This window comes from Panthera onca, chromosome D1, assembly GCF_046562875.1.
Source record: "Panthera onca isolate mPanOnc1 chromosome D1, mPanOnc1 haplotype 2, whole genome shotgun sequence".
Taxonomy (NCBI): Eukaryota; Metazoa; Chordata; class Mammalia; order Carnivora; family Felidae; genus Panthera; species Panthera onca.
The window spans coordinates 1,343,777-1,464,507 of NC_138348.1; the positions used below are offsets into that span (position 1 = coordinate 1,343,777).

At 63.2% G+C, this 120,731-nt stretch overlaps 4 protein-coding genes and 1 long non-coding RNA gene across 13 annotated transcripts; 4 read left to right on the forward strand and 1 right to left on the reverse strand.

Annotated features, from left to right (window-relative positions):
• Positions 1 to 8,399: 8,399 nt before the first annotated feature.
• LSP1 (lymphocyte specific protein 1) lies at positions 8,400 to 51,475 on the forward strand. 4 transcript variants are annotated; one of them, XM_078433839.2, is made up of 11 exons: positions 8,401 to 8,600; positions 40,022 to 40,156; positions 42,504 to 42,671; positions 44,410 to 44,605; positions 44,956 to 45,048; positions 45,316 to 45,359; positions 45,529 to 45,610; positions 46,516 to 46,650; positions 46,987 to 47,064; positions 47,215 to 47,320; positions 51,027 to 51,475. In XM_078433839.2, exons 1-10 carry the CDS (start codon positions 8,533 to 8,535, stop codon positions 47,305 to 47,307), a joined length of 1,092 nt encoding a protein of 363 aa, XP_078289965.2. In that variant the 5' UTR covers positions 8,401 to 8,532; the 3' UTR covers positions 47,308 to 47,320; positions 51,027 to 51,475. The 4 variants fall into 4 exon arrangements, with proteins under 4 accessions (XP_078289968.2, XP_078289965.2, XP_078289966.2 ...); XM_078433840.2 differs by having other exon boundaries at positions 47,218 to 47,320; XM_078433841.2 differs by lacking the exon at positions 8,401 to 8,600 and adding an exon at positions 25,364 to 25,825.
• On the reverse strand, positions 48,571 to 112,507 carry PRR33 (proline rich 33). Of its 3 annotated transcripts, none has more exons than XM_078433838.2 (2): positions 111,481 to 112,507; positions 48,571 to 49,899 (listed from the first exon to the last, which is right to left on the reverse strand). In XM_078433838.2, the coding sequence occupies exon 2, from the start codon at positions 49,888 to 49,890 to the stop codon at positions 48,571 to 48,573; it is 1,320 nt and encodes a 439-aa protein (XP_078289964.2). In that variant the 5' UTR covers positions 49,891 to 49,899; positions 111,481 to 112,507. The 3 variants fall into 3 exon arrangements, with proteins under 3 accessions (XP_078289964.2, XP_078289963.2, XP_078289962.2); XM_078433837.2 differs by lacking the exon at positions 111,481 to 112,507 and adding an exon at positions 54,998 to 56,556; XM_078433836.2 differs by lacking the exon at positions 111,481 to 112,507 and adding an exon at positions 54,509 to 54,991.
• Positions 57,708 to 59,458, forward strand: LOC145712452 (uncharacterized). The gene is made up of 2 exons (XR_014135274.1): positions 57,708 to 58,039; positions 58,522 to 59,458. It is a non-coding gene; the product is annotated as an uncharacterized LOC145712452 (long non-coding RNA).
• Positions 62,653 to 72,686, forward strand: TNNT3 (troponin T3, fast skeletal type). 3 transcript variants are annotated; one of them, XM_060607712.3, is made up of 10 exons: positions 62,653 to 62,673; positions 65,096 to 65,114; positions 67,491 to 67,536; positions 68,365 to 68,481; positions 68,583 to 68,660; positions 68,805 to 68,918; positions 69,016 to 69,125; positions 69,245 to 69,335; positions 71,011 to 71,051; positions 72,474 to 72,686. In XM_060607712.3, the coding sequence occupies exons 4-10, from the start codon at positions 68,398 to 68,400 to the stop codon at positions 72,526 to 72,528; spliced, it is 573 nt and encodes a 190-aa protein (XP_060463695.1). In that variant the 5' UTR covers positions 62,653 to 62,673; positions 65,096 to 65,114; positions 67,491 to 67,536; positions 68,365 to 68,397; the 3' UTR covers positions 72,529 to 72,686. The 3 variants fall into 3 exon arrangements, with proteins under 3 accessions (XP_060463695.1, XP_078289970.1, XP_060463696.1); XM_078433844.2 differs by lacking the exon at positions 71,011 to 71,051 and adding an exon at positions 70,414 to 70,454 and having other exon boundaries at positions 62,659 to 62,673; XM_060607713.3 differs by lacking the exons at positions 62,653 to 62,673; positions 71,011 to 71,051 and adding an exon at positions 70,414 to 70,454.
• Positions 90,171 to 97,369, forward strand: MRPL23 (mitochondrial ribosomal protein L23). 2 transcript variants are annotated; one of them, XM_060607724.2, is made up of 5 exons: positions 90,171 to 90,272; positions 92,211 to 92,333; positions 93,182 to 93,264; positions 93,848 to 93,921; positions 97,168 to 97,369. In XM_060607724.2, the coding sequence occupies exons 1-5, from the start codon at positions 90,256 to 90,258 to the stop codon at positions 97,333 to 97,335; spliced, it is 465 nt and encodes a 154-aa protein (XP_060463707.1). In that variant the 5' UTR covers positions 90,171 to 90,255; the 3' UTR covers positions 97,336 to 97,369. The 2 variants fall into 2 exon arrangements, with proteins under 2 accessions (XP_060463707.1, XP_078289956.1); XM_078433830.1 differs by lacking the exon at positions 92,211 to 92,333 and having other exon boundaries at positions 90,240 to 90,272.
• Positions 112,508 to 120,731: the final 8,224 nt, after the last annotated feature.

Genomic DNA, 120,731 nt, shown 5'->3' on the forward strand with positions numbered 1-120,731 from the left:
CCACTGCAGACCCGACAGAGTGACCTGGGCAGGTCCAGGGGCCCTGCCTACCAGGAGGGTCCTCGGGAGGCAGGGACACCCGGCTCCCCCGAGACTCAACATCCTGGTTTGGGAAGACTCACCATGTGGAGAAATGATGGGGTTTTTTGGTTTTTTTTAGTCAAGGAAATGTCAAACACACAGTCCCAGGTAGTGACCCCCTGGGTGGGAAGGTGATGGGAGGGACCACGCAGGGACAGATGCCGTGACTAGGACTGGGAAGAAGATTCGCGGGTGTTCGTTACAACAGGCAAACGGGACAAGGAGCAAACATCACAGCTAGCCCCACACGCCCTCTCTGCACGCGGCCGGGCTGTCCTGGTGTCCCCCAAAAGACACACAGCCTCGGGCGGGTATGTCCGTGAAGCCTGTGGCCGGCCCAGCACCCGGCACACAGAGGGGGCTCTGCATTCTAGAAAGATCTCCACGGGTGGAGAACAGGCAGTCCAGGAGTGACGCTGGAGTGGGGGAGGGCACAGGAACCACAGCCATCTCCCGGGAGGGAGGGAGGGGAGAGGGGTGGGAGATACTTAAGAGACAGAGTCCCCGAGGGGGATGGGAAGAGGCGGGGGGTGGGGGGGGCTGCTCCCCAGGGAGGGGGCTCTGAGCAAATGAGGGGCCGGCTCTCAGCTGTGGGTTTGCTGGACGCAGGGGTCTGGGCTGGAGATGGGGGTCCGGGCATCCTCAGAAATGAGTGTTGGGGGATCCCCAACAATGGGCAGGCGGGGGAGGGGAAGAGAACGCTGCTCCTGGAGGCCTGGGCCGGATGCTGCCCAGGAAGGACCCCGGAAGCGAGGAGCAGGGCGCCAAAGGTACGGCGGCCGTGGCCTGCCGTGTCGGTGATGCTGGAGGTCGGGGCGCAGCCGCAGGAAGCCCCAGGGGACCTCAGCCGGGAGAGGTGAGGAGGGGGAGCATGGCAGGCAGCCCAGGAGGTCAAGGGCAGGAGGGTGTGGGGCGGGGGCAAGGCTGGTGCGCGTCCAGGTGGGCTCGTGTGCGCCTGCGTGAGGCAGGTTCGTGCCCTCAGCTCTTTCCCTGTCCTCGACACCATCCTCCACAGAGGGCTTCCTGGAGGAGGCGCTGAGCCAGGGCTGGGGGAGCAGCCCCACAGATGAGCCGGGAAGCAGAGAGGTGGGCCAAACAAATCCACATACAGCAACAGAACTGAGGGAGCAGGTCGCAAGGATGCAGACCGGCAGGTGTGCGGTGTGGGGGGGTGGGGGGCGTCCCCAGGAAGCAGGCCCCCTTGGTCTTTCGGGGCGGAGGAGCTGAGGGGGGGCGGATGTGCCCGTGTTCTGTGTATCGTCACCCTTGAAACTTTTCTGTAAGTTTGAAATAATTTCTCCAAAGTTAAACTTTTCCTTGACCATCGGAACAATAAAATTCCCGAGCAACCGTGAAAACAGATGAGGTGGAATCGACCAAGATGCGTGGACCAGGTGTTGGATGTGGAGACATGGGCGTGGACAGGCCGGGCGAGCACTGGGGGCACAGGGCGGGCCTGGGGGACCCCGCACCCCTGCTGGGGCTGGGCAGGGACCACAGGGCGGGCCCGGGGGACCCCGGCACCCCTGCTGGGGTTGGGCAGGGACCACAGGGCGGGCCCCGGGGACCCCGCACCCCTCCTGGGGCCGGGCAGGGACCTGCAGGGCGGGCCTGGGGGACCCCGCACCCCTCCCGGGGCCGGGCAGGGACCGCAGGGCGGGCCTGGGGGACCCCGCACCCCTCCCGGGGCCGGGCAGGGACCGCAGGGCGGGCCCGGGGGACCCCCGCACCCCTGCTGGGGTTGGGCAGGGACCGCAGGGCGGGCCCGGGGGACCCCGCACCCCTCCCGGGGCCGGGCAGGGACCGCAGGGCGGGCCCGGGGGACCCCGCACCCCTCCCGGGGCCGGGCAGGGACCGCAGGGCGGGCCCGGGGGACCCCGCACCCCTCCCGGGGCCGGGCAGGGACCGCAGGGCGGGCCCGGGGGACCCCGCACCCCTGCCGGGGTTGGGCAGGGACCACAGGGCGGGCCCGGGGGACCCCGCACCCCTCCTGGAGCCGGGCAGGGACCGCAGGGCGGGCCCGGGGGACCCCGCACCCCTCCCGGGGCCGGGCAGGGACCTGCAGGGCGGGCCCGGGGGACCCCCACACCCCTCCCGGGACCGGGCAGGGACCACAGGGCGGGCCTGGGGGACCCCGCACCCCTCCCGGGGCCGGGCAGGGACCTGCAGGGCGGGCCCGGGGGACCCCCACACCCCTCCCGGGGCCGGGCAGGGACCACAGGGCGGGCCTGGGGGGACACTGCCCCCCCCACCCCAGTATGAGGTGGTGGGAGGGTGCGTGAGGGCGAGCCGCCTTGGCCCGAGGAGGCAGGGAAGAGTGGGCAGTGCCACGTTGGGGAACCTGGCAGTGGGTGGAGCTGGGGACGGGCATGGTCCAGGGGCTTCCCAGTTGATGGGACTGGCCCAGACTCAGAGGGACCTCCCCTCCACCCCTGCCCTGCCGGCCAAGGGGAAGCCCGAGTGGGGCCCTGGGCCCAGAGTTCCTCTGTGAGCAAGCAGCCCCTGCTGAGGCCCACCCCTCTCCCCGGCCAGCCTTGCCCCTGTGACCTGTCCCCTCTTTGGTCCCTGAGCACCAGCTCTCTGGGTCCAGACCTGCCTTTGTCCCTTGTGAGGCCTCCGGGTCCTCTGCTGTTCTGTTTCTGCCTCCCTGACACCTCCTGGCCGGCTGCTGGGACTCAGTTTCCCCGACTATAATGGGAGAAGAGAACGCCCACCTCACTGGATGGCCAGATGGGGAGGGACCAGCGCGTGTCCCCAGCTTCACACATGTCACACCTGCCTCAGTACTGGGCCTGGAAGCATGTCTGGGCTGTTCCTCGGCTGCCCGCCCCCCCAACCCCCCAACCTTCAGTTTCCCTCAAGTCACTTCTTCCAGGAAGACCTCCATGATCCGTCAGGCCCCAGGGCCCAGCACGTCTGGGCCTAGACGGCCATCACTAGAGGGGAGGGAGGCCGTCGGGTAGGGACGGGACTTTGGGCGCCCCCTGCCCCCCCATCTCCTAGCCACGCCCATCACCAACGTCCTTGCTGGGAGGGGGCCCGGCCCACGGGAGACCCTCCATCCAGACAGCTTCTCCCCCCAGTGCCCACCTCGGTCCCCCGGGACCCTCCACCTCTGAGCCCCTCCAGGCCGGCCTCGGGGAGGGGGCCCTTCTGCCCCGCACCACCCCCTCACTCTGGAGGGGATTGCTGGCAACTCCAGGTGCAGACCGGTACCGGCCCACCTCCCAGCCGCCCCACCAGGCCCTTCCAGGACCCCCAGTGACCTGGGCCCATGTCACCCAAACCAGAGGCCCCAGCACCAGGCTCTCACCTTCCTCCCCGGGGCCTTTCCCGACTATAAAATGGAATAAGGGAACCCCCAGATGGCCAGTGGCCCCTCCTCACCTGCCTGTCTACCCATCTGCCCCTGGGGTCCCTCCAGCCTGTCCGCCCCCGGCTGCCTTTCAGACTCCCTGTCCCCTCCCGCCCAGATGTTGACCGCACCATCTGGACCCCCAGTGCATCCTGGGCACCCCAGCGTCTCACTGTCTCACCCCGGGGCTCGTAGGGGGCTGACGCAGGACCTGCCGGCTGCCGAGGACACTGCTGCCTCTCCCTCCCGGGCGCGCAGCTTGAGGACCGGTGACGCCCTGACGCTGAGCTCTCGGTGGCGCGTGTGCATCCAGCCGGGCCCCTGGCCCCCCAGCCCTCCTCACGGTCTCCAGGCCCCTCCCCTGCCGCTGGGCATGGAGCGCCAGCCGGGGACTCTGAGGCCCTCAGGGAGGAGAAGCCTGGGGTCCTGGGACAGCTGCGGAGACCCCTCCCCAACACCTCGGCCCCAGAGTTGGGCGGAGTGAGGGCGGAGCCCCCAGGGCTGTTTGGTACAGCAACTGCTCCGCTTTCCTGAGCAACAGGTCCCTGAGTCAGTGTCCTGGGGCCGCACGAGGAAGGCCCACACACGGGGCTCACACCGCAGACGGTCACCGTCCCCCATCCTGGCGGCCGGAGCCCGAGGTCCAGGCGTGGGCGGGGCTGGGTCCCTCCAAGCCCCTCTCCTTGTGTGTGGCCGGCCGTCCTCCCCCTGTGTCCTCACGGGGTCGTCCCTCCGTGCATGTCTGTGTCCCGATCCCCTCTTCTTACAAGGACCCCGGTCACACGGGACCAGGGCCCACCCCGGTGGCCCTGTGTTACCTTGATCACCTACAAGGCCCCGTCTCCTGTGCGGCCCTGCTCCCAGGCCCGAGCTCATAGGGACACGGCTGAGCCCACGACCCTCTCCAGCCCATCCTGTCCTCTCATGCTCAGTGTCCCCTCCTGAACCTGAGAGCACCCTTCCCACTGCCCCACACGGCTCGCCCCCAATCCTCTGCCCACACTGCTCCGGCCCTGGGCGCTGGCACGTGCTGGCACTCCCTCCCCCTGAGCTCAGGCCTCCGCGGGCCTCCTCACACACCCCTGCGCTCTGCCAGCTCCCCGATTCTGACCAACCAGCTGTCCTTTCTGGCCTGCCCTGCCCTGCGTGTAGACGGCTTCTCCATTCCTGACCTCTCCTGCTCACTCACTCCGTCCGTCCTCCCAGCCCCTCTCCAGCATCCTGTCACTCAATGTCACTTAAGCGTGTGGTCCTGACACTGTCTTCCCTGGGGAACCCGTCCCACCTGGGCCTTTGAGGTCACTTTGCCCGCGGCCCCAGCTGCCCCTGGACAGTTTGCCCGGGTGGCCCGCAGACCCCGCGGAGTCAGTGCACCGCCACCCCCCCCCCCCCCACTGTGTCCCTCTGCACTGCCCGCCCTGCACAGACCTCCCCCTGGCCCCGGCCTCAGGGCTCTGTGTGCCGCTCGGCTCAGTGCCCGAGCCAGGAGCCCGCCTGGAGCCCACCGCCCGCCAGCAGCGCTCACTCAGGCCCAGCCTTGGGTCGGCTTACGGCCTCACTCGACCACCCGCTCTGCCACTGGCCCGTGCACATGTCTGCAGGCGCCAGGATGGACGAGGCAAGGTGTCCACCTCTCAAGTTCCATTGCCGAATGACAGCAAGGGACCCAAAGAGGGAGCATCCGTTTCTCAGCAGACCCCTCTCGTCAGAGCAGAGCGCGGGCGGCACTGAGGGTCCCCGGGAGGCCTCGCCCCATTCTCGCCCCCCTGTCGCCGCCGAACGGCGAGGAGGGCCCCTCGAGGAGCCGCCGGTGAAGGGAGGTATGGGAGCCCCAGCGGCCAGGGCTCGACGGTCCAGGGCATTTTCAGCTTTATCTGTTTAAAGCCTGGAGAGGTTTGGGTGCGAGCACGTAGAAGGGTGCTGGCCCGGGAGGGAGTCTGACCCGAGGTTCTGGCAGAGGAGCTAAGGGGCAGGGTTGGGACAGAGCAGGGGGGCTCAGCGGGGGGCAGAAGAAGGGACTGAGCAGGGGAGCAGAGGAGGGGGCAGAGCAGGGAGGCAGAGCAGGGGGACAGAGTGGGAGGCAAAGGAGGGGGCAGAGGAGGGGTGCAGATCAGGGGTGCAGAGCAGGGGCAGAGCAGGGGGCTGAACAGGGGGCAGAGCAGGGGGGCAGAGAAGGGGGCAGAGGAAGGGGGCAGAGGAGGGGGCTGAACAGGGGGGCAGAGTGGGGGGCAAAAGAGAGGGCAGAGGAGGGGGGCAGAGCAGGGGGCAGAGGAGGGGTGCAGAACAGGGGGGCTGAGAAGGGGACAGAGCAGGGGGACTGAGCAGGGGGAAAGAGAAGGGGGCAGAGGGGGGGCAGAGCAGGGGGCAGAGGAGGGGTGCAGAACAGGGGGGCTGAGAAGGGGACAGAGCAGGGGGACTGAGCAGGGGGAAAGAGAAGGGGGCAGAGGGGGGGCAGAGCAGGGGGCAGAGGAGGGGGCTGAGCAGGGGGGCAGAGGAGGGGGCAGAGGAGGGGGCAGAGCAGGGGGCACAGGAGGGGGCAGAGGGAGCAGAGCAGGGGGCACAGGAGGGGGCTGGGCAGGGGGCAGAGCAGGGGGGCAAAGCAGGGGGGCAGAGCAGGGGGCTGAGCAGGGGGCTGAGCAGGGAGGCTGAGCAGGGGGCAGAGGAGGGGGCAGAGCAGGGGGGCAGAGCAGGGGGCTGAGCAGGGGGCAGAGCAGGGGACAGAGGAGGGGGCAGAGCAGGGGGGCAGAGCAGGGGGCTGAGCAGGGGGCAGAGCAGGGGGCAGAGCAGGGAGCAGAGGAGGGGGCTGAGCAGGGGGCAGAGCAGGGGGCAGAGGAGGGGGCAGAACAGGGGGGCAGAGCAGGGGGCTGAGCAGGGGGCAGAGCAGGGGGCAGAGCAGGGGGCAGAGGAGGGGGCAGAGCAGGGGGGCAGAGCAGGGGGCTGAGCAGGGGGGCTGAGCAGGGGGCCAGAGCTCAGGACTGCAGGTGGTTCCAGATGAGAGTCCCGCCTGTGCTGGCTTCTGCGTCTTCCTTCGAGTGTGGGGCGACGAGGAGGGAGGCCTGGGGTGACCCTGGGAGGGGCGACCGCATCTGGGCTCCTTCAGCACCCTGCGGCCCGCAGCACCCCCCCCCCCCCCCCGCCCCTGGAGGATGCGTCTGCCTCCCAGCCTCCGGGCCCATCGGGGCTCGACGGCAGGGGGCGGACGGCTGGCACAAAGACCCGCAGCCAGGGCGGCTTACACAGCAGGAACTGGTGTCCCCCAGTCCCCGCTCCAGGCGTGGGCAGGTGGGTTCCCTCCGAGGCGGTGAGGGAGAGTCTGTTCCGGGTCCGTCTCCCCCCCCCCCCACATCCTGCGGTTTCCTGCCTTGTTTGAAGCTCCCCGGCTGGTAGACGCACCCCCACCTCTGCCTCCGCGTCCTCACGTGGCCTCGCCCTGCGTGCGAGTCTCACTCAAATTTCCTCTTTTTATAAGAACACAGTCTCATGGGACGAGGGGCCCACCCTGACGACCTCATCCTCACTCATTACATCTGCAAGGACCCTTTCTCCAAATCAGGTCCCACTGTGAGGTCCGGAGTAGGGGGGGGGGGACACAGTTTCCCCCCCCCCCGCAGGAAGGAGCAGTTGCCTCTGGGCCTTTGAGGACGGGCGTGGGCAGGGGAGGCCAGCAGCCCGCGAGGGCCCTGGGGTCCGGCGAGCGTCCAGAGGGTCACAAGGGCCAGGGCCCGAGAGGGGGTGAACGGGCGGGTCCGGCAGGTCAGGGCGGCGCCCCCCTCGGGGCTGCTTTCAAGCTCCACGGTCTCCCTTTTGACATTCTTAATAGCGTTTGACCCAGAGGCCCCGCCTTTTCACGCCGCACCAGGCCCGTGAATCAGGGGACAGTGGCGGCGGCCGGAAGACATGTCTTGGGAGGGGCACCCGGCCTCTATCTGCCCTCACCATTCCTGGCAAGGCCCCTAAATTTCCCAGCTGTGATGTTGGGGCCGACCTCACCGCAGGGGCAGAGGAAGGACCAAATGGCGGGCCGATCCGGGGTGGCCCGTGTCCCTGGGGATGCTGGCCGCGATGCTGAGGCCCAGCCCCCACTCGGACGGACGTCCAGCCACTGCATCCTGGTCCGTGGCAGGACAGCGAGAGTGACCCTGGGAACCACAGAGGGGACGGGGGAGGCAGCAGGCTGAGAGCTCCCGGTGGCCCTGCGCAGTCCTGGCGCGGGACCCCCTTCACAGTGTTGAATGGGGAGGCTCCTCGGTGCGTGCGGGTGGGGACGAGGGCGCCTCACCGCCTCCCAGTCGGCTTGTCCCTTGGCCAGGCCCCACCCTGAAGCATGAACACTCTGGGGGCGCTACTGCCCTCCCCGCCTCCCTGGGGAGCCCCTACGCCCCCACCTCCAGGGCCTGGTGATGCTGATGGTGCCAAGTCAGCTCCAAGCTCCCTGAGTGTGGGGGCGAGGAGCCCGGGAGGGGCAGCAGGAGACCGGGGAACCCAGCAGCTCAGGAAAGTAAAGGAAGCAGGGGTGTGCGGCACGGGGCATTTCTGCAGGGCCCCAGCGGTCAGTGGCCTGAAGAGCTCAGACCAGCCGGGGGGCCCGAGGTGTGGCCTCGAGAGGCTCGGAGAACAGGTGCATCTGTGCTCCGCTCCCGGGAGGCTTCCGTCCAGAGAGATGATGCTTATCGTGGAGGCTTGGGGGCCGGACCCGTGTCCTGGTGCTTATGCACGGCCTGCCGCGCCCAGACTTCCATCCAGGACTGTGGGGGATTCAGGAGCCCACGGGGCCTCCCCGACAGGCGTCCCGACACCGTCTGGCCCGTGCACGCACTGCTGCCTTCCCGGGGCCCCTCTCTGTCACCGCTGGCCCTTGCAACTTGCTTAACACTTCCTGATGACTGGTTGGGTTTTTTTTTTTTCTCTTCTCTTGCATCAACAGATTAAAAAACAACACCCCAACCCCAGCCCCAGTGCCCTTCAAACCTCAACCTGCAGCCGGAAGGGGGAAGTGAAACCCAGCTGGGGGAGGGGGACGCTGGGACCAGCCGCCTGAGGGAGCAGCCGGAGTCACAGGCACACGCACAGCCCCAAGCGGCCCGGACCCCGGCCCGATGGCAGAGGCTCCGAGCCACCCTGGCTCCGAGGAGCAGGAGGCGCTCCTGGCGGACAAAGACGCCGGGTAAGAGTCCGTTCTGAGCGCGCGGGAGAGTTCGCATTTACAGTGGGTGGCGCTTAATCTGGGGGTGGATGGGGCCGCCGGGACTTGGGGCAGCAGGCGGCTGCAGGGTTCTTCCCGGGGTCCCCGTCTCACCCCGCGGTGGGTGCGTGTCTCTCCAGTCGGCCTCTGTAGCCGGGCTTCAGCGGGAGAGGCCGGCTTCGCGCCCCAGCCACTGGGATGCTGACCCAGGACACGGAGGCCCGGACCCCCGAGGCAGGGACTCGGGGCCTTACCCCGGCAGGAGGTGGGGGTGGGAGGGCCCGGCCGGGAGGGGCTGCTTGGCCCCAGGACCCTCGAAGCCCTTGCGGGAGGCCGGGCCGGGTGCCCCGCCCGCCCCCGCCCAGGTGACGGAGGTGACGATGCTGGCCGCTGCCTGCTCCCAGTGCTGCAGCCGCTGTTGCTTAGAGATGGCGCGGGAGGCGGACGCGGGCAGAAGGGGAGTGCCACACACCCGGAGCTGGGCAGGGAGCCCCGCGGAGCCGCTGGGTGCCAGCCTGTGCAGGGACAGGACACCCAGAGCCACCAGCATGGAGAGGAGGGCGCTGCTGGTCAGCTCCGTCTGCTCCCCCACCCCCGCCCCCCGCAGCACCTGCTGGGCAGGGCGGAGCCGCAGGCCAGGTCCCCACAGCCTCAGGGCTGACTTGTTCAGTGGGTTCTAACCACTGAGGTCGGTGTCGCCTCCCTGATCCTGTGGCGACGTCTTTATTCGTAACGAGGGAACCGATCTGGAAGTCTCTGCCATGAGTGTGCATGTGTGCGTGAGGCAGGTGGAAGGGTGCCTTCCCCTCGCCCAGGCCCACAGGGCGCCCTGCTTCGGGGGTTCAGGGGCCCGAGCGCTGGGGGGAGGGGGCGACCGGCAGACAGCTGTGCCCCACTCAGGAATGTCTCCTCCCATCAGCCTGTCTCGTGTTCCTCCGGCCACCGTGTGCCCATAGAAGGGCACGGCTTGAGCAGCCTGGCCGGGGCATCCCCGCCTCCCTCCTTGACCCCCCCCACCCCAGCTGTCCCGCGGGCGGAGGACACAGAGGACGGCGTGGACCGCGGCCGAGGCCCAGGCAGGCGGGGAGGCACCTGTGCCTGCTCGGTCAGGAGCTCGGCCTGAGAGCTGGCTGAATGCCCCTGGCCCCTTAGGGCCTGGGACCCCCGCCCAAGCACCCCTCCCCCCCCCCCCCAATGTGGTGTCAGAACGAAACTGAGACCCAGGGTGAGGCACGGTTCTCATTTCACAAGGTGACTAAGGGAACTGGGATTTTCCTGTCCAGAGTGGGTGAGAAGTCCCGTTGCCCAGGATGGGGATGTGTGGCCTGGGAAGCCCCCATGGGAGACCCCAGGAGGGCCAAGGCTGGGCAGGTTGGGGCTGGAGCATTCCAGATAAGACCTGCCCCCAGACCCCCTCTATTGCCTGCATCCAAGACATCGCCCCTCCTATCCAGCCAGGTCAGGCCTCCCCCCTGCAACTGGGCGATGGGCTGTCCCCTCAGACTGTCCCCTCAGACTCTTCCAAGATGGGGCCACCCCCCTCAGACTAACCCTTGCCAGACTGCCCTAAGATGGGGCCACCTCCCTCAGACTGCCCTGGGATGGGGCCACCCTGCTCAGACTGCCCCAGGATGGGGCCATCCCCCTCAGACTGCCCCCAGGATGAGGCCTCCCCTCTCAGGCTGCCTCGGGATGGGGCCATCCCCCTCTAACTGCTCCCAGGATGAGGCCTCCCCTCTCAGACTACCTCGGGATGGGGCCACCTCCCTCAGACTGCTACAGGATGGGACCACCCCCCTCAGACTGCCGCAGGATTAGGCTTCCCCTCTCAGACTGCCTCAGGATGGGGCCACTCCCCTCAGACTGCCCTGGGATGGGACCATGCCTCCTTCAGAATGACCCCAGATGGGGCCACTCCCCTCAGACTGCCTCAGGATGGGGCCATCCCCCTCAGACTGCCCCCAGGATGAGGCCTCCCCTCTCAGACTGCCTCAGGATGGGACCATCCCCCTCAGACTGCTACAGGATGAGGCCTTCCCTCTCAGACTGCCCTAGCATGGGCCCACCCCCCTCAGACTGCCCTGGGATGGGGCCACCCTGCTCAGACTGCCCCAGGATGGGGCCACTTCCTCAGACTACCCCAGGAGGGGGCTTTCCCTCTCAGACTGCCCCAGGATGGGCCATCCTCCTCAGACTGCCCCAGGATTGGGCCACCTCCCTCAGACTGCCCCCAGGATGAGGCTTCCCCTCTCAGACTGCCCCAGGATGGGGCCACTTCCTCAGACTACCCCAGGAGGGGGCTTTCCCTCTCAGACTGCCCCAGGATGGGCCATCCTCCTCAGACTGCCCCAGGATTGGGCCACCTCCCTCAGACTGCCCCCAGGATGAGGCTTCCCCTCTCAGACTGCCTCAGGATGGGGCCAACGCCCCTCAGACTGCTATGGGATGGGACCACCTCCCTCAGACAGCCCCAGGATGGGGCCTCTCCTCTCAGAACCTCACATTAGGGCCTAGGACTGGGGCGTACCCCAACAACGTGCCCTGGGCAGGGTGTTTGCCCCTCCTCTGTCCCACTTGTGGGCCAGGTCAAGATACCCTCTCCTTGCTCTGGCTACCCAGCTGTGGGGTCCCACAGGGCTGGCCAGGACCACGGGTCTCTGTGGGGCCCCCTGGTGGAGCTGAGGTGTGGCCCTGCACCCCTCCCTGTGGGGAACCATGGGCCTGAGACCCTGAGGAGAGCGGGGACAGGGCCTCCACACGGTGCATGGAAGGGAGTCTCAGGATGTCCCAGGGTCCTGGGCTTGGCAGGTCTGGATCCCTGAATCCCAACCCCTTGGAGGCCCCATGTGCACGCCCAGCGTGCACCCCGAACTTCAGCAGGGCCAGACCAGGCTGTGCTGGGCCCTCCCCATGTCCACGTGACAGGAGAGCTGCCCCACACTGCAGACGGGCCTCGCCCCTGCCCCGGCCCGGCCTGATCCCCAGCTTGGCAAGGATGCCCTCTCCCGGGGGTCTCTGTACCCCTGTCCCCAGCATGCTCTTTCTCCACGAGGCCACTGGACCCCACATGTGGAACCATTCACCACGGGGCAGCAAAAGCCATACCTCCGGAGGCCCCTGCAGGCCGGCCCTGGGTCCTCAGACCTCACTTCCCCTCCAAGATTTGCTAAAAGCACCTCCGAGTTCTGACAGGTGCCAGAGTCACTGCAGACTTTCCTTCCAAGCCCTGCCTGGCTGTCCTGCCCCATTGCCAGGTTTCCAAAGGCCCATCAGGCCCACCTGCAGTGACCACCGCCCTCGGCTTCCTTTGCATCTGCCACTGCCTGTGGTCAAGCCCCAGCCTGGGAGCCCTAGTCCTGTCCTGGGATCCCTGATCCTATCCTGGAGCCCCGGTCTTTTCTTGGGAGCCTTGGTCCTGTCCTGGACCCCTGGTCCTGTCCTGGAGTCCTGGTCCTGTCCTGGGGCCCTGGTCCTGTCCTGGGATCCCTGGTCTTGTCCTGGGATCCCTGGTCAGTCCTGGAGTCCTGGTCCTATCCTGGAGGCCTGTTTCTGTCCTGGGAGCCGTGATCCTGCCTTGGGAACCCTGGTCCTGTCCTGGAGCCCTGGCCCTGTCCTGGAGTCCTGGTCCTGTCCTGGAGCTCTGGTCTTGTCTTGGGAGTCTTGGTCCTGTCCTGGAGCCCTGGTCCTATCCTAGAGCCCTGATTCTGTCCTGGGAACCTTGGTCCTGTCCTGGAGCCCTGGTTCTGTCCTGGGAACCTTGGTCCTGTCCTGGAGCCCTGCTCCTGTCTTGGAGCCCTGGTCCTGTCCTGGAGCCCTGATTCTGTCCTGGGAACCTTGGTCCTGTCCTGGAGCCCTGGTCCTGTCCTGGAACCCTGGTCCTATCGTGGAGCCCTGGTTCTGTCCTGGGAACCTTGGTCCTGTCCTGGAGCCCTGGTCCTGTCCTGGAGCCCTGGTCCTGTCCTGGGAACCTTGGTCCTGTCCTGGAGCCCTGGTTCTGTCCTGGGAACCTTGGTCCTGTCCTGGAGCCCTGCTCCTGTCCTGGAGCCTTGGTCCTGTCCTGGAGCCCTGGTCCTGTCCTGGAGCCCTGGTCCTGTCCTGGAGCCCTCGTTCTGTCCTGGGAACCTTGGTCCTGTCCTGGAGTCCTGGTCCTATCCTGGAGGCCTATTTCTGTCCTGGGAGCCCTGATCCTACCTTGGGAACCCTGGTCCTGTCCTGGAGACCTGGTCCTGTCCAGGATCCCTGGTCCTGTCTTGGAGTCCTGGTCCTGTCCTGGAGCCCTGGTTCTGTTCTGGGAGCCTTGGTCCTGTCCTGGAGCCCTGGTCCTATCCTGGGGCCCTGGTCCTGTCCTGGAGCCCTGGTCTTGTCTTGGGAACCCTGGTCCTGTCCTGGAACTCTGCTCCTGTCCTGGAGCCCTGGTCAGTCCTGGAGTCCTGGTCCTATCCTGGAGGCCTATTTCTGTCCTGGGAGCCCTGATCCTACCTTGGGAACCCTGGTCCTGTCCTGAAGACCTGGTCCTGCCCTGGGAACCATGATCCTATCCTGGAAAGCCTGGTTCTATCCTGGATCCCTGGACCTGTCCTGGAGTCTTGGTCCTGTCCTGGAGCTCTGGTCCTGTCCTGGGAACCTTGGTCCTGTCCTGGAGCCCTGGTCCTGTCCTGGAGCCCTGATTCTGTCCTGGGAACCTTGGTCCTGTCCTGGAGCCCTGGTCCTGTCCTGGAGCCCTGGTCTTTTCTTGGGAGCCTTGGTCCTGTCCTGGAAAGCCTGGTTCTATCCTGGAGCCCTGGACCTGTCCTGAAGTCTTGGTCCTGTCCTGGAGCCCTGGTCCTGTCCTGGGATCCCTGGTCTTGTCCTGGAGTCCTGGTCAGTCCTGGAGTCCTGGTCTTATCCTGGAGGCCTGTTTCTGTCCTGGGAGCCATGATCCTACCTTGGGAACCCTGGTCCTGTCCTGGGGCCCTGGCCCTGTCCTGGAGTCCTGGTCCTGTCCTGGAGCTCTGGTCTTGTCTTGGGAGCCTTGGTCCTGTCCTGGAGCCCTGGTCCTGTCCTGGGAGCCTTGGTCCTGTCCTGGAGCCCTGGTTCTGTCCTGGGAACCTTGGTCCTGTCCTGGAGCCCTGATTCTGTCCTGGGAACCTTGGTCCTGTCCTGGAGCCCTGGTCCTGTCCTGGAGCCCTGGTCCTGTCCTGGGAACCTTGGTCCTGTCCTGGAGCCCTGCTCCTGTCCTGGAGCCCTGGTCCTGTCGTGGAGCCCTGGTTCTGTCCTGGGAACCTTGGTCCTGTCCTGGAGCCCTGGTCCTGTCCTGGAGCCCTGGTTCTGTCCTGGGAACCTTGGTCCTGTCCTGGAGCCCTGGTCCTGTCCTGGAGCCCTGCTCCTGTCCTGGAGCCCTGGTCAGTCCTGGAACCTTGGTCCTGTCCTGGAGCCCTGGTTCTGTCCTGGGAACCTTGGTCCTGTCCTGGAGCCCTGCTCCTGTCCTGGAGCCCTGGTCAGTCCTGGGTGCCTTGGTCCTGTCCTGGAGCCCTGGTTCTGTCCTGGGAACCTTGGTCCTGTCCTGGAGCCCTGGTTCTGTCCTGGGAACCTTGGTCCTGTCCTGGAGCCCTGGTCCTGTCCTGGGAGACTTGGTCCTGTCCTGGAGCCCTGGTTCTGTCCTGGGAACCTTGGTCCTGTCCTGGAGCCCTGCTCCTGTCTTGGAGCCCTGGTCCTGTCCTGGAGCCCTGATTCTGTCCTGGGAACCTTGGTCCTGTCCTGGAGCCCTGGTCCTGTCCTGGAACCCTGGTCTATCGTGGAGCCCTGGTTCTGTCCTGGGAACCTTGGTCCTGTCCTGGAGCCCTGGTCCTGTCCTGGAGCCCTGGTCCTGTCCTGGGAACCTTGGTCCTGTCCTGGAGCCCTGCTCCTGTCCTGGAGCCCTGCTCCTGTCGTGGAGCCCTGGTTCTGTCCTGGGAACCTTGGTCCTGTCCTGGAGCCCTGGTCCTGTCCTGGAGCCCTGGTTCTGTCCTGGGAACCTTGGTCCTGTCCTGGAGCCCTGGTCCTGTCCTGGAGCCCTGGTCCTGTCCTGGAACCTTGGTCCTGTCCTGGAGCCCTGGTCCTGTCGTGGAGCCCTGGTTCTGTCCTGGGAACCTTGGTCCTGTCCTGGAGCCCTGCTCCTGTCCTGGAGCCCTGGTCAGTCCTGGGTGCCTTGGTCCTGTCCTGGAGCCCTGGTCCTGTCCTGGAGTCCTGGTCCTGTCCTGGGGCCCTGGTCCTGTCCTGGGATCCCTGGTCAGTCCTGGAGTCCTGGTCCTATCCTGGAGGCCTGTTTCTGTCCTGGGAGCCGTGATCCTACCTTGGGAACCCTGGTCCTGTCCTGGGGCCCTGGCCCTGTCCTGGAGTCCTGGTCCTGTCCTGGAGCTCTGGTCTTGTCTTGGGAGTCTTGGTCCTGTCCTGGGGCCCTGGTCCTGTCCTGGGAGCCTTGGTCCTGTCCTGGAGCCCTGGTTCTGTCCTGGGAACCTTGGTCCTGTCCTGGAGCCCTGGTCCTGTCCTGGAGCCCCGGTCCTGTCCTGGAGCCCTGATTCTGTCCTGGGAACCTTGGTCCTGTCCTGGAGCCCTGGTCCTGTCCTGGAGCCCTGGTCCTATCCTGGGAACCTTGGTCCTGTCTTGGAGCCCTGGTCCTGTCCTGGAACCCTGGTCCTATCATGGAGCCCTGGTTCCGTCCTGGGAACCTTGGTCCTGTCCTGGGGCCCTTGTCCTGTCCTGGAGCCCTGGTCCTATCGTGGAGCCCTGGTCCTGTCCTGGGAACCTTGGTCCTGTCCTGGAGCCCTGGTCCTGTCCTGGAGCCCTCGTTCTGTCCTGGGAACCTTGGTCCTGTCCTGGAGCCCTGGTCCTGTCTTGGAGCCCTGGTCTTGTCTTGGGAGCCTTGGTCCTGTCCTGGAGGCCTGTTTCTGTCCTGGGAGCCCTGATCCTACCTTGGGAACCCTGGTCCTGTCCTGGAGCCCTGATTCTGTCCTGGGAACCTTGGTCCTGTCCTGGAGCCCTGGTTCTGTCCTGGGAACCTTGGTCCTGTCCTGGAGCCCTGGTCCTGTCCTGGAGCCTTGGTCCTATCCTGGAGCCCTGGTCCTATCCTGGAGCCCTGGTTCTGTCCTGGGAACCTTGGTCCTGTCCTGGAGTCCTGGTCCTTTCCTGGAGGCCTATTTCTGTCCTGGGAGCCATGATCCTACCTTGGGAACCCTGGTCCTGTCCTGGAGACCTGGTCCTGTCCAGGATCCCTGGTCCTGTCTTGGAGTCCTGGTCCTGTCCTGGAGCCCTGGACCTGTCCTGGAGTCTTGGTCCTGTCCTGGAGCCCTGGTCTTGTCTTGGGAGCCTTGGTCCTGTCCTGGAGGCCTATTTCTGTCCTGGGAGCCCTGATCCTACCTTGGGAACCCTGGTCCTGTCCTGGAGACCTGGTCCTGTCCAGGATCCCTGGTCCTGTCTTGGAGTCCTGGTCCTGTCCTAGAGCCCTGGTTCTGTCCTGGGAGCCTTGGTCCTGTCCTGGAGCTCTGGTCCTGTCCTGGAGCCCTGGTCTTGTCTTGGGAGCCTTGGTCCTGTCCTGGAGGCCTGTTTCTGTCCTGGGAGCCCTGATCCTACCTTGGGAACCCTGGTCCTGTCCTGGAGCCCTGGTCCTGTCCTAGAGCCTTGGTCCTGTCCTGGAGCCCTGGTCCTGTCCTGGAGCCTTGGTCCTGTCCTTGAGCCCTGCTCCTGTCCTGGAGCCCTGGTCAGTCCTGGAGTCCTGGTCCTATCCTGGAAGCGCATTTCTGTCCTGGGAGACCTGATCCTACCTTGGGAACCCTGGTCCTGTCCTGGAGCCCTGGTCCTGTCCTGGGAACCATGATCCTATCCTGGAAAGCCTGGTTCTATCCTGGAGCCCTGGTCCTATCCTGGATCCTGGCCCTATTCTGGGAGCCCTGGTCCCATCCTGGGACCCTGGTCCCGTCCTGGGGCCCTAGTCCTGACTGGGAGCCCTGGTCCTAAGCACCAACCCCCGCCCCCGACTGATTGGGCAGCTCTGGCCCTGAGGACCCTGTTGGGGGCCAGGTTTGGGTAAGCCGCTGTTTCCCTGCCCCCTGGGCTCCTGACCCCCGCTGCCCCGCAGGCAGGGCATGGCTCCTGGTGATTCAGGGATGCTGCCCCAGTACTTCTCCATGTGTGGAGCTAAGAGGCAGGGCAGAGACCTAAGAGAGGGCAGGGACCACCTTCGGGGCCACCCTGGGCAGAGTCCCCTTCTGGGCTATCTGTCCCTGCAGAAGCCCTTGGCCTTGCTCTTTGGACCCCAGGGTCTTCAGGAAAGAGGCCACAAGTCCCCTCGGGCTATGGGTGGCTGGCGTCTGAAGGAGGGAGCTGAGCTAGCCTGGGGGCTGTGGACACCCTGGACTTCATCCTCCTGACTCCCTAAGGGAGCCAGGGTGGGAGGGGTCTGTGGCCCTGGAGGGGCAGCACCCCACGGGTCAGGACCCCACACACAGCCAGACCCCCTGGTGGTCCTTCACCCCTCGCCCTCCCAGCAGGGCTGGACACCACCTGGCAGAGCCGGGGCGCACGGCTCTGGGGCAGCAGGCAGCGCCCCAGGCCGTGAAGGAGGGAGAGTGGAAGCAGGTGCTGGCCTTGGCGGTGGGCTGCGGGTGGGTGCCCTGGGTGTGGCTCCCCAGGGCTCCTTCCCAGCCCTGCCCAGGCTCCAGACCTGAGGACTGCAGTCAGAGCTGGGTCAGGCCTTAGACTCCCAGGTGGGCCCCCTCTCCTCCTCCCTCCGGGTCAGGGGTCTCCGGCGCCCGGAAATTTCCCAGGGAGGGGGAGGCTGAGCTCAGCCCAGATGATGGATGCCTTCTCCCGTGCCTGGGCTGGCGGAGGTCACTGGCTTCCTCTTGCCTTCCCTCTGGGCCCTGTCACATTCTTTCCCTAGGTGGGGGACAGGGAGAGGACACCACACCATACTTGGGGACATTGCAGCCCCCCCCCCCCCCCGCCGCTGCTGATTCAGGAAGTCGGAAATCCTCTCCTGCATCCTGGCCCCCTCCCTGGTCCCCATCTGCCTCCTCATACAAACAATGCTGGAGGCACACAGGGGCAGCACCAGGAGGGTCTCAGGGACCAGAATAAGGCAGGCCCCAGACAGGGTGACACTGTAGTTCCGTGTGGTGGCTGGCCTGCATGACCCCACTAGCTCGCCTCTGCCTCAGTCTCCCTCAGAGGTTGCCAGAGTGGTGGGTGGGCCCTCAGTTGGGAAGATGAGGGTCCCAGCAGTGAGGCTGAGGGCTTGAGCTTTGCTCTCCTGGGGTCTGAGCCCCCAGTGCAGGGGGAGGAGCAGGAGGAGGGGCACAGGGTCCCAGAGGTATGGCTCTTTCTGGAACAAGTAAGCCCCACCCCTGAGGCCTCAGTTTCCCCATGTTCCAGCCTTCACCAAGCTCTTCAAACAGAGGTTCCCGTTAGCCAGTGAGGCACTTGACGGGGAGAAACCAAGGCTTTAAGGGCCGAATGAACTGCCAACAGACACTGTCCCAAACCTGGAGGGACACTGGCTGACCCCAGCTTGGAGGTGTGTGTCCTAACAACCTGCTCTGGGACCTGCTCTGGCTCAAGGTTGGGGTGCAGGCCCAGGGGGCCCAGGGTATCTGGGCTGCCTCTCAGAGGTGCTCAATAACCCCACACAGGGCTGCCTGATGGCTCTGCTCCCAGCGGGTTCCCGTAGGGGTGAGGCCGGTGCTCCCTGAGGCCCATCCAGAATAAGGCATAGCTGAAAAGTCACCTCCAGAGACCTCCCCAAAGGCAGAAATGGGACTTGGCCCTATCAGAACAAGCTGATTTTTTCGAGAGGCGTCGCTCCCAGGGCCCACAGCCAGTTCATCTCAGGGAAGCCTCTTTCCAGGGGCTCCTAAAATCTTCTCGGATATTGGGGATCCAGGGCAACCAGCAAAGGGAGTTCTCAAACCTTCCTAGGGGTAGGAGTACATAGCCACAGGCCAGCCCCGTCCCGCCCCTGCCCCCACCCCATGAGCCTGGACAGGGGGGCTGGGGGTCTATGTGGGGTGTGGGGCGGATAGGAGCTGAGGGAATATTGGAAATCAGGCCTCCTAACCCTGTTGGCCAGCAGAGCCTTGTGGTGCCGGACACAGGCCATTAAGAAGTGGGGGGCAGGAGGTGGGGAGGAAAGCCCCTCACCCTTTCTTGGGGGGGGCAGCCCTGTCCAAACTCCATCAGCTAACTGCCTCCAAGCTGCCAAGTTGGGAGCTGGTGGGGTGGTGGAGGGACCACTGTCTAGTCCTACTGGCTGGCAGGGAGGGACTGTCTGGGAACCCAGAGCCTGCCTATAACCCCCTCCGAGGCACCCACCTCCCCCCAGCAAGAGTAGGAGGGACTCGGACCTTGGAGCCTGCCACAGGGGCAGCTGTATTGTTGTTCAGAAGGCAGCAGGGACAGCCAGCAGAGGTGGGGTGTAACAGTAGCAGTGTGTGGGGGGAGGGGATGGCAAGTTCTGCACCAGTTCCCCCACCCCCCAGAGCCTCGGCTTCCTCAGCTGCCACATGGACTGTGTGGGAGGAGAGGGGGACAGTCACTGAGGCAGATGGGACCTCAGATGCTGCTCCTTCCTGCTCCCAGGGAGGAGCACAGCCCCGCACTCCATAGGCGTCTGTCCCCCTTCCTGGGCATAACTCGTTATTTTTATAGTTTTGCTGCCAAGGTAACCCAAGGCTGCCTTCTCATCCTCCCCCAGGTACCACCTCTCAGGAGAGAAGTGGGACTCAGGACAGATGGATCTAGCCAGTTGTTTCTGGAGGAACCTAGAAAGAAACCTTCAGTCTTTCCCTTGGTCTCACTCCCAACCCAGTCCCAGCTTTCTTACTACACCCACCTCCCTGGCTCTTCTCTCTCTGCTGGGCTGAGGCCCACATAAGACAGATGAGGGCTCAGGGCATTTGGAGGCTGCCTCCAATGTAAACCAGAGACATTTCTCTATCCAGGGCCACTAGGAGCCATGAGGTCACCCTCTTACCCCTTCTCCCCACCCCCACCTGGGTGCCTATTGCATCTTTCATTGGTATACCACTCTGTGAGCGTGTGTGTGTTGAGGACACATTCCTACTTCTCTGGTCCTTATTTAAGCTCTATTTTGGCACTCAGCCTACCGGGCCATGAGAGTCTTCTCTTTTATCTTCTTGGACTACAAGCTTATGAGCCATGTCTTAGTCACAGAAAAAAGAAAAAAAGAAACTAAAAGACTTAATGATGGAGAAAAGTCTGAATGAAAGGAAAAGTGGGTGAAGAAAGGTAGGAATTAGGAACAGTTGAATGGATGGATGGATGATGGATAATGGAGGAATGGATGGATGAAGGGGTAGATGGATGGGTGGACGGATAGATGGTGGGAGGATGAATGGATAGATGAATGATGGATAGATGGATAAGGGATGGATGGATGGTGGGTGGATAGATGGATGGGTGGGTGAGTCGATGGGTGGATAATGAATTGATGGATGATGAATGGATGGATGGACAGATAGATGTTTGTGTAGACAGATTATGGATGGGTGGATAGATGGACAGATGGATGGATGGACAGATGGATGGATGTGTAGGTAGATGATGGGCGGGTGGATGGATGATGAATAATGGATGGGTGGGTGGGTGGGTGATGAATGATGGTTGAATGGACAGAGGGATAGCTGTGTGAATGGATGATGGATGAGTGGATAGATGATGGATGGGTAGATGGATGTGTGGATAGATGTATGTAGGTATGGAAGATGGATGGATGGATAGGTGGGTGGGTGGGTGGGTAAATGGATGGATGGATGGATGGATGGATTGGTGAATGGACACATGGAATGGAAGTATGGATAAGCTCGTGGGTAATTGGATGGCATGTTGACAGATAGCTCATTGGTAGACTAAAAGAAGGTTATGAAGACATATGGATGAAAGGGAAACCAACCACAGAAGACTTTTAATGATAGAGAACAAACTGAGGACTGATGGAGGCAGGTGGGTGGGAGGTAGGTTAGAGGGATAATGTGTATTAAGAAGGAACTTGTGGGGCGCCTGGATGGCTCAGTCGGTTGAGTGTCCAACTTCGGCTCAGGTTATGATCTCACAGTTCATGAGTTCGAGCCCCGCGTCAGGCTCTGTGCTGACAGCTCAGAGCCTGGAGCCTGCTTCAGATTCTGTGTCTCCCTCTCTCTCTGCTCCTCCTCCCCTCACATGCTGTCTCTCTCTCTCAAAAATAAAGATTTTTAAAAATTTTTTAAAAAAGAAGGAACTTGTTGCGATGAGCACTCGGAATTGTATATAAATGATGAATTACTGAATTCTACTTCTAAAATCAATATTGCATTGTATATTAACTAAAACATCAATAATAAAATAATAATGATAAAAATAATAATAAAAGACATATGGATGGATAATGGATAGAGTTTTAGATGGACAGATCTAAAATCAATGGACAAAATTGATCCATTGATCTAAAATCAATCTAATGGAGGGGCGCCTGGGTGGCTCAGTTGGATGAGCATCCGACTTTGGCTTAGGTCATGATCTCACGGTTTTTGGGTTCAAGCCCTGCATTGGGCTCTGTGCTGACAGCTCAGAGCCTGGAGCCTCCTTCAAATTCTGTATCTCCCTCTCTCTCTGTCCCTCTTCCACTCGTGCCCTGTCTTTCTCTCTCTCTCAAAAACAAAGAAACATTCAAAAACATTCTAATTAAAAAAATAAGTAGAATCAATCCAATGGACAGATTGGCAAAAATAGGAAATAGTAGATGAATGGAAAGACAGACAGTGAGTAAATAGACATGTGGTTGGGTGGATAAGCTAGATAAACTATTGAAGAGATAGACTGATGAACAGATGCACCTGAATCAGGAGGTTTTCACTCACTGTTCTCTCTTTCTAGGACACTTTCTCCCACCAATGTATATAGCTGACGCTAATATTTCTCAAGTCTCTTTTCAAATAAGGAAAAGCTTATTCCTTCCGAAGGGGTTTTCTTTGACTATCATATATCCTCCAGAACTCCATATCCTCCCACCCTGAATTATATTTTCTATAGCATTTACCATCATTTGATATATTACAATATATACTTGTTTGTTTTAGTTGTTGTTGTTCTAGCTAAAATGTCACCCTGTGAGAACAGGGACTTTGTTAATGCTAAATCCCCAGTACCTAAAAAGTGAATACAGTAAGTGTTGAAAATTATATGAATAGATTGAACAAATCTTTGAGGATAATTGGAGGTATGAATACATGGATGGTGGCTTAGATGAAATATGGATGAGTGATAGTACGGATGAAAGTAATAGTAACTTTTTTTGGAGGTTTACCAGGTTGCAGCAACTATTTTAAGTATTAACTCATTTGGATGGCTTAATGGTCAAAGTAATTGGCAAACACATATATGGAAAGATAAACAGATATGTGTTTACGCACGTATACATGACCTGCTATATGGGAAGATGGATGGACATATATATGAGTGAGTGTATGAATGAGATTGATTAATAGTAAATACTTTGGAGATATGAATGAAAGTGAGGACAGAAAAATATTTGGAGAGATAGAGGATATATTAAAGAATGAACAGATAGTTCACTGGTTGGGTAGCTAGGCAAATAGATATAAAATTGACAGTTGAACACATAGGTAACTATCTATATGAGTGGTTATCATGCTCCAAGTGGATGGATGCTTCTTCTAAGTGTTTTATATGTATTATGACATTTAGATAAATAGATGGATGGATGTGTGTGTGTGTAGAGGGAGTGGATGGATGAATGGAGGGGTGGATGAGTGGGTGGATGGTTAGATGGATAGATACTCGCTCAATGGAGAAATGTAAAGAAAGATGAATAGACACAGATATATATGTATTGATAAATGATTGAATGGATTGATGGAAGGATATCTTGTTCTTATATGGGTAAATGAATATATAGATATCCTGAGAAGTTGATGTGCTAATAATGATCTATGGGGAAAAAATAACTATATAGAGAGGATGGGTGGATGATGGATGGATGAATAGTGGATGGATGGAGGGTAAATAGTTGGATGGATGAATGGATGAGTGGATGGATGGATGGATGAGTGGTGGGTAGATGAGTGGATGGGTGGATGGACAGATGGAGGGTGGAAGATGGATGGATAATGGTTGGAGAATGGATGGTGGGATGGATGGGTGGGTGGGTGAATGGATGGAGGATGGATGGGTGGATGGATAGATGGATGGATGGATGGATGGATGATGGATGATGGATGGATGGGTGAATGAGTGAATGGATGCAGGATGGATGGTGGGATGGATGGGTAGGTGGGTGAATGGATGGGTAATGAATGATGAATGGATGGGTGAATGGACGGATAGAAGGTAGATGGATGGATAATGCATGCAGGATGGATGGTGGATGGATGGATGGGTAGGTGGGTGGATGGATGATAGATGGATGATTGATAGATGGGTAAATGAATGGAAGGAGGATGGATAGATGATGAATGGGCGAATGGATGAATGGAGGGTGGATGGGTGGGTGGGTGGATGACAGATGAGTGGTAGATGACTGGATGCATGGGGAAACCACAGGAAAGTTGACGTCAAATACTCTGCCCTGTTGTTCCTATTAGGACATGCTCCAGTTATAAAGCTACGAATGCCGGCTGCTGCATTTAAAGAGCTATTTTTTGCCACCTCCCACCCACCGGCATTTCTGACAGATAATCACGTAATTCTATTTTAAGTTCTTAGTGACAGAGAACTCCTGACATCCGAGGCAGCCTTCTCCTCATGGGAATATTTTTCCTTCTTTTGAACCAAACTATACCTTGGCACATTCCCTTCCTGGCTGTCTGTGACTGGGATTCCAGAACCGAGAACAGGAGGCGGGGGTGGGAGGTGGGGGAATGCGCAGGTTGAGATGGAAAAGAGGCTCGGGCTCACTCTCCCTGGGTGATCTGGCTCAGCCTGAGGACCGACCCTGCGGCCTTGCTCCCCATCCCTTTTCCGTGCTCTGCTAGAAGCTTGAGGTGTGGACAGCTCTGGCAGGATGCTGGGGATGGGTCATGGGCACAACACCCGCGTTCTCTGGCTTCCCCGGGGTTGTGGGAGGGGAGAGCTGCGGGTGCCCCTCCAGGACTGGCCACGGGACTAGCCTGTGGAGGGCGGAAGGAGCCAGACTTCATGACCCCCACGAAGTCTGCGCTGGCCAGCCACCCCCTGAGTCACTGCGGACCTGAGCTGTGGGCCCACGGGGCTGCCCCTCCAACACTCACTGCCCTCACAGTGACTCGCTCGCGTGTGCGCCGCTCGCCCATCTGATCGTAGCCTCGCCTCTGTCCGGTCACACATCCCCCGGGTGGTCTCAGTCCTGGCCACCCGCGCCAGCACAAGGTCAGGCTAGCTGGGGACCCGGGCCGGCACGAGGTCAGGCTAGCTGGGGACCCGGGCTGGCACGAGGTCAGGCTAGCTGGGGAGGTGAGAGGGGCCATGCCACTGTGCTGCGGGGACAGAGGGCGGCAGGGACAGGCGGTCAGCAGACCGGGTCGTGGTTCTGGCTCTCCGGTCCCAGTTCGGAGACCTCGAACACCGGTCTGTGCCTCGGTTTCCCCACGCGGGACCTGGGTGCGTTGGCGTCTGCCTCCCAGAGCGGCCGTGAGGGCTGGTGAGCCGGGCGAGCCGCTGGATGTAAGACCGCTGGGCACTGAGCTGGGCTCAGCGACGCCCCGCCGACATGAGTCCAGTTCCCGCCTTGTCCGGTCACTCGCCCGCGAGCATTCTCTAGTGAGTCACGGCGACTAAGCCCAACCAGAGGAACAGTGGGCTGGGCTGCACCTCCCGGGCCTTGGCCAGCACACGGGGGCAGGGGGCCTGCTGGCCAGGGCACCGCACTGACCTTGTGCCCACCGGCCACCCTGGGGGCGTGCTCTCTGGTATCGCACGGGGCTGGCCGTGTTTGTCTCTGCCTCTGGGGTCTCCCTGCTCTGAGCTCCCGGGGTAGTCGGGCAGGGGCCGGGGCGGGCAGGGGCTCCCCATTTGGGGAGCTGAGAGGATTCCCCCCTCGAGGTGATAAGTGGAGCAGAGAGCTGGGCATAAACAAGGGGAAAACTGGAGAACCAGGAGGGAGGGGAGGGAGGGAGGGGGAGGGAGGGAGGGGAGAGAGGGAGAAGAGGAAGGGAGGGGAGAGGAAGGGAGGGGGAGGGAGGGAGGGGGAGGGAGAGAAACAGAGATAGGGGCAGAGAGAGCCACAGAGGGAGAGGAGAGGAGACAGGGGCTGAGTGTGGGAGCAGGGAGGGATGGGGGGGGGGGCTGGCGAGGAAGGAGCCGAGAGCCCAGGCCAGCTGGGGCAGGCCAGGGGGGCTTGATCCAAGACGTCCATAAAGGAGAGGACCAGTGGGCTGGCCAGGCCAGGCCCAGGACGAGGAGAGAGGCAGGGAGGGATGGAGAGGCAGATGTGGAGGGGGGAGGGGGGAGGGGGGAGATACCCTGAGGGTAGCAGGGATGAGCTGCAGGGGGCTGGAGAGTGAGTGAGGGCGGCGGCCGCCAAGGTGACTGAGGGGACAGGATGCCCATCACAGGCCGCTGAGGTCCCGCTAAGCCCCGGAGCTGCTGGGCTGGAGGGTTTTCTCTCTGACATTTTTACTAGTCTCGGAAGGAGGGGGAGGGGGAGGGGGAGGAGGCCGAGGGGGGAGAAGGGGGCTGGGGGGAACAAAAGGGAAACGGCTGCTAGGCGTCCTGAAGGGGAGACCCACAGAGCGCGTGAGGCCGCACAGACTGGGGGGGGGGGGGGAGGGGGGGGGACAGGGGCACCCGGCCCCCCGGGGACAGCCAGCAGGGAGCCAGCCCCGGAGACCCCCCCCCCCCCCCGGTGGAGAGACACAGGTCACAGACAGGCAGAGGGGGAGAGCAGACGTGGGAGGGGGCGTCAGAGGCAGAGAGACCAGACAGCCAGACAGAGGGAGCGACAGCTCGGATCCAGGGACAGGGACAGGGGACGAGGGAGCAAAGGAGGGGACGGGAGAGAGAAAGAAGAGAGGAAGGGGGGAGAGGGGTCCCGGTGGAGGAGGAGGAGCAGGGGGAGGGCAGCAGACAGAGGCCGGCAGCCTTTGAAGAAGGAGCAGCCGCGTCCCCAGGGCTGGGGTCAGGCCAGGTCGCCGGGCCGGAGGCATGAGTGGCTCTGCCCTCCTGAGGAGAAGTTCCAGCAAAAGGGGCCTGGAGAACCTCGTGAGGTAGGTGCCCTCCGGCCCCGGGCTGGGGCAGGGCGGGCAGGACCGGGGCGCCGTGGGCAGGGTGTGGGCCGTGCGCACGTGCGCCGGCCGCTGTTAGTTCGGCTCCGCCGGCCACGCGCCCTCCTTCTCTCCCACCTGCACACCCGCCTGGCCTCGGCCGGGCCGCGGTCTCCCCAGAGACCTTCTCCTGGCCCTGGGGCCTCCGCCCCGGCCCGCCGCTCCCAGGGCAAGAAGCGGGTCTCCAGCACCGCTTCCGAGGCCTCGATGTGCTCCCGCCGGCCCCTGGGGACCACCCTGTGACCCCTTGCCTTACAGACGAGGGAGCCGGACTTTGCGGCCACACTCACCACCCCCCGTAGCGCACCAGCCCTGCGTGGGAGGTGCCACAGGGCCGCGGTGAGTGCTTGGGCCTCAGAGGCAGATTTTCCCCAGCTGAAATCCTGGCTCCTGCATCGTAGGGCTTTGGTCCGGGACCCTGTCCTCCCTGGACCTCAGTTTCCCCCTTTGTAAAGTAGTGGTCTGCTGGTACCTACCCCGAAGAGGACGAGAGAGAGAGCAGAGGCAAAGGGCCAGAGGTGGGCTCAGAGCCCCTGCTCCATGCCACGGGCCTCTCGTGGCCTCACTCTGAGCCACCTGCAATGTCCTTCCTCCTCCTCTACCCTTCCAGGCGTCTAAGGCCTAGCTGAAATGCTGCCTCCTCCATGCAGCCTGCCTTGGCTTCTCCTTTGACGGCATGGGGCGCGCTGGGCAGACTGCAAGCTCCTGGAGGGAGAGACAGGCATCTCAGCACTCCCAGCTCCACCCAAGCCCTGACTCCGGGAAGGAGGAGGGACAAGGGGTGCGGGTCGGCTGAGAGCAGCCGGCACCCCTCCAGCTCGGGACAGTCGGGTCCCTCAGACCCTGAGTGATGGCTCTCTCCCGGCCCCACACAGGCATGGCTCCAGGGCCCCCTGCTCCAGGGTCAGGACACGCTCCCTTGCAGCCACCCGCTCCCCCCTCCCACTCATAAGGTGGACCCCACGAGTCAGCTGCCAGGCTTCGCGTGTGTTCTTTTCTGGCTCTGCCGGGCCCCCCCCTGAGCGGCTGACCAGGGGACCCTCATGCAGGACCATGCGTCTCAGGTGGGCCTCCTCCTCCCTGCCCAGCTGGGATGTGGCCGTCCAGGGGTCACTGCTGCTGTCCCCATCCAGAAACTTCTGTGGCCAGAGGACCAAGGGGCACCGGGGGTCAAGCCCCGGGGCTCACCAGCACTGCTTAACAAGTGGGGAAACTGAGGCCCAAGAGGGCAGTTGTACCGTACATTGGGGATGACAGAAGGAGCCCCGACGCGGGCTGGGCACACGTCCCTCGTCGCAGGAGGACGTGGGCCACAAACACCTGTCCGGTGGTAACCGTGGCTCCGTTCTGAAACCCAGCGTCAAGCTGCTGTCCTGGGTGAGCAGGGGACACCCTGGAGGCACCGATGGGGCACGGCAGGTGTGGCACAGCTCAGCCGAGAGTGGGGGCCAGGCCGGTGCGCGGGCCCGGAGCCCCCAGAGGACCTGGACCGGGGAAGGTGGGCCTGCAGAGGCCAGTGGGTCAGAGACAGAAGGAAGCGGCCCTTTGGGCCCCCTCGTGGGGGGCGTGGGGGGCGGGGTGGAGAGCAGGCGAGAGCGTCTCCCAAAGAATAACGTGGGGGCATCTGTCGCACCCCGGCGAGCCAGTCGCACACCGCACACGGGGACGCTCACGGAGGCACACGGACCGCACGGCTTCCAGGCCCAGCCACGGCCGGGCTTACACCCCCACGCGTGGACCCGAGAGGCCGGGCGGCCGGCGGCATCCCCGCTGCCCTCACTGAGATTAGTGTCTCCTGCGTCTCGGCCGTGACTCCCCGAAGCCTGGGCAGACGACCGTTGTCCTCGTTTGACCGACAGAAAACCAGGCGCAGAGAGGCTAGTGACTCCCCCCAGGCCACCCGGGGCGTGGGGGAGCCTGCCCCCCCGGGCCCCGCGCTTCACCAAAATCCTTCGCCACGGACCTCCTGGGTGCGGGGTGGGAAGGGGGGCGTCGGAGGCGGTGCCCCTCGCGGTGACAAGCTCCAGAGGCGCATGCGGGGAGCCGGCTGGGGTGGGTGTAAATTGAATCCAGTTTAAGCAGGCTAAAAACGGGCCCGGGGAGGGGGACTCGTCCCCGTGCCCCTCCCGTACCCTTGGCACGGCTTGGCACCGTCCTTGCGGCCGTGGGGGCCCTCCTCAGCTGTCAAAGCTTCAGGGGGGCAGGGCCAGCCGGGACCACTCCCTCCTCCTGCAGCCCCCAGCCCAGCTCTATCCCCCTTGCAGGTGGCTCCCTCCTGTTGCCCCCGGGGTGACGGGGGATCTAAAGCTCTGCCCGGGCCCACCTTGGGCCAGGCAGGCCCGCATTAGCGATGACCGGGGGGCAGCAAGGGGACCCTGGGCGCCCTCACTTCCACAGGCCTCCTGAATTCTGGGCTGCCTTCCCGGGTTAACAGTCTTTGGGAGCCTGGCTTTCTGAGGCAGCGGCCTGGCTGGCACAGCCCAACGGGGCTGGCTGGGTCACCCTGCTGGCGTCCTTATCGGCGTTTGGGCTCCCAGTCTCCCAGGGGAGGCTCTCCGGGCTGGAGGAGCCTGGCACAAGTCCCGGTGCCCACGCCTCCCCCCCACCCCCGACAACCTTCAGGCCTGGCCCCCGCCCCGGGGACGCCAGGCCCGGGAGGCCTCTGGGGACCCCTGTGTGGCCAGCAGGGCAAGGGATGGGGCTGGCCCAAGGAGGCGATGGGTGGGGGGAGGCCAGGCCTCCAAACCAGGTTCCAAAGAGGCGTGGCTGCCTCAGGCCCACCCAGGGCCCCAGATGGGAGGGGGCTGCCCTTGCCCTGGCAGAGCCCCGGTGTCTGGTGGGTGGTGCTGCCCTGGGACCAAGCGGTCTGTCGGCCAGAGCCGCCCCAGGAACCCCAGCGAGCTGGCATCGCGGGGGTGTGGGGACTGAGCGGCCCAGCCCCCTGGGCAGGACGTCAGGGCCAGAACCCAGAGCACTGAGGTTCGGGCCAGGCTCCAGTCCCGTCCCTCGAACCAGAGCGGGACAGGGCGGCGAGCAAGCAGCAGCCTGGGTGCCTCGGGCACCTGTGGGCTCGCCACCTCCCCGCGCCCCTGCTGCAGCATCGAGAGGGCACCCCGTGGCTCGTGGGCCCCGAGGGGTGGCTGGAGAGGCCACGGCTCCCAGGAGCGCCTCGTCTAGCTCGGACTGGCTCCGCACAGGTTGGTGGCCGGGGGCCGACGCACACAGGTGTCTAGGGGCAAGTGGGAGCTGGTGGGGGGGTAGCCCTGGGGGGCCCCTGGGGGCAGGGAGAGTGTGGGATCTGGCGGTGGCCCACCCTGGAAGGTGAGAGCGTGGCTGTGAGGGGCATTGCCCACCCAGGAAGGGAGAGGTCCGGACGCGGGTTTGACACGAGGCTGGGGCCAGGGCGTCGTGTGCCCGTGGGCCGTGAGGCTCTTCTAGAGAGTGTCCCTGCAGGCGTGGGGACAAGGCCATGGAAAGAGAAAGGAGGTGAGAGACAGGGAAGGGGATAAGGAGGAGGGGGTGAGGGGCAGGAGGTCTCCACGAAGGCATAAAGAGGGCGTGCAGGGATGGAGACGTGATGGGGATGGGGACAGGATGGGGACGGGGACAGGATGGGGACAGGAAGGGACAGGATAGGGAAGCAAAGAGGACAGGATGGGACAGGACAGGCATAGGAGAGGGATAGAGGGGGACAGGACAAGAGAGGACAGAGACAGGACAGAGTAAGGACAGGACAGGATGGGACAGGGGAGAGGATGGGGACAGGATGGTGGGCAAGAGGAGGGCGAGGTCGAACGAAAGCAAAAAAGAGGGAAAGGATGAACGAGGCAGGGGACGGGGTGAAGGCGTCGTGGAGGCTCATCAGCCCCTCCCATGTGTCCCCTCCCAAGTGTCTCCTCCTATGTGTGTCCTCCCACATTGTCTCTCCTACGTGTCCCTTCCCACGTGTCCCCTCCTGCGCTGCCCCTCCCATGTGTCCCCTCCCATGCTGTGCACCCCCGCTATCTGCCCCACATTGTCCCATGCTGTCTGTTCTACACTCTCCACACTGTCCCCTCCAACACTATCCACCCACACTGTCCCACCCTGTCTCCTCCCACACTGTCTCTCCTCTATTGTCCCTTCCCATGCTGTCTGCCCCATGCTGTCCCCTCCACACTGTCCTCTCTCACATTGTCTCTCTCATACCGTCCCCTCCCATGCTGTCTGTCCCATGCTGTCCACCCCCACTGTCTGCCCCACACTGCTCTCCCCACGCTGTCCCCTCCCACGCTGTCCCCTCCCACACTGTCCCCTCTCACATTGTCTCTCCCATGCTATCTCCTCCCATGCTGTCTGCCCCATGCTGTTCCCTCCCATATGTCCCCTCCCACACTGTCCACCTCATGCTATCCCTTACCAGGCTGTCCCCCACCTGCTGTCCCCTCCCACGCTGTCCGCTCCACACTGTCCACCCCACACAGTCTGCCCCACGCCGTCCCCTCCCATGCCGTCCCCTCCCATGCCATCCCCTCCCATGCCGTCCTCATGAAGCGGCAGAGGGCAGGAGGCCCCAAGGGCCAGAAGGTCTGGGAGGAGGTCTGGGGCGGCCAGTGTAGCGCCTGCGGCTGTTCACCGGGGAGATGGGAGGGGCCGGAACGGGCAAGAAGGAAGGAGGGAAGGCCAGTGAGGCCAAGAGAGGGGGACAGGAGAGGAGAGGGGCTGCGGGTGGGGCCGCGTCTCCTCTGAGCGGGGCAGACTCCCTCTCGACCCTCCGGGTGCCCTGCACCAGCCGGCAGCACCTGTGCGCTTGGAGCCCCAAGTCAGACGCCACACTGATCAGCCTCAGTTTCCCCTCCTGCAACAGCCCCCAGATCCCGCCCGTGTCCTCAGGGACAGACACCAGGACAGGTCTCGCCCGACTCAGCCAGCGGGCCACCCCAAGCCCGGCCCCGCGTGCCCCTCCGTGTGGATAAGGAAGCTGAGGCTCGGGGAGGGTTCGAGGCCCGGCGGGCAGGCAGCGAGGGTCTGCAGGATTAAGGGGCACACGGCCAGGAGCTGTCACGGCAAGACTGAATGGGGGCCAGTCCAGGGGGACAGCCCCGGCTCCTGTTCTGCCATGCCCCCCTGGGCCCCCAGGATACTCAGTCCCAGGGGCTGGAGCACCTCAGAGGAGGGGCTGGGGGCGGGGGCAGGTGGCAGAAATGGCCCTGGCAGTGTCCAGCGCAGGGTCAGGCCGCTCCGTGCACTTGGGGGCTCTTCGGGGAGGCAGGGCCGGGAGCCGATGGCAGGCGGCTGAGCCAGGCTGCGTCCGGGGACGGGGGCGGGCAGCCGGGCTTTGAGACCCCGGGATGACAGCCATTTGGGCACTGACTGGGCAGAGCCGGGCGCGGGGCCCTCGGGGTGTGCGGAAGACCGGGGTACGACCCGGCAGGGGGATGGGGACAGGGCGGCAGAGGCCCCAGCCGGTGCCAGCCACCAGTCGCGTGTCACGGAACGTGCCAAAGCCCAGCCTCGTGAGCGCTCTGAGCCCTGTGCCAGGCGGTCCCAGCCCGGCTCGGGAGCGCCTGGCTTCCCTGGAGGGCCGTCCAGCGCCAGGAGGAGCCGGGGCCGGGACTGGAGGTGAGGCCGGGGCCACCAGGCAGCCGGGGGGGGGGGGGGGTGTGGGGACCGTGGGGTCAGTCCCACACACGGCCCGGAGGCGTGGGCAGGGGCAACTCGCTGACGCAAAGGATGCAGAGGGGCGGGGAGGGGGGGGGGGGTGCCTGGGTGTCTCCGGGACACTTGGCCCGGACCCGGCAGCACTGTGGTCAGTGACTCGGAGAAGAGTCACAGCACGTGCAGCGTGCTGGGCAGAGGGAGGGACGGTGAGCCCGGGGCCAGTGCCCGTCTCTGCCACGCCAGCATCCCACAGGCAGGGCGAGCCGGGGGGAGGGGGAGGCCTCGCTCTCTGACCCCAGGCCCGGAGGGGCAGGCCAGCCAGAGCAGACGGGGGCAGAGATGCGGAAGAGCCGCGGTGCCGGGGCAAGGAGGCTGACGGTGGAGCACATCACAGGAGGTAGGGTACCCAGCAAGAGGGAGGTGATGGCCAGCCAGAGGGACATCAAGCTTGGTTCTGGACCTTACTGTGGGCAGAAGGGGACAGTCCCCGATCCAGACTCTGGGAACCGAGGGAAACCTGGGAGAGAAGGACTTGGAGGCAAAGCCCCCACGAGGAAGGTTTCCGGGACACAGACTCTGTCTCCCTCGAGCCGGAACCCTCTGCCAGCGAGCAGGCGCCTGGGCGACAGAGACTCCCCGGCACAGCCGCCTTCCGGTCAGGCCGTTTGGGCACGTGATGAGGGTCCACCCAGCTGGCCCGGATGCCCTGGGGACCGCTGGTGGGATGGGCTGCCCTGGGCTGGGTCGCCCGGACTGGCATTGGGGGTCTGGGGCGAAGCCGGGCCCTGCACGGGGCTGTCGGGGGAGAGGCCCGCCCGCCCCAGGGAGCCTGGGCGGCCCACGTGCTGGAGGGCGGCAGTGGGCAAGGCAGGGACCAGGAGAGCAGCTTAGTGGGGGGGCGTGTGAGCAGGGAGGGAGGAAGGGAACCCCAAGGAACGGGTGCTCTCCCCACACCACTTTCTCCCGGAGGGGCGCCCGAGCGGGATGTGCTGGGACTGGGGGTCACCCAGGAGGGGCGTGGCTCTATGTCCGGACTGGGGGGATGGGAGCAGAAAGGAGGGCGGCCTGCACACTGCTTTGCTGCCCCTTCCTCTCCGACGGGCCTCTGCTCACCATGTCAACCATCACCGGGCGTGGGCACCAGGGACCCTGTCCCGAGAGGACTTCCTGCCGGCCAGTCCCCGATGGCTTGGAATAGGGGCCCTCGCCTGTGGTCCCTGAGCCACAACTTGGGCGCAGCGCTGGCTTTCTTGGAAGCTCTAAGGTCCACGGGTGCAGGGACCTCACTGTGGGCCCTGTCACCTGACGGGATAGAGAGCTGGTTGAAGAGGGGGGTGGGGACGAACAGGGGACAGGCCACTCCAGACCCACGAGCAGGGGAGGGGGATGGGGACAGCGGTGGCAGTGGCTGCGGTCTCTTGTCTCCTTTTCCCAGGAGGAGACCTCTCAGCCCCCCCGTTCAGCTGTGAACTGGGGTGGCCGTGCCCCCTAAGTGGGGTGAGAACCGGGTGGCATCTTGAGGCCCGAGGTGGGGGGCATCCCGGGCCAGGCAGGGTCTGGAGCTGGTGCTCCTCAGGGGACCCCGGTGACCTGAGGGCCAGGGCAGAGACGACCCTCCCTGATCTGCCCCCGGGGCTGGCAAAGAAAGATGGGCAGAAAGGGGATTCCTTGGCTTTGGGGGCTCTGTGGGGCAGCTAGGGGGTTTCCCCAAACAAGAGCCCCACCAAGTGCCACCCCACGGGGGAAAGATGAGGGCAAGGAGGCCCAGCGAGGGCCCTGCGGAGGTGACACGGTGGTTAAGGGGGTGCTGGCCTCGATGGCGAGAAGGGGATGCCCAGGCAGAAGGTGGGCCCGGCTGGGGGCTCGGGGCTGATGAGGGTGTAAAGGATCCCGGTGGAGAAGCCGCTCTGGACTCCCTCCCCTCCCCGCCCGCCCCGGGCAGGGCTCTGAAGGCCCAGAGCCCCCCAGCCGGGCCGGCCGGTGGCTGGGAAGGAGCGAAGGTCCCTCCTCTCAGCCCTGGCCTAGGCCCCGGGGCAGGTGGAGCAGGGCCCCCAGAGGCCGCGGCTGTGCCCCACATCCCCCAGCACTAGGCCGGTGTCCTGGAGGAGGCCCCAGCCCGGGGGCCTCTGTCCCTCCCCACTTGCCAGGGTAGCTTGTGCCCCCAGCCTGTGCCTTTCTCTCTGTGAGCAGGTCCGTGTCCCCTCCTCTGGGGAGACTTCTTAGATGGGACCTGCCCACCAGGACCAAGAGGGAGGTGGTGTGGGGCAGGCCAGGTCGGCCGACGGTGCCATCCAAGGGGAAGCGGGAGCTGGGGTGGCCTGGGGAGGGGTCTTGGTTCACACGGTGCCGCACCCTTTTTACAGCTGGAGAGCTGAGGCTGGGCCTGGGGTCTCATCCTGGGCAGGGGGTCAGAGAGACCAAAGCCACAGCCCTGCCCTGGTCCCAGCCCCTCCACCTGGGCTGGCGGGCTGTGTGGTTGCCTCCCTTTGGCCTTCACCCCATCCCCCCCTCACCCCTTCAGCCTTCACCCCATCACCCCAGCGAGGTCAACAGCCTCCCCCCCCACCTGTGTCCCCTGCAGCTGCCTTCCACGGAGCTCCTCCCTGCTCAGAACCTCCTGGGACTCCCAGAGTCCCTAGCTGCTCTGCCTTGGGTCTTCCAGAGACCTAACAGGACCCTCAGGCCCCTGGGCCCTGCCTTGTTAATGCTGCCCCCTCTGGGAGGAACCACAAAGGGGAGGGGCAAGAAGGATCGAACTCCTGCACAGCTGGGCAGAGCTGCGTGAGGTGCCAGCCTGTGAGGGGGAAAAACGGGGGAGGAGGAGGAGAGGAAGAGGAGGAGGGGAGGAGGAGAGGAGGGGAGGAGGAGGTGGGGAGGTAGGGAGGAAAAGGAGGAGGGGGGAGGAAGGGGAGGAGGAGGGGAGGAGAAGGGGGAAAGAGGAGGAGGGGAGGTGAGGAGGAGGAGTGGAGGGGGAGAGGAGGAGAGGAGAAGGAGGGAGGGAGGAGGAGGGAGGGAGGAGGAGGAGGAGGAGGGGAGGGGAGAGGAGGAGAGGAGAAGGAGGGAGGGAGGGAGGGGGAGGAGGAGGAGGGGAGGGGGAGGAGGGGAGGTAGGGAGGAAGAGGAGGAGGAGAGGAGGAGGAGAGAAGAGGAGGAGGAGGAGGGGAGGAGTAGGGAGGGAGGGGAGGAGGAGGAAGGGAGGGGGAGGAGGGGAGGTAGGGAGGAAGAGGAGGAGGAGAGGAGGAGGAGAGAAGAGGAGGAGGAGGGGAGGAGTAGGGAGGGAGGGGAGGAGGAGGAAGGGAGGGGGAGGAGGGGAGGTAGGGAGGAAGAGGAGGAGGAGAGGAGGAGGAGAGAAGAGGAGGAGGAGGAGGGGAGGAGGGGAGGAGGAGGAGGAAGGGAGAGGGAGGAGGAGGAGGGGAGGGGAGAGGAGGAGAGGAGAAGGAGAGAGGGAGGGGAGGAGGAGGAGGGGAGGGGAGAGGAGGAGAGGAGAAGGAGAGAGGGAGGGGGAGGAGGAAGAGGGGAGGGGAGGAGAGGAGAAGGAGGGGAGGGGGAAGAGGAGGAGGAGGAGAGGAGGAGGAGAGAAGAGGAGAGGAGGAGGAGGGGAGGAGGAGAAGTAGGGAGGAGGGGAGGAGGAGAGGAGGAGGAGAGAAGAGGAGGAGGAGGGGGGAAGAGGGGAGGAAGGGGGAGGAGGAGGAGGGGAGGAGGGGAGGAGGAGAAGTAGGGAGGAGGGGAGGAGGAGAGGAGGAGGAGAGAAGAGGAGGAGGAGGGGGGAAGAGGGGAGGAAGGGGGAGGAGGAGGAGGGGAGGAGGGGAGGAGGAGAAGTAGGGAGGAGGGGAGGAGGAGAGGAGGAGGAGGAGAGGAGGAGGGGAGGAGGAGGAGGGGAGGAGAGGAGGAGGAGAAGTAGGGAGGAGGGGAGGAGGAGAGGAAGAGGAGAGAAGAGGAGGAAGAGGGGAGGGGGGAGGAGGAGTGAGGGAGGGGGAGGATGAGGAGGGGAGGAGAGGAGGAGGAGAAGAGGAGAAGTAGGGAGGAGGGGAGGAGGAGAGGAGGAGGAGAGAAGAGGAGCAGAAGAGGGGAGGACAGGAGGAGGCGGGAGGGAGGGGGAGGAGGAGGAGGGGAGGGGAAGAGGGGAGAGGAGAAGGGGAGGTAGGGAGGAAGAGGAGGAGGAAAGGAGGAGGGGAGGAGGGAGGAGGGGGAGGGAGGGGGAAGAGGAGGAGGGGGGAGGAGAGGAGAAGGGGAGGAGGAGAAGTAGGGAGGAGGGGAGGAGGAGAAGAGGAGAGAAGAGGAGGAGGAGGAGGAGGAGGGGAGGAGAGGAGAAGGGGAGGAGGAGAAGTAGGGAGGAAGGGAGGAGGAGAAGAGGAGAGAAGAGGAGGAGGAGGAGGAGGAGGGGAGGAGAGGAGAAGGGGAGGAGGAGAAGTAGGGAGGAGGGGAGGAAGAGAAGAGGAGAGAAGAGGAGGAGGAGGAGGGAGGAGGGGAGGAGGAGGAGGGGAGGTAGGGAGGAAGGGAGGAGGAGGGAGGAGGGGAGGTAGGGAGGAAGGGAGGAGGAGGGAGGAGGGGAGGTAGGGAGGAAGAGGAGGAGGAGAAGGGAGGCCGGCAGGAAGGAGGCCTAAGGCCTCGGTGCTCCAGGCCTCTCCCTGTGCCCCAGGCCTCTGCTCCCTGGTCACGTGAGACCCTGCTACCCCACTGCTGTCCCGGGCTCCCTGAGCCACCGCGTCCCCAGTTAGCCTGGTTACTCTCCCTGGGTCAGCGGGGTCTCGCCTCACCCGTAGTCCCTCTGTCTCCCCAGGGACTCTGGAGATCTGGAGGCTCCTGTCCCCTCCCGGCCCGGAGCCCTCCCTGCCAGTCTAACTGCATCTCCCCTCCTCCACGCCCACTGGGCCTCCTTCCAGAAAGGACCTGAAGGCTGGCACAGGGCTTCCCGGGGCCGCCTCACGGGGGGCTCAGAGACTCTCCCGTCCGCCTCCCCGCAGCCGCCCCTCCGGGGCCACCTGAGCGCTCTGGCCGCTGGCCTTGGCTTGGCTCTTGTACCCTCTCCCTTGCCCACACACTCCGGTTCATCTTTCCGACCCAAGTTCAAGGTCGCCTCCTGGGCTCCCCTGGGCAGCGGGACTGGGCTCCTTGTGGGGGGTGGGGGTGGGGGTTGTCTACCTGGGGCAGTGACTTTGAGGAAGCCCGGAGACGCGCCCGGAGACCTGCTGCCGGAGGGGGCACGGCTGGGAGGGCGGTCTGGACCCGCGCCAGGGCCCTCGGGTGGGGTGTGGGGGGAGCCGGGTCCCCCCAGCTGCATCTCCGTGTGCCCACCCCTGGCCCCGGGCAGCAGCGTGCCCCTCCCGCCGCCCCACCCCCCGCCCACCTGCTCATTTGGGGCCGCCTTCGAGCTCCCCGCTCACCCCCGCTGCCGCCTCTCTGCAAGGACGAGTGACCTCCGGGGCCCTGGCGGTGCCCACAGACCCCTCCCCGTGCTGCCTGGGGCAGCCCCCCGCCCGCCTCGCGTAACCAGTGAGGGGCACCCTCGGAGTTGTGGGGCGTGGGGCTGCCCTCCCCTGAGCTCCCTGACGGGGCCCCCGACCTCTGCCCTTGGGGCCCGCTCTCTGGGAGTCGGGGACGCTTGCCGTCCTGCTGTCCCCGGAAGCCAAGGAGGAGGAGGAGGAGGCCTCTCCCCGGGCTGGCTCCCACTTCACTCACGGGCTCTACGGCCGCCGGAGGGACCAGTGGCTCTGCAAGTGTCCACCCCGGTCGACAGCGTAGAACCCCCTGGCGAGGCGGGGCGCGGAGGGGACCAGAGACCCCGGGGGTGGTCGGTCCGCGGTGGGGCTGACCAGGGCTGCTCCCCCGGCCTCTCTGGCAGCTTCCTCTGGCCGTGTCGGGGACACCTGTGGCCCAGAGGGTCCCCCGCAGACCTGAAGAAAGGGTTCTCCGACGACAGGCCTGGCCCTGCCTGGCTGTCCTCCCTTTGGGCCCCTGCCCCCGAGCCCGGCGCCCGAGCTCTCCCCTCGACCTTTAGGCACCAGAGACGGGTGGCCTTTAGGCCTTTAGGCGCCGGACAAGCGGCCTGCAGGGGGCAGAGTCAAGCTGGGACCAAACCCACGCAGGCAGACAGGGGAGGAAGGAGGTGGGGGCAGCTGCGAGGGCCGGGCCGGCTCAGGAGCCTATCACGGGACCCTGGTGGGGGGACCGGGGGGCCGCAGAGGGAGGAGTGGGGGGCCGGCGCCCCGAGTCGGGGCCGGTAGGCGGTGGACGTGGCCAACGGGGCAGCCCCCGAACGCGGGGACCCCCGCTCGGAACGGGGAGCTGGGAGGCGGCCCGGGGCCCGCTGGGGTGCGCGCGCCCCGTGCACCTGGGTGGGGGCGAGGCCCCGCGGCGGAGCCCGATGCTGGGGGAGCAGAGCCCCACTCGGCAGCCCCCGGGGCTGAGCCCCGGGCTGCAAAGAGCCAGAGCAGACACAGGAAATAGCCTAATTGCGTTCGCTAAGGAACACCAAATCCCTTACAGCTGCACGCGGGCTGAGCCAGGGGCCACGGGTGGGGCGGCCATCGCCGGTGTCCTGACAGCTCCGTGGAGCCTGCCAAGGGGTCTGGGCTGCTGGCCGGGGAAGGGGGGCGCCTTTCCCAGGCCAGAGGCCCCCACCCCACCCCAGGAGAGCCGCCCCCTCTCAGTTCCCAGAACGGAGCCCAGCTGTGGAACAGTGAGGGGTGAGGTCACGGGAGGGGCCAGAGGGGCCGCATTACTCACATCCTGGGGCTGGTGGGAGGGGGGAGGCGAGGGGGAGGGCCCCTTGTCCTTGGGCCGCTGGGGCTCCCGGCCCAGGGCTTTGGGGAGACGCCAGGAGACCCCTACCCTGTATCCCTTGTCTGCCTGCCCTCCCCCCCCCACCCCACTCCCCGGCCCCTGCCTGTCAGGGCTCCCGGGGCCACGTGCAGATGGCGGGTCGCAGAGGGTGGCCCTCGGAGGGGCCGGCTCACAGGGCCGCTTGTCGGGGCGATGGCAAGGACAGCAGAAAACGGGGTGTGGAGCGGGGACCCCGGACCTGCCATTTTGGCCCCCGCCTTGTTCCTGCTCGTGAATCCGTGTGCGTGCTGTGGGGTGTTTGGAACCGTGGGTGGAGGGTGGGTGAGCGTGCCACGCGGGCCTGGGTGTCGAGCTCACGGAGGACGTGTGTGTGTGTGTGTGTGTGTGCACGCGCATTATTGCCTCGTGTGCACCTGGGCGTGCAAGGGGGGCCGGGCCCGCGTGGGGCTCTTGTGGCCTGGACATACCGCCCGACAGGTGGACCCCAGAGGATCTGTTCATGTCTGTGTGTGGGGTGACAGGCAACTTGCGGGCTCTGCACTCAGATCTCGGGGCAAGGGTCTGGGGAGCGGGAACCACGACCCTGGGCCCCGGGGCAACACTTCCCCAGATAACGTGGCCCTGCAGCCTCCGAGCCGAAGGCCCAGGGCAGGATGGGAGCAGGCGTGGGGAAGGAAGGGCTCCCTAGGCCCCCGGGGGTGGGAGCCGAAGGCACTTCTGAGCATCGAGGGTGGGAGACCAGGGGTGCTGCGGGCTGAGCAGGTCTGGAGTCCCAGGTGGCCACGGCGGGGGGCGGTGGGGGGGAGCGGGCCTGGAGCCCGGGGCTGAGGAGGGCCTGGCTTTTGTCTGGGAGGCTCTGGGAAGACCTGGGACAGATTAGATCATGGCTGGCAGGGCTGCTGAGACCATGGAGCCGGCCGTCCCGGCCAAGGGACGGAGTCCCAGAAGGAGCGGGCCGCGGGGTCAGGCGGCGGGCAGCAGCGGGAAGGGACCGAGACCCCAGGCTAGGGCAGTGAGCCCTGCAGAGGCAGAGACCAGGACTCCCCTCTCTGGGTCCAGTGGAGCCTGGGTGGTGGGGGAGGCAGGGCCGTGTCGGCGACCCAGGCCCGGGGTGCCCCCCGGATGCCGACAGTGTGAGATCTGCTAGGCCAGGGCCAGGGGGACCAGGCTGTGAACCCCTCGTCCCAGGCTGACCTTGTGTCGCCCTTAGTGAGGGACCCCGAGAAGCCACGGGGTCAGCGTGCACCGAGGGAGCAAGCTCTCTGGCTCTGCAGTGGCCTCGGGTCCGTCCTCTGTGAACGGGCCCAGAGAGGTCAGGTTCAGGGTGCAGGCAGCCTCTTCTTGGGGCCCTTGGGGGGGGCAGGAGGGAGGGCCCCAGCCGGGGTACCCGGGCAGGGAGGTGGCTGCCCGGCTGGGTCTGCCCCTGGCCTGACAGTGCCTGATCGGCGAGGCTGCTGCCACCGGATTCCAGTGGGGACACGTGGCACCTGTCTGGTACCTGCAGCAGCCGCTTCCCAGGGCCTCGGGGGCCACAGAGCCAGGCCCGCCCGTGTCCCGGCTCTGATTAGGTCCAGGAGGCCTGGCTGCTGGGCTGGGGTGGGGGGGGGGAGGACAGAGGGTCTCAGTCCTGCCTGGACACCGGAGCCCCCTCCACCACCGGGAGGACAGGAGCAGCGGGGCGCAGGCTGAGGCCCGACTGACGCTCCGTGTCCCCCAGGCTCACGACTCAGCGGAGCGTGGAAGATGAGGAGGAGGCCGCCCGCGAGCGTCGCCGCCGGGCGAGGGACAGGGAGCTTCGGGCCCGGGACGAGGACGGCCGCCAGTCCCCCGAGCCGCCGGAGCGGGAGAGCCTGTAAGCCGCCCCCCAGCAGTCCGCCTGGCCCCGCTCCCCCGGGCAGAGGGGAGGCTGGTGGTGGGGCCCTGGGCTAGGGCTCCCGGAGGAGGAGAGTGAGGAGGGGCTCAGCGCGGGTGCGGAGACAGCTTAGGGTGAGGGTCCCTGAAGCCCGAGGCGTCAGTGGAGGCGGCCGGCCGGCCGGAGGGACTCACGTGCGGCCACCCCTCCCAGCCAGCCTCCCAGAGCGCTGACTCAGGCTCTGGCCGCCCTGCGCGGCCCTGGCCCCTGCTTGGACCGACACTGACCCCAGCTGCGTGGCCCTGGCCCCGGAGCCCCCCGCCCAAGCTCCCTGCTGCCGGTGACTCATGGAGGCCACGTCCAACTTGGCGGGCCGCAGGCCGGCTCGTTTCCTCCCTGGGCCCAGGAGGCCTCCGCGGCCGGGCTGGGCTGTTTTTACAATAATGCCCCCCTTCCTCCCGCCCCTGTTTTGTTCCATTTTCTCCGAGTCAGCAGCTCTGGGCGGGGTGGGGTGCTGCAGCGGTCACGGCCCCTCAGGCCAGGTCCTCAGTTTAGATAGCAGGGGCAGGGGGCACATGGGGAGCCCACCAGCACCAAATCCCAGTCCTGCCCTGACGGGGGGGGCGGGGGACAGGGTCTCACCCTGCTGCCCGCGGAGGGAGCAGTCACCAGAGCCCTGGAGGGAGACATGTCACCCACACACGGGGACCCCAGGGTGACAGGAGAGGCACAGCCCAGCAGTCAGGGGGCCCTAGACGAGTGGAGGAGGCACAGCCCAGCTCTTGGGGAGCCTTGGACTGATGGGGGAGGCATAGTTCAGCTCTCAGAGGCCCTAGACTGATGGGGGGGCACAGCCCAACTCTTTGGGAGCACTGAACTGATGGGGGAGGCATAGCCCAGCTCTCAGGGGACTCGAGACCAAGGGAGGAAGCACAGTCCAATTCTCAGGAGGCCCTAGACTGATGGGGGAGCACATCCCAGCTCTCAGGAGGCCCTAGACTGATAGGGGAGGCATAGCCCAATTCTCAGGGGGCCCTAGACTGATAACGGGAGGCCTAACCTAGCTCTCAAGATATCCTAGACTGATGGGGAAGCACAACCCAGCTCTTAGGGAGCTCTGAACTTATGGGGGAGGCATAGCCCAGCTCTCAGGGGACTCTAGACTAATGGGAGGGACAGAGCTTAATTCTCAGGAGGCTCTAGATTGATGGGGGGACATAGCCCAGCTCTCAGGAGGCCCTAGACTGATGGGAGAGGCATAGCCCAGATCTCAAGAGGTCCTAGAGTGATGGAGGCACAGCCCAGCTCTTAGAGAGCCCTAGACTGATGAAGGAGGCATAGCTCAGATCTCAAGAGGTCCTAGACTGATGGGGGAGTCACAGCCCAGCTCTCATGGGACTCTAGACTGATGAAGGAGGCATAGCCCAGCTCTCAGGGGACTCTAGACTAATGGGAGGGGCAGAGCTTAATTCTCAGGAGGCTCTAGACTGATGAGGGAGGCATAGCCCAGATCTCAAGAGGTCCTAGAGTGATGGGGGAGGCGCATCCCAGCTCTTAGAGAGCCCTAGACTGATGAAGGAGGCATAGCCCAGCTCTCAGGGTACCAAGACTGATGGAAAAGGCACAGCCCAGCTCCTGGGGAACCCTAGACTGATGGGGGAGGCATAACCCAGCTCTCAAGGGATAGACTGATGGGGGAGGCATAGCCCTGCTTTCAGGGGAGCCTAGACTGATGGAAGAAGCATAGCTCAGCTCTCAAGGGACCCTAGACTGATGAAGGAGGCATAGCCCAGCTCCTGGGGAACCCTAGACTGAAGGGGGAGGCACAACCCAGCTCTCAAGGGACCCTAGACTGATGGGGAAGGCATCGCCCTGCTTTCAGGGGAGGCTAGACTGATGGAGGAAGCATAGCTCGGCTCTCAGGAGGCCCTAGACTAGTGAGAGAGGCACAGCCCAGTTCTCAGGGGACCCTAGACTGATGGCGGAGGCACAGCCCAGGTCTTAGCAGGCCCTACACTGATGGAGGAAGCACAGCCTAGCTCTGTGGGAACCTTAGTCTCATGAGGGAGACATAGCCCTGTTCTTGGGGAGCCCTAGCTTAATAGGGTCAGACACAACCTCGGCCTCAGGCAGCTCCAGACTACGGAGGAGACACAGTCCTGCCCTCAGGGATTCTCTAACAGCGGGGAGGCTCAGCCCAGCCATGCGTGCTGCCCCTGGCAGACAGGGTCTCCCACCCCTGGAGCCCAGGGTCTGAGGAAGGAAGGAGAGGTGGCCAGTGTGTATAGCGTGCCCCCTGCCCCTCATGGCCCCGTCCGGCTCTGAGCACCCGGTGCTTCTCTTTTAGCCTCAGCCTGAAGCCCTCGGAGGCCCCTGAACTGGATGAGGACGAGGGTTTCAGCGACTGGTCCCAGAAGCCAGAGCCACAGCGGCAGCCCTGGGAGGCCGGGGGGGCCTCCAACAGCGGGGAGCCCCCTTGGAGCGAGAGTCCGGAGGGGCAGCAGGAGGAGAACAGGCAAGTGGGGGTCAGAGGCCGGAGGCAGGGTTACCAGGCAGGGGCGCTCTCCAAGCCCCCAGCCCGTGCCTGAGCAAAGGCCACTGGCCCCGCAAAATGCCCCCCGGGCTGGGAGCAGGGGGAAGGGAGGAAGAGAGCTAGACGGCGGCGGGGCGGCGGGCCGAGGGGCTGCGGGGAGGGGTGGGGAGGAAATCTCATTCCTGGGCTCCCCAGGGCCCCTGGGCCCCATCCAGACCAGCTGCGGCCCGGCCAGGGTGTTGCCACATCAGCACACATCTGCAGCCCACTTACGTAATGGAGGCTCTGCGCCCCTGCCGCCCGCCCGCCCCTTCCTCCCTCGGGGCTGGCTGATCTCCATTCCCACGGAGGGGAGCAGGTATTTCCAGATGTGTGGGCCTGTGAGTTGGCCTGGAGGGACAAGCTTTCCAGATGTGCAGACGTGTTTGCTGGGCTGAACAGGGCAGGAGGGGGTGGGGGCCCAGGGATGGGGGGCTGCTCCGGGAGCTTTACCCCCACCCCAGTTCTGGGGTCTGAGGCACCCTGCAGGCGTGCTCAAGGGCCCCCCACCGTGGGCAGGGTCCAAGCTCTACCCAGGAGCTTCGAGCTTGGGGGACACCACCTCCCGGCCCTTTAAGGCCCCTCTAGTCTCCATCTCTAGCTAGGACCGTCCCCGTCTCCAGTCTTCCAACCACCCTACCAGCAGGCTCCTGCACCCCAGGAGCCAGCTGCCTGGCTGGGGCCCTGGTCCTGGCCAACCCCTGGTCACCGGTGCCCCTGCAGGCCTCATTTTCCCCCATCTGCCTTTGAGGCTCAGTGCACACCCTACCCTTCTGAGGTGGGTCTGGGGTCTGCAAGGGTGGCCTGTCCCCTGGTGTCGGGTGGCCGCAGCCCTGCCGGCTGCCTCCTCTTTCCCGCCGGCCTCAGGCCACAGCTGTTCCCAACAGCAGGGGGCACTTTGGCTCTTCTGTTGAACCCTCCTGCTCTGCTCACAAGCAAGCCTCCTCCCCGCCCCACACCTGCCTGGCCCCGGGACCCGCTGGAGCTGAATGGGCCCTCTGTGTGCCCGGCCGGCTCGCACTGACCCACCTTGGGCGGTGGGTCTGGGTCTGGGCTGGCACCAACACCAAGGGGCGTGAAATCATGGAAAATGCGAGAATTTCTTGCTGGTTCAGTCCTGCTCAAATGCAGAGCCCTGCTGGCTGCCGGCGGGCATAGCCAGTGCAGGCAGCCCCTCTTCTCAAGGGTGCCGTCCTAGCTGTGACCTCGGCCCTTGCCTTGTCCCTTAGCTGATCGTCCCCCAAACCACCCACAGATCCTGCCCTGCTCCTATGTGAAACCCTTCTTCCTCAGGCCCACCTGCCTCCCTCATGGAGCAGGGCAGAAGCAGGCGGAGGGGGGGAGGGCCTAGGCCAGCAGGGTGGACACAGACAAGCATGGGCTGGGGGCTGGGGCCCATCCAGAGAGTCTGGAGACCGGGTCCGGCCTCCGAGTGTGAGGCGAGAGGGGGCTGAGGCAGCGGGCCCTGTCTACAAAGGCGCCCCAGGGCTGGAGGGCTGCCTCCGAGGTCCTTGGGCCCACTTCCCCCGATGAGGCTGGGGTCTCAGGATTCCTTGGCACTCAACTGGTCAGACCGCCCCCACCTTCCGGACGGAGAAGCTGAGGTTTGGAAACCCAGAGGGACTCAAACCCAGCAACTGAACGACCTTCACCGGGATTGCATCCCTCCCCTGCCCCCCAGGCCCCATCAGCATGCCTGCGGGAGCCAGGGTGGTGATGAGCAGAGTCCAGCCAGAGTCAGCCTGGAGGAGTTGCATCTGAGCCCCAGCTCAGAGCTCCAGGACGGGCCGGGAACAGAGGAGACAGAGCCCAAGAGCCCAGAGGGGACCGTCCAGGGCAGCCTGGGGCCGGTAGAAGCCGAAGAGGCAGACGAGCAGGTGATGGTGGCTCCCTTTGGGGTCCGGGTGCACCCCGCCCCTCGGGCTGGGTCTGTGTCTGCTGACCGTCTGCTCAGCAGGCTGCCCTAGAGGGAGACGCCCCCCCCCCACCCCAGACTCTGTGGCACCCGCATTCCCAGAGGGAGGAGGGTCTTCGTGACCCTGGGATCAAGCGACTTTCCTCTGGACTCACCAGTCCCCACTGCAGAGAATTCGAGAAACAGAGCATGTCAGGGCTGGAAAGGGCCTGAGGCCCAGGGAGGGGAAGATGTTTGCTCCAACAAGTCCCGAATGGGGCAGGAGGGGTGCAAGGGGTGCTCATCATATAAACTCTGATGTTCTATTCCTAGCACCAGAAACGCCAGCAGCCCAGGACGCCCAGCCCCCTGGTCTTGGAGGGTGCTACCGAACAGGGCTCACCTCCCCTGAGCCCCAGCACCAAAGTAGGTTGAGCCCCAGAGCCTGCTGCCTTTTCCTCTTCCCCAGAATCACAGCACCAACCCCACGACAGCCCCAGAGAGGAAGCCACACGGCAGTGCCAGGAACACGAGTACACCCTGCTCTTTCTCTGCCATCCCCCCAGCCTGGCACTCAGCACATCCCTGAGAAATGAATCAGCGGATGGCTCGATTGGTGGATGGGAGTCACTGGGGCAATGGGGGGGTGGGGGGCTCTGGTTGGAGACTCACATCTCTGCTTGCCTTCCGCAGCTCATCGACAGAACCGAGTCCCTGAACCGCTCCATCAGGAAGAGGTGAACCTGCTGCTTTCCAGACTAGGACTTGGGGTTCCCCAAGACGGTGTCGAAGAGAGGGGCCTGGGGGCTAGAGATGCAGAGCCCCGAGGGAGCTCTGGTAGGGGCCAGGGTGGGTGTGGAAGCCCAGTGAGGGAGCATGGGGCGTGACCCTTCTCCTACCCTCCAGTAACAGCGTGAAGAAGTCCCAACCAGCCTTGCCCATCTCCAAGATTGATGAGCGACTGGAGCAGTACACACAGGCCATTGAGGTATGCTCAGGCCTCCCTTCTTCTGCTGGGTCCCTCCTCCATTCACATACCCATTGTCTCATCCCAACCACACCCCTCCATCCAACCAAGACCCTTCTATGCAACCAATACCCCTCCATCCAACCAAGACCGCTCTATCCAACCAATACCCTTCCATCCAACTAAGACCACTCCATCCAACAAATACCCTTCCATCCAACCAAGATCCCTCCATCCAACCAATACCTCTCCATCCAAACAATATCTCTCCATGCAACAAAGACCACTCCTTCAAACCAACTCCCCTCCATCCAACCAATACCCTTCTATGCAACCAAGACCACTCTATCCAACCAATACCCTTCCATCCAACTAAGACCCCTCCATCCAACCAAGACCACTCCATCCAAACAATATCTCTCCATGCAACAAAGACCACTCCATCAAACCAACTCCCCTCCATCCAACCAATACCTTCCTATCCAACCGATGCTCCTTCATCCAACCAATGTCTTTCCATACAAACAACACTCCTCCATTCAGCGAACACCCCTCCATCCAACCACCGCTCATTCAGACCTACACCTCTCTGTCCTACCAATGCCCCTCTCTCCAACAACCCCCCCATTCAATCCGTGCTCCTCCAGCCCTATGTTCTGAGCAGCATGATAGCACCACATCTGTCTCTTACCCCACCATATCACCTGTGCTCCTCAGATCAAGAAGGTGTTTCACAAGTACACCAAATGGAGGCACATGCATTTTTTTTTTCAGAGTGCCCTGCCCTAGCCCCTTACTGGGAAAGCACTCCTCTGGAATACAAAGATGTAGAAGAAGTCATGTATTGGAGACCCTCACCCTGGCTTCTCTGACATGTCCCATGTGGCTGTCCACTAAAGTGGTCCTGGGTTTTTCCTCCTCTGCAGACTGCTGGCCGGACCCCCAAGCTGACCCGCCAGCCCTCCATTGAGCTGCCCAGCATGGCTGTGGCGAGCACCAAGAGCCGGTGGGAGACAGGAGAAGTGCAGGCTCAGTCCACTGCCAAGACCCCCTCTTGCAAGGTAACACCCATCCCAGGGTGAGGTGGGGTCCCCTTGGTGAGGCCAGTATGAGGCTGTCTAGGCTGCAGTGTGGGTAGACAGAGCACTGGGATGTTTGGGGGGTGCTCACCAGGCTGGCCCCCAGAGTGGAAGGCCATGTGGGGGAACTGGTGGCCCAGTGCATGTAGGTGGTGCCACTTTCCCTTTCTTACTTCCTCCCCTGGGCTCTCGTACAAGGAAGTGGGTGGGCAGGCCTGGGACCCAGCCGGGCAAGGCTGGACAGGAGAGAAAGGACCACGGCTTTGAGTTCCCTGGTCGAGGGTCTGCACCTGTGATATGTCCTTCCTCTGAACATAGGATATCGTAGCTGGAGACATGAGCAAGAAAAGCTTCTGGGAGCAAAAAGGAGGCTCCAAGACGTCATCGACAATTAAGGTAGGGTCTAAATGTGGCTGATGTAGGGAGGGCAGGTCTAGCAGTTGAAAGCAAAGAGGGGCTATCCTCAGTGTATCCGGGAGGGCTTCCCAGAGGCAGCACCATCTCCGTTCTGCCGCTCTCAGCTTTGCTCTTGGTCACCTCTCCCAGCAGAGCACTCCGTCTGGAAAGAGGTACAAGTTTGTGGCCACCGGACATGGGAAGTATGAGAAGGTGCTTGTGGACGAGGGCTCGGTGCCCTAGGCTGCCCTTCTTGGTGAGTCCAGGGCAGCAGCCCGAGCGTGAGGTGTCGTGTGTGTGGAACGGGTCCTTCTGGGAATGTGGAGCCATGGACAAGGCCCGCTTTGTTACAGCTGCAAGGGCGGCCTGTGGGGACTGAATGCCCGGCCTTGGAGCTGGTCGGAACCCACACTTGGCTCGCTCTCCTATACCAGCTGGGGGCCCCTCCAGGGTCCACCACCCCGCCCATCACCTGGTGAAGAAACATGGTCCACTGCCGTGGTTAGACACACTTTATTAGTGGCCTGGGTCCCAGGATCCATTTACAGCACCCGTTATGCCCTGCGTGATGCAGCTGGCCGCCTACTGGCTGCCTCTTCCCCTCCTGAGTCCTGCACCCAGGCACCTCCGTGTCCCTCTGCCATCACTGCTGACCCCATCAGAGCCCTGGCCCCTGTCTCGAGTCAGCGGGGACTGCAGACGCGGGGGCCCCAAAGCCGCATGAGGCCTGGGGTCCCCTCTGCTGCCTCCCCTGCCCCGGGACCAAGGACACCCGTCCTTACCCAGCCATCGAAGCTGGGCCCCGCCCCCATCTCCCGCCAGCGAGCCCCCCTCACACCTTGCCCCCCAGGCGGGGGGATCAGAGGCGGGCAACAAAAGGAGCTGAGCCTGGGGTCTGGCCTCCCCCCACCCCCCACATGTGTCAGGAATGACAGTCAAACCGCTGATGCAGCCACTGGTGCCCACGCACAACTGAGTCGCCCTGGCCAGCCAGCCCTGCTCTGCACAGCAAACAGAAATCTGTCCCCCATCTTTCCCGGAGGGGCGGGGGGACCACAGAACCCAGCCCCAGCATCCTCCCTGCCCTGCCGGCCCGCAGCCCCTCAGGAGCCCAGGCACCCCCCTGCACCTCCTTGCCCCGAGTCCCGAGACACGGGCCCTGCTGTGCGGGGCCGACTCATCTACCCGCTGCCTCATCACTGAGCCGTGTTCCTTCCTTCTTGTGCGTGGTTTTACCCCGTTAGCCCCATATATATTCTACCCCAGTGCAGACCCCTTCTCTGCCCCAGTCCATGCCATGGAGACCGGCCTCCTCCCTGACCCCAACTGCCCCTGCCGCACCCCGCCACAGTCCTTCCTGCTGCAGCCTGTCCGTCCCGCACCTCCCGGCTGCCCGGTGTCCGTCCGGCCCTGGCGCCCTCTGCAGTGGCCGTGGCTCCCCAGCTGGACCCGCTGTCCCTCTTCTGTCCACACCACGGTCCTAGGCCCCGGTGCCGCCCTGACCGGTCACTGGAGCTTCCAGCCAGCTGCCGTCCGGTTGAAGTTCTTGGGCTTGGGGTTTAGGTCCACGATGGAGTGGACTATAGGGGGCGGCCGGGCGGCTGCCTCCTGCAGCTTCCGGGCGTTGAATCGCGGCCTGCACAGGAAGGGCAGGCGGCCCAGGCCGGCCAGGGTACAAGCCCCATCCCCGGGCCCAGCCGGGCTGCCTTGGGACTTGGCCACGGACATGCGATACAGCACCGCGTCCCACATCCTGGAGGCCCGGGAGGCTGGGGGCCGGGACGCTGGGAGGGCGGGGGCTGTCACCTCTTGCCCCCCGCCCTCTGGGCTCTGCTCTGGCCCCGGGCATGGGGATGTTTCCGCCTCCTCCATCAGCTGCTTCTTCAGGCGCGTCCAGCCGCTGAGCCGGGGCCTCGGTGCAACTTTGGGGACAGGGTATGGGTGCGGGCCTGAGGGCGGGGACGGGGACGAGGCCGCCCGGGGACTGGAGACCTGCTCGGCCTCAGCGGCAGGGCCAGCCACGGGGGGCTTCTCCACGGGCTCAGCTGAGGCCGGCCTGTGAGGCGAGGGTCCCGGTGAGCGGTAGGTGGGGACTATGGGCACCACAAGCCGAGTGCCGCCCTCTCTGGGCACCAAGGCCTCAGGGCCAGGGCACTGAGGAGGGGGAGCCTCAGGGCAAGGACCGGCAGTCTGGGCCTCTGTGGGCAGAGGGCGGGTGTGGGCCGCGGGGGCCGGGGGCTGGGCCCCAGGAGGGTACGGGACCGTGTCCCGGTCCTGCCCACCAGGCCCCCCATCTGGGGCCGTCTGGCAGGGCTCCGGGGTCCTGGCCCGTGGGGACGGCACGAGCCGGATGTGTACCTGGCTGACGTGGGTGGCCCCTGCCGTGGGGGCCGAGACCTGCGTGAAGCCACTGGGGGACCGGGTGGGGTGCAGGGCCGGCGTCGTGAGCCGGAGCCCCGTGGCCTTGAAGTGGGCAGCCAGGCTCCTGTGCTGAGTGAAGCTGAAGGGGGCTGTGGACGTCTGCAGGGGCGATGCCACGTGCTGGATGACGGAGGGGTGGGGGGAGCGGGGCAGGGCGGGCACGGAGCGCGGGCCCTCCGCGGGGCGCGGGGCCGTTGGCTCCTGGTCGTGGCTGGCCTCACTCACGGGGGACAGGGAAGTGCGGAAAGCCCCCAGTGGCACGGGGGCCCCGCCCCCGGTCATCTTCTTCCGGGCAGCCTTCCTCAGAAGTTTCTGCAGACGAAGGTTGTCCTTGCCTGGCTTGGGCAGCAGGGGTGGCGGGGGTCCCGAGGGCCCCGGGGGGCACAGGCCGGCCACGATGAGCATCGTCGCACCCTGGGGTGGAGAGGGACAGCCGTCACAGGCCGGCCGTCCTCTCTGCCGGTGCCCCGCCCCCCCCCCCCCCCCACCCCGTGGTGAGGTAGGAGCTCCTGAGGCCCAGAGGGGTCACGGCCCGACCCTGACCATCAGAATCTCTGCTTCCCGAGCGCCCGGCACCTGCCGGGTGTGTCCCTAGCAAGTCTGTCCGCGTCCACAGCTCTGCGGGGCGGCTCTGCCTCCAGCCGCTTCAGAGAGGAGCCCACGGAGGCCCGAGTGACTCGGTGGGTGACGGCCGAGGGCGCCGCCCGGGGGCACAGCCTAGACCGTGAGACCCGTGGACGGGCTCCAAGGGGGAGGCACGTGCTGGGCCGGCCGCCCGCCGGGGCAGGAAGAGCGCCCGCCCGCAGACGCGTGAGGGGCGCCACACCGTCGCCAGTCTGACCACAGGCTCGTCCACTGTGAGCCAGCGGTGAGGGTGGCGGCCAGAGGCTCAGGAAAGCTGAGGCTGCATCATCAGAGGTCGATTGGCCGGGAGGTGGGAGCAATTTTCGCTGAGCTACGCTAAATGGGATATTCCCGCAGACATCCTGGCTGGGGTGGTCCTGGCCAAGCCGCCCGCCCTGGTTTCTGGGCGCCACGTGCTCGCAAGGACGTTGACAAATGGCGTCTGGGCCAAGCCGGAGGCCGGCCGGTTTGTGGGAGGAAGGAGGCCCGGAGCTGCCGGCCTGTGGGGGCCGGCTCTGTCAGGCGGGAGCGGGTCTGCCTGGGGAGGGGCCTCAGGGGTCTGCCCGGGGTTCCCGCTCGGCTGTGCCTGCTTCAGGGGGGCCCAGGACCCCAGGGACCGCGGGAGCTCTGGGGCAGCCAGGCTAGCGGGAGAGCAGGCGACGGGCACAGCTCCCTTCACCTTGAATCCCAAGTAGGCCCGCAGCCCCGGGGGGGGCCCCCGGTGTCAGGAAGCAAGCTTCCAAGGTGGAAGCGGACGTGGGGTTCCGGTGGCTGGAGCAGGGCGGCTGCTCCCGGGGGAGGGGGTGCCGTAGGCAGGGCCAGCGTGGCCACCAGAGACGGGCTGGAGACGCGGAGGGCAGGGGGTAGCCCCCTCCCCGGACCGGAGCCTGACACCCCCACCCATGCCGGTGTTTCAGCTTTCCTGAGACCGCAGACAGCTCGGGCAGCACCCTCCGCCCTCGCAGGGGCGAGTCCAGCCAGACGCCCACCCCGGCCCTGCCACGGGAGCCGCTGCCGTTGCCTGCCTGGCCTGCCCGCGCCCGGCCAACACCCACCACCGTCGCCGTCTCTCCACTCCTCGACCCCCCGACCGCTCTCCCCTCCCGCTCTCTGACCCCCACTCTACCTCGCACAGCAGGGGCAGGAGAGGGACTCTCACTGGTGATTGACCAAAGGGGCCGCCCCCGCAGAGACCAAGAGTCCCCGAGGAAGGCCCAGCCTGGGCAGAGAGAGGACACGTGCTGGGGGACCTCCAGGTCAAGAGACACCAGCGCCTGCACCACCGCATTCTCAGGCCCTGCCCCCTCCCTGCTCCCGGCTTGCAGCCTTGTCCTCCGTGTGCAATAAAGCTCCTTGTGTGTTCCAAGTGCTGGCTCTGTGTCCATAACTGGGGGGAGCGACAAAGAAGAGGGCCAGCCCGGTGGGAAGTCCTCCCCAGCCCCTGGACAGTGGTAGGATCCAGAATCAGACACCCTGTCCTGTTTCATGGTCTTCTGCAGTATTAGACTCCGAGATCCAAGGTGTGTGGTGGCTTAAGTTGGGGCGCATATGATGGGGGGGTTCAGTCTTCCTCTTCCAGAACATCTATGATGCTTCCCTCCTTGACTGGCCAGATTAAATTTTACTGCACCCGAAACAGTGTGCATTTCTGATCTGTACCCCTAGACTGTGAACTCCCTGAAAACAAGACCCACCTTGGGGTCATCCCCCATTCCAGCACCTGGGAGGTGCTCAGTGAGGATTTGGTGGGTGGACAGATGTGGATGGTGGACGGACGGACGGATGGATGGATGGATGGATGGATGAGTGGATGGATGGACAAATGGATGGATGGATGAGCGGATGGATGGATGGATGGATGGATGGATGGATGGATGGACGAATGGATGGGTGGAGGGATGGATGGATGGATGGATGGATGGACGAATGGGTGGGTGGAGGGATGGATGGATGGATGTGTGGATGGATAGATGGATGGATGGATGGATGGACGAATGGATGGGTGGAGGGATGGATGGATGGATGGATGGATGGATGGATGGACGAATGGGTGGGTGGAGGGATGGATGGATGGATGAGTGGATGGATGGACGAATGGATGGGTGGAAGGATGAATGGATGGATGGGTGGAGGGATGGATGGATGAGTGGATGGATGGACGAATGGATGGACAGATGGGTGGATGGATGGATGGATGGATGGATGGATGGATGAGTGGATGGATGGACAAATGGATGGATGGATGAGCAGATGGATAGATGGATGGATGGATGGATGGACGAATGGATGGGTGGAGGGATGGATGGATGGATGGATGGATGGATGGATGGACGAATGGGTGGGTGGAGGGATGGATGGATGGATGTGTGGATGGATAGATGGATGGATGGATGGATGGATGGACGAATGGATGGGTGGAGGGAGGGATGGATGGATGGATGGATGGATGGATGGACGAATGGGTGGGTGGAGGGATGGATGGATGGATGTGTGGATGGATAGATGGATGGATGGATGGATGGACGAATGGATGGGTGGAGGGATGGATGGATGGATGGATGGATGGACGAATGGGCCGGTGGAGGGATGATAGATGGAAGGGTGGGTGGACAGATATGGATGATGGATGATGGGTGAAGGAGTGGAGGGATGGATAGGTGGGTGGACTGATGTATAAATAGCAAGATGGGTGGATGAATCTTGGCTAATGGATAGATGGATTGATAGAGAATAGATAGACGGGTACATGGGTGGATGTACAGAAGGTAGTTGGACAGAAAAACCATTGTATGGACAGTAGATGGAAGAAGCGATGGAGAGGCAGTCAGATCAATGTGTGCTGCATGGGTGGCTGGCTGGCTGGCTGGGTGTGTTGGTGGGCAGATGGATGATGGTTGGATGGACAGTGGAAGGGAGGAAAGAAGGTAGTGAATGTGAGAACGGATGGGAACAAGCAGGTGGGTGGGTGAACGGACCAGTGTGTGAAGGCGGAGACAGGGCGGAGGGAGTGCTCCCCAGCCCTGGGCCCGCACCCAGATCTGACATTGGGCTCTGCTGCCCTTGTCGTCGGGGGAACCCACTGAAGAGCAGGACCACTGGACCTTTGACGTTCTAGGTCTGGCTCTCTCTGCTGGGAACCTCCATTTTCAGAAGTCTCTGTGATTAAAATCGGCCTGCCTCCTGGAGGATGGAGTAAATACGGACCAGTCAGGAGCATTAACGCTCCACCAAGCCACAGCCATCTTTTCTCACCACGGCCCACCTTGGAGACTGCATCCAGGGCCGTCCTCTGCCAGCCGGGGCGCATCTCCCAGCGGGCACGCCACGTTCTCCCTCCCCACCCAGCGGGAAGGCACATCAGCCTAGGGGAGCAGCAGAGACGGCCACAAAGCCCATGGTGGCACAGTGAGCCGGGATCAGAGCAGAGGACGCCACGGGATGAGAGGCAGCGGGGGGGGGGGGGGGGGGGGGGGGGGAGGGGAGGGTGGACGGTGCCAGGAAGCCAGACGGCCACGCTGCCCTGACCCACCCCGGCCCTCTCAGGAGCCTCGCACCCCAGCCCAGCCTCGGGGACGGGGACCCAGGGCTTGTCTCCTCTGAGTATCTCCAAGCCCGCCTCCGCCGTGACGTAAGACCCTGCCTCTCAGAGCCTGCGGGTCGGGGCCTGCGCGCCAGAAGGGTCCAGAGGTTCAGAAGGGCCCCTGCCCGAGGGGTACCTGGACCGGGATACCCAGGCACTGCCCCCCTGCCATCGGTCCCGCCTGCCCGAGAGCCCCACCCCAGCGCAGAACTCCAGCCCCGCGTGCGGGAGGCGGAACAGACCAGTGACCTACACACGGTAAAGAGGCACCCAGGCTAGTGGGGCCGCAGACGCACGGGGCTGTGGCAGGACCGTCTCTGAAGTGCTGTGTCAGCCGCTTCTATCTGGGGCCTGGCAGAGCCCAAGCCCGTGGGGCTGGCACCAGTGTGGGTGCCCAGGACCTGTTCAAGGTCCCTCGGGCCCCGCCACCCCACCCGTGCAAACCGGGGCCCGGACCAGACTGAGGGGCCCCGCTCTCCCCCGCCACCCTAGGGTCCCCCCTGAAGGTAGCCGGAGCCAAACCGCTCTGGGGCCGCCTCTCCCTGTCCCGGCTTCCTCCCTGCTCTGTGGCCTCGCTCAGCACCTCCGGCTTTGGAAGCCGCCCCCCACCATCCCTGGGCCCAGGGCCTGCGTGGTCAGTTCTCAAACCCTCTCTGGGGTTGAGATCCATCCTGCACCCCGACCAGGGCTGGGCCACCCTTATCCCTTGCCCCCACCCCGGGCCCCCAGACCCCCTCCAGCCCTCCGGGGAGGCCCCTGCCCTGCCCCTCTCCTCCCACCCCTGCCCGGCCAGGCCAGGTGGACCGGGGTGTGGATTACCTGTCGAAGGTTCTCGGAGGCCTGCGGCCTGTCCAGCAGAGCCTGCTCAATGCTGTCCGGCCGCACCACGGGCCTGGTGCCCTGAGGGGGAGGTCACGGATACCCAAAATAAAACCTGTGCTGTTCCTCCTCTGACCTCAGCGCCCGTTCTCTGGCTCGGCCCGTTCACGGGAGAGCACCTGCCAGGGGCCGAGGCCACTGAGCGGGCGGCCACCCTCCTCTGCTGGCCGAGGAGGGCCACTGCAGGGCCTGGGGGTGCCCGTCGGCAGGTGCCGCTCCTAAGAGCAGCAGGGGCAGCGGGCGGCTCCCGGGAGCAAGGTGGTCTGAGCGGGGCTGGGCGTGCACGGGATTTCCTCGACCAAGCCCCAGCACAGCCTACAGACAAGGCCGAATGGTCCCGAACGTGCTGTCCCCACGAGTGTGCCCACGTCTGGGGGGGCAGGGGGTGGTGAGGACCCAGAGGAGCCAGCCTGAGAAGGGAAACCTTACCACAGGAAAGAGGCCACGGCGGCCCCCGGGAGCCTCGTGGGGCCCTCCCTAGAAGTGAGTCTTGAGGTGGTCCCGCTGGGCAGAGTTGGCCAAGGGTCAGCTGTATGTGGCCCCCCGAAACCCTGGCCCATCCGAGGATCTGGGCAGCTTGGGAGACAGCATCAGACGGGAGGAACAAGTTCAGATGGGAACGGGGGGCAGGGGGCAGGGGTGTCCCCAGTAACTCCAGCCTCCGCGAGGCAGGAGGGAGAGGGTCCCTGCCTCCCCCTGCTGTGTGACAGTGGGCATGCCTCTCCTGTCGTGGGTCCTGTGGCCTTATCTCCGACTTGCAGGGATTGAATGAGGTGCCAGCAGAAGCCTTCTGGAAGCTTCTGAGGCCCCAGAGCAGGCAGAGAGCTGGGTGGAGCTGGGGCTGGGGCGTGCAAGCCCCTCAACGTCCTTGACCGGAAGCCTCCTCCGTATCTCCCCAGGGCTCACCCCGGTCCTGCGCACTGAGCAGATCCCACCGTCGGTGCTCCTCCCTTGCCTGGAGCCCTCGGGTCTGGAAGGAGGTGCCGGCCTGCTCTGACCCCTCTTCGTGTCTCGGTTTCCCTAATCCGAGGGTCAGGCCCGTCGGAGCTCGTGGCCTTGCCAGCTAGTGAGGGGACCATCAGAGGCCCGGGAAAGGTGTCTGCCGGGCGGATGGTGCCATCTGGAGTTCTGTGGACAGAACGGCCAGGCTCCACGGGCACGTGGCGGAGCCCGCCCTGAGCAGCACGCTGAGTCTGGCCTCGGGGAGAGAGGACCTCAGGGTCTGGACCCCCAGACGGCGGCTCCCAGGCTGAAGGAAGGGGTACGGCCCCGGTCGCTGGGGGAGACCCAGCAGGACCGCCAGCAGTCGAGATCCCGTTTGGGCTGTTTCTTCTCCCACCCGTCTGTCCTGTGCCCCAACAGCACCCACGCGAGAGCCAGGCCTGGTCACTAAGTGGGGCGCAGACAGGACAGAGGCCTGGCTGAGGACGCCCAGAGCCCTGCTCTCCACGGCGGTCTCTGGGACGCCAGGCCGCGTGCTCTGATGGAGGACGCAGGTGGGCCTGGGGCAATGTGCCCACGCCCCAGACACCGTGGGGGGCGGGGGGCAGCTGGACTGGGGGAGTCGGGGCCCCCGTCTGGGACCCCACAGCAGCCTGGCCCAGAGAGAGCCTTGGCTGCATCCCTGGGGCCACTCCGTCCCTCCCGTCACCCCTCCTCAGCCCATCAAGAATGTGCCCGCTGTCGGGGGAGTAAAAATAGAAGCTGACACTTCCCGGGGAGGAGGGTGGACCTTGCCTCCGTCTCCAGACACGTCCCCCACATCCGCGCCTCCTCAGGCCTCCTCCTCTGCCGTTCCTATACTTGGTAAGGGGCCTGCGTGGGCACGGCCCCTTCCCGCCTGCCCCACATGCCCGGCCACCCAGCCCCTGGCCAATGGGCTGCTGGGAAAGATCAAATGTCACTATAACATGAGGGCGTGAGCTGAGCGGGCAGTGCCTGAGCCGGTCCTGTCCACAGGGAGCTCTAACCCTTCTCTCCAGACTCAGCCACAGGTCGGTATGGCCCAGGGCTGGGCGGGGCCGGCCCGGCATCTGAGGCACGTCTTGGGTCCCGGGGTGCTGAGAGGGGCCAGGCCGTCGTGTTCGCACATGTCTCAGCTCCGAGCGTGGCGGCCCGGAGCGCCCACGAAGACAGCCCAGGGTCCCAAGGGTGCTGGCGCAGAGGGCGATGCTCTCTGGACGTGGGGGAAGCCACTCTGAACGGGAACGCGACAGCTGGGGTGGCCCGAGGAGGAAGGTGGGGGCTCCCTGGAAGGAACGGGGCAGAGGGCTGGACAGAGGTGCCCAGGAAGGGCGCTGCCCACAGCCCCGAGGGCCCCCGGGCACCGTGTCCTGCCCGCCCCCCCAGCCCCGGCCCATCTGGGCCTTTCCCCGGGGACTCCAATAAGCTGAGGGCACCGAGGCCAGCCCCTCGCACAAGCTGGGGGTTCTTGGCCTCAAGCAGTCATTGCCTCCAATCCTGGCATTTGTAGAGACGAACACGTCGGGCGGCTTGTGTAATTCATCCCCAGGGGCAGCTCCGTGAGGAGGGGAGGCCGGGACCCTCACAGCCCCAGGGGCACCTCCCAGAGGTCAAGGACAGGGCCGGACGGGCCCAGGCAGGGGGCGCAGTGGGGACCTGGGCCTGTGTCCTCGCAGGGTGGAGGGCATGCTCCCCAGGGCCCCGCCCCTGCTCCTTGCCCTCCCGCCTCCCCCTGCCCCATGCCGTGGGCTCAGCTGCCCTCCTGACTTCGCCCAGACCGGGCGCCCGCACCTGCTGGTGTCCTCAGCCACCGGGGGAAGCCGGGCCAGGAGCCACTGCAGGATACAGTGGGGGCCCAGCCGGGGAGTGGTGACGCGGGCGGGGGCTCACAGCCAGTGAGGACAGGGCCTCCCACCTTTCCCACCCCATCTCGTCACCTGGGAAGGAGGGAAGGGGGTATGTGTCTCCAAGGAGGTCTGACCTCAGGGGCTATTTTCACTGTCGCCCCCGCTGAGGGATGGGCTTCCTTCCCAGCTGTCGAAATGCCGTCCCTGCCCTCTGGCACCCCCCACCTTGGCCCCTCCCCGACAGACAGTGAGATGAGGGGACAGAGCAGCCCTGTGATGTGTCCTTCAGGGCTCCCCTGGCCAGAGGGGCAGGATGCAGGAGAAGTGAGACTTTGCCAGGGGCTTGCGGGCACCCTGCCCGGGGATACGGGGGTCCTCCTGGGCACCCCCTTGGACACCAGCCCAGAAGGCAGGAAGGCAAGATGCAGGAGGTCAGGCGGGCCTGGGACACCTGCGGGGGCTGGCGGGGAGCTGGCCAGGAGGAGACCTGAGCTCCGTGGCTGCCCTCTCAGCCCCCCTCCCAGCGTCTTGGGTTTCTGGGCAGAGGTGTCTTGGCTAATTTGGGTGCCTATTTCTGGACACCTCAGCTGCCACTGGCTCCTTAAAAATAACCAGCCCCTGGGCTCAGGCCACACCAGCCCCCACTTGAGGCTGCCGACAGGTGTAGGGCCCTGGCCGGGTCGAGGGGGGGCCAGCAGGGCGAGGCCCCGGGCTCCCATGGAGCCTCTCATCCTAGAGAGTGGCCCCCGGCGGGCTGGGGTGCTGGGCACAGGGCCCACGGGGAGAGACGGGGCCCGGGAGCAGGGGGAGACCCCAGCTGTACACGAGGCGGGAGGCTGTAACCGGAGGGGGCGGCCGAGCCCTCTTCCAGGGAAGAGCCACGCGCTTCCCCGGGCTGGGGTGGGGGGAGCAGCGAGCTGTGGGTTAATTCTGCACGGAGCTTAAATTGCTCTGGGAAAATTAACATTCTTGACAGAGGCTTCGGAAAACTGTTCCCACCTTAGCGCTGTGATGCTCAGGCCTCCTCGGATGATGAGCTTGTGTTTTCTTATACGCAGCTCCCTGGGGGGGCACGGCTATTGTCTTCCACTAAGCTGTGATATGTTGTCATGAACTTTGTGTTTTAAAACCCCGGGCCAACAGTGTGATACAGCTGCTCAGAGCGTTCCCAGGCCCCGGGCCGCCTCAGGCGTGTGCGGCGGCCAGCTCACGGAAAGAGGGTCCCTGAGCGCGCTGGCCTGGCGCGGGCCGCACCTGCACACGTGAGCTTCCCTGCAAACATTGACAAATTCAAGAGCGTCCGAGGGGCCTGGGAAAGCAGGCCGGGGAGGGCCAGCCAGATGGGGCCGTCCACTCCGTTCGCGCTCGGGCCCCGGGCTGGGGGCACGCGGCCGCGGCCAGATCCCGTCCCCGTGAGCCCGGGGGGAGGGGGGGGAGACGAGGAGACGGAACGGCCCGTACGTTCTTGTGATTTGGAGAGAGGGGGCTGCACAGGGCCCTGGGGGATGCCCAGGGCACCCCAGAAGGAAGACGTGGGGTGTCTGCAGGAAAGCATCAGTGGGGGAAGGGAGCTTGGAGCTCACACCGGGAGAGGCTGTCACAGGGATGGCGGGGGCCGGGCACACGCACTGGGGGAGCTGGGCTCTGTAATCTAGGGGCTCCTGGGGAGCCCCCCGACCTCGGCCCAAAGGCACAGCCCACCACGAAGCGGGTTTTGAGTCCGCGTCAGCAGGGTTTCCCTGCTGTCCAAAGCAGCCTAGACGCCCCTCCTCGGGGAGTGCTATACAGAGGATGTCGGCCCTGGGTGGGGGTGGACGCCACGACCTTCCAGCATCCCGTCCAACTCTGCGATTCCAAGCTCCAGGCTGGAGCCGGGGCAGGAAGGGGGGCAGGGTGGGAGCAGAGTCCGGCGAGGAGGGCCGTGGGGGCCTGGGGAGGAGGCCCGCCCAAGGCCGGACACTTGGCCTCCACCCTGTCCTTGGACGTCCCCTCACACCCCCAGCCCTAAGAGCCCAGCGCTCACCCACGCCAGCACTCCTAGACCAAGGCCTTCCTGACTCTCATCTTGGTCCCCCCCCCCACAGAAACAACCCTCCCACCATGTCGGACGAGGAAGTGTGAGTACCAGTCTGAGTAGCTGCCCGCCCCGTGTGGGCCCCTGGACCTGAGCTGTGTTCAGAGGCCAGAGGACCTGCTGGTGTTTGTTACGAGCCGCTGAGTGAAAGCCCACCTCACCCGTTCTCTCTCTCTCTCTCTCCCCCCCCCCCTTCTCTCTTTCTCACCCTCTACCCCCAGCAGTGAGCAGGTGGAGGGTAAGTGTCAAACCATCTCCTCTCTGCGCCCACCCCAGACGGAAAGCTCACACTTGAGGCAGGCCCGTCCAACTGTTGACAACGTGGCTGTCCTTGGGGACCCCTGGCGGGGAACCCCAAGAAGCGCCACGGTCCGCGGTGGGCGCTAGACCGACCCCCTCTGAACATGGGCTCCCCACTCCCGCCCCTGCGGCTGGGACCCCCTCTTTCTCCAAGGACATGTCCCCGAGATGTGGTCACATGAAAACCCTGCCCCGTATGCCCAGCCTGTCCCGCTGGCTCTCCGGGGCGGCGTCCGGGAGGGGGTCCCGGGCCCTGGCCGCCCCTTCAAGCTCACCCAGCAGGACCTGGGTGCCCCAGCACCAGACCCCCCCAGCCCTGCGGGCTTTTCTCCCCTGGAGCTGGCGGCCTCCTCGGGGCCCAGGGACCCCCGGTCCCCATCCTCAGGGTTCCGGGGCTGGGGCAGCTGGCTCCGGGCCCCCCGCCCCCCGCTGACACGGTCCCTGTGTTCTACCCCCTTGCAGAGCAGTACGAGGAAGAAGGTAACTCTGGGAGCCCCGCACGCCCCCCACCCCGACCCAGCGGCCCCGCCGCCCCTTAGCTCAAAACCTCCGCTTGCGGCTCGGCCACTGGACTTCGGCTCCCGGAGCCCGTCCGTCGGTTAACTGTGTGTCTCATCATTAACTACTCTCCGACGTCCCTGCTGACCTCCCGTCTCTTAATCCACTAATAGAAAATCCTTCGTTCCTGCACATCCCCGTGGTGCTGCAGGGACTGAGCTGACACGTGCCGGTTAAGACTCCCCCTCACCGACATCAAGGGCCGGGTGGTGTGGACCCTGCTTGTCCCTCTCTCTGTCTCCGTCTCTGTCCCCGTGTCTCCATCTCTGTCTCTCGCTCTCTCCGTCTGACTCTTTCTCTCTGTCTGTCTCTGTCTCTCCCTCTGTCTGTCTCTGTCTCTCTCTCTGTCTCTGTGTCCCTGTCTCTCTCAGCATCCCCGCCTTGGGGCATAAGCTTCGGGCCGATCTGGAGCCCCCTCCCTCGCTTGGGCTGGCGTCTGGGGGGGAGGCCCGCGGTCGTGCCTGGGCGGGTCCGGAACAAAGGGGTGCCGCGGCACCCCGGGAACCGTGCGGGAGGCGTCCCCGCACCCTCACCAGGCTGGGCCGTGAGGCGCTCTGGGTGCTATGTTCTGGGTTTTGAACATGTTTTGAAAACACTTCGCTACCCTGACAACGTAAGCAAAACGTTTCTTTTTGTGTCAAAAGGTGGAAAGACTCCTCTCTGAGTGGGACGCGTGGTCCTGGGGAACTGACCCTTCCCCAGCGAAGGCTCCCCTGCCCCCATTTCCGCCAAAACCCTCCCACACAGACACCCCTGTGTCAGGGCAGGCGGGTGGCCGCGGTCCCACGACCCCAAGGAGGCGGCAAAGGGCCCGAGGGTGCTCACGGGACAGAGGCAGAGTCCAGGCCCAGTTCTCCCGGGCTCACCACCTCCAGCCGGGAGCACCCACTGCCCCTTCTCCCCGAAGGTCCCCTCCCGCCACTGCGCATGCTCCCCCCTAATGACTGTCCTTGTTTCCTCTCTCCCTCCTGTCCCGCGGCTCCCACCTCAGAAGAGGCCCAGGAGGAAGGTAAGTGGGGTCCAGGAGCCCGGCCCCCACGACACCCTCAGCCCTTCTGCCCCCCGCGTGTCCCCACCCCCTAAAGACGTGCCGTGTGCTCTTGGCCTAACCTCTCCTCTCTCCTCCCGCCACCCGCACGCCCGGCGCCCCTCCACCCGCAGAAGTCCATAAAGAAGGTATGAAGACACAGGACTTCTGGTCCCCATGTGGGGCCCGGGCCTGGCTGGAGCCCACGCAGGGCGGGGGAGAGGGCGGGGAGGCAGCGAGGTGCCAGCCAGCAAAGGACTCCCACATGTGGCCCTAACATCACCCACTAACCTCGGCCAACGCTTAACCAGAGAGGGGGGGTCCCCGGGGCCACGCACCCTGTGAGAGGCGGGGCCGCGGATGGGCCTCAGGCTCCGGCACGGGGAGACCGGGTCAGTGGAGGCCTGGCCTCACCGTCCTGGAAACATCCCTCCCCTGAGGGTGGGTAACCGAGAGCCCACGGCCGAATGTGACCCCTCGACCGGGTCAGGGCCCGAGCCAGAGGGCGGGTGACACTGTCACTCCCTGGCCACCCCTCCACCATGCCCCGCGGGCCCCTCTTCAGGAGCCGGGCGCACAGCGGCAGGGTAGGGGATCCTGTGCCCGGATGGGCGGGCTGAGCAGCTGAGCGTGTCCCTCGGAGGCTAGACAACAGGGCGGTGGGTGCCCTGCTCTGGGGCCGGCGGGAGGGGTGACCCCTGGGCTATAGGCCCTGCCCTCAGGACTCACGCTGCTACCTTACCAGGCCGCAGCCAGAGGCTGCCAGCCCCCGTCAGCCCTTCCCGCGGGGCAGAGGACAGGCGGGGACCCCAGTGTCCCCCACAAGCAGGGGTCTGCCACTCCACCCTGAGCCCTGCTCCCGGCAGATCAGCGAGGCAGGGACAGGATCGGGGAGGTGGGGGGCGGCAGTGCCCATGAACGCTGACGGTGCCTTGCTGGCTTCCCGCACGCTCCCCGCCCCTTGGCCTCGGCCGCTGACCCCCCGCCCCCTGAGTGGCGACCGGTGTTTCCATTAACCTGGGATCCTTCCTCCTTTGACCTCTGACCCACGCGTGGTGTTGCCTCTTGTTCCGTGGCCCTCCCTAACCTAGAAGTTCATGAACCAGGTATGTGCCATGACTTCAGTCCCGTGTGGGTGCCTGTGCACACGCGTGACCACGTGCGGCTGTGGGCAGGCACCCAGGGGCCGAGTAACCTACTCACAGTGTGGTTCTGCTGGGCCCCGCCACCCCTCACCCCTGTCCCCCTCAGTCTTTGCCGAGGCTCACAGCTGATTTTCTCTCTCCCCCACCCCCACGGTGCCGTTCTGCTGCTCACCCAGAAGAAGTCCAAGAAGGTATGCCCTGCCCCTGCCCCCCCCATCCCCGCCCTCCCCCACTTGCGGCCTGACTCCCGCCTCCTTCCCGCGGGCTGAGGACAAGGTGGGAAAGGTTAGGTCCTGGGTGCTGGCTCTGGTAAGACTGACTGGTGGCCTACAGGCTTCCTCCTGGCCCCCTGGCAGACAGCATTCCGGGGTTGCGGGGATGAGGCCCTTCCTGGGCCCCCGGCAGGCAGGTGGCCAGCCGGAGCCTGAGGGCAGAGCCCACGGCAGGGCGCTGGCCCCCAGAAGAGGATGCCGAGGTCCACTAGGACCCTCTGGACCCGACAGGTTCTGGTGGAGAAGAGCAGAGGGGGAGAGACAGGACAGCGCCTCGCCCTGCCCCAGAGAGCACATCAGAGAGGGGGCGTCAGGAGGGGTGAGGTCGAGGGGAGGGTGGGCGGCCACATGGGGTGAAGCGGAAAGTCAGGCTGGGGCCCCAGGCAGGATGGCGGTGACCTGGAACAGCCGGGGGCCTCGCGTGCAAAGGGGCAATCAGGTCCCACATCCCACCCAGCACCTGGGTCGGGGCCAGACACACCCTTGGCGGGAGGGGGCCCCCGGGCGGGACGTGCCGGGGTGGAGGCCAGGGAGACGCGGGTTCGAGTCAGGGGCCCGAGCTGTCTGCAGTCCCTCCCCTCGGCGGGGCTGCGGGGGCCTCCTGGCTGGGCCTGAACCCTGAGCACAACCCTGAGCGCGTCTTCCCTTCTCCGGCCTCAGAGAGGCTGCCCGGGGTGGGGGGCGGTGAGGGGTGCTGACCCCGGGTTTGGTGGGCAGACGCTGGGCTGCCCGGGTACAGGGGTCTGGGGAGCAGTCCTGCAGGGGCTAGAGGTCACCAGGTCACCCTGGGACCCACCTTGAGACCGAGAGTCAAACAGGCAAGTGGGAGCGGGGTCGGGGGGGGGCTCCACCTGGGGGAGCTTTGCAGCACAGCCCCCCTAGCTCTCGGGGGCAGCCCCGGGACCTCTCCAGCTGGGCCCCCAGAGAAGGCAGACAGCTCAGAGGCGCCCCTTCCCCTTCCTTCTACCCCTTGGTCAGTTTCCTGCTCCCAAAGCACCCCCTCCTCCCACCCAGTTTCCCCCACGCTCTCAGCCCCCCGCCAGGGTGCTGTTTGTGGGTGTGTGGCAGGCTCCTAAGTACCCCGGGTGAGCCCAAGCCGAGGGGGACACGTGGGGGCACGCCAAGTACACGTGCAGCCGGACCCCCCCCCCCCACCCCACCCCTGGTCGGCCAAGGGCACAGGCAGGGGAGCAGGTGGTCAAAGGCAAGTTCTCAGCCCGGCCTCTCTGGGTCATGAAGGCTGAAGGCAGTACGGTGGACCCTTCATCTCTCTGAAGGGCCCAGAGCGGACAGCGAGGCACAAGGGTCAGGCAACTGTTAGACATCTGCAGACCCCAGGCTGTGTCCCCACCAGCCAGGACCTCCCCAAGGCCGGAGGCTGGGGACGGGGTGGTCAAAGGAAGCAGCCCCCGCGGGAGGGCAGCCAGGCCCAGGCAGGCAGGTCGGGGAGGGGGTAGCGTGGGGACTGGAGATCTCAGCGTGGATGGCCCCACGGCAGGCCCCCCGAAGCACCCACCCTCAGCTGCAAGGCTCCCAAGTTAGGGAGGGTCTCAGCTTTCCCAGATGGGCTCTGCCGGCCCCGGTGGACAGACTCAGAGAAGCCAGGGGCCCAGCCTGCCAGGGACGTCCACTCACCACCAGGCCTCCCCATCACGGCCGCCCTCAGCTCCTGCGTCCGGTCCCCAGACAGCCAGGGCACTGGTGGGGTCCAGGTGCTGTCCCTGGCTGGCGTCGGCCCCCATGGCCCCCGTACCCTCGGCCCCCGCCTCCCCAGAGGAGCAGAGGGAGGGTGAGGGAGGCAAGGGCCCCTGGCCGGACCCTTAGAGAGGACACACTGGGTCTGTAGCCCTCTCCCTCGCCCGCCTGTCTGTCTTCCTCCCGATGGCCAGGCCGGCCGCTCGCATGGCGTCCACCGTGGGGCACAGCTGCCCAGGCCTCGCACACACTGTCCAGTTCCTATTTCTGCCCGGCACAGAGGTGGGGCGGTCAGAGGGGACCAGGCGCCTGGACAGGGGGTGCCTCCTCTCTTCCTCCTCGATCCCCCGAGGACGCCGTGCCCCTGGAGTCCGTTCCCTCCTTCCTCCCTCGTTCCCCCTCCCGTGCCACATCCTGGTCCACACGCCCGAGCTCTCCTCCTGGGACCCCACAGGGACTTTCTCTTACTGCTGGCGGGCAGGCATATGGGTGGTAGGCTCGGCTGGAGGGGGAGAGGCAGGCGGACGTCCAGGCAGGAGCCCCCAGCCCCCAGCCGGGTGGCCCCAAGGGGCCTGTGGGCAGGAGCAGGCCACCAGGCTCATCCGGTCTCTCTCCCCTCTCCCCATGCCGGCGCCGCGGTGTCCAGAGGAGAAACCGAGACCCAGGTGAGTGTGGGGCCCGGGCAGGGCTGGACACCAGGGTGGGCCGGAGGCAGGGGGCACCTGGGAAACTGGGGTCCCGTGGAAGACAACGCCTTTGGGCTCTGTGGGGGACGAAACCCCAAACCCCTTCGAGAAGGTGGCTGCTTCTTTGCTCCCTGGTTGGGTGTTTAAAGCTCTAGACAGCTGGTGAAGGTCCTTGATGAAAATGGGGTTATTTGGTGCCTTCCCCCCAGGCGGGGAGCAGAGACGATCGCTGGGGGTACGGTGGGGCGTCCCCACCCATTCGTCCAGTGTGGGCAAGGAAGGCTTTCTGTAAGAGGAGGCTGGGGGGCCAAGGGAGGACGGGGAACAGGGGGTCGGGGGAGACAGGGCAGAGAGAGGGAGGCACAGCAGAGCTCCCCTCCTGCTCCCCGGCCCCCACTGCGCGCGGCCTGCGGTGGGGTTCTCCCGGCCCTAGACGTGAAGCACCCTTGAGAGGGGCTGGAGGGAGGGTCTTGCCCCGTGGCCCCTTCAGAAGAAAACCGTGAGTGGACCCACCGCCCCCACTGGGGCCTCTGGGGAGCCATCGTCCTGGTCTGGATGGTCTTTCCCTCCTTTGACCTGCTTGTGAGTATTTCAGGGATTTGTTTTTTTAACCCAAGTCTTCACCAGCACGTGCCCGGGGTTCGCGCCCACCTGAGGAGCGCTCCGGGGTCCGGGGGGCTGCGGCGCGCTCCGGGTACAGCCAGCATATTTCCACCCACTGCACTTTATTTTTCTGCTATTTTAAATAAAGCTGCCGGGTCACAAGATATTTTCTAGCTTTAAAAAAATGTTTGTGTTTTCATTATGAAAATAAAACACCTCATTAAAGAAAATTTGGAAAATACGTAAAAGTCCAATGAAGAAAGAAAATCATCTATAACTCTCCCCGCCCGCCAGCCAGACTGCGGGAAAAGGCAGAAAAGAATAAAAGCCTTACTTCTTCCTACTCTTTCCATGCATAGGGCTCGGAAAAAAAGATTTAAACTCTGAGCCGTTTTTCAAACATCGTACTGTCTATACAACCTTCAATTCTGCTGTTTTAAATTTTAGCACTATTCATAAGTATTTTTCCATGTTTTTACATAGCCTTCTTAAATATTTTGAATGGCCACATAATATTCCATCAATTGGACAAACCATAATTTCTGGAACCGTTCGCCTTCTGCGGGACATTAAGGCTTCCCCCAATATTTTACTATCATAAATAACGCTGGGTGGAAAGCGTTTTCTGTCTTTCGGGTTATTTCCCTAGGCCACATTCCCAGAACTGGAATTACTGGGTCAAAGAGTATGAACGTCTTTCAGGCTTTTGACGTCCGTTGCCAAATTGCTTTCCACGGGGGCCGTGCCAGCGCGGGCTCCGACGTGGACGTGAGCGGGTCTGTGCCCCACGCTGCCGCGCCCGGGGACACTGATGGATGAGGAGGGCCTCTCGGGGCCGCTTCTGCTCCCATGCCTCCGATTACTCCGGGAGAGCCTCTCCCGCGCACTGCCTCACTGGCCGTCTTTCTTACCGAGACCTGGCATCGTGCACCTTCTGCCCATTTATCTAACGGCAAAGGCGTCTGCACGATTTCTCAGCCATCGGTCTGCACAAGGATATAAGTCTTCTCTGTACTCGCTGAAAATATTTTTCTAGTCTGGGTTGGGCTCCCCCCCCCCTTCCAATTTTTGCTTTTTTTTTCACATACATAAGTTTTTCATTTGCATGGAGTCGTCTGGCCATCTTTCCCTTAGCGGGACCTTCTGGTGCTGCCGAGCTTAGAAAAACCCTCTCCTGTTCCAGCATTTGGGTCCATATTCAGACCCACTTTCTTCTGTGGCTTGTTTCAAACAACCGTTGTTGTCGTAACTCTTTGCTCCATCTGGAATGCACTGGGGGCAGGGCCCGGGATCCGGGGGCCTCGTTTCTTCCTCAAACTGCTTTCTGTCCAGCCCCCTTTCTTTGGGTCCCCAGGAAGACAGTTTAAAGAGGGGCCGGAGACACAAAAAGGGTCAGGATGGCCGTTCCCGACCACAGAGGCCAATGCCCCTCAGGGGTCTGCAGTGGCCAGCCTGTGTCTGGTCTGGCCTGCCTGGGCTTCTTTCTTTGTTTGAGACAGAAGGAGAGAGTGCCCTTCCTGGACAGACAGGGGTGAAACAGCCCTTTCGATGTCCAGATGTTGGCAAAACAGAGGGACGCAAAGAGGCTGAACTCTTCTCAAAGGGGTCAGGCTGCTCTGGGGACAGTGGGTTACACGCCTGACCAGGACACACACACTTGTCCTCAGCTGGGTGCCCAGGGGGAAGGGTGGGAGGGCCAGACCCCTGGTAGGTCTCTACCTACCCCTGCTCACAAGCCTCTCTCTTCTTCAGACTCACTGCTCCTAAGATCCCGGAAGGGGAGAAAGTAGACTTCGATGTAAGTTTATGGGACCCGGATCAACATGGCCTCCATTCTCAGACCCCCAGCCTTCAGCCTACAGACAAGGCCTGGGAAGGTCATCTGCTCTCAATCAGCCAGAGCCAGAACCTCCTGGTTCCAGGAAACTCTGCCTTAATTTATTTCTGGACCAAAGGAAACTCCCACAATGTCAAGCATCTCTCTTCCCTCCTCTCCCATCCACCCACCCATCCATCCACCCATCTGTCCATCCATCTGTCCACCATCCACCTACCCATCTATCCATCCATCCATTCACTCATCCATTCACCCATCCATCCAACCATACATTCACCCATCATTCGTCCATTCACTCATCCATCCACCCATCCATCCAACCATCTGTCCATCATCCATCTACCCATCCAACCATCCATTCACTCATCCATCCACCCATCCATCCACCCATCCATCCTTTCACCCACCCATCCATCTGTCTATTCAATAAACTACCTCACTCACCAGTTTCCTCTCTGTCTGGCCCATGTGGAACATCTCTGAGGATGATAGCAGGGCCAAGTCAGAGCCAGTCCATCCCAGGAGTGCTGATGACCTCAGGGCTTGGCGGGGCCCCGATTTACCCACAGGGAGGGCAAAATTCCTACCCTGGGGCTAAGGGATCAGGTCGCCTTTGGGCCTCAGGAGGGCAATGATCACGGGAACATGGTGAGGGCAAAACGTCCCTGGCCACCCTCGTGTCGGCCAGAGGAGACAGGGCGCCCCTGCCGGAGCACGGGAAGGGGCCGCCTGCCACGCGGGGGGGTCAGGCGGGAGGAGCTGGAGACGAGGGGCCTCTTCCACCCACAGGACATCCAGAAGAAGCGCCAGAACAAGGACCTCATGGAGCTGCAGGCTCTCATCGACAGCCACTTTGAGGCTCGGAAGAAGGAGGAGGAGGAGCTGATAGCTCTCAAGGAGAGAATCGTGAGTCGGGGCCCTTCTGGGGGGAGGCGGGGGCGGGTGGTCGCCCCGGGAGGGGGCGCTGGGGCTGGCGAGGCGAGGTTGACCTGCTCCTCCCCCCACAGGAGAAGCGGCGTGCGGAGCGAGCCGAGCAGCAGAGGATCCGGGCCGAGAAGGAGCGGGAGCGCCAGAACCGGCTGGCGGTGAGCCGGGGGCCCCTTCCCCGCCCCGGACCCCGCGCCCGCCGGTGACCGGGGCCACCGGCCTGGCTCCCCCTGTCCTGCGCGGCTGCCCCGGGCGGGTCCCCGAAGCCCGGCACTGAGGCCTCAGGGACGGGGTCTCTGCAGGAAGAGAAAGCCCGGAGGGAGGAGGAGGACGCCAAGAGGAGAGCGGAGGACGACCTGAAGAAGAAGAAGGCCCTGTCCTCCATGGGCGCCAACTACAGCAGCTACCTGGCCAAGGTGAGCGCGGGCCCTCGGAGCCGCGGCGCCGACCGGCCCCCTGTCGGGGTGCGGCGCGCCCCTCCTGAGGCCGGGCCCCTCTGCCATGTCCCCTCAGGCCGACCAGAAGAGAGGCAAGAAGCAGACGGCCCGGGAGATGAAGAAGAAGGTTCTGGCAGAGAGGCGCAAGCCGCTCAACATCGACCATCTCAGCGAAGACAAGCTGAGGTGGGGCCGGGAGGGGGCGGGGCGCTGGCTCTCCGTGGCCACCCGAGGGGGACAGCGGGTGGCCTGCGTCCCGCCTTCCGGCGCTTACCGGCCTCGCTGCGCCTTTGCCGCCTTCCCAGGGACAAGGCCAAGGAACTCTGGGACACCCTCTACCAACTGGAGATCGACAAGTTCGAGTTTGGCGAGAAGCTGAAGCGCCAAAAATATGACGTGAGTGCGGACACCTTGGCCCTCGGGTCCCGGGGCGGCCACCTCCCTGCACCCGCACGGCCTCGGCACCCGGGACGCCCACGAGGGCCGTCCTCACGGGGCCTGGCCGCAGGCACCCTCTGGGGCCGCCTCCGTGTCGCCTCTGAGGGCCACAAGAGGAGCGGAGGGCAGAGGGGCCTCGGGGTCCAGGCTCCGAATCGCCCGGAGCCGGTGGACAGCTCGCCCCAGTATAGCACAATTTCCTCTAGCACCAGGGTGGCCTCCTTGGATCCCCTGGGGAGGCCCAGGCTCAGGTCCCCAAGCTGTCACCTCCTCGGGTCAGTGCAGGCAGGAGGGCACGCACCCCCCTCCAGCAGCTGGGAAAGGGGTCTGGGACTGAGTCCCCAGCAGGGTGGCTGCCTAGAGCCGCCCGGGAGGGGTCCACAACTTGGAACAGTGGCCCTGTGCAGATTCTGTCTCCCTGACGCCCCTCCAGTCCTGGGGAGGGGGCGCCGCCCTGGTGGCTGGGAGCTAACCTGCCCTGTGCACACGCGACCCCGCCCCGCCAGCTTCACCATCAGGGGCATGGTCCCCGCCGTCCGCTGTCCTCCAGGGTCCCTGGCGGGAGACGGCGCACACCCCAGGGGCATCTCCCACGGCTGTCGGCACAGGCCGCCAGGAAAGCGGGCGTCGGGTGACTGGAGAATGCGGCTCCTTCTCGGGAGCCGCGACGTAGGGCAATTCGCCTGGTCCGTCTCAGTTTCCTCACCTCTCCTGGAAGGAGGAGGGGCACCGGGGCCGCCCCCGGAGCACGCGTGTCCCTTCCGCGCCCGGGGTCAGGGACACCGCCGCCCTCTCCTGACGTTCCTCTGGGAGGCCCGGCGTGAAGGAGGGGGCTTCACCTGCACGCGGCCCCCCTCGGGGTCCAGGGAGTCAAGTCGGGCACCCAGTGCCTCCCGACACAGCTGTGAGCGACCGGCAGTGGGTCCCCGGGGGCTGGAAGAGCCACGAGGGCCCCCGCCTGGGCTAGCCCAGCACGCGGCAGGGCCCCGAAGCCTCAGCCACCCACCCAGCCCGCTAACCATCTCGGTCTTTCTAGATCATGAACATGCGGGCCAGAGTGGAGATGCTGGCCAAGTTGTGAGTAGCCAGGGTCCACCCTGGACCGGGCTCGTGGTGTGCAATGCACGGTGAGCCTCTTGCATGGCAAACCAGGTTCGTGGAGGATGGCAGCGGAGGGCACGGGGACGGAGGCCGGCCTCCCGACCCCGCCTCCTCCCCACCACCTGCAGCCCGAGGCTTCCGAGGTCGCCCTGCCGTCCTTGCCGGCAGGCGGGGAAGGGCCTTGCCCGCCCCAACCAAGCCTCTCCGGGCGGTCAGGAGGAGGGAGCGAGAGGGCCGGCTCCGACCGGAGTCAGGGGCTCCGCGCGGCTCGCCTCCCTCCCCACGCCCCCGCCACGCGTCCTGCCGCAGGCCCGCAGGTAAGTGGCCGGCTCCAGAGCGGCTGCGTGTGTCGGCCCAGGTCTCCAGCGCAGGCCGCCCAAAGTAAGTCAGAGGCACGAGCCCCAGGGCCGAGGGGCCTCTGCCTTCCGAGCAGAGGAGCCAGGGCGCAGTAAGGCAGCAAGGCCTCAGGCGAAGAGGGCCACCGGCCCGGCCCTGCTCGAACTGCCAGGTAAGCCACCCGTATTCTTCACAGATCACCAACCTCAGGAGCCGCATCGATCAGGCCCAGAAGCAGTGAGTAACCCCCCCTGCCCGTCGCTCTGTGCCGGGCACACGGTGCCAGGGGGCTGGCCGGCTGCCGCCCCCCTGACCGGGGCCCGGCGCTTTCAGCCGGTCCCAGGGGCCGCCGCCCTCGACGGTAACAACACTAACTGGTGGGCCACTGGCACCCGCGTGTCTGGGCCCCGCACCCCCCCGGCCTGCAGCCTCCTCTGGCCCCTCCTCACCCCAGAGCCCCGGGAGGAGGCCGCCTGGGGATTTGGGCCGTCCTGGGCCACCACCCCGACTCCCCAGCCGAGCGTTGCTCCGGAGGCGACCTGCTTGGCTGCGGGCCTCCCTGGCCCCCGTTTCTTCAGACGGTGAGCCCTCCGTCTGCAAAATCACCCGAGGTCCGTGGGACCCACGACCACAGACGCCAGAAAAGGCCTGGAGGAGCCCGCCGCCCCCAGGGTGGGCACTCCAGTGCCCCCTGTGCTGGGGTTTTGCCTCCCAGTCTGATCACTGAGCCCGTTCACACCCCCACGGAGTGCGGTGTCCCCAGGACCGCTGGCCGTTGGGTTTCTCTCCCTCCTCCACTGGCCCCTGACTCCTTGCTGCTCCCAGGGCTGGGCTCCTCCGCCCCAGGGGACTGGCCAAGGGGACACCCTCCTCCCTGGGCTCTGTCATGGGGGTTGTGGCAGGCCTCGTGAGAGCCCTTCTGTGTGTGCCTGTGTGTGTGCGTGCATGTGCGTGAGGGTTCTCAGGCTGGCCCCTGCAGGACGCGGGCCACGGGCATGGCCACCAGCACCAGGGTCTCCCCTGAAGCCACAGCCAGAAGTTGTCTCCAGAGTGTCAGCTTCTGGGACCCACACGGCACCTTGACCCGGCACCCAGCTCCCTGCTGGCTGCCTGGTGTGCAAAGTCAGTCAGACAGGGCAGGCTCCTAAGGACCGCCATCCGGCAGGGCGCTGACCTTCCAGGCCCCGAGTCCACGAGGCCTGGCCTGCTGGCCCGGGGTCAGGGAACAAGGGACTGTCCTCAGCCTGTCCCGCCTCAGGAAGGCTGTGATCTGGGACGCACGGCACAGGCTCTTTCCAGGCCAAAGTAGCTGGGACAGTGAGAGCCATCTGTCCAGACAGCTTCCCTGGCAGGCTCCGGTCTGCCCGAGGGTGGCCCCCCGGAGCCCGAGCCCCTGGCAGGGGTTGGGGGTGCCCTGGGCTCGCCGTTCCCTCCACTAACCACACTAACAGTCCTGGCACAAGGCGCCCAGGCCCAGCCGGGCCAAGTGCAGGTGAGTCAGCACTGCTTGAAATGTGTGCCCGGGGCTTGGGTGGGTGGGCTGAGCTGTCGGGGCCGGGGGGCTGCCGGGGGCAGGGCGGGGGGCGCTGAGGAGGATCTGGGCCGGGACCCCAACCCCCCCCACCCAGCCGCTCAAGACCAGCTTGCTTCCGTTTGCAGTAGCAAGAAGGCCGGAGCCCAGCCCAAGGGCAAGGTCGGCGGGCGCTGGAAGTGAAGCAGCCAGGGAAGCTTCCGGAGGCAGAGACCCTCGGCCCGTGCAGCCCACGCAGCAGAGCCCGGCCCCCAGACCCACCCCCGGGCACCCCCCACGTCTCTGTCCTTGCTGCCCCCACCTCCTGGGGCCTGTGAATAAAGCTAGCAGGCTCCCCTCCACTAAGTGTGTGCTGACTCCTGGACGGGGGGGGGGGGGGGGGCCCGGGGGGCCTGGAGGAGGGGGCCGGGGGGTGGCTTGGGAGGACAGGAGCGTGGGGGTGGTCACCCCGCGGGCCGGGGGCCCGCGAGACACTGGGCGCTCACCTTCGGGGTCGGCCCGGGAGACGACCGGGCCCTGGGCCCCCCACCCCGGCTCTGCCGGCGGCTTCCACATCTGTCCCCCACCCTGCGGCCCACATGCCCCTCGGTTCCCCGCCTCAGCTGGGGTCTTTGCCCCCAGCCCCCGCCGTGAGCGGTCCCCCGCCGCCTGGGTCGGCTCTGAAGCCAGGTTGGGGTGGGAGAGCTTGGCTTTGGGAGGGTGTGGGAGCAGGGGGGCCGGAGCACACTGGGAGAGCTCACAGGCGTCCCCCGGAAACGTGGGGGGCAGACGCAGGGTCCAGAACAAGGGGGTGCACTCAGCCTGAGGGGCCTCTCGCCCGCGGAGGAAAGGAGCAGGAAAACACATTTCAGCGAGGGCAGACACAGCACACACAGACCGTTCTTTCTATATTATCAGACGGCACAGTGCACAACTGTGTAATAAATTTGAAAATCCTGACCAAACAGAATTATGGAAAATATAAATCACGAAAATTGGACGGAGACGTAGAGCCTCGCACAGCGAAGCATTCACGGAGGCGGCTTCAGAGCCCGGAGCCGCCCCTCGGGAGGGCTGCGCGGAGCCGAAGAACCCGAGAAGCGCGCCTTCCAGAGACCCGCGGGGCGGCGGGACCCCGGGGCAAGGTCGAACCCCCAGGCGGCACGTGCTCACCCCAGACACAGGGCCGCGCCCCAGACGGACGCCCGTGGCGCGTGTGGGCGCCCCCCCACCCCGCACACGCTCACAGATACACAGGCACGCGCGGGCCCCCCCCACCCCCGCGCCCCAGCCCCCGGCACACCCGTGGGAGCAGGTGAGATACACCAAGCGTGGCCCCTGAGCCTACTGCAGAGACTCCAAGGTGAAGGCCTTCGCCGCACAGAGGGCAGGATCCGCCCAGCCCACGCCGCCGTCCCACCGCACGGCTTTCTTCCGAGAGGCGACAGCTGCCTGGGGAGACGGTCAGCCCGGGGCCAGGAGGGTCGGCTCACCCCGAGTTGTGCAGACACGGGCTGCCGGGAGCTGACCAGAACGCGGGCAACCACGGGCAACACGGACAGGTCCGGGATCTGAGCGGGAGGTTTGAAAGCACATGCCAAGTCGCCCACGGGTCAGGAGGATCAGAGTAGCGGGGGACAGACTTGAACCAGACAGTCAGGTGTGGAAGATGGGCATTGGCAGAAGCCTGTTCCTCCACCGGGGCACCCGAGGGGGCTCAGCCGGTTAAGCATCTGCCTCTTGGTTTCCGCTCAGGGCGTGATCTCACGGATCTTGAGCTCAAGCCCCACGTCGGGCTCTGCACCGACAGCTCGGAGCCCACTTGGGATTCTCTCTCTCTCCCTTCTCTCTGCTTCTCCCCTCCTCTCTCTCTCTCTCACACTCTCTCCCAAAATAAATAAACTTGAAAATCTAAAAAAAAAAAAAAAAAAAGAAAAAGAAGAAGGTTGTTTCTCTAAACCAGAGTACACGTGAAGCATTTTAGAAGCTGCCTGGGACCAGCGCTTGGAGCCAGCAGTCAGCCCCCTGCGGCCAAGTGGACCCAGGCAGGGAACTTATTAGTGTGTGTTTAGAAATGTCAACACATCTGGGGCCGAGCCTGGAGGCCGGGCTCTGCCGAGCAGCGGGCCAGGCTGGAAAAGCAGGGGAGAGACCCCCCCCACCCCGCCAACCGCTCGTGTTAAACATCTAATTCAAGAAATCAGAAGATGGGGCGCCTGGGTGGCTCAGTCGGTTGAGTGACCGACTTCGGCTCAGGTCACGATCTCGCAGTCTGTGGGTTCGAGCCCCGCGCCGGGCTCTGTGCTGACAGCTCGGGGTCTGGACCTGCTTCGGATTCTGGGTCTCCCTCTCTCTCTGCCCCTCCCCCGTTCACACTCTGTCTCTCTCTCAAAAATAAATAAACATTTAAAAAGTTTTAAAAAAAAGAAAGAAAGAAATCAGAAGAGCCAAAGATTCGTTTTGCAAAAGAACTAGTGAAGTGGTCCTACTTGAATCACCAAAAATACTAAGAACTTTTTTAAATGACGTCACGACCGAGGGGGTCCCCTCTGATGCGAAGGTAGTTTTATATTGGCAAGCAAGCCTTCCGGGGGATTCTTGAGACATTCACCGAGCGGAGGCTTGGGGGAAACCTGGGGGAAACAGAACACAGTCAGTGAAGGCGATTCTCAGCCAATTAAGAGTCGAAGACGGTTTCCTTGGAGCGAGGAAAGCATCTTCCAAACGCCTACAGCAAACATCGCCCTCAACGAGGAAATGTTTCAAGACTTAGGCAGGAATGTCACCTGCCTCCTCACAGTCTGGGTGTCTCAGCCAGAGCTTCGGGGCGAGAAAAATAAACTGCCAGAAAAGGGGGTCAAGAGGCCAAGAAAAATTGTATCTTGTCCTACCTACTTGTGCCTTAAAAAATTGCCACCATTTGGGGCGCCCGACTGGCTCGGTCAATGGAATGTGTGACTCTTGGTCGGGTTGTGAGTTCGAGCCCCACGCTGGGTATAGAGAGTCCTTAAAAAGAAAATCTTAAAAGAAGTTGCCACCATTCACAACCAAATAGTTGTCTACCAAAAAAACCCCCAAGAAAATAAAATCTGCAACTCTAAATCAGAACGAAGAGTTCTGTATAGGTGTGCGCGAGCATAAGATAGAAAGATCGAGAGTTAGGCGACAGTGTTTAAAAATACCATTTACAACAGGAATGTGAAAACATACAATAATAAGTACAAATCTAGGAAAACATGTGCAAGACAAGCAGACAGATGATAAAATCGCATTATTGAAAAGTATCTAAACAGCATGAATACCTACAGGCTATTATATGTTCCCTAAGACGAGGAGTAATGTATCAAAACTATTTGCTCTCTCTAAATTAATCCACGAGTTCAGGGCAACTCAACCATGTTCCCGCAGGGATCCACGTAAATTCATGCTGAGTCTAAATGTGTGCAGAAGGAAAGGGGACTGTGGACAGACCAGACCACGTGAGGGGCAGCGCCGGCTCCCAGACGGAAACAGACACGGACATGTGGACACAGACGTAAGTATGGACACAGACACGGACAGGGATGTGAACATGGGAACAGACACAGAGAAGGACGCAGTCACGGTCACAAGCACAGACACAGGCACAGACACGGAGGACAGGCACATGTGCGGGGCCATGGGCGCGCCTGGTGTCAGGGCCGTGGGGGGCGTGGGGGGCCCGGGACGGACCAACACCGCGAATAGTAAAACAGTACGCCCGCCTCTTCACACCGACCACCGAAAATCAGCCCCCCTGCCAAGTGAAGACCTAAATCTGAGAAGGAAAACATTCCAAGATTCAGGAAGCAGCTATAGGAGAGCATAGCTCCCACTAAGGGAATTTCTTGAACCAGGCGTAAAACCTCCGCACCGTGAAACGGGAGTTCAGTGAAGTCCAGAGGCATAAAGAAAGTCTTAAGAAGGTGAACCTCTCCAGGTTAGGAAGCAGAGCGCAGGTGAGCCAGCTCTCAAGGCCTTGGTGGGTTCAGGGGCCCTGGACTCAGGCAGGGCCACGGAGCCAGGGTGCGGTCCGGCAGGCAGAGGGGCTTCCCGGGAGGACACGGGCCTCTGTCCTGCTCCCTTTGCCCCGCCCTCCCGAGCTCCAGGGACAGGCAGAGGGTCACCACGAAAGCTCATTTTGGTGACGTGGGCTCCGGACAAGGGACTCCGCGTGGGTCCTGCCGTCTCTTTTCTCACATTTGCACCAAATGACGCCATCAGCCCAGGGGAGCCACCAGCCACGTCTTAGGAGCACATCCCCAATGAAGGCCAGTGTTCAATATACAGAAGGAGCTTCGGGGCGCGTTAGGAGACGCAGCAGCCTTGACTACATGCCACATCCAAACCCAAAGTGACAGAGAACGTTTGTGACACTTGTATCAATGGGGCGGTAGTGGAGATGTGGTCATGGAGGAGGAGGTCCTTGCTCCGAGACTTGTCTGGGAGTGTCCTTCACGGCTCAGGAAGGGAGAGAGGTAGGGACCAGATGTAGCAAAATCGAGTCTGCAGATGGAAAGCTCTAGCACAGTGGTGCACACCTGTGCTCAGGTGCAGGCGCAGAGACAACCGGGCGCTGTGCTAGGGAGCAGATACCGGGACGCCTGGTCAACTCCAGGAAGCCTGCCAGTTCTGGTTCCTCTCCTGGCACAGATTACTGTTGGCAATTCCAGAACGCTGGAACCTTCATCCAGGGGACAGCAGACAGGTAAACTGTGGGAGATTCACAAATGGACTGTGCAGTTAAAACACAGGACCTGCAGTTAAATGCAACCACTGGCAAATCGTGAAAACACAACATTGGGGGCGATGAGTCAGTTGCAAAAGGAAAAAATTACTTACATAACATTTTTAAAAATATGAAAACAAGGGGCGCCTGGGTGGCTCAGTCCATTAAGCGTCCGACTCTTGATTTTGGCTCAGGTCATGATCTCATGGTTTGGGAGTTCGAGCCCCGCGTTGGGCTCTGTTCTGTCTGTCTGTCTCTCTGTCTGTCTGTCTGTCTGTCTCTCTCTCTCTCTCAATGGATAAGCTTTAAAAAATATGAAAACAAATTATATATGCCTAGATGTGAGGAACACACATCTCAGATGAACAGTTCCCCTCCAGGGGATTTTATTGTGAAGGGGCGACCCAGAGCACCAAGACAGGGTTCATCATGTTTTATTTCTTAAGCCAAGTGGTGGGTGCATAGATGCAGGTCCTTCCTATTTTTATTTCTACCTCCTCGTGTATCTGAAATAGTTCCTAATTGTTAAACATCGGGGGGAGGGCACTTGCCAAAAATCAATCCTTATTTCTGAGAACAAAACAAAGGCTCAAGAAACTATAGAAAACTATAAATAAGCACTTCCTTTATCTACATTCGGTGGTGGAACACGAAGTGTTTCAGTCCAAGACAGGAACCAAACGAGAACGCCTGCTTTTACCATTACTCTTCGGCCCTGGACTGGAAACTGAAGACAATGAGAAAGATGTTAAACGGAAATAAGATGTATAACTTCTGGAAAGGAGGAAACCAACTACCACATTCCTAGGAGCCCCGAGAGAGTCAGCGGAAGAACCTTCAGGATAAATGAGAGAACTCAGGAAAGTGGCCAGATGCAAAATACATATTTTAAATCAACATTTTTTATTATTTTCTAGCAACGACCAGAGAGAAGATAAAGTGGAATAAAAATATTATTCTCAAACAAAACAAAACAAAACAAAGAGCGTAAAATACTTAGCAATAACCCTCTTAGGAATGTTCAGGGTCTGTAGGAAGAGAAGGACAAAGTTTAATGAGAAACATAAAAATGAACTTTGAAAAAAGAGAGAGTGAGAGAGAGAGAGAGAGAGAGAGAAAGAAAAAACATAACTTGTTCTTGAGTGGGAAGTTTACCAAAAAAAATCAGTTCTTACCAAATTAATGTATAGGTTTGCCAGATCTTCAACCAAAATTCAAATAGGATTTATTTGGGGAAGAGGGTGAGCCAGGGGTGGGGAGGTGGTTGGCAAGATGAATCTCAGATTCATAGAGAAGGAAAAATATGCAGGGATAGCTAAGAAATGTTTGAAAATTAAGAGCAGATTTCCAAAGTGAAGGTATTATAGCTGATATGTGTTGAGTACTCCCTGCAGACCCTGGGTCCAGCAAAGTTCCTCTTAGTTTCCTCATGCAGTGTTCGCAGTAGACCAAAGAGGCAAATATTCCCATCATTTGTGTTTTCCAGAAGAGCAAACTGACGCTCAGAATGGGTGACGCCAGGTCCTGAGGTCACATAGCCCCTAAACAGTGGACTTAACCGTAGACCATGGATTACGACTTCACGCCCTCTGCTCTCTAAGGTTGTAAAATTTCGCCCAATTCTACAGTACTTATCAGCACGATATCACATATACATGAGCATCTGGAAGCCTCTCAGTCAATGAAAGGGAGGTGGTGAGATGTTTAATAAAAGAGGTTGGGAAAATCAGACGTGCATGTGGAGAAGAAAAGGCAAGGAGATTTTCACTGCATGCCAAATACCAAAATATATGCCGGGAGAATTAGAGAGTTCAGCATGAAAAAAAAATTGTTAAAACTAAACCTAGAGAGAAATGTAGGTACGTGTCTGTCTGCTTTCATGCTGGGGAGAAATTTCTAAGCTCACAAGCAGTGGAAGCATCAGGGAAGAAAGGTAAAGCTCAGTGGATTTCATTACTTGGACATTTTATGTTTCTATATCAAAGATGTTCATCAAAAGGCAGACTTCTTTTCCAGCCAAGACAGAGCAAGAGGGGTCAGATTTATCCTCCTGCCTGAAACAACCTAAAGCAGTGGGGGCGGGGGGGGAGGAACCGAACAGAAATACACAAAACAATGGTTTTCAAGAGAGTGGGCATCAGGCAGTGAACACCTGAGGTCCCAGGGAGATGGGAAACAGTCAGGTTGAGTCCCACAATTGCCTAGTTTGCTTTTTTTGAGAGAGTTTCCAGGCCTCAGGGAAGGAAGGGGGATCTGCAGAGAGGTCCGAGAGGAACTCTGAGTGGACAATATAGAGCTGAGGGTCTGGGGAGACTTAGGCATAGGACTGAGGACCACAAAGGAGAGAGTGCCCAGGAATAGAACCCTGGAGGCCTGCAGAGAGGCCCCTCCAGCATTTACACTGGACAGAAACTGTTCAAGGCTGGGAAGAGAGCCACTGGAAAGGATTGGAGAGACCAGTGCCTGATGTTCACACAAGGCCGGGAGGAGGGTCTGCTCCCAGCAACCAGACCAGAAAAGTGGATAATTCATGGGGCATTGGGTATCAGAAATGTCTTGCCTCGGTAGCGGGAATAATCAACCCTGGATAAATAATGGAGCATTGCTCCAAACCTGCCTTGCAAATCAGAAAAAGCCTGGAAAGGATCAAAATGTGTCCAGATAACTTAACTACACCTCAGAACAAAGCTCTGGAATATATATAGAAATATAAAAATATCCCGCACCCACTGAGAGGAAATTCATGATGTCTGGCATCTCATAAAAACTGATCAGACAGGCAAAGAAATAGGAGAATGTGACCCATAAGGAGGAGAAAAACCAATCAAAACCAACTGTGATAAGTTAACACTGTAAACAAAAAACCAGCCAAGGTTGGGCCACAGCTAAAATGCCAACAGAGGAGATAAAAGGGAATAAATAAGACTCTTGAGAATTCAAAAGAAGGCAGAAGAAGGGGAAATGAGTAGAAAGAACAGGTGAGATGAATAGAAAGCAAGTAACAAGATGATTAACTCACACTCAGCCACACCGATAATCACATTAAATGTAAATGGTCTAAACACCCCAATTAAGAGGCTGAGCTGGTCATATTGGGTTTAAAAAGCAAGACTTCATTATATGCTGCCTACAAGAAACACATATTTTTAAAATTTTTTAAATGTTTGATTGACTTTTGAGAGACAGAGAGAAAAACAGAGTGCGAGTGGGGGAGGGTCAGAGAGAGAGGGAGACACAGAATCCGAAGCAGGCTCCAGGCTCAGAGCTGTCAGCACAGATTCCGATGTGGGGCTCGAACCCACAAACCATGAGATCATGATCTGAGCTAAAGTCGGACGCTTAACCAACTGAACCACCAACACACCCCAAGAAACACATTTTAACAAACACACCAACTGGTTAAAAGGAATTACAGTTACATGAAGCAACAACCGATAGAACTGAAAGGAGACAGACAAATCCATGGTCCTGGTCAAAGATTTCAACACCTTCTCTCAACAATTAATCCAACAAGTGGGCACAAAATCAGCAAGGACATAGGAGACTTGAACAATACTGCCAACCAACTTGACTTGCTTGGCAGGTATAGAATACTCCACTCAAATATACATCATTTACCCATACAGACTATGTTCTGGGCCATAAGAAAAACTCAATAAGTTGAGAAGGATTCAAGTCACATAAATTATATTCTTTGACCATAGTGAAATTAAGCTAGAAATTAATGACAGAAAGATCCTTGGAAAATTCTCAAATGTTTGGAATCTAAATAACACACTTCTAAATAATTCATGAGTCAAAGAAAAATCAAAAAGGCAATTGATGCTTAGGAAGCATCGTCAACTGAATGAAAATGAAAGCACAGCACAAGGGAACTTGTGGAATGCCACTAACGTGGTCCTGAGGGCGAAATTTACACCACCAAATATCCACCGTAGAAAATAAGAAAGGTCTCAAGTCAATAACCTCAGCTCTCACCTTAAGGAAAATCTAAAAATAAATGCAAATTAAACCCAAGTAAGCACAAGAAAGGAACTAATAGAGATCAAGTGGAAGTCAATGAAATAGAAAACAGAAAAATAATAGAAAAAAAAATTTTTAAATCAAATGAGAGGCACCTGGGTGTCTCAATTGGTTAAGCGGCCACTCTTGGTTTTGGCTCATGTCATGATCTCTCAGTTCATGAGTTCAAGCCCCTGCTTGGGATTCTCTCTCCCTCTCTCTTTGGCCCTCCCCTGCTTGCTCTCTCTCAAATAGATAAACAAACGTTAAAAAATAAATAAATAAAAATAAAATAAAAACTTGTTTTTTGAGAACATCGATAAAAATTGACAAAACTCTAGTCAATTTAATCAGGAGAAAAAAAAACAGCAGGAATTACCAAAATCAGGACTGAGGAAGGTGACATCACTACAGACTGTACAGATGTCAAAAGATAAAAGAATAATAAGGAAACTTATGAACAACCTCATGCCCACAAATTTGACAGGCTAGATGAAAATGGACACATTTCTTGAAATCAGAACTCACTCAAGAAGAAACAGACAACACAAGCAATCTTACACTGATTAAATGACTCAAAGTGTAGTTAAAGCCTTTCCCACAAAGGAAGCTCTAGGCCTATCTGGGTCCAAACTCTGGGATCTACTATTGGATCTACCAAACATTCAAAGGAAGAAATAATAGCAATAACATACAAATTCTTTTAAAGTTTATTTATTTGGGGGTGGGGGGGGGTGGGAGAGGGGCAGAGAAAGAGGGAGAAAAAGAATCCCAAGCAGCCCCTGTGCCAAGCCTGACTTGGGGCTCGACCCCACCAACCTTGCTGAAATCATGACCTGAACTGAAATCAAGCGTCAGATGCTTAATTGACTGAGCCACCCAGGTGCCCCATACATACAAATTCTTCTAAAAAAAAAAAAGAAATTGAAAAGGATGGAATACTTTCTAACTCATTTTATGAGGCCAGCATTCTCCTGATACCAAAACCAAAGACAATACAAGAAAATTATAGACCACTATCCCGCATAAACATTGATGCAAAAATTCTAAGTAAAATTTTAGCAGGTAGAATTCAACAGTGGATTACATGTCATGGCCAAGTGTGGTTTATCCCAGCAACATGGGGTTTGTGTAACATTCAAAACTCAATCAGAGTACTTCACCATTTTAACAAACTAAGAAAGAAAAGCCATAGGATCATCTCAATAGAAGCAGAAAAAGCATTTTGACAAAATTCAACATCTATTTCTGACTTAAAAAGAAAGAAAAGTTCCCAGCAAACCAGGAATAGAGGGGACTCCCTCAACCTAATGATGGGCGTCTAATGGTGAAAGACAAAGGTTTCTCGTCAGAGACAGGAACGAGACAAGGATGTCTGCTCACCACTTGCAGTCGCATTGTACTGGAATTTCTTGCCGGTGCAATTATGCCAGACAGAGTCACACTAATTGTAGGGGGAAAAGGAATGCTGCTTTACTCACAGACAACTGGATCCTCTAATCCAATGGAATCTATAGGAAAAGCCACAAGAACTGACAAGTGAGTTTACCCAGGTTTCCGGACACAAGGCCGCCATACAAAGTCAGTTGTACTTCTGTCAAATAGCAATGAAATATCAGATATTAACACTTAAAAACACCACTTCCTAATAGTATCAAAAAATAGGGATACATCTGAAAAAGGGCGTGCAAGAGTTACATGTTGAAAATATGAAACACTGCCAAGAGAAGTCAAAGACTTGGATAACAGAGAGCTGTACAGTATTCATGGATTGGAAGGCTTACTCAACACTGTTAAGATGCCGGCTCTCCCCCAGTTTGGCCTATGCATTTAATGCAGTCCCAGTGAAAATCCCAGCATTTTCTTAATGTAGAAATTCACAAGCCTATTCATATGGAAATGCAAAGGACCAAGAGTAGCCAAAACAACCCTGAAAAAGAATAAAGTCAGGCTAACATTCTGAGAATTAGGATAAGTCTAGAGTAACCAAAACAGGGCGATATTGGTATAAAGATATTCCAATAGATCAACAAAGCAAAGTATTCTAGAAATAAACCCACACATATGCAGAAATGATAGCTTTCCTAATAAATCATGTTGAAGCAAGTGGATATCCACACACAAGACAAAAAGATAGAGAAGGAGGAGGAGGAAGGAGGATTATTTGAATTCACATATCATACTATATACAAAATTAACTCAAAATGGATCATAGACTAAATGTAAAACCAGGAATATAAAAACATAGGGGAAGGGGCGCCTGGGTGGCTCAGTCGGTTAAGCGGCCGACTTCAGCTCAGGTCACGATCTCGCGGTCCGTGAGTTCGAGCCCCGCGTCGGGCTCTGTGCTGACAGCTCAGAGCCTGGGGCCTGTTTCGGATTCTGTGTCTCCCTCTCTCTGACCCTCCCCCGTTCATGCTGTGTCTCTCTCTGTCTCAAAAATAAATAAACGTTAAAAGAAATTAAAAAAAAAAAAAAACTTAGGGGAAAATGGTTGTGAATATGGATCACCAAAGATTTCCTAGATATAATACCAAAAGCACAAGCCCTGAAAAACAAAAATATTGGTGAATTGAAATGCATCCAAAATCTTCAAAATTTGCTCTTCAAATTTCAATGTTTCATTGTAAAGAGAATGAAAACATAAGATGCCAGCTGGGAGAAAACCTTTGCAAAACATGTATTTCGTGAGGGGCTGACCCAGAATATAGAAATAACTCTTACAACTCGGTAACAAGAAAGCAAACCACCCAATTTTTTAAAATGGGCTGAAGAACAGGCACCTCAGTAAACAAGATCTCGGAATAGCAAGTAAGCCACGGTCATCGGCGAGACGCCACGTCAAATCACAGGAACCACCGATAAGAGTGGCTAATATTGAGAAGCCCAGCCATACCAAACGCTGGGCAGGATGCAGGGGAACCTCAGGTTGCTGGTGGGAATGTGAAATGATACGGTTCGGCAGTATCCTTTTTCTCGAGAAGTTAAACGTACACCTGCCATGTGATGTGGTCCTTATGTCCAGGCATTTCCCCATGAGAAAATTAAATGTTTGTTCTCACAAAGACTTTCACATGAATGTAAATAGCAGCTTTATTTTTAATCGTCAAAAAAACTGGAAACAACCCAAATGTCCATCAACAGACGAAAGCATAAACAAATTTTGGTCTGTCCATACCATGGCAATCTGGAGGAATGTAGGATCGAGGCAGCACGGATGAATCCCAAAATAGTTATGCTGGGAGAAAGAAACCAGACAGAGAAGAGGAGAAACTATATGCTTCCATTTATAGAAAACTCCAGAAAATGCAAGCTAACCAGGTCATTGGCTGCTTGATGGGGATGGGGAGGGGCACAGGAAGGGAGGAAAGAAGGGATTGCCACAGTCCTAAGATGCTTTCGGGGGCGATGGGCTGGGTCCTCCTTGTGTGTGGACGGCCATCCTCTCCCTATGTCCTCACGGGGCTGTCCCTCTGTGCCTGTCTGGGTCCTGATCCCTCTTCTTACCAGGACACTGGACACGCGGAATCAGGACCCACCCCGGTGACCCCATGTTACCTTAATCACCTCTGTACAGTCCCCGTCTCCAGATATGGTCACATCCTGGGGTGCTGGGGGTCAGAACTCCAACACACGGCCTTGGGAGGGACGGGATTCAGCCCATAGCACACCTTCATGGCAAAAATGAGCAAAAGACATAAACAGACAAGTCACAGACTCAGGAATACGAATGACCAATGAGTGGCCAATGCACAGGAGAGGCAGATACTGGTGAAGACAGACATGTGACACGCCGTCCTGATGCCCAGGTTTGCAAAGCCTTCCGTTTCTTATTATACGCCAGGCCCTGGCAGAGACGCGCCTCCAGGAACAAGGGCAGAGGGAAAGGCAGACACAGGTTCGGCACAGGTGCCAGGGACTCCTGGGGAGGGAACCTCGGTGCTCACGGGGCAGAGTCTCGGAGCCCGGCCGTGAAGGCAGGCATGCCACACGGTGCCATCGTGTGACCAGCCATCCTGACCCATTGTGCTGGCCGGGTGACCTCGGCTCCGGGGAGTGCGGCCTGCTTGGGGCCCCAAAGTCAGGACTGATGCCCGGTGAGGTGCAGGGGAGGGTCCAGAAGACCCTGCGGCCCCGGCCTGGGCTGTCCTGCCTGTGCGGGTACCAGCCTGACCGGCCTGACCATCAGCCAGCAGGGCCGCCTCATACTTAGGGAGCCTTCAAACCAGAAGGGAACCCTCTCAACCACACGGGAGGCCCCGAGGCAGGACTGCTCCTGGCGAAGCTCAGGGACGCTGGGCCCTGCTGGATGGCTGGCTGCCTGAGACCCCCGGGGACCGGAAACCCAGGGGGCCCCCCATAAGGAGGGCACGCCCGACGGAGGCGGTGAGAGGCATAGGGCCGCTGGAGGCCGCCGGGCGGTGTAGTCAGGAGGAGACGCTGGGGCTGTGGGCTTCAAACAGGGGAGGGGGGCACCAGCCTGGAGAAGCGGTGAGGCCTGGGGGCCCATGCGAGCAGGGAGGCCCCAGCCAGGAGCGGGACAGAGGGACCTGCCGGGAGGACACAGTTGGTGCCTCCCCCGGCACGGAGCCGGGCTGCGATATGGTGATTGACGGCAAATCGACGTTGGGTCGTTGAGATGACCAAAGGCTAATCCTCACAGATACTTGGTCTTCGTCCACGGTGCCTGGCTCGCAGCTCCCGAACCCTTGGGGCGCCCAAGAACAACAGAAGCTTCTTTTGTTACGGGAGCTGGTCCCTGTCTTCGGTCCCACAAGGGTGAAGAGGGTGCCTGGTTCTGTGTAGCAGCCGGGTGACACGCTAGAGGGAGGCTCCAGAAAGGCCCTAAGGGTGGGGGCTGGGTGCCCAGGAGGACCGTTGGAAGGTTCAGTCCTGCCCCCTGACCTCCAGGGAGGGGAGGGGGCTGGAGATGGGCTCAATCGCCAAAGGCCGATGATTTCATCAGTCAGGCTTCTGCAATGAAGCCTCCTTTAAGAGGAGGGGTTCCGAGAGCCTCCGGGCCGGCGAACACGTGGAGATTTGGGCAGGGGGGGGACCCTCAGAGAGTGTGGAGGCTCCACGCCGCGCCCCCACGCCAGACCCTGCGCACCTCTTCCGCCTGGCCATTCCCGATTATATTCTTTTATAATTAACTGACGATCCAGCGACGGATCCCCAAGGAGGGGGGCGTGGGAGCCTCCAGTTTATAGCCCATCGGTCAGAGGCACAGGTGATAACCTGGTTGGGAGACTGGCCGCTGAAGGGGGGGGGTCTTCTGGGAGCGGGCCGACTCCAGGTGGACAGGGTGGGATTTGCATTGAGTCATAGGACACCCAGCTGGTGCCCGAGACTGACACACGCCTGGGAATTTGATGATCTTGGCCCTTATGTGGGCCAAGAAACGCCCTGTCCCCTTCCGGAACGTTCTCCATTTCCTATGGTTCCTCATGGGCTTCAGGGGAGGAGGCAGGCTTGCAAGCAAGCAAGCAAGCAAGCAAGCCTCCTCCGGTGTCACTGTGCCACCTCGGGCCTGCGTACAGGGCGTGTCCGCGGTAGGTGGTAGGCACACGGCTCGTAGTTCTGGGCTTTGGAGGCCAGCGCAGGTTAGAGCCAAACCAGGTAGTGGGGTGACCGCTGTGCCTGCTTCTACAAAGCAGCTCAAAAGCAACAGAATATAAATAAAGAAAAAGTCGAAAGGTCGATGGCATCTCAGTGCCCCCAACCAGCCCCTCTACACCCTCTTCTCAACTCTGTCCTTCCCCACCTGGCTCTCTTGCTCCCCAGGGTCACCTAGGGCTGGTTCATGGGTATCTCTCTGCCCAGAACCCTGCTTCTGGGGACCCAGGGTGAGAGCCGGTCCCCTCCTCCCGCCAGAAGCCTTCTGAACCCCATCCCCCACCCCCACCGCTCCTGCCCTTGGGGGAGCCCTTCTGTGCAGGTGGGGTGACAGAGGGTCAGGCTCCCTTCATGCAGGTGATGAGGGGCTTCTGAGGGCCAGCGGCTTAGCCACGCCACCACCAGACCTTTTCACTTGAAATGCCTCTCAGGGAGGCTCTCTGACCCCTCCTTCCAAACTGCAGTCCCCTCCCACCTCCTGTTACCTCCCCACATGCGTCTCCAAAAGCATCTGATGTTCGTCACTTGTTGACTTGGGGGACAATAACCACGGAGGCAAAGTATTTGTCGGTTTAGTGCTTTTGTCTGTGTCCTCAACCCCTGGAAAGATGCTGGACGCACGGTCGTTCCCGGCAAATATGGGTGGAACGAACGAGTGAGAGTGCGTGAGTGAGTGAGTGCACACACGGCCTCTCTCCTGCCTCCTACCCAGCCCAAAGTCACCTCCAAGCTCACCCCATCCTTCCCCCGTAGCCCAGGGTGTCCACGGCTCTCTGAAAAAAGCCCCATCGCCCCAGCCCAGCCTGGAAAACTCAGCACGTGAGTGGACACACGTGTGAGACTAGAAGAAGCATGTTCCCACACACCGATCAGAATGGCCCAAGTCCAGAATACTGACAGCACTAAATGTCACCCGAGATGCGGAGTGGCAGGAACCCTCTCGCTGCCGCTGGGAAATGCAGGAGGACGGGGCGGCCGCCCCGGAAGCCAGGCTGTGGTTTCTCTTCATGGTTATGGGGCCATGAAAAGACAGAGAGGACCCTTAAGTGGATCTTAAGGGCAAGCGGCCAATCCGAAAGGACAGCATGCTGTAGGACTCCAACACTGTGACACTCTGAAAAAGGCAAAACGCTGGAAAGTGTAAAAAAAGATCAGTGGTTGCCAGGGGGTTGCAGAGCACAGAGAATTCGGGCCATGAAACTACTCCGTATATGACCCTGTCCTGGTGGATGCTTGTCCTTATACATTCGTCTAAACCCACAGAATGTACAACATCAGGAAGGAATCCTAATGGCAATGGTGGACTTCAGTTAATAGTAAGGTGTCAGTATGGCTCCGTCACTTGTAACAAGTGTCCCAGATCATGCAGCGTGTTAAAAAAAGGGGCAATCCATGGGGGAGCGGAGGGGCACATACTAGAATTTCTGGGTATTTTCTGCAAACCTGAAATTGCTCTAAAAAATAGTGTCTATTAAAAACAAAACAAGACAAAGTTATCAGCGTTTCAAATTTAACTGGGCATCTTCCATTTTATGTGGCAGTCCCACCCCAGGGAAGGCATGTGGCCAGTGATGGGGTAGGTCTGATGACACCAGGGAGGGAGGAAGGGGGAAGGTGCACGCAGGTGCCCCAGGCTGCAAGACCAGCCTCTGCGCCCAGAAATCCCAGGCCTGATGGGGAGGAATCCCACTGGCAGATAATCAGAGAGATGGGATGGAGTGTTGAGGGCTCTGCACCATGGAGACCGCATCCCTGCCCCCACACTCCTCCACGACCCTCAGCGACCTGCTCAGATGTGATCCCCCTCCTTGGAGCAGCAGGTGGCCCCCTCCAACCCATCAGAGTCGGCCAACTGCCTTCCCCCCGTCAGCCACACACACCGTGGGCCCGCCTTCCAGCCACATCTCTGAGGGCGCGTCACACCCAACATCATGCCTTGAAGTTCAAACACCTCCAGAGGCGGCGCTGACCAGAAGTCTCCTGGCCCCGAGATCCCCATTCTCCAGCTCCATCCCCCTCCCTGCCACCCAGCATGCCCCCTCCCCACTGACTTCTTCCTACAGAGGGCCTGGAGCCCTGTCCTTCTCTGCGCCTCCCCAGAAGGCAGGACTGTCTCGGCTAATGTCCCTAGCGGCCACTCACCTTCAGTAGCTTCGTCCTAGGCGAACCCACTTATGCCAAACACACGGACAAGGAGGGCGCCCCAGCCGCTCTCCGTGACCCAGGCCCTCCTCTCCGAAGCCTGGGACAGCCGGCAGGGCCAGCCTCCTTGCTGCCTGAACCGTGGTCACCCTGGAGGCAAGGCTCTTCTGCTACTTCCTGGGGGTCCCTTCTCTCCCCCACAGATTGCTGGCACTTCCCTCTTGCCCTCCCGGCTCTGAGGCTCTGAGGAGGATTGAAGTTGCTGTTGGTGCAAAGAGAACAGGCCACTCAGGTGGGGGAGAGGCAGCTAAAGGGATTGACGAATGGCCAAAAGCCGTGGGGCATAGGAAACCGGGGAAGAGTGGGGCCTGGGGGCTGGAAGAGGGAGGCTGCAGCCTGGTCCCCCCACATAGGTCTGCATGCTGTTGGTGGGGAGGGGGCAGTGGGTCCCGCATGTGCCCTACAGAGTCGGGGATCCCCTGGATGAGGGCTGTGTGGGAAGCTGTAAGGGGGAAGGGGTCACAGGAGATGGGGAGAGCAGCCTGGTGCTGGCCAGAAGGGCTGTGAGGGGCCTTGGAGCTTGAGATCTGGGAAGGGACAAAGCCACCGCAGCCAGATGGAGATAGGGGCCTTAGACAAGGGCCACCCACCCGCCCCTTCCCCCATCTCCGACCTTAGCTGGCTGGCCATGGCCTACAGTTGCATGTGGGGTAGTGTGGGGTGCAGGGGTGTGGAGGGGGGGACACGTGGGACTAAGGGCATGCTGTAGGCCATGGGTAGGGTGAGAGAGGATTGGGGCAAGATGCGTTCTGGATACTTGGAGGGTGCGCGGGGACCCTCCCCTTGGAGGGTCCAGGGACCTTGGAGGTCCCTTGGGAGGGACCCAGGGACATGAGGGATTCTGGGCTCTTACAGGGTGTGCAGGACAAGGAGTTCAGGCTGGGTAGGGTCCAGGTGAATGGGTCAGGAGCAGTGGGGTAGGGACGTGGGTCCGGGCTGGTAAGACAGGAAGCTGGGGCAGAGGGAGTCAGGTGCCATGAGTGGTGCGGATGCGGTAGGCTAGGAGTACAGGTGAGGGGCGGTGGGCCAGACAGTGGGCAGGACAGTGGGCGTGGTGAGACAGTGGGCGGAGCGATGGGGCAGGTGAATGGGGATGGGCGACAGGTGTACGGGGCGGGGTGTTGGGGGGCAGGTGTGAGGGGCGGGGCGGTGGGCGGGACCGTCGGGGGGCGGGCCAGTGGGTGTGGTTGTGGGCGGGGTGTGCTCGGGGGGCGGGGCGGCGGGCAGGTGGGTGGGGCGGGGCGGGGCGAGGGGCGGGGCGAGGGGCGGGGCGCCGCGCGCCCTCCCGGAAGCCAGGGGGCGCTGTGGCGGGCCCACGCGGGCGGTGCGTGCTCCTCCTTCCGCCCGCGGCCCGGAAGCCGGCGATGGCGCGGAATGTGCTGTGAGCGGCCGGGGGCCGGGGGCCCGGGGCGCGGGCCTTGGCGGGGTGGGGGGCGGGGTGCAGGACAGGGGGCTGCGGACGCGGCGCGGACCACGGGCGCCCGCCCGGGAGGGTCACCGCCGCCCGCGCCGCCGGGGCGAGGACACTGTGCGGGTGTCCGCCGGGACCCCCGCGGCCCGCCCCCCACGCTGGAGGCTGACGCCCCGTGTCCCCTGCGAGCGGCGCCGGCCCCGGGATGAACGGGTGGCGCACGCACTCGCGCGCGGCCGCCCCGCGTGGACCTGCAGGCCTGTGGCGGGGCCGGGGCGCCCCGGCAGGTGCAGCGGGGCCGAGGGGCCGGCGCGGACGTGGGGAGCAGCCAGGGCCGCGGGTCGGGAGGAGAGCCGGCGGGACCTGCGGGGAGGGTGGGGTCACGGGTGAGTCACCCTCGGGGCCACAGGGAGGTAGGGCAGGTGGCAGCGAGCCAGAGCGCTGTGCTGGGAGCAGAAGTTGGGAGTTCCGCTGGAGACGTGCTTGTGGGATCCGCGCTTGTGGGATCCACGGGAGGGCCGGGCAGGGGGCGGGGCGGGCGCGCAGGGGTGCCGGCCCCTCCCACCAGGCCGGGAGAGCCCCGTTCTCGAGCCCCGAGGGAGGGTGTTCAGCAGTGCTGGTTGTTCCGGGGCTGGAAGGTTCCAGCGTCAGGCAGGCCCTTGGGACTCATCCTGACGCTCAGCGTCGGGGAGGACAGGGGGGTTCTGAGGCCATGCCCGCCCGGGGGAGACTCGCTCCCTGCCCGGCTCAGGCCTCTAACCTCCGACCCTCACACTGGGCCTCCCCCCACCCCCAAACCCAGGGACCCGGAGAGGTGGAGGGTCTGTTGACAGTTACCCAGAGGGCCTGACTTTGCCCCCCTGCAGTGCCGCCGTTGGTCACCAGGGGGAATAAGTGAGCCCCTTGGGTAGCCAGCCATTGGCCCAAACTCCAGTGGAGGGTAAAACAAGGCAAGCCTCTTGTTCCCTGAGGCCTTGCAGCCTCCAGAAACTGCCCTTACCCCCCTCTCACCACGGAGGTTCTGCCGGGCAGCTGCCATGATGACTTGGTCACCGGCAGCTCTCAGGTAGATGGCGCTCAGTTCTGGGGCTCACCAGGGCCTCCGAACCCCTGGCTGTCCTCATTCTGCCCGGTATAGGATTGGCCTCGACCAGCCTCCTTTCACACTACAAGATCGGGGGCCGTGTGCAGCGCCGCAGCTTGGTCACCGGGGGTCCCAGTGAGACCCTTGATGGCATCTCGTGTCCCTGTGTGCCCACCCTCCCCCAGGCCTGGCCTCTGGCCTCCCTGCAGACTGGACCTCAGACACCCTCCTCACCCGGCTGCGCTGCCATGTGCAGGCCCAGAGCACATGTGGGGCTGGCAGTGTCAGTGGGCCGGGGCTGTGGGTGGTGGCATCGCCTGTCCAGCTGTGCCCACCTGCTTTGGGAGTCCTCAGGGTGGGGACTGTGATGCTCTCCCACCCATACGGTGTGCGGGTGCCCACGCCCCTGCTGCGGGGAAAGCCATGGTTCGTAGGGAGCACCGCCACGCTGGGCTGCGTGCTGGTGGGACCGTCACCTTGAACAAGCGTGTCTCCAAGCCCGGCCACCAGCGTGTGGGGGGGGCCACGGTGGGCGTGCTCTCTGCTGGCCGGTTCCTTGAGTCTCCCATGGGCCCTTTCCAGGGGCCGGCCCTGAGGGTCTGCAGCCCCCGCTACTCTGAGTGGATGGGCACCAGGGGTCTCGGGGCCCACACCGGGCAGAGCCATGCCATCAGCACAGGGGGCCGTGGGGTGCCGGCCTATGGAGAGCTGCCCCCCTTTGCTTCCCACTCCTGTGGCTATGGGTGAACAGATGGGGGTGTGCCGGGGCAGCCCTGAGGTCGCGCATTCTGAGTGTTTGATGCAGACGAATGTCTCCCTCTCAGGTACCCTCTGTACCAGCTGGGCAACCCCCAGCTCCGTGTCTTCCGAACAAACTTCTTCATTCGGCTGGTGCGGCCCGGCACGGCCCAGCCCGAGGACACCGTGCAGTTCCGGATCCCCATGGAGTAAGCCCCCGAGTTCGGGCTGGGGAGCGCCCCCGAGGGGCTGGCCGACCTGCTGGTGTCACAGAGCCCGGCTCATAGGTGTGGCTTCCCCTTGCTCTCTCCGAGCCGCTCTGCAAATGTGGCCCAGGTCCTGGTGTTTGCAGAGCCTTCCTGCTGTTTGCGGAGCCTGGGGCGAGGCCGGGCTGTCCCCCCACAGGGAAGCCTAGTTGAGGGCCTGACACTTCTTTTCCTGCATTGAGCTCCGTGCTTTTCCCAGCAGGCGGGCCCGTCCTCTTGGAGCTCCTTACCATGGCTTCCCAAAACCTAGTTCTCAAGGTGGTTCCTTCACAGAGGCCCTGGCCACTGGAGGGACGCAGCGTCCTGTCACCCAAGCTGCAGGGCACTCTCTGGAGTCTCAGGACGTGACTGTCCCCGCGCATGGGCCTGGGCTTGGCCTGAGCGTCAGCTCTTAGAGGCCAGGTGTGGCCAAGGATGAGGTTTATGATGCCGCGTCAGGTGCAAAGGTTGGGGGCCTAAGCTATCAACGCCTTGGCTGCCGTTTCCAGGAAAGGACCTTGCAGTGGGGAGGCAGCTGTGCAAGGGACTGGCCATGGTGGGCCGGGCTCCTGGCCGCCCAGGGGTGCCCCCAGATCGGCCCTTCCCTCGGGAGAGCTCTGCTTGGGGGTCTGGCCCCTAGTGAGCGCAAATGGTGGCTGTAGCTGACCAGTCCCCTCGTGTCCCCCTGCCGATGTATGGAGGGCAGGAGAGCGCCAGCGGGGCTGGTGGCCGCATCGCCTGTGGCTCCTGCCCCACTGGCCAGCTGCCGTTTATCTCGGCCCGGCTGAGTCTCGCTTTTCTTCTCTGCCCAGGATGACCAGGGTGGATGTCAGGAATTACCTCGAGCGCATCTACAACGTGCCCGTGGCCGCCGTGCGGACGAGGGTGCAGCACGGTGCGTCCCGGGCCCCTGCCGCCCTGCCGGGGGGTGGGCTCCCCTCATCGCAGCCGCTCCAGGGGTCTGCTTCCTGGCACGTGAGGGAACTGAGGCACTCAGGGTGAAGCAGCCTCCCGGGCCCTCGCTGCCCACAGGGCAGAGCTGGGACGGAACCCGGGCGGGCTGGCCCCGCTCCCGCTCCCACCCTGCCCACGCCGCGCAGCCCGCGTCCCCTCTGCCTCGGGAGCCGGTCAGCAAAGTGCTTTCCTCTTTGTTCCCTTAACCTCTGTCCCCCCACCCGGCAGCCTCCTGCGTGAGGGGAGGCAGCCCACGGGGGTCGCGGTGCTGACACGCGGGAAATATGGGTTTCTCGAGTTGCTCAGACACGTTTGCGTTTTCAACAGCAGAGCCTGGCGGTGCTCACCACCCCGAGCACACTTGGTAAATGTGAACCGGTCACATTTCGGGCGTGACCTGCTGTAATCTGTGGGAGACCAACCGACTCTTCCACGTTTGCCTCTTTCTAGAAAGTGGGTTCCTGGATTAGTTGCACTGGAAATCTCGTGCTTGGAGTAAAGTGTTCCCCCCTCCCCCCCGACAGGTTCCAACAGGAAGAGGGATTACAGAAACGTCAGGATGAAGAAACCAGACTACAAGGTGGCCTATGTGCAGCTGGTGAGTGGGCTTCGGGCAGAGTCCCAAGTCATGGGCGTGACTTATCACGACCGTGACCTTGGTGCGGGGGACGTGTTTGTGCAGCAGCCCCCGCCTGGGGCCCTGCGAGGCAGGATTTCCAGGCCCGCGGCGCGCGGGGCAGAGCCTGCGCTTAGTTCTAACCCCCGGCGAATCCCCAGGCTGAGCTGGCGTTCCGAGCACATTCAGCTGATGGGAGGGGACCGCGCAGGGCATTTCGGAACTTCTCAGGGGCCAGCTGTGTCGCGCCCTTGGACTTTGAACGTGCTGTGACCACAGGCGGGTCCACTCAGGTCCAGGGGGTTCGGGCTCAGGCAGAAACCAGGGCTCTCCGAGCACCGAAGGGGCTCCTGCCGCGGATGGACGGCCTGGCCTGGCCTCCGACAGGCCTCAGGCTGGGAGGCAGTTACTGCCCTGGGCTGGGGGTGGGGGGCAGCCGCCTCCGAGCCTGGGTGGGTTCGCCGCGCCCCGGGGCCCTGGCTGAGCCCCCTCCCCTCTGGACTGGGTTGTGGGGCACCGGCACTTTCTGCCCCGTCCTCTGGATTGTGTGCTGCCTGGCGAGGGGCTCGGGAAGAGGGTCCAGGACCCCATCAGAGCTTTTGCCGGCCAGAGACCAGAGCCGTGGCGAGTGAAAGCCGGCTTCCCAGCCCCCTGCTCAGGCCCTCCCGTCCAGCGTGAGGTGACCCCGCTGGAGCCTCCTCGGACGAGCCCTCCAGGACCCCCAGCAGGGCCTCCCCTTGGTCTCCGTGAGGACCTGCCAGCGAGGGCCCTCCTTGCAGGGTCCGTTGGCTGCCCCCCACCCCCCGCTGTTGGAAACACGCGGCGGGGAGCTGGGGGCAGGGGCCTCCTCCGTGTCTGGAGCTCACGGCGGGAGGCGGCCGGCCGTGGCCGCTAGATGGCAGTAGCGCTATTGCAAACCCCCTGGGCCCGCGGCCCCGTTTTAGGCGCTAGGAGGCCGTTGCTTGCAGGACCGGGTGAGCACGGCAGCGTTTCTGACTGCAGTTGCTGTTTTAAACAGGGGCCCCCGTAATTATTTGGCCTAATATTTGCCGTGCACAAAACCAGCCTATCCAGGTGGAGCGAGCGGCCGTTGGCCTTATAAAGGCGCCTGTGTCCTGTGTGTGAAATTGGGCCATCTGTCTCTGTCACGGCGTGCGGGCCCACACCCGCGTGCCGGCATTCGCCACCAGGGCTCCAGCAGGCCAGCTACGGTTACAAGCGGCTCCTGAGTCACCCGAGCCCCCACATTCTTCCCCGGGCCCCACCTCGCTCAGCGGAGCCTGCTTAGATCTGGTGCGTGCAGCTGCCGCTCGACGTGCCTTTCTTCCTCTGTGAAATCGGGCAGCACAACTGGGGACAGAGTCCCTGCTGGGCATGGTTCCTGCCGGCCCAGAGTGGCATTTGTGACGGACCCCCGCCCCCCAGCCTGGAAACCGGCAGGAAGCTCGGGCCCTTCCCCTCCGAAAGGGTCCCTTCTCTGCCCCCACCCCCGTGCCGAGCCCGACCTCTCCCTCCCCGTGTGTCCCCGTGGGCCCCGCTCTGGGGCTTTCAAAAACAGAGCGAATTGTAAAGCGCACGAGGGTCAATCACGAACACAAATTAAGTTTCCGAATCTATTTTGAGTTGACTGCTGCGGAAAAGCCCGTCCGGCGGGGTGGGGGCCCCACGTTTCCCCCGACGCCCTGATAAACATCTCTGTGGCCCTGTGGCCCACGCAGCCAGGGGAACGTCACCCTGCACGCGGAAGCCTGCCGTTCCCACCGCGGTCGCTGGCCGGCGGGAGCCCGTGGGGGACGGCCGATGGCCCGAGGGGCGCTTGGGACTGACAGTCTCCTGTCCCGGTCCTTTCTGCCACCGAGCAGCTCACACTCTCCCCTTCGCAGGCAGCGAGGGCTTACTTTTGGAAGTACAAGGCGAATTTCCCTCCAGAGGGGCGCCCCGGGGGGCCCAGTCGGCATCCACAAGTGGCCGTTGTCTCGGATAAGAGAGGGAGAATTTCTCGCGGCAGCTCCCTCCGTTTTTTCCTGAGCTGTTGCAAATTGCCATCTTTGTATTTATATTTTAAAATGTCATTTTGGGTTTTCCCCCACCTCAGAAAGCTAGCAAAATCACCTCGATATATTACACATAAACCCCCGTTCTGGGCAGTCAGCCCTGCATGTAAACTATTGCCCTTTGGTATTTTAAAAAAGAAAAAAAAGCAGTTTTGAGCTGTGTAAGCTAATCCTGCAGCAGGCTGGCTACCGCGTGCACACAGCCCTGCTTTCTTGCTGGGGCCTGCGCCCCACGCCGTGTGATCCGAATTTATAAACCTCCTCTTCTCGGGGTGGGGGTGGGCTGTTTCAGATCATACTTGGCCGCCTGCCCAAAGCCAAGTTTCTTTACAAAACAAGGGTCTCCAAGAACCAGCGCACTTGACTGATTTTACTTATTAAAATTTTCCAGATACGGAGGCCGCCCTGCATCCTTCTTCGCCCGTCTGGAAGCAGACGGCGCTGCCCTGGCGCGTCCCCTCCCGCGCCCCCGATCCGGGGAGCTGCTCCGGGGTATTTAGCAAATTGAAACAGCACCTCACGGTTGCCCGGGTCCCCGGGGAGCGGGCAGAGCGCCCGCCTCCGCACCAGCGGGCCCGGCCGGTGCCCCCGCACACATGCTTGGGGGTCTGGGTTGGGGCTTGGCCGACACTGGCACATTCTGAACTTTTAGTGAAAGACGTAAAACCAGTTAATTTGCAAAGCCGGTCTTGATTTATAGACTGCTGCATATGTACATTTCTTTGTACGTTACACGCGTCTTATTTGCCAAGCTCCGAGCCGGGAGGAGGGGTAGTCTTTAATGTGGGTAAAGGCCTTTAGGTATTTTGGATGGAAAAAGTTTCAGTGTGGCACCAGACGCTGTTTGTGCCGGGTTTTCCTGCCCCTCGCTCCTGCCCCCCAGTCCGGCCGGGCTGCCCCCGCGCCCGGTGAATGGGCGCTTTGCTGGGCTGCTTTTAATGAGGTCCCAGCCAATGCAGACACCAGGCCTCGGAGAGATAATGTCGATGAAAAGGGGCATTGTCCGGGGTAATGGCTTCCCGCTGTTAGATAAAAGCCAGCAGCAGGCCGAGATGTTTATTTTCCAGGCGAGGACCTTCGCCCCCGAGACGCTGGCCACGTGTCGGCTCCGCGCAGGAGGGCCCGGTGTCCCTGTCCTCGGCATGGTGCTGGAGGCCTTGCCTTTTCTCCGTAGGCGCACGGACAGACCTTCACGTTCCCCGATCTGTTTCCCGAGAAAAAGCAGAGCCCTGACGGCAGCCCTAGCGACGAAGACATCCAGGACAGGCTCCTGGATGAGCAGCGGCGGAGGCAGAGCCGGGACCCGCGGCGTGGTGGTGTCCCCGGCTGGTTCGGCCTGTGACGGCCCCAATAAAGTCCTGCGTGTGGAGTAAAGACCCCCGACTCCGTTCTCCTCTGTACCCGGTGTCCCCGTGCAGGGCTGCACCCCACGGGCACACACGGGCGCCTGGCTGCACGGATGGAGCAGGGCCTGGGTGATGGCGTGACCCATTCTGGTCCCCCGAGTTAAGGGGGGGACCCCATTGCAGCCGGGGGGTGGGGGCGGGGAGCCCTCCTGCTGAGGGTCCCGGGCGAACCCAGCTGGGGCCATCGGCACGAGCGTGTCTGCGTGGGTTTCGCGCAGACAGGTTGGGCCTGGGGATTTGGGAGCAAGCCAGAAATCATTGGGGGGCCACATCACCCCCTGGGTCCCCGTCCTCGAGTGCTGCCCTCCTGCGCTCCCCTCTTCTGGGGGCCTCGCAGGGCAGGTGGAAGTGAGGACTGGCTCAGCAACCCCCCCCTGCCCAGAGGGACACCCAGACGGGGGACGGCTGCATCACGTGGGCCTCGCAGCTCCCTCCACTTGGAGGGTGAAGGTCCGGGCAAACGCCGCCCTTCAGCATTGATTTAAAGTGATGGGGAAGGTCCGGAAGGCGACCGGAGAGCAGAGTCAACGGTATTCTCCTTAGAGAAATAATTCATGGGGCCCCATGGCCCTGAGGACCCCAACTCAAGGCTGGGAGAGGAATCCCATCCTTCATCCAAGCAGGTCCAGCGCCGGCCGCCCTGCATAACCCGGCACGGCCCCCCGTCACCGCCCCGCTCTTCGGCCTCGCCGAGACCCCAGTGTCCCCTACCCCCCCTGCAGCCTGAGCGTCTTTCTGCAGGGAGGAGGAAGGGGCTGGCGAGCAGAGCAGCAGCGTCCCCGGTCTCCCCGGCACCCCTGGGGCCGGCAGAGCCTGCTCCCTGCCTAGGGAGGAGGGAGGAGGGAAGGCTGGATGGGGGGGGCGGGCAGCAGTGGGGGCTGCCTTCAGAGCCTCAGGAATCCAGGAAGCGGGGCCTGCAGCTTGGGAGGGGCTGCTCAAGGGGGGACTGCTCCACCCCCACCCCCAGGCGGGCTTGAGGAGCTGGCTGGACACCCCTTCCGCTTCTGCGGCTCCCGGCTGGGGGCTGGGAAGGGAGAGCCCTTGCACGGTCGTCTCTGCCCCCAAGATAACCGCCCCACGGTCGTCTTCGCCGCGACGCAGCGTCCTTCGTCCCTGCACAGCTGGGAGACACGGTCCAGGTTTCCGCGTGGGGACCAGAGGAGGGTCTCCCACACGGGGAACGACCCCAGTGGGCCCCCCAGCCTTGACTGGACACCTCACGTGGGGCTGGGAAGCCGACCCAAAGGGCCTGGGTGTCCCTTCCCCTGTGGACGGTCCTTCTGGGAGCACCCAGGGCGCCAGCTCCCGGGGGAAGTAAATGGACAGAGGGAGAGAGTGACAGCCCCCAGTAACCACCCCCCCCCCCCCCCCCGCACCCAAGTCTCCAGGCTCCTGAGATGTCCATTTGTCGCCATGTGGGAGGTCTGTTTACTTTGTGAGAAGCTATGAGAGATCCCCGTGACGCCAGGTTACGGCAGGCCCAGGCCGCCGGGGAAGGGCTGAGGGGGCCGGGAAGGGCCCTTGGGACCGAGCGGGGGCTCTGCTTAATTCCCACAGCCCGCAGCAGGCGGGCCCCAGGCCCACAGGGACACATCTCAGGACCCCCCCCTCCCCCTCCCCCTCCCCCCCCCTCCACCCCAGAAGTTCCAGGTGAGGCCCAGCCACCCAGGGCTGCCGGGAAGGAGCAGAAACCCATCTGGCCACGGTCTCTCCGGCAGCGGCTGGTTTTCCTCTTCGAGGGCCGGCCGAGCCCCCCCTGGGGCTGCATCACGAAGACAGGGCTTGAGTAACTGACTGCAGATGACAGCGCGGACCCCCTCCTCACCCACCTGCCCGGCCAGACCCCGGTGCCGAGAAGGCACCCACACAGCCCTCCTGCAGCCTGGGGCCCCAGGTCACGTGGGCTCCCTGCTTCCCGGCCTGTGTGTGCGCCCCCTCCCCGGGAGCCCCCAGCCCCTCGCAGGGGACCCAGGCCCAGGGACACAGCACTGCCTCTCGTCCCCCACCCCCCAGGCCTCCTGGAAGGTTCCTCTGGAGTGACTGTGATCTTAGCATTCCCCTCCCACCTCCTGGCTTTCGTGTGACCCCAAATTCTGCTAGTCTGTGCGTGCGGACGCGGGTACATGAGTGTAACTGGGGAACCGCCAAACCCAGAGAGTCCCCCGAGCCAGACGTGCCGGCCCTGCGTCCGGCCGTTGGAGTTCAGAGCTGGGTTAGGCCTGGGTGGGTCCTGGCGGGTGAGGTGCGGATGCTGAGCTGCGTGCCCCGGGGTCACCGTTCCCACTTTCCCGGGGCCTCCCTCCCGGCACTCGGGGCAGGACGAGCCGGGCACCACGTTCTGTATCTTCAAACAGCTTCGTTGAGACATAGTTCACATACCCTACAACCCGCCCGTCACAAGCACGTCGTGAGGTGTCCCAGTGTGGAGCTGTGCATCTATCTCTTGTCACCAGGTTTAACTCCTTCCTGTGCCGTCGCCCCCGCCAACACCAAGCCCACCCTCCGTGTCCGTGGGTTTGCCTGTGGTGGGCATGTCACGGGAGGGAGGCCTGGGCACCGCCCTCCGGGCCCATCCGTGCTGTGACGCGGGCCGGGGACTCCCGCGGGGGTCTGGGTGCCATTCTGCGTGCGTGCACCGCGATGTCTGCCCCGGGCCGCTCATGCCTCCGGGCCCATGGTTGTGTGCACACGTTTGCGTGGCTCCGGGCAGGACTGGGGACTTCTCCTGGGGTGTTTCACGGGAGGCGGGGATGAGGGTGTTTCTCTGCCCCCGAAGGTCTGTGGCGGCTGCAGACTCCAGTGTCCACACCGATGAGGCCTGGACGGCCGGGGCCGGGGGCTCCCGGGGCTCCAGCAGGCCGGCAGCGGGAGGGGGTTGCAGCCCCGGGGACCCCAGCCCTTGCCTTACTCCTCCCCTCAAGGCCACGCCCGGGGCCTCCCTCCCCTCACACCCCTCCCAGGCCTCACCCTCAGGAATCCGTGTCTGTCCAGGTGTGGCTGCCGCGGAGTGTGGGCTGCTCCTTCCACATCCGGGGGCCCCGGGCCGAGCCCCGCTCGTCGTGCGTGCGTGTGCCTGTCCCACCTTTGCAACTGACTGTGTCCCTTCAGGGCAGAGAGCGAACCCTCCCCTGCACACCTCCCCACCGCCCCTGAGCCGAGCCTGGGCCCCCTCCACGGCAACCCCGTCGCCACTGCCGGTGGGGACACCAGGACTGCTCCCCGCGTGGCCCTGGGAGACCCGTTCGGCATCTGCGTTTACTCCTTCCCGGCTGAGGTCACCCCAGCACCAACGCCCCGAATCACTTCATTATTTCTTGGTAAATAGGGCTTTTCCTAGTCGAAATCATCAGCATCGTTTTGTTGCCCCACATCTGGCTTTGATTGGCCCCGGCCTCCTCGGAAGGATGCTGGAGCCCTGACGTTACCATGAGGGAGGAGAGGCCGGCCTGCTTCCCTTCCCGCTCAAGGCCAGTCGGGGGAGGGGTGGGCGGGAGACCCCAGGCCTCTCCCTGCCTGGGCCTGGCTGTGCCCTCTCCGAGTGGGGTCCGCCTCCCCCCCACCATGGCTAGATGCTCACCCTCCCTGCACAGGGTCCCTGGCACAGGCCTTGGTGTCTCTCACACCCCAGGGACCAAGTGAGCATCCTTCCCTCCTTGAGGGACACAAGACAGGCAAGATCCCCAAGGCCCCCGGGGGCCCTTCTGCGGGAAACTCAGATGAAACTCAGAGGAGGCCCAGCCAGGAGGGGCCCCTGTCTGCCCGCCCCCGGCCAGCACAGGGGCCTACAGGTCAGAGGTGGGGCCAAGCCACCCTCACTCCTCAGGGCAACTTGAGGCTGGGAGATGGTTGCCCACGGCTTCCAGCAGGACACCCCCCCCCCCCATCCAGGCAGATCTTCCCTCCACAGAGTGCCATCTCAGCCCCTGCGAGCGTCCCCGAGGTGATGTTCCCTACGATGCTGGGGCAGCCCCCAAGCCGGTGACCTGGGCCTGGGTGATGCTCTGGCTGGCGACAGGCCCGGGGCAGCGGGGAGGGGAACCCCGGAAACCCTCCAGAGGGAGCTGGGGAGACCGCCGAGAGGGGCTGAGCCTCAGTGCCCCTGGGTGGGTGTTCCCGGGGCCCCCCGGCCCCCTCCCCTGGCCGCTGCAGGCCTCCACTCCCTGCCGTGGGGGAGGTGCCTCCCAGAAGCCTTTGCGGCGGGCCCGGGGCAGGGGTGACGCGCCCCCTTAAACAGAACAAGGTGCCGGCCTTTCATACCTTCCCTTTACGAAGTGTCGGGGGTTCCGGCGGCCCGAACAGCTGGATGTCCCTCCCAGGCTCTCCCTGGGACTTCACCGGCGGCCAGGGCCCTAAATAATTCTTATAAAAACCATGTCAGCCCCAAACTGTGTGATATCTGATTTGTAGCACTAATAAAACCCCACGTCTGCTGCCAGAGGGGGGGCCGTGTGAGCCCGGCGCTGCAGAGACCTTGTTTTCAGCCAGTGCGTGTGCACGTGTGTGCACGTGTGTGTGTGTGTGTGTGTGTGTGTGTGTGCACGTGCATGCACGCCTGTGTGAGTGAGTGAGGGGAGCCCTGGGGGAGGGCCCCAAGCTCCTGGGGCTCCTGCCTCGCTCCCGGGCTCCCCTGAGCCCCAGGGCGTGCCGGGTGGAGGTGCCTGCCTTATTCACCGCAGCTATGGCTGGTGTGGCCAGACATCCTGGCCAGACAGAGGCCGGCCCCTTCCCGCTGGACAGCCTTGGGGAGTGGGCCTGGACGCTGGGTGGCCAGGAGCTGCTGGCCGGCTCAGAGAAGGCAAGGGTGCCCGGAGGAGCACGCAGCCCCCAGCCATGCTCAGAGAGCATCCCGCTCCCCGGGCCGAGCCGGCAAGGTCAGGTGTAGCCCCCGGCCCTTAAAGTTGGGGCCACATCCTGGGCTTCTCTCAACCTGGAACCAACCCTGAGTGATGATGACCGGGCTTCCTCTCTCCCATCAGGCCTGGGAGGTCCCAGGTGACCCTGGGCCCAGAGTACCACCAAGAACGTCCTCTTGTCCCCTGAGTGGAGTGAGAGCTCGGAAAGAAGCACCCAGCTCAGGACCACCGGTGCGGGAGTCTGGGTGATGAGGCCCCCACAGGGCACGAGGGGGGACCGCTGTGGGGGGTGGTCATTAAAGGCCAGATCGAAGGCCCCCAGAACACATGCCGGCTGGCTAGGGAAGCCAGCCGGGGCAGGGGCAAGAGGTGTGCTGGGGTCTGCCGTAAAGGCCCCATGGGGCCCCGGGGGTGGTGGCCCAGGTGGCAGGGCAGCTGGGAACGTTCCTGCCCTTGTGGCCTTCCAAGAGCACCCTGCTTCCGAGGCCACAGCACCGACTGACGGCAGGCGATGGAGACCTTGGGTGCGAGGGGCCCATCGTGGTCAGGGGGTCACGTGGGGCGGCCCCGGGGGTGAGGGGTTCCTGTTGTTGCCACCTAGCTCCTGACGGCAGGCAGACAGACAACAGCCACTCCCAGGCACATGGACAGCGTGCCGGGGCCCAGAGCAGGCTTGGGGGCTTGCAGGAGGGACGCCTGCTGCAGGGCTGCTGGGGCCGGGCTCCTGGTCTCCACCTCGAGCCTGTGAGGCCTTTGGCCGTGGCCTCCTCTCTCTTTGTCTGAAACACGGACCACGAAGGGGCCAGAGGGCTCTGCTCCCAGGACCCCCGGCCCCTGGCGTCAGGCCCTCCTCTCCACCCGGGTGTGCCCTGGCCTGGAGTGCCAGCCCGGGGCTCCGTCCCCATGGCTGTCGGTCTCTATGCCCCGCCCACCGGGGTGGCTTGCCACATCCCGTGTCCCTGCTGGGCATGGCGTGCGGTGGGGGGGTGAGCTCCCTCGCACGGCCACGGTGTGGCAGAGCTCACAAGGCTGGGGCTCACCAACGGTCATATTGTGGGCAGGCTCGTGGGGTGTCTAACCCCGCGTGAGATTGTCCAGGCTCAGGAGGCGGTGCCAGAAGCGGGCGCCACGTACCCTACAGCGAACCCGCAGTCACTGCCCCGTGAGGCCCCAAATCACGCCATGTCCTTGCAAATGCCATTGGTCCTGCTGGCCGAGGACAGAAACCTCCCTTCGTGCTGGCCCCTGACCCTGGGGGAGCACAGGAGGCCCTGAGGTCGACCCGCCCCGAGCTGCTTGTGACTCCGGAGCCAGCCGGTTCACGAAGAATTCCAATGATTCCGGGCTCGCAGGGCGTCAGGGTCTGGCTCGGGCCTTGAGCAATCTCACCCTTAAGGACGGTCCCCGTGCCCCCGCCCCCAGTGCTGCCTCCTGTCTCCTGGCCGGGCCCTGGCATCCGCGGCGCCCCCTCCCTGCTCCGCTCCCCGGCTTTGGGGGACCACCCCGACCCCCTGCCCGATTTCAAGAGGCCGACGGACCAAATGAGGGCTTGATGCCGCTGCTGGGTTTTCTTCCATTTAAGGAAAACAAGCCGCAGTTACCTGATTCCTTTCCGTGCCCCCCTCAGCCCCCAGAGGGGGCACGTCCCTTGTCTCAGCCGGTGAACCTCCCCCTCCCACCCTTTCGTGCTCCTGGAGCCCCCACCGAGAGGTGTGTGAAGGAAGGGGTAGCCCAGCCACCTTGCCCAGCAGGGAAGGGACCCCGGCCCCCGCCAGGGTGCAGGCACGGCTGTGTCTTGTGGACACACGTACACAGAACTGCAGCACTGAGGTTCCGGGTCCCGTGTCCCCAGGGCCCTGACACCAGGACCTGGGACCCCCCCCCACACACACACACATGCACACACAACCAGGTCTCCCCTGCAACCCTGAACGACCTGGCACGTGACCGTGCTAAGCTTGCTCCCGTGTGCCCCCAGGACTGGGACTGGGCACCACGAGTTCTAGAAGGTACCTCCTAAAAATAAAAAATAAAAAAAACAGGCAAGGGGCCCTGTGGGGCCGGTCCTGAAGGAGGCCCCCGTGGGATTAGGACCAGCTGCTGTTCCGGTCCTGCCTGTCTTCACCTCCCAGAACATCCCCTGCCTGCCCTGTCCCCCCCGCCTCACCCCCTCCTAAATCCGCCTTGGCCCCTTGGCTGGTCCGAAATGGGAAAACTGTGCTCCGAGTCTCCTGTGGGGCTTAGGGGGTTAGCAGAGCCGACAGCTGCCCGAGGAGAGTGATGAAGGGCGCCAGGAATGCCCTTTATCTGGAAAGATCGTATTGCCCGCCTGGATGCCGGCCCTCCCTGACTCCTGCTAAGACCGGAATAGCTTTGGGGGGGGGGGGGGTGGGCGCAGCTGTCCACATCGGTCAAGATGGGTCCTGCCGAAATGGCCGTTTCTGAGCCCCCTGACCTCGGGCTTCCCCAGGGACTGCTGAGCGGGGCTCTCCAGACCCCAGGCTGGGGAGGCTGCCAGGCCACTAGAGTCCCTGGGAGGGGGCGGGCAGGAAGGGGACACTGTGGTCACTCAAAGACCCTGGCTGCACGCGAGCCAGCCCCGGTTCCTGACATAGGCTACTTTCTCCTGCACTCTCCTCCCTGCCCTGGGGACCCCCGCGGGCTGGCGTGCGGAGTGTGGGTCCCGGGTGGACGCCCGCAGTCAGTCACGCCCCCTGCCCCCTGAGCAGAGCCCATAGCGTGGCCCACGGAGTGTGGGGTGCAGTGCGGGGCTGCTGGGGTGCAGGGCAGGAAGAGGGTCCGGTTGTACAGACCAGATAGAAACGCAGGAAACACAGGAAGCCTCTCACCCCAGGAAGCTGGGGCCTGACAGCAGTGAGGAAGACAGCACAGACGGCAGGCTCCGGGCCGGGCGGGTGACGCCCGGGCGGGAGGGGTGCAGGCGCCGGCCCGGCGCGCTTGGCCTGGCATGCCGGGCCACATGCTTGCCCACGGGGCTCATGGAACATTCTTGCTGGGGGCCGGGGGCCGGGGGCCGAGGTGTGAGAGGCCCGGGAGGGCGCCGGGCGCTATAACGGGCGGGCGGCATGGCACATTTAGTCACCTCTGAGGTATGGCTCCTGGCCGCGCCCCGTGTCGTCGCCACGGCAACGCCGGGAGGGGCCGGCAAACAGCCCACAACAGAGTGGCCCCCGGACTCCTGGTCGTCCCCTCGGGGTGGGAGGGGGGCAGCCTCCGAGACACCGCCAAGTTTGGGAGAAGAAGCTCTCAGGCTGGCTTTGCCCCAGCCCCACCTTGGGACATGTGTGCCCCTGTCCTGTCCCTGCCAGGGCGCCTCGCAGGGGCACGTGCCCCGGGGGTGGGGGGGGGGCGGGGGGTGGGAGCTGGGGCGAGGTGGCCACGTACCCCCAGGGGTCAAGGTGCCCCGGGATGTGAGAGTTTGTCAAGAATGGGGCTTGGGCCACTGGAAACCCAAGTTCTGGAGGCTCTGGGGCCATAGGTTCACAGGACAAATGACGCCCCCGTCCAGGTCTCCTTCCGTTAAGAGGAGGACCCAGAGACCCTGTCACAGCTCCCCCCCCGCCCCGCCTTCGGATGTCACGCAGAAAAGGGCTGTGGAGGCTCACTAGGACAGAGTCCCAGGGGCAGCTGCCTGGCGAGGGCAGTCGTGTCACACACTGTGACCGAAGGCGGCCGGTGGCGCTCTGCCGCCCAGGGAGCCCCTGCCCCCACACCAGGAGGCTCCTCCCACCACTCCCTCCCCTGGAATGCGGCCCAGAGCTCGGGGTCTGGCACCCACGCACCCAAGGGGCACCCGCCTTCCAGGGTTGCCTGCGCAGCCCGTTCAGTGACCGGGTCAGGGGAGGCCCGGGACCCAGGGCCTGGGCATTCTCGAAGGGCTGAGGCGGAGGCTGTACTCCTGGTGGGGATTGCTGGGGACCACCTAGAAGTGTGTTATCTGCACCACTGGGGAAGCCAGGCCAGCCTGGATTGGGCCCTCTGCTCCTCCACGTCTCCCCTGCTGAGGCTGGCACTTCAGAGACCCCGAGGGCCGGTTTGGCCCCCGGGGGGCTGAGAGCTGATATGGAACCCGCAGCAGGGTCTCCCTCCAGCAGGAGACCGTGTCCCTCAAGGACGTGGCTGGAAGCACAAATGTGCGTGCGTGGGCTCCCCAAGGGCGGCGCTGTTGGCCCGGAGGGAGGCGGACGCTGCTTTGCAGAGGTCGTGTGTGTGGTGATGGCCAAGCTGTCCCTCCCGGATCAGCTGTCGGCAACCTGAGCCGTGCACGTAGGCCGGGAGCCTCGAGGCCTAAGTTAGAGCCCGAGCGGGGAAGCCACGGGCATCACCGGGACACCTGAGCCTCCACGGCTGCAGAAATGTCCGGTCCCAGCGTCGGAGAGGCCAGTCCACCCCAAGGGCGGGTAGGAGACAGGCACTTCCAGAAAGTTCTAGGATGCCCATCGTGTGGACACCCCTGCTGGAGCACCCCCGCCAGGCCCCTTAGTCAAGGCCAAGCCTTGCTGAGCCCACTGTCAGCCTGCCCCTCCCCCGCCAGCGGCCAGCGTCTGCTCTCTGGGTTAGAGGGATCTGGTCTGCCCCTCCTCTCGGGGCTGTGTCTTATCTCTGGGAAAGAGATTACGGGTTTCTGACATTAAATTTTCATGCTGAAGTCTTCAGCGTGTGGTTTGAAAAGTATTTTTTTTTTTCCCCCAAGCAGCACCTGGAGGGATGGTTCGGGACGGCCGTCAGGTCCTACTCACACAAGGCTGAATGAGGGCCGGGGGGCCAGCTGTGCGACCCGCACCCCCTCCCCATGGTGCCGTGAATGCCTTCCCAACAGCCTCCTTGGGCTGCCCTGGCCCCTTGACCGCGTGGCGGGTGCCCAGGGCTGGCACGGGCTCATGCTGTGTCTAGTGTTCTTTGTCTCGTGTGCAAGGCCGGCTCCAGGAGGCCCCGCTCACATCCACTGCAGTGAGGTGGGCCCCGCCCGAGGAGAGGTGAGCCTCAGGGAGCCTCGGGCTGGGCCCCCCACCCCCACTCTGGACCCCAGGTGGTCCCGGGGTCCCGCAGCCTGGCCATCTGGGGGAAGCAGGAATGGAAAGGGCCTGGGGGCCTGGCCACTCCTACTCCTGTCTCCGGGTAATTGAAGGAGCCCGCTTGGAAAATCCAGTCTCGAGCTTGTCTGTTGGGTCATTTTGATTTGGGGACTTCCAAACATCGGGGCCACGAGAGGTGACCCCGCTGACCCCGGCCTGCCTCATTATGTCACAGCCAGACTGCTGTGACATCTGATGCAATCCAGAAGGCCCCAAGCGGGCGGGCTGCGGGCCGGAGGTGGGGGTGGGGCGGCTAGCCCGGGGGGCTGCCTACGGCAGGCTCAACTCACCCTGGCCGCACCCACACCAGGAGAGCTGCTCGGGCAGGGACCCTACACCCCAAAGCCAGTCGGGCTCAGGGTCCTACTGGCTCTGTTCCTCAACGCCAGCCAGGCTATGTGTCCTCACCCACGCTGGACGCGCCCCCCACGCATGGTGGCCACCCCCACCGTACGTCCCACCACCTGCGCGCACAGCCCCCCAGCTCCACTCCACCCCCCAGCCCCACGTGACTCTGCCCCCTCTTGGTCTGTCCCCATCCTGGCAGGAAGGAGCGGGACCCTGGTCGGCACCTCTGTGCGCCCGTGTCCTCCTCCTCCACAGCCCTGTCCTTCTAGGGCTCTCGGACTCCCATCCCACTTCCCTTGGGGGATCATTAGGCTTGGGTCCCCCCCTCCAGGCCCACATGACGACGCAGTACCCCAAGGTCCAGCTCTCCGCCTCACGCCGAATCCTGGGACGACCCAGCCCGCCTCTGGCCCATGACCCCTCCCAAGCCCTTCCCCTCTCCTCTCGCAGGAGCCCCAGCACACCCTCCGGCTTGGCCCTGTGGCCCTTCACCTCACATCCCTGCTGCCCACTCACTTGCCTGTGACCCCCAGAGAGGGACCGGCCGGGGGCGGGGCCAGAGAGGGCAGCAGGGGCACTCCGAGCTCTGCCTGCCGCCCACCAACCCCCTCTTCCTGGACGTTATCTGTGCGGTTTGCTTCTGGACCGCTCTCCTGGCCCCTCGGAGACCCCTCCCTGTAGCCTTGCGCCACCCAGGACTGCCCAGCGTGACCCTTGTTGTCCGGGGGGCTGGCGGGAGCTCGTGAGCCCTGAGGTCAAGCCTTCCTCCCTTAGGAGTGGGGCCCTGGAAACCGGGGGGCAGAGGCAATGCAGGGTGGGTGGGGGTGTCTGGGAAGGTGCCCCGGGGGCCGGCGGGTCAGGGGGGTCTTCTGTGCTTTCTACCTCCCCCTGGTCCCAAGGGAGGGGTGCTGCCGCTGGGCAGGGTTTCGGAGGAGGCGACGGGGAGGCGGCGGGAGGGATCGGGACAGGGAGACCAGACTAGGGTGACGTTCAACCCTCTCTCCGGTGACGGCCGTCAGCCCGGCCTGAGTGACCAGGCAAGCCCGTCCCCAGGTGCCCTGGAAGTGCAAGGCCCATGTGGGCAGCAAGCTCCTTCCTGTCCCCTCTGAGCCTGGCCTCTGGGCTCGGCGGGTTAGCACTTTCTCCAGACTCCACACGCAGCAGCCTGGCAAGGCCACGGTGTGGGGCACGCCTCCGGAGCGACCACGGGCCGGGACCCACCGCGTGCCAGGGGCACGGCCATTTTCCCTTGCGCTCGTGCTCCGCCACACCGCCTGCCCTCTTGAGAACCCTCCTCTCGGACCTTTCCCCCCTGCCGGCCTTTCCTACCCTCCTCGAGATCCTCCCGCCTTCCAGCGGGGAAGCAAAGTCGCCAAGGTAGCCTCCCCACATGGCCGCCCAGCCCTGGTCCCGCTACAGAGAGAGGGCCCCCCAGGAGAGGGGCGTCCCAGAGCCACCTGGAAACCGCTGGGCGGCCGCGGGCCCCCGGGGCTGGATCCGGACGACTGGCCAGCATGTCTCTTGGGATGGGAAGCCCTGTTCAAGTAAGGCCTTGGCCATCCTGGCTCGTGTCGGGTTGTTTCTGGATCCCCAGTCCCCCCACATTTCTCTGGGCCCCCGGGTCCAGTCCCATTGGGCTTTCTTGAGGCCTGGGATGAGGCTCCAGGGCGGTCCTCAGGCCACAGCGGGGACCCCACGGTGATACCGTAACAGGGGAACGATGGACACGTGCCCGGCACCGCGACGTGGGGCCTATGGCGCTCAGCTGTTCTGTGTCACACCAGGAAGCTGACACCCAGATGGGGCAGCCGCTTCCTTGCCCCGGCCAGACAGAGCCCTGCCCGGTTCCAAGGGAGACGTCCCCCCCAGGGCCCAGGGCGGGCTCTGGCAGCCCCCGGGTGTGGGCCTTCCTGCCACTGTTTCCACAGAGAAACACCCTCCTCCCCTGGCCCCCCAGCCCGACCCACCCACCTACCTGCACGGCCACCCCCTCCTGGGACCTCTTCGGGAACTGGTCAGCAAGGTCCCCAGGCCACGACCTGCGTGGCCCAACATTCATCCGAGCCTGATCTCACCCGCCAACCCTCTGGCTGCGGTGGGAGATGGGACCAGGAAGGAGACACAGGGTTCCCAGAATGGAGAACACGCACGGGACAGAGAGAAGCTGTCGGTTGGATGAGGCGGGCAGGGCAGGTGGGAGAGCTGGGGAAGGAGGGAAGGCCCTCAGGGGGGCCACGTGTACATTTGGAAAAAGAGGAGGGTACGGGGGTGAGCACGGAGGACAGACGATTGGTCCTGGGGGGTGGCTGTATCACCAGCGTGTCCCCGTGGCGGGGGGCCGGGAGCGAGGGCCCAGGAAGGAGGTCGGGGGCCAGTCTCTGGGGGAGAGAGCCACGGAAGCTGGGCAGGGGGCTGCAGACAGGTCGAGCGGCATCCGTTTGGCCAAACGGCGTGTCTTTCTTGCCAAGGGAAGCAAGACGGACCGCCATTTTGTAACCCCCGCGTGTGCCAGTGGGCACACTCCGGAACCCCGCAGCCCGGAGCAGGCGTGGGCCATGTGGCGGGCAGGGGGGCAGGCAGGGGTTCCCTCCAGTAGCAGATGCGGACCTTGAACGCACAAATGTCCGTATTTCGGAGGTTGGTGGGATGGGAGGGCAAGCAGTGTTGTGGCTGTCCCCACCACAAGGCTGGGGCGTCTTCAGGCCATACGGGGAGGAGGGAGGGGAAGGGGTCTGCACAGACGGTTGTCCCCAGGACGGGCTGAGTGCCCTCCTCCCTGGAGTTGGGGACAGGTCAGGTACTCTGCTCGTGGCCAGAGGTGGGTGCCCCAGTGCAGGGGCCCTCATTTCACTTGGCCGAGGGGCAGCCCAGCCAGGCTAAGTGGCATTGACACTCAACCAGAAGACATATGGAAGCACCTTCGTGAAAACCAGACCGGGACCGGCTCCATCCCCAGGACCCTCCACTTGACGGTGGTGTTGCCCATCACTCCCTTCGGGGTGAGGAGAGCAGGACCCCATCCAGGCCAGCGTGGACCCCAACCCGCTGGCCCCTCTCCTCTCTGGGCTTCTGCCCTCTTATGGGAGGGGACAGCAGCCCTGTCACCCTTCCCCTGGGTTGGAGCGCGATGGCGTCTGGAGAAAGCCCCCCGGGAAAATGCATCATGGAGTTCAGGACCCGGTTGGGGGGCAGGACATGGTGGAGAGGTGGGGACCAGGTTTCCCAGCTAGTCAACCCATGCTGATTGTTTGCTCAAGTCAAAGCTTGCAGCCCAATGGGGCTCGGGGCCAGGGATTAGGGCGAGGGGCACGAGGGCTCTTTCCCGATGAGGTCTGCTTTTCCCAAGGCTGGCCAGGCTGTGAGCGGGACCCACAAACTTCCTCGTCCAGTGGGGGCTGGGGGTTTGCGCGCTCGTCTGCTCGGAGGGCACCCTTCTGGGACTCCGGGAGCCTCCAGGAGGGGCAGGGCCCTGCTCTCTGCCTCCTGGGAAGCCAGGATGGGAAGAAACGGGCCATTTCCTGCTTAAGGTCGGGGGTGAGCTCCTTCCCGGGCCGGGGCTCCAGAGCCTGCAGGGGCTGGAGGGCAGGGCAGCCGTGTCCAGGCAGGGCTGGGGTACCCTGCAGCCCGGAGCTGGGGTCTGGAACTCTCCACTGGTGACGGTTGCCGAGGGGAGGTGCCCCAGCCGGCCCGGGTGGCCTTCTCCGAGCACACAGAGGGCCCTCACCTGGCCCTCCTGCGCCCCGGCTGGACCCTGAGGCCCAGCCTCAGACATCCGGGAACTGACCTGTCCTGAGCTGGACGGCCAAGGCGCGACGGCGGCCGTGCTGGGCTCCGGCCCAGGGTGGTCTCCAGGTTGGTTGGTGCTGGGATTTTGGGGGAGAGAGTTGCTTTTGTGGCCGAGGGGACAGCAAAGATGTCTTCCGTCCTGGCCCGGGCTCTTCCTTCACCCACGGACGTGGCCGTGCACCGGTCTCCATCACAGCCCATCCCTGACCACCTCACCAAAACTCGAGGGCCCACAGTGGCTGCTTCCACACCGGCCGGCTGGGAAAAGGCCCACGGTGCAGGGTGCACGCCAGGGCGGCCAGGGATTGGTCACTGCCTGAATGTCCCCGGACGGATGCCCGTGTGCCCTTGGGCAGCGTTCCCCTCGGACAAGCTGTCCAGGCCGGGGAAACCCTAAGCCAAAGGGATTAAGAAGAAAGGACAGAATCGGCCGTTCCTTTGGCCGTGCTCATTTGTGCCTCATTTAGTGTATATTTGCTCAGTGGGTATAAACACGGAGGTGACGACGCCGAGGTCGGGATGTGCTCCCATCACTCAGGTCAGCCGCGGAGGCCGCCCCACCCGCCCGCCCCGCCCAGCAGCCATCTTGCACATTCCTGTGGTCGCCCAGGAGGGACTGGGATCCTTCCCCAGCTCCAGGACTAGTGGATGGGGGTGCACGGGTAGCCCTCTGCACTGGCGCTCGAGCCGGTCCAGGGGCCCCGGCTTCTGTCCCCAAGCCCAGCGCTGAGCATCCTCCCTCAAGACCTCTGCTCCATGTGCGGCAGGAGCCCCGAGGCTCGCTCTGGCCCATGCTAGGGGCCCAACCCCAGATGGTGACCCCTTCCTGCACTGGCCCAGTGGGCCCCCTGTAACCTGAAGGTGTTTGCTGGAATGCACTTTGAGGGGGTCCCTGGGGACCCCCGAGCCTCCTGCTGCTGCAGAGCTGGGATCTGGGGCACCTTGGGGATGCCAGGCCATGGCTGCCTTCTCCAGGGTCCCCTCGGCAACCTGCCAGCTCCAGCGCGTGCTGGAGGCTTCCTGGGGTTCGGGGAGATGGTGGGGGGAGGCAGCCAGGAGGGTCCTTCCCAGGATGGGGCCGGTGGGAAAGGTGGTCTGATCTCTCCCACCTGTCAGCAACAGGGCACTGACGGTGGCCAGGTCACAGCAGGGGAGGACAGAGAGACCCCACAGTGTCGAGACAGGACCCGGACGTGGCCTCCACCCCCATCCTTGCAGCCTACCCTCCTGTCGGGCCGAGCCTCCCACAAATGCCCCTTCGGGCTCGGGGGGGGAGCCTGGCTCAGCTCCACTCCGGCAAAGGCCCCAAAGTGCTGGCTTGGGGGGGTGGGGGCGGGCAGCCCTTTGCCCCCCTGCACGGTGCTCAGACCCCAGCTTGAGGATAATGAGGCCCAGGTGCCCCGGTCTAGCCCGGACCCTTGCTGGGGGCAGGGCCCCCTCGCACCCAGGAGCAGCTAACGACAACCGGAGGCTGGAAGGTGAGCCCCCCTTTGCTGTCAGGGCTGCTCGGCCAACCCTCTGGCCGGCAGGGAGGTGGCCGGGCCAGGGCCTCATCCAGCCGACGGTCGGCTTGGTGGTCTGCCGTGTCCCCCGTCTGTCCACGCAGCGGGTGCCCTTCTGCCACCCACTTTCTGTGGGACCTCGGGGAGACTGGCCGACATCTCTGTGTCTCAGATGGCTCCTCTGTGACACGGAACTGCCTCCTTGCTTGTCTGCCCCCCGGGGTGAGGGTTGAGCAGGCCAGGCGTGTCCTAGGAGCTTCCGCTTGGGAAGACAAAGGGCTCTGGGGAGGTGGGAGGCGCCGCCCAGCCACGTGAATGTGCTGGGTGCCACGGCACTACCCCCTTATAGCAGTGAGCGTGGCTGATTCTGCCACGTGAAATTTTACAATAAACCAGGTGCTCTAGGAAGGGGTTGACTGGGGAGCACCTATGGTCACAGGGATGGGGAGCAGCTGCAGTCACGGGGATGGGAGCACCAGCAGTCACGGGATGGGGAGGAGCTGCAGTCACGGGATGAGGAGCACCTACAGTCACAGGGATGGGAGAACCAGCAGTCACGGGGATGGGAGCACCAGCAGTCACAGGGATGGGGAACACCTACAGTCACGGGGATGGGAGCACCAGCAGTCATAGGGATGGGGTGTCCAATCTTCCACTCACACCCCCAGGCAGCATCCCCAGTTGGGACGGTGTCCTGCCGGCTGGGTTCCAGAACCACAGCACCTGCCTCTGGTCCCTCAGCTGCCTGCCCAGCCCCATCCCTCCTGTCCTCCCACCCTGACCCCTCGCTGTCCCAGCCCATGCCCTCCAGTGCTGCCCCACTCGACTCTGCTTTGGCCCGGTGAGCTTTGGCCCGGGCTGTGGCTGTGGGTGAGCCTCGGGGCACGTGTCACGGGGAAGCACCAGAACTGGCCGGGCCGGCCTGGGGGGTGGGTGGCCCACAGAAGGAATCAGGGCAGGGGGAGAAGGCCCTCTGTGCACACAGCCTGGAGACAGCCTGGCAAGCATGAGATGGACGCTCAGGGCAACGAGGCCCAGGAAGGAGGCCGCGGCCAGCTTCAATCAACTCAGGTGGACGCCTGGGGCCTCAGCGCATTGGGATTCCATCTCAGCCGACAAGAGAAAGAATTCTGATTTTTATCATGAAAAGGGGATGGAAAAATTGGAAGAGAACTTGCCTGCTGAAGAATGTCCAGTGGACAGGAGAAGGAAGGGCCGGCACCACACAAGGGCAGGCCCGCCAGCCTCGGGGAGGCCCAGCTCAAGACCCGCAGGGGGCCCACTGCCCCCACCCCCCGACCATGTGAGCATCGGTGCAGCCCACGCCGGCTGCCGTCCAGCGACAAAGGGCTGCTTGTACCATTCTGAACAGAGACCAGAGGAGCCCCAGGGATATTCAAGAGGAGGCCCAGGGTGGACAGTCAGTATCCCCCACAGGAAACCTGCCCTTTGTCTGCAGGGCCCGTCACCCTGTGGCCGTGTGGCTACACCCCGGCCGTGCCCGGGGACAATCCGTCCTCTGAGCCTCCTGGGCACGTCAAGGACCCGGGGATCCCAGATTGCACTGACAGGCGCCTGCCCTGTGCACACCTGGCTGGGGCCACCCAGCCCCTCTCCCGCCGGCAGCCCACCCTCGGGCCCCTTCCAGCAGGAAGCCGTGCCCTGCGGGAAGCCCCTCCCCCTCTGTGGAGCCCGCCGGCCAGGGTCTGGGGATTGGCCCGGCCTGTCCCCCGTCCCAGTGAGCAGGTGCCAGGGCTGGGTGAGCTGGTACCCGTGCTTGGAGCCAGGTACACAGCCCAGGCAGGTGCACGTTCCGGGCAGAGCCCGCGGCTAGCGGGATGCAGTGGCCCCGGCTGGGAGCCCCATCTGCCTCTCTCCACAGAGGGGGCGGAATGGGGCTGCCAGCGGGAGGGGCTCTGGGTAGCATTCCCTTGCAGCTTTCCCATGACGCCCCCCTAATCTGGGCTCTTCTCCTTGGCACCCCCACACCTCACAGCTGCCGGCCGGCCAGCTGCTCCTCCCCCGTGCGGCCCAAGACAGAGCCTGTGTCCGGGCTGTGGCGGCCTTTTCCCATGGCGGGGATGGGGCGAGGGGTGAGGAATTTGAGGAGGAAGGAGCGGTGCCCGGGAATTTGGAAAATGCATCCAACCGCCCCGAGTGTTGGGAAGAAGCCGGCAGGAGGATTAGCGGAATAGCAGGATGGACTTGGGGGCCTGGGTGGGCCGTGACGGATGGGGCCGCCGGGGGCCCAGCGTGACAAGGGAGCCCTGTCCGGTGGAGAGGCCGGCCGGCAGCTGTCCCCATCAGTCAGCCCACCCTCCTTCCACACGTAGGCAAAGACCTTCGACCCCAGGCTGCTGGGGGTCCAGGCTCCAGCCCTCGCTGCACCAGGCAGGAGGCTGGGGGTCCACGATGTACCGAGCTCATCGGGTGGCGGCCCCTCTGGAGCCCAAGGCAGGAGCCCGCGGCCTCTTTACGCGGCCCCCGTCTCCCGTCTCACCCGGGGCACCGGGGCCTCGTCCCTCTGTCCCTGCAGTCTGGGTCCTCTGAGGGGGCGCCCCTTGGAGGAGGGGGCCGAGGCTGCTGTCTGGTGGGTCTGGCCCCTGGGAACCCTCTGGAACAGCAGCTGTCCCTGCCGCTTGGAGCTGGTTGACAGGTCTGCCCCGGCCCCCTGGGCTAAGCCCTCCATGATTGATTATGGTGGACACTCACACCAGGGGGAATGGGCCCGGATAAGCCGAGCAGCTGCTCGGAGGGGCCGAGGGGGGCTCGGGGCGCCTCCTCCCCTACGCCGCCCCTCCCTCCCACCCCAGCCTGCCCTGCACGGCTTCGCCTTCCGGCCCCAACCCCCCTCCCCGCCCCCTCTCTGGTGTCTCAGGGCCTTCCCGAGGGAGGCGTCCCTCCCCCAAGTGGACCGAGCAAGGCTCCCAGGGCTTTGGTGACCTAAGGTAGACCAAGTCATGCCCGGCCCAGCCGAGGCGTAACTTCAGGATGACGAGATTACAGCTGTCCCCACCAGGACCAGGCTGATCCTCAGCAGAAAGAAGCAGAAAATCCTTTTGCCCACATAGGGGGGGCTCTGATCCAAGGGGAGAGAGGTGTCCCCAGGACTCAGGGACACTGTGAGGGGAGCTGTCCCCGGGGGGACAGGGAGTGGCCCTCGGCCGAGCTAGGGTGCTCGGGGGGGGGCGTGGGCAGGGTGCTGGGACCACGAGGCCCCCTGGACATCGGGCCCCAAAGAGCTGGATTTTGACCTGGAAAGCAAGGCTTGGCAGACATGGGGAGCCAGGGGGCTGGGGGGGTGGGGGGGGGGCGCCTATCACATCTCCTCGACCCTTGGGTCCTGGCGTCTGCTCAGCCAACTTTGCAGATGAGACACTGTGTGCAGAGACCCAAGAAGATAATCCCCTGGGTCATTGACTTCTGGGCCTCCTCACTCTCCCCCACCTCCCCCCCACCCCCGGGCTCACTCCATCCTGGAGCCTCCTCAGTGGGGCCTGGGGATGTGGTGACACCCGGCACTCCCACCACCGAGAAGCAGTCGGCACCCACGGGCGGGGGCGGGGGATGGCGGGCAGAGGGTCTGTTTGTAGCTGCCTTACACCCCGCCCCCCACTCCCACCTAACAAGACTCTTTGGGGGCTGAGGGCCCAGGAGGCTGGGGCTCCTGGCTTTGTCCCTAGACGTGCCCGGGGCGGTCCGCGGGTGCTGGGCGCACGGGAGGCTGGGTGCCCTTCGGCACGGCCACTGCCCTTCGACGCAGGGTAGCGAAACTCAACACGAGAGGGTCCTGGAGGCCACCCCGGACCCCAAGGGCACTGGGCCCGGCGAGCATTTAGGGCTGCCCGCCTGGCAGGCAGAGGGGCCCAGAGTGTGGGCAGCGCCGGCCCAACCCAAGTTCTGGCCCTTGGTCCGCTCTCTTTGGGGATCCAAGTGGGGTCCTCTTCCAGGGACTTCTTTAGGCCCCAACCTGGGCTTCCCGCTGGCCCCTCAGGGGCAAGGGGCAGAGGTGGGGGCCGTTCCCTTCCTGCCTATCCTCATCTTGGGAACCCTCCCAGAACAGGCCTAATTGTGGGAAATGTAAGCCACATGCCTCTGGTTCATTTACACTTAATTCAATACAATGAGCTTCCCCGGGCCTTTGATGTCCCAGGACCTGCCGGCCTTTAGTGCTTTGTGGGCTGCGAAACAGGAAGCCACAGGGTTTCGGGGGCAGAGCCGTGGCGCCTCCTCCCCTCTGCAGCAGGCCGTCAGGGACCCCAGGCCTGTCCCCTCAGAGGGAGGGGGAAGGGGAAGCTCTTCTGCACCAGGCACCAGGTGCACGGCAGCGAGGGGCTGACAGGCGGGCGAGAGGGCCTGAGTAGGGGGTCCCTGCACCTCCCCTGGCGGTGGGCACACGAGAGCCTCCTCCAGGAAGGGCAGGGACACCCCAGGGGCAGGAGAGGAAAGTTGAGGTGACATTTGGAAAGCAGGCTCCTGGGCCGGGTCGGCCCCAGGTCGTCTCGCGGACTCCCTGCGGCCCAGTCAGCCTTCTGACCAGCCACCCAGCTGTGGGCAGGGGCCACAGGGGAGGATCAAGGGCCAATGGGCACGTGGCAGGGGACAGGCCCCGGAAATCATCTGGGGCGGGGGCCCCAGAGCTCCCCCAGGGACTCTCCAGTGACACCACCCACCGATCCAGCCTCTGCCTGTGGGCAAGAAGGCACGGCCCCTCACTGTGGGCAGGGTGGGGGTGGGGGCTTGCCCGCCACCCTGCAGGAGGAGACCCTGCTGAGCTCCTTGGAGGGCTTCCCGGAGGTGGGGGCTCCGAGGAGGGTGGAGACGTATGGGCAGGCTGCAGGCCGAGGAGGGACACAGGCTGGGACCCCAGTGGGAGCAGGAGCAAGGGGCTGCCACGCAGGAGCCACGCAGGAGCCACACGGGAGCAAATGTCCGAGGACCCCAAGCCTGGGGTGACAGGTCCCGCCTGCTGCTAGGGGGTGTCAGCGTCCCGCGGGGGACACGGCGAGACCAGGCACAGAGCCCAGATCCAGGTTCCGTGCCCTGAGCGCGAATGGCCAGTGTCCCCCAGGATCCACCCCCCAGCCCCCTACCCACAACCAGGGAGCTGTGCAGGGTCTGGGGAGGGGACAGCTGTTTGCAGCTCCACATTCCAGACTCAGGGTCAAGCATTTGGGGGAGGCTGTTTTTCTTAAAAAATGTCATTTGAACATAAACACTGTTGCTGGCGCTTTTCTGATTGCCCTGGATCCCCAGGGAGCGGTGGGCAGGCAGCGCCCGGGGTCTCACAGCCCCAGCGGCCTCTGACCTCCCCGAGCAGGCTCAGCGCAGCCACCCGGCCACTCAGCTCTGGAGGCCCGGCAGCCCCCTTGCCACGCCGAGCCGGGCAAATTGCAGCCTGGGTGGCTTGAGGTCTGAGAGGTGGCCTTCCTTCAGCAGGTGGCCCTGTCCCCAGCGCAGCACCAGGTCCAGAGGGGCCTCACCCCCCAGGGATGTCTGGGGGTGTCTGGGGGTTCCTGGTCCCACCTCTCCCTGTTATTTCTCCTGCGCGCCTGGGGCTCTGCGGGGGCCAAGGTCCCTCCTCCTCCCACCTCTGCTCTTTGCAATGAAGGGGACGGGGGCACCCCCCTCCCTGGCCCTGCTGGAGGCCTGGAACTGGGCTTCAGGGCCTCGCACCCCTACAGCCCTTGGGCTGAGGCCTCTGTCTCCTCTTGGAACAAAACGCAGCCGCATCCTTCCCACGGGGCATCCATGCCCATGGCCCCTGCGGGGGCGACGATGTGGACAGAGAGGAGCTCGGTCCCGCCTGCACACGGAGCCCTGCTCGCAGGCGAGCCGCAGGCAGGGACCAGAGGCTTAGCGCTCCGGTGGTGGCCCTGAGAAGCGTTCAGAACCCGGGATGAGGTTGTCCCACCGGCCCCACACACCCCTTCTCTTGACCTGGCCGCAGCTGGCTTTGAGGCTCTTCCCTGCCGCCAGACTCCACCCTGGGGAGGCGCCCACAGAGGCATTTTTCATGGTGGAGTCCGCGGCCCCGGGTGGCCACATGGAGACAGAATACCTGACACTTTGTGTCCTGCCTCGGCCTGCCCTCCACCTGAGGCCTCGCGGGAACCCCCACCCCTGTGGGGGACAGGAACCTGGGAGCACGCCCCCCCACCCCGCTTAGAAGGAAGGGCTTGCACGCACAGCCTGCTTATCCACATCCCTGAGATGCCTTCAAGGGCTGGGTCCCCTTCAGAGAGAAAGAGTCTCCCTGGGGGTGTGTGGCACGGGACAGAGGACCCCTGTCCCCACACAGGACGTTTACGCCACCACATCGTAAAGACTGGTAGGTGCTGTGGGGAGCAGACAGTAGGAGGGGCCCTCTCCCCAACCAAGGGGACCCTTGCGGCCAGACACGGCACGAAGGACTCACCCCCGGGGCAGGCACAGTGCCCTTTTCCCCACTCAGTGTTCGCTGACCCTGACCCCCGGGCCCTCAGGGGGGCCCAGCCCCACTGGCCTTGTTTGAGCTCCGAGGTCAGTGTCCCAGGACTTTGCCCAAGGGGTGCAGCCCAGAGCCCACACACGAGGCCCCTCTCTGCCTGGGCTGGGGAGTGGGTGGCGGGAGGTGGGATTAGACAGCTAGGCCTGCCCTCCTCGGCAGGTTCAGCTGGAGAAGCCTTTCGCCTTCCAGAAAGTTCCTTCTGCTGTTTTGTGCCTGCCCCACAGCCTGACCCTCACACTCTAGGGCTGTCTTCTCACCGGTGCACGACCCCCCTGTGGCGGGTGGGTTGTGTGGCCTTATGCGCCAGCACACACAGAGGGTGTCACGTGGGGTGGGAGCCAGCATCCTGGAGTGGCCCGTTAGCGGCTACAGGAGCTCAGGGATACCCCGCCACCTATCTGCCTCGGTCCCCTCATCTGCAGAATGCATGTGTTGAGGGCACCCCCCCTTGTGCGTCATCATGAGGACAAAGGACCCATTCGGGCCAGGTGCCTGGAGGCCCCGAGCAAGCGGGTGGCTGAGCGGACCACGGTTGTCACCAAAACATCAATTGTATTAGAGACATGTCTCTCTGAGTCCTCCCTGCTGTCACAGCCCCGGTAGTTCTGGTGGAGGGGACCCCGAGGGCACAACACACCCCGCTCCCGGCACCTGGAGGCCAGAGCACCCCGCTCACGCCCCCTCACGTCCAGGGCCACTTGGCAGTGTCTCCTGGGGCTCCTCCAGTCTGGAATGACCAGAAGCCAGGAGGACTAGAGGCTCCGGACTGGGCCAGATAGTCGCTCCCCCCAGGGGCAGGCTGGCCACTCCTGCTCCCTGGGACGGTGGTCAGCCTAGTGTCCAAACGAACCCCAGCGGGGATCTGCGTGTGGTGGGTCACAGGGGCTGGGGGCCAGGGGAGTGGTGGGGGGCGGGGAATGACAGGGGAGCGGAGGCGGGGAGGATGACAGGCCACATCAGCACTTGCACCCAGACTGGCCAGCAGGCGGTCAGCTTCGGTCTTCCAGGAGCTGGGCCCACGGGGCCGGGGTCAGCTGCAAGGCCTTTCCGGGGGAATCACTCTTTCCAGGACCTTCCGCTTGGCCCCTGAAGGCGTCTCCTTCCTTCAGCCCCCTCCCCGTTTTCTCTTTGCGCGAAGGGTTCTTGGGGAGGCGGCCAGGCTGGCCAGCCCCGCTCCACTGCTCTTTGTGGGGAGGTAGGGCTTCCAGGCCCTTTTGAGATGCATGCCTGCCCCCAGAGTCGTGGGAGCCCTGGCCA

Excerpts from the sequence above, each read along its gene's own strand:
- LSP1 (XM_078433839.2), top strand. The coding sequence starts at position 8,533 with ATGGCAGAGGCTCCGAGCCACCCTGGCTCCGAGGAGCAGGAGGCGCTC. Across the intron at positions 40,157-42,503 it reads CCGCCGGAGCGGGAGAGCCT|CCTCAGCCTGAAGCCCTCGG; the intron begins GTAAGCCGCCCC and ends CTTCTCTTTTAG. Across the intron at positions 45,049-45,315 it reads CCCTGAGCCCCAGCACCAAA|CTCATCGACAGAACCGAGTC; the intron begins GTAGGTTGAGCC and ends TGCCTTCCGCAG.
- PRR33 (XM_078433838.2), bottom strand. The coding sequence starts at position 49,890 with ATGCTCATCGTGGCCGGCCTGTGCCCCCCGGGGCCCTCGGGACCCCCG.
- TNNT3 (XM_060607712.3), top strand. The coding sequence starts at position 68,398 with ATGGAGCTGCAGGCTCTCATCGACAGCCACTTTGAGGCTCGGAAGAAG. Across the intron at positions 68,661-68,804 it reads AGCGCCAGAACCGGCTGGCG|GAAGAGAAAGCCCGGAGGGA; the intron begins GTGAGCCGGGGG and ends GGGTCTCTGCAG. Across the intron at positions 71,052-72,473 it reads ATCGATCAGGCCCAGAAGCA|TAGCAAGAAGGCCGGAGCCC; the intron begins GTGAGTAACCCC and ends TTCCGTTTGCAG.
- MRPL23 (XM_060607724.2), top strand. Across the intron at positions 92,334-93,181 it reads CAGTTCCGGATCCCCATGGA|GATGACCAGGGTGGATGTCA; the intron begins GTAAGCCCCCGA and ends TTCTCTGCCCAG. Across the intron at positions 93,265-93,847 it reads GCGGACGAGGGTGCAGCACG|GTTCCAACAGGAAGAGGGAT; the intron begins GTGCGTCCCGGG and ends CCCCCCCGACAG.